Raw genomic sequence first — 134,265 nt, forward strand, 5'->3', positions numbered from 1 at the left:
GTCCAGGATGGCAGTATATGAAAGTATTTAAAACCTTATGGTCTGTTTTGGATTTTTAGGCATTTTATGATGAATGCACAAGTGTGGTGCACTTACATCAGTTAAAGTTTTTGTCAACTCCACTTCATCTTCTACATTTCATTTTGGGCAAGAGCTCTGAAATTACTGACATTTGAAGGATAAAGTCAGGCTTTTTGTTGACAATCTTTATTTTGCATTCAGTTCAATACAACTCTTGCAGAAGAGATTCAGGATAAGTCTTCAGAATGAGTTTACCAAAAGCCCAATCCTGTATTCAGATTCTAAAGGTTGAGCTTGCTGTAAAGCATGTGCCACTTAAGATACCTCTCTGACATTACTTAAATTTACCTGTCTTGCATAACATTTGTCTGAGACTGTGTATACCTTAAAAAAAAAAAAAAAAAAAAAAAAAAAAAAAAACGTCTTTTCCAGGAATAAGTGCTTAAAAGCTGGACTAAGATAAGACTATTTTTATGAGTTCACCAGTAAAAGCAGAAGAGCTGTAATCTACCCATGAAATTAGGTATGCATATGTTCAAATGTTTATAATATACAAGTTATTAGAATTCAGCTCTATATTCCATGGTGGTATGATCCATTCTTCACCATGCAGAATGTACAAACCAGTAGTTTTTAACTTGTGCTCCATTAGCTGCTCTTAAATGGCGTGTGAAAATGAACTCAAAAAGCAAACCTATTGTCATTAGGCTCAAATCTGTTATATGTTGTTTGCCCTTCTCTCAGAAAATGTTTGAACTAAAAACTAGAAAGGACCAAAAGCAGACAGAACAGTACTAATGCTGAACCAGAAAGGAGGCAATGGACACTGATCGTAGCAAGATTCTTGCTGTCTGCTGGCCAGTCCTACCATCCTTAATTTGCAGGATGCTCAGCTTCCAAATAAGTGAGGTACAGGTTTGCACTATCCCTCAGAGCTGATGCCCCAGGATGCAGCTGCAACTCTCTCCTCGAATCCAGCTCCAGGGAAAGCTGGCAGTGGGTACACAGGGGAGTCTGCTCCCCCTCCTGATCTGTGCTGTTGTTTTCTTGTAGTCCCCGCTCTACCTGCTCAGGCTTCTCATGTCTTTGCTGGATAATTGGATAGCACTCGCTTGTCCTTCCTGTGTATACATTTTGCATAATGGGATCCTGGTCCATAAAAGGAACTGCAGTAAAGCAAACAACATCACCACCAGAAAAGATACAATCCTTTAATGGTGAGTACGCTTGTTGAAGTCGATATATGAGGGAAACACGTGTTGGTGTCCACAGAGCTCTTGGCATAGTGTGGAGCTATATGAGGCCATGGGGGTACTCCAGCAGCTTTCTCGTCTCCACAAAGGAGATTTCTTCCTGTGTAGTTTTGATCCAGTGTATTTTGAAACAACGCAGCCCCAAAACTAAGCTGGATAAATACTTTACCCTCCCTGAGTGCTGTGGTTCACACATAGGAGCTTCCTGCAGCAAGCCCTGTTGTTGCTGCTGATGTGGTTGCTCCCCCCAGCCAGTCATGTCAGGACCACAGTAATGTTTCTTAGGCTTGCCCAGGGTACCTATTTAAATTATAGATCTGGACTACCACTGGCTCCCCTCCAAATCTCTGATCTAGTAGCTGTTTTTAATGATAAATTACATATGTTTAATAGCTCAGCTATTTTGTTTGGTTCCTTCAGAACTTTGAGATGAATAGGCTCCAGTCTCAGTGATTTATTGCAATTTAATTTGTCAAGTTGTTTCAGCACTTTTTCTTATGCTCCTCTGACAGCAGTTCACCTTCACAAACCAAAGATAGGTATTTCCCTTTTCTCCTCAGAGTGAAGACCCACACAGAAACTATTTGGCAGCCTCTGAGAGTTCTTTCTCCTCTTTGACCTCTTTTTCTCTGGCTCAGCTGATTAAATTTAGGGATTTTCCTGTGAGCATCCAATGTTCAAATCCTATATCACCGCAATTGTGTTGTCCCATCCTTTTCATAAGCTGATTGATCACCAGTTTAATAGTAGGTACAATTTTTGCCTGGATTTTTCTGGAGATTCTCTGTTCTACATTTTCTTTTGATCTCACATTTACTTGTGACTTTTCTCTTTCCTCAATCATTGCCCATATCTCTTTCATCTGAAATAACCTTTCCTGGGCATGGATGGTCAGATGCCCAGAATTCCAAGTGAGGCTGCCGAGTCCTGTCTAGGATTGGTTGCATTTCTCTCTTTCATGATTGTGTTATGCAAGGGCTTTGTATTTATGCAGAAAGAAGAGCTGTAACAAAGTCTGTAGGGTACTCAGCTGGTTTCCACTTGAAAGTTCCCAATTTATAAGAGATTTCTGCTACTTGTCCCTGAAGCATGTCACCTTGCAGTTAGTATAATTGAATTTAATCCAATTTATATTGCTCCATTTGTCATTTATTTCTTTCCATGTGATATCTTAATAGTCCTCTGTATTAACAGAACCTCAACATTAACATTGTGATCAGCAAATTTCATTTGTGCATTCCTACCTGTGTGCCAAGAACGTTAGAGAATGATTGGTAGGTTTCAAGACCTTTCCTTGCACCATTCTCCTGCATCCTCATACTTTCTATTTTGACACTCTTTAGAAAGGTCTTTAACTATATCTACAACATGGCTACTAGCATGGGCTTTCTTTAGTTTACTGTCTGGGGAAACATGTGGAACTCCTTGTTAAAATCTAGATACTTAAATTCTGCCGTATTCTCCCTTATAGATGTATATTTTTACTCTTTTGCCCCTTTACTACCTGACAAAACCCCCCTTAAAAATTGTTACGGTAACATTAATGCATCTATTTCTTCAGTAACATCAGCAGCTCCTTAGATTTATTTTTAAGAAGTCTTAAGTGATGGGTTGCTCCCTGTGCTTGATTTTTCTTCAGCGTGTGGGGTTTTTCAGAACTGTATGTGGTGTTAAGGTAGTGTCTCAGTCTTTGCTGAGTTGTGATCACTGTGAGTGAGAGCTTTGTGTTGGTGTGCAAAGAGAAAATACGTACCCTGTTGGTTCAGGCTGTAGCTGTTTTCTCCTCCATTTCCTAATTCTTCTGTTTTATTGGTCTGGCATAAGCTGACTTTGATGTGACCGTAACGGAGTTTTCTTAAGAATCCTCCAGGTTTAATTCCGTTGCATATTGATTCCTACATTTGCATGAAGAAAAAGCTAATGGTTTAATCCCCATCAAGTGTATCATAATTTTGGGGGAGACTTTCTCCAGAAGGACATCAGGGTTGCAGACCACTGTCACGGGGAAGTCTCTGAGGCCTGGCAGGAGAACTTGCACCTACATCATAAACAAGAAACACTCCCAACCCTCTGCAAGGCTGGCAGACTTTTAATTGCAACATAGAGGAGATGAATCAGTTGTGTGTCAATTGCCTTGGGAACCTTCTGGGTGACTAAACCTCTGTCAGATGAGGTGACAACAGGGAATAGGTGAGAAATGCCCTGACAGTTGGGAGACATTCCCTAAAGGAGAAGATGAACAGCTAAATGGGTCACTGAAGGAAAGGTGGTGGGCTGAAGGGGAAACAGAGAGTGAGGGATGGTCCGCAAACCTTTTCCTGAGAGTGAGAGATGACCCATGACAACTTCACTGGTGCCTTGAAGTGTGGTGCTGACTTCCTGAATAAGCTTCCTGTATAACTTGTTTGCTTTTAACTGGACACTGTGGAGATTTCTTAGTAAATGGTCTTCAAAGAATTCTCTCGGGAAGCCACCCCATCTCTTTCCTATTGAAGATTCTATTCTTTGCAACCTGTTTGGAAATATGTCTCTAAATCTCATTGTACGTTCAAAATTGTGGATTGGTTTGTGCTTTTATTTTTTATTTTATTGAATAGAACCACAAGTTGGGTAATAGGAATTGGGAAACTTGAGGAGAAAAACAAAGATTTGATCAGTTGTTAAAAAGCATTAATTGAAACAGTATAGAAAACTAGCAACTGGGTCAACTTTGAACACTAAGTTGTGCAAATAACTCTCTGAGGTCAAGGTATTTTGCAAAATCATTCCCCTCCCTTCATATAATGATCATGGTTACAGTGCAAATGCCTGTCTTAGGTCTAGAAAACCATCACTCTTTGAGACAAGAATCACTGCATGTCCTGCCTGTGTGATGTGGGACTGGAAGTATGTTTTAATATTCATACGCCTGAAGCCTTCAAGGGAAACTCCAGAAGGTTACAAAGGTACCTTCTGAGGAGAGGAGGTGCACACTGTGTTTTTCTCTTCCATCAGGAAGCAGGAGCCATTGCAGAATATCAAACCTGAGATCTGTGGCAAGGCAGGAGGTCCTTGTCCTTTCTTTTCCAGTTTTCTCCTGTTTCTGACACCTGAGACCTGTCAATGTCCAGACCTTTATTTCCTTCCGATGCTATGGCCCTGCCCTGGCCTGAGATGTGGATTTTTCCTACTGCCATCCTTGATGTTGAACTGAAACAGCACTGTGTGAGAAACTAGTGAGAAAACATTTTGTTTGTCTGCCCATAATGGGTAGATCTACCACAATATAGCAGAGATGCCATAGAATGTCACCTTTCTGGTCACTTCATAACCTCTGTCTACTCCCAGCTTGTAAACACATATGGTCAGAAACTCCAGAAATCTGAAGAACAGCCCCTGGCTCAGGAGGAGCTGAAGCAATAAAGGTGCTGTGGTGATGTGCCATGAGAATGCATCAAATACCCCTGACTCACAAGAGGCTGTAGGCAGCTAAATGAGTCCTGTTTAAAGCCCAGGATAGGGAGAAGGTGTTCTGCTCCAGGGCCTGCTGTGCAGGTAGCTTGTGATGGCTGCAGTGGCTGCTCTGGAATGGGCAGAGGGGATCACTGCTCCTCATTTTATGTCCTCAGGGCATGCAGCTGTCCAGGAAAGGCACAGGCAGAGTGTTGTGTGTGCTTTGCAGTGTGGGAGCCTTCCCTGACTCCTGCTAGGGAATGTGTCTTTATTTTGTGTATTGCAGCGTGTGTGCTCTCTCTGACCTCCCAACAGGGGATGTCTTACTTCAAACGGAGAGCTGCTGTTCCTTGCATCCAGGCAGAATTTGGGAAGGGAAAAGCTCTTTATCATGTAAGTTGTTATCCAAACACCACAGGTAAGCTTTTCTAACTGGGAAAAAGGAGACAGAATAAATGAGCCACCACCAGCACCACTGTATGGACACCCACGGCCACCTCTCACATAAACCTCTCCAAGACGAACCCTTCCTTATGACTTTGTCAGCCAGTGTTTATATTACAGCCTTGGCAAATAAATCTTGTGTCATTAAATAGGAAATAGTTTAACACTTTACCAATGCTATCATAATGAATTAATTTGATATTCATGGGAATACCACATGTGCTTTCCTAGGTGTCCTACTACCATTTCACTTTCACTAATGGGCACTTGAGTCATACTGATTTTTCCCCAAAGCCACATAATGATCTATAATATTCCTGAATAATTGCGCTTTAAGTGGAAGCTAACAGGGTTGACTACTCCCAGAAATATGTCAAAATATTTTTACTATTATAAGTAGGAATGTGAATATTAACCGGACCCACCAGTACATTTAAATATGTGGAAAAGTTTTACAAAAGAAAGTTCTGGAATGTTTTTTGAAGGTTAAAAAGTCCTCAAATTATTTCTTTTCCTGAATAATTTTTATGGCCATCTGCAGAATAGCAGAATTGCTAAATTGTGCTAAGGATTAAAAAAAGAAAAAGAAAAGCAAGCATAAACTCATGTGATACCAAAATATAATTATTTAATAGTAGCTAAAATAACTTCACAGCCTCATTTATGCCATTGCTTGAAAATAAATGTTAGTTGCAGGTATTCTAATACCAGGCTGGTGTATGCAATTTGTGGGGAAAAAAAAGCCTTAAAAAAGAGTCTCCTTTTTGAATGAATAAACTTTGCTGCTTTTCTCATGAATAGGTATTCTGGGGAGCTTTGTATCTACAGGGTAGCTCTGTTTCGAGTCTGAGTTTGCCCTGTGTTTGCCCTGCAGAGCCTGTGGGAAGGTTCTGGGCTCCCTGGGCAGTTGGGGCTGGACCCCAGAGCAGTGGGGGTCAGAGCCCCTCCCAGAGCAGTCAGCGGGGGCTTCAGCCTCACCTCAGGACCACCGTGAAGTGCCAGCTGTGCAAACATCTATTTCATCAACTCTGCTCAGGATGTCATTACAACCCCTGTTTGTTTGTGCCCTTGGCTTGGCCACACGAGAAAGTGAATACCTGGCGTACACAAGGTGTGCTCCACAGAGAATGTCTGCTGTGTTCCACCTGCTTCTGGGTGCAGCAAAAGCCAGGGATGGAGGGGAGAGGCGGATGGAAATTATTTGCTGTGAGGCAAATCACAGCAGGCACAAGGAACCCTCAGGGGCGGGAGCTCTGCCTCATCTGTGCGACTTTTGCATCCTGGCCACCATGGAGTCACCAGGGAGAGCACAGAGAAGCTGCTGCAGCTGTGTCCTTGAGTGACCCCCAATTGTCAGGTCAGACCTTGAATGTGAATGAGCCAAGAGCCACCCTGTCATGCTCACGTTAATGAAAAGGAGGAGGTCCAGGAATAGGACTGGGTAGGAGAAGTGGAGCAGGACATCTGTGTCCTCAGGAGGATCCTGTGGTTCCAGAAGCAGCCACTGAAATACGTAAGGCTTCTTTAATTAAAGGATTTACCTGTAGTCTCAGAATGGAAATGACGTGCTTTGTTGTGCCTAACTGGGAGGCTGCTCTCCAGAGTCACGGCACCAACTCCCGAGCGCGCAGAGAAATTTCTACGTGCAAAGCTCACCACAAACCAAACTGTCGTGGCAGCCCCTTACACAGCAGTAGCTAAGAAACATCTAATTTTTATCTGATTAGGAACTGTAAAAAATGAGGGCAGGAGCCTTACTCATGCATTATTGAAACGTCTGCAGTGACGCTGGCGGGATGGCAGAGCGTGCCTGCTGATGCTGGAGCAATGGAGGCTCCGTCTGGCGGGATGCAGGGAGCCCTGGAGAGTGGTGGGTGCCTCAGCTGTGGGGTCTGAGGAGGCTCTGAGTGCCCCTGAGCTCTCTGCGGGTGGAGGATATGGGGCAAACAGCATCAATGTGCTGCATCCCAGGAGGTTTGGCCTGATCCAAAGGGAAATGCTGCAGGAGACGGCTATTGGTGTGTTTTCCTCTGCTTTGGGTTAGTGTTGGATTTGGGCTGGCAGCAGCTCTCCTCTGCTACAAGACTTGTCACCATATAAAATATTGCCTCCCTTTTGAATCACAGCAATTAAAAATGTGGGCATCCAATCCACTCCATTTGACAAATTCACATCTCCTTCCTCTCCTCCAGCCCTCTCCACCTCAAAATACTTTTACTCTTCAGAAGGCTAATTAAGCCTTTCCTGCTTAGTTCTCTTTTTTGGAGCAATCCCCAGATTTGAGGCATCAGTAGGTATCAGTAAAAAACATCTTCAGCCAGAAGTTCCCTACCAGCTCTAATTTGAAGTGAAGGCTGGTGACAAACCTTCGCAGGTGCATTTAGACAGAATCCCATAAATGATATGTGTAATGGTACAGTGTAACATACATGGCTCTGAAAAATCAGAAATATAAGACTCTGAGTTGGAATCCATGTTGGACTTTGCCGGGGTCTTTGCCGTGTGTCCTCTTCTCCCAGACAAGGCCGTGGGGTGGGCTGGATGCACCAGGGTTCATGCTGTGCAAATTAAAGTCTGGCAAATTAAAATGACAGAAGAGGCAATTTAAGTTAATATGCTGGGTTATGAACTCTGCTGGCAGAGGTACAGACAGGATGCCTGTTCTCCTGTGCTGACTTGTGATGGTGACTTGGAGTGGCCTTTGGGACAGGGACAGGGCAGGCAACTGGCAGTGATAACCTCTTCAGCCATCCCTGCTCTGTCTGATGGGAACTGAGAGTCCCAATCTGTTTTGCATCACTTGGTGAGATAAAGCAAAATTGTTAATAAAACAACTGCCCTTTTGCAGTATGTCTACAAAACATCCTTGAGTGATGGAGGACCTTGAAGGGAAGTTTTGTTAAACCAAACAAGTGAAATTTAGCTTGGGGCAACTAAGTAATCTGTTCTTGCATTTATAAGGTTTCAGGAGGTTTGTCAATGGTTTAGACTGCACCTAGGCTGGTAAATTCTGTTCTTCCCCATACTCCTTACACCTCTGAACTAAAGTGTCACTGAAGGCTCCATCTCTGAAACAAAGGCACAAGATAAATTTTGTCTTTCCAGACTTACTCTATGAACTACTGCTGTATTTATGCAGCTTTTTGAAGCCCTGTTTTTTGCCTCATTTACCTTTGGCACTACAGGACTGCAGTTCTATGCCTGGGCAAACTAGTTTTTGACTGTATGTTGGGGCCTTTTCATTTTTTGGAGTAGTGTTCAGTCCTTGGTGAAGCTATTTTGGTGAGGAGTTACTCCTCTTTTCCCATCTTGTGTTCTGCTGTTGTAACATAATCATAGTGATTTGGAGTAGAGGACCAATCCTGAATGGTTAGCAGCTGAACTGAGGAGCCTGGCAGCAATTCCCAGTGTATCCAGTTGCACATTCAGCTTAGGTTTGGGAACCCACTCCTTGGTTTCCGTGGAAAGGAAATCCAGTTTCAGGGGCTGCACGGGAGCTGCTGTGCCACGCAGTCTGGGCAGCTGGGGGATGGGAGTCCTGTATGGAAATCAGAATGTCCCTGTGACCTGGTGTCTTCCATCTCAAATCTGGTTTTTCATTTTAAATTCCCCAAAATGGCCTGAACTCAGTAGACCCAAGCAAAATACTACAGATCTATGTTCCCCTATTCCTGCATGCATCAGTTTAAATACAGAGTTTAAGCTGGAGGCATTAATGCTGTATAATCAGGATTCTTAAAACCAAAAGAACTCAAGACACATTGCAAATTTCAATTTTCCACCTAATCAGAGCACTTCTTTCAATTTCACAAACAAGCATATTTCAACTCTACTACTTTAAATGACCCCCCTGATATTATTCGTTTATCAGTCAACTCTGATAGGCCAAAATGCATTAAATTATATATAGAGAATATTAAGCAAATTTAAATGCAAGTCCAGGTAGAATATATGTAATTTCTATTTTAAATTAATAATAATGTTAGACATTTTCCCATTAAGCTACATTTGCAAAGTTAGCCTGAAGAAATAGTTTTAAGTATCTCACCACAGCAATTCAGTGCTCAGTTGACAAAACAGACAAATGTAACACTTCCCATATAACAGCATCCATAAAAGAAATTACTAAATTCTTTGCTACTATGAATCAACAGCTTTATTGAATGGAAACATTCCAGTTGACACCAGTGACTTGATGATAATATTTAAGGTAAAGAGAATCAATCCCCTAAAGCATGTCAACAATCAGAATTCACTGTTGGGCTGGAAATGTGGGGTTGTATTTGCTTGTGGTTTTTTCAAGTCAGTAACTGAGAGATACTCGATGTGAGTTTGGAAAGAGGCGCAGATGTCAGTGTGAGCTCTGAAACACAGCTTTTCTGGTCTCTGATCCAGTTCCTGGCCCTGGTCAAAAAAATCCAAGGAGCTGCTTTACGTTATGTTCTCTTTAAATCAAGGAAACACACCTCGGTTGCAAGCCTTTTTTCTGAATCATTCCTCCCTCCTTGCCTGCAGATGTCTGAGCGGCAGCTGGGAATCCCCAAAGACAGGAGCGTTCATAGGAGTCTGCTTCTTTGACATTTAGGGTAGACAAACAGCTCCAAGGATCTGGGACAAAGAGATCCAAAAGCTGGGTCTGGGCGTAACACTGAAAAATTGCTGCACAATGGGTTATTCTGCCTATTTTTGTGTGTAGCATGGGAGTGAGAACTGGATTAGGAGGCCTGGGGAGTTGAATGGATTACAAACAAAAAGCATTAAGCTAATCACAGGAGTGATGTTCCTTAAGGGCAAGGGTGAACTAATGGCTGGATTTCCTTCGTCCCTGTATTACAACCATGGAAGAGTAAAACAGCCAAACCAGTGGCTGTTTCCAAGCCAGGTCTGATACATTATGCATTTCTATAAGTTTTATAAATATAGGTGTTGCTTAACATGAATTGCTTGCACGATCTTGGATGTACTCATAGAAAGGGAATTCAAGGTCAGCAGTCCCCGAAGGCTGTCAAACTATTTACAAGTTTGCTATTTATAAGGACTAGTCTGGGAGTCCTAGAAGCAATAAGTTCTTAGGCAAGCAGTTTAATTTCTTCATGACACAGAAGAGGTGCTCTTTCTGTATCAGTGCCTAGATGCCATTACAGTTCTCTTAAACTATCTTAAAAATCACTTCTACTTTGTTATCTAGATTCTAGTGGTGTCAGGCTCACCCCTAACCACTCCATATAACCTGAAAAACAAAGAGCAAGAAATATCAGTACAGCCACTGTTCTGTGCAAGTTCCATAAGGGTTCAGGGATGGCAAGAGTTAATCAGAAGTGTAATGATTAATACAGAATATTAATCGATTGACCTTGGGAGTACAGCATGTTATAAAGTAGCAGGCTGGAGGATTCATTGCGTTTCTACAGAACACTCTCTGAAGAAAAAAAATTTTCTTTTCTAAGGAAAGTGAAAAGTAGGGCATACTGGTTTCTGCAGACCAGAAAAAGCACACTGCTTGCTCTCGTATTAGGCTTTGGAACACTCAAGTGAGGTGGAAAATGTAGAGAAAAATTTGTGACTGAACTGCAAACATCGCAGACTCAGAAGAACTGGTGTACTGAATTCAGATAAGCCTCTCATGAAGAGAGAGACTAGTTGTTCCTTCCTCAGCAGTGTTACCCATGAATATGTACATACTGTGCCTTTTGTTCTTTTTGGGTAAGTGGATGGTACATCCTAGAAGGGCATCACTCATTCTAGGAAGTGAAAGTTTGGAAGTCATCTCTTCTGGCTGTAGTACCTGAATGAAAGCAGTGTTGAGTGCTCTTGATCTAACACCATACATTGTCTAGACTCAGAGCACTCTCCCCATATTTGCAAAACAAAAACAAAACCTTAAGCCCTGCAATCCCTCCCTCACCTTCAAAATGTGAAAACCCTTGAAGAGGCATCTGGACTTGCACATCACTTTATCTGCTCAAAGTTTCACAAAGGAATATTTTTTAAATGCTCTGTGCTTCTTTCAAGATGACAGTTTGCATCATGCTAAAGCAGCAGGGAGATGGTAAACAGAAAAGGGAATGCAATACAAATGCTGGCAAAAATCAAGGAAAGCAAGGTGGGAGCAATATCGCTCAAGCTGTCGGCTCTGTGAGCAAGCCTTGTGAACCAGCTGAGTTGTGGCAAACTCCTGCTATGAGGGAATTGCAGTAACTGAGCCTTGCACTCAAACATTTATAAGGGTGTCCTGGGATAAATAAAGGTGCAGCCTCTGTAAACTCTGCCATGAAAACAAACACCTTTGAAACAAACCAGTTACAAAGCTCTATAAAGAATGGGCATTGCTGATGTTAATTGTAAGATTTGTGTCTTGGTTTTCTATCTGGAGAACAACAGCTTGAGTTTTCTTGGCTGGCAAGGAGTTAAATGCATGGCCCTGGCTTGAGCTGCTGCAGAAGGCAGGGCTGGTGCTACTGCAGTATCCCTGTTGGCATAGGAGTGCGCTCAGTTCAGGGTCTCCACTGGAATATACAACAAAATAGTAAAACCTCTTTGATTCCTAGGCAAAGCCTCTGCCTTCCGGGGCCAGACCTTCCTAAAACGGTGGTTATATTTTGTCAGGTAGATGACACTCAGCTTATTTTAAGATCATACCTCATGCACTCAGACACTGCTGTGTGTCACATTGAGCTCTGTTTAGAAGCCTGGTCTGGATTATAGAGGCATTTCGGAAATCATGCGCCTATCAAAAGTTTGAATCAGACTTGCTGTCTATAACCAAACTCAATAATCAGACTCTTGAACCATGTAATGGGTTAGCAAAAGAGCAGGGGACATGCAGGGAGACAATGATTTAGCAGAATTTCACTCGGCATTCAAGCATGCTAGCATGTCTGAAAATAAGGGATACATTATTAATTAGTTAATGTTTGCAAAGTATTTTGACTCTGGAACGTGCCAAGTGTTCTTCTTCATTAATTTTCAGTAAATATATGACTAAGCAGTATATGTAATAAGGACACAAAATGTGGTAAGTAGACGAAAGACCTGAAAACACACAAAACATTTTAAAAAGAGGGATGCTATCAACTGGGGGGAAAAAAGTGTTCAGACCAGTAGAGTAAATATTGTGATGATGCAGCTACCAGTTATTTATTAACTCAGCACTAATGTAGGGGTATGCCTGACAGCAGTGACGAACAGTGGAGACAGCCAACGTCCTACAAGACCTGTGAAGCTGACCTCTATCACCTTTTCTCCTCAAGTGCTAAATTTGGCACAGCCAGTACTCAGCAGACCTTCTCTTACCTTCTGGGGCTGCCTAACGCCTGCTTTAGGAGCTGCGTGTGCTTCTGCAGCTTTAATAATGTCTGGAAAACCACTTCTCGGTGGCGGTCACAACCCCTGAGCGGCTGCGGGGAGGTGTGCTCACACCAGGGCCCGGCAGCACAAGCTGCTGCACGCTCTTCCCCTCCCTGGTCGTTCTCACATCCCCATCTGTTCCTTTCCAGTCTCTCAAATGGGAAATAAACTGAGTTAGAGTCAAACTGTCAAACTCATAATATTCAAGTGGGTTGAATGTCACACCAGCAGAATTCATGCAATCCATATTTCATTCAGCGCAATAAATATGCAGTCTTGCACAGATCTTAGAAATCAATTATCCTTTTTTCAGGAAGGTTTGAAGAAACAGTAGGGGCACTTCAGCAAAATGATTTCTTGCCTTCTTTTCCAGTGAAGTAACTTTTTAGTGTTATGATTGCAAGGTCTCGATTCCTGAAAACAAGCTCATAAGTGCGTGCCTCGGCCATCTGCTCCTGCCCTTAAGTCAAAGTCATGGTCCTCAGTTTACAACATCATACTTGGAAGTTTATGACGTTACAAATACAGGATTGACACTTTTGTTGACAGCTAGCCAATAGGATCAAATGAATTAAGCAACAAGCCATGTCCTTGAAAACTTTGGCTGTAAAGATGAAGACCAAGTGGAGCCCCTTCTCACTGGAAGGAGCTAGCACTGCCCTCACAGGTGGTTAATGTATCAGAAATTTGTCATGAGCACTCTAAAAATAGCTAGGAATGATCTTGTAGCTTTCTGAAATACTTTTAATTATTTTTTTTAAACATATTTTCTCTTTCCATGTCAGCTGTTCTGCACATTCAGTTAGATACATGCGTGATAGTTTTGACCTCGGCTAAGGGATCGAACGATAAATCAAATTCTAAGGCCAGACACACAGCTGGTGTAAGTGGACTTTACATTTATGCAGTCAAGGGAGCTAAGCCAAATTTCTCCCAGCTATGGCCACCACGATATGCTTCTCATGCAGCAGGATTCTCCGTGGCTCCAACTTTTATCATATGTGAAATATTCCAGTTAGTGGCAAAACACCGACCTATCCCACGATGCAGAGCATAACCTGTGTCTATCAATGTGACAAGTATTTAGTAAGAGTAGTTTGAGCCCCTCCAAAAATCTACAGAAAGTCCCTCAGCTGCAAGAAATCAGCAAAATATTGCTCTTTTTTTACTGTTTAAAAGTCTAGATATGGGCCAGGGTCCCAGTGGTTTTACTCTGTCCAAGAGAAATCATGCCCCTGCAGCTGCCCCCATTGACTTTTTGAAAGTACAGAATTTTTCACTGTGTTTTAATGAACCAGCAGATAATTTTGAAAAACATAACATGCAGCAGCTCAGGGGTGTTTTACTGGTGCCAGGAATCTCCCTGGACAGCATCACCTACAGAACAGGGGGCACAGTCCAGCAGTGAAGACCAGGGCAAACCCAACATCAGCTGGGCATGGAGACCAGCCTTGGGAGCAGACCTTGGAAGGTTACAGTCCTGGAAGTTAGAGATTTCTGTGAGGGATTTTAAGCAAGGATATTGGATCATTCATTGTTTGAAACTGTTTTGAAGCTACTGTCAACATGTTTCCCCTTACAGAGCTGTTTCTATTAACAAGAAACATTATCCTATTTTGACCTACAGGTCAAAACAAAAGAAGTGTAAGGCAGAGAACAATTTTATTTATCTTTCTAGAATGAATTACTCCACACTGTTACTATTATTTTGAGGGACACAATTATTAGTTTTCTAGGAGAAAAAAAAAAACCATTTCCAAATATATTTAATTGCCCAAATAACTTCATAGAAAAAAAGAAATAACAGCCTTTAGCTATGATCCCCACTCTAAAATATAGAAAGTCTGCTTTGTTTTTGGGAAGAGCTTGAGAGCTTGAATAGATTTTTTTTTTGGGGGGGGGGTGGGGTATAACTTAGAAATAACATTTTATTTTGATAAAAAAAAATCATTCAAACAAAAATTTAATGAGTCAAATGCCTGTAGCTATTTCTAGCAGAAGCAGGTTTGCTTTTATGGAAAAGTGCAAGCTGATGCTAAATAGTAAGTCAATGGTCCTATGCCATTTTGAAGTTTTATTTGATGGCTTCAATGTAAAGTCAAGCTACAGTGAAAGAGATAGGGACCAAAGGAGGGTAGGATTTTGGTTTTGAGTTTAATTTGGCTGCAGTAAAATGTACTTGTGATTCACTTACTGACAAAGGAAGAAAGGTCCTGTTGCAGGACCATAACAGGGATTTTTCTTGTCTGGCTGTTGTTAGTGGGCAGGTACTGTGCTGGTCTAATCCGCAGAGAGTTATTGCTGTTTTCTGTCTGTTCTGGAGTGTCAGGGATGGGTCTGTATGTGGGAGGGTATTTTTTAAACAGAAGGAGTAATATTTTGAAAAGTGAAATGGGAGCCTATCGCTCCTTGCAAAAATGTCCTAAGTTCTTTGTTTCTAGAAATTAAATTCCAATTTCACTTCTGAAATTGAGGCTCTGAGTTCCTACATGACTGGAGGACTTTTAAATATTTGACCTACCAAGTCCTGCTCCAGTCCCATGTTCCTCCAAAGCTGAATTTGCATGGCAAACTCCAGGTTTAAGCTTTTTTTAAAAAGTGGCTCAATTTGAATGATGTATTTAGCAACCAATAGGCATTGCTGCAAACCCCCCAGCATCTCAGGCAATGTCACTGTCTCCACGATCTGCATGTGTGGCAGATGTGTTGAATGCATCAGCATTTACAATGTGAGTCTCCTGTGGCCATGGGAGGTGCAGTGTGAGATGGGCTCTCCTCAGAGCCAGGGCTGACTTTGTTCTGTCTGCACGATATCTAACTCACAGGGGGTCCTGAGCTGTGACTGGGCTCCAAAATGCTGTGAAACAGTACAGTATTAAAATAACATCAGTTTCATGTACATGCTACAAAGAGGCATCTATTGCAAGCCTTAGAAAGAAAAAAAAGAAAGACCAGGAAGGAGGTAAGGGAAGCAGCAGAAGGCTCTTTTTTCTACATCACAAGCCACCCAGAGAATGTGTCTGTGTGTTTCACTTGGTTATTTATTTTGCATTATGATATCTGACATATCAGAAAACATGAAAGGCATTTGCAAGCCTAAGACAAAAAGTAAAATGGCGCTTGAAAATGATTCTTTGTGAAGGCTTATTTTTGTTTTGTTGCACATGAGACTAGTCAAACAGACAGGTTTATTTTAACTCTCTAACAAAATTTAGCAACTGGAGACAAACAATTGTCTGCTATTATCATTCCTGCCGCCAAAATGCATTAGGTTCAGGAACATCAACTAAATCGTGTGCTAGAAGGGAGCCCACAGCCACCTACACTATTGCTGGAGACACGACCCCTGGAGCCAGTGTGGTGTCCACATACATCCAGGAGACTCCCACCCTACGCTATTAAGAAGTAAAATATCTCAAACCATGGCCTTCCTGCAATTCATTGTGAGCAGGCTCTTTTTGCAGCTGCACTCTTCTGTCTGCAAAAGCCCTTGCTGTCTGTCATGAACTTTGTATCCAGCTTAGCTTTTTAAGGTTTGTACTTCATCAAAAAGTAAATGCATTCTCCAACATGCTGGTATTTGGTTGCCAGCCTGAGAGAGGCAGGAGGCTGATGGGGCTGGGTACATAGAGTTAAAAGGTGCCCTTTTAACATGAGTTACACTGATTTTTATTTCTTCTGAGATCTCAGCTGTGGAGAAAGGAAGCTAGCTGGAAAAGTCAGCCTGGCCTCAGCAAATTTAGAAATGTAGGCCCAGATCCTTGGGATGTATCTGACTCATGAAATGAATTTGAGTAAAAGAAAATTGTTTAAGAACTTTTCTGCTTTTTGTTCTCCAAAGTAGTCAGGGCCTAGTTTGGCTAATGACAACTGTAAAAATCAGATAGCTCTGAGTGGTATTGATTCATTATGTGGCTGGGGGTTTTTTTCAGTTATTCTGTTACAGCAGTTTTCCATCATCTTGGCATCAGAGAGATGTGAAGCAACAGCAGCATAATTTGGAACCCAGTATTTTAAAAACCATGGAGAGTAGGGGTATATTCATGTTTGTTGTATCTGCAACCTCTGGGAAGCTGGTGGAGTTGCTGAGCTGGAATCTATTGGAGTGAACTATTTGGAAATCCATGGAACTTTTTAAAATCCATGTAAAATGAATATATGAAAGTAATCACTTAAAAGGAGTTCTGTTTGGGGAGTGGCTGAAGAAGATAAAGGAGAAAGGTAATCTGGCATTAGAGTTTGGTGCTTCTGGAGAAGAGATTAAGAGCTGGGTGATGTCAGCTCCTGCAAGCCCAGAGAGGAATCAAGACGGTGTGTCCAAAGGGTGATTCAGACTCCTTACAAATGAAGCCAAGTTGGGGATGGCACCATCTGCCCACAGAGATGTTCTGGAAATGCCCAGCTTGCCAGTAAGAGTGACAATAATGCCTGCTGGAGCAAGCAATGAGCTGACATCACACGTCACGGTGGTGATGCTGGGGGACTGTGGGACAATATCCAACTGGAGACACTCCTCAAGCTGTCCCTGACACCCATCCCTGTGCAAGATAACCTCCTGCTTGTATCGAAGCAGCTGCGTGGACGTCAACTGTGTGGAAACACAGAAAGGGAGGCAGCAACTGGGGCAAAAAGAGAGGTGGAACATGCTAAAGCCATCCATATGGGTGCTGGGTTAGCCTCTGAAACTGGGAACCTAAAGTGTAATAAAAATGAAGAAATCAAAGGTCAACTTGTACATCAGGAGATGTTGGCCAAAAATTTGTTTCCCCTAACAAAGCTAAATATACTATCCCCAATAACAATATCATGGCAGGGGTGGATTGTTTCCTTCAAGAAGCCTTCAGTTTTAATTAATTTTATATATACATGCACACATGTAAATATTTGTGTTTGAGTTGCACATGGACCAAAGAGACATTAAAATAATCAATCAATCAACAAAAAATTAAAAAGGGCTTTCAGAGTCTCACCAATAGTCATAGAGAACCAGAAAATATACAGGACACCAGGCTTTATGAACAGCCCCTAGGAGTACATCTACACTGTGTGACTGATGCTTTATACTTAGGGCCAAGAATAGTTTAAAAAAAAGCCAAAACAGTGCAAAAATTACACAGGTATTTCCATCACTCTGTAGATTACAACAAATACTCTGTGTTTGCCGAGGCTGTGGAACAGCTATTAGCAGATGCTGACTGTATGATGATGACCACTGTAAGTGGATGCTTATTTAAGGGACATTTTCAGGAAACAGCCTGCTCTTAGGAGCAGTCTATAAGTGAAAATGCACTTTGCAAGATTTTTACATCTTGCTGGCTTGCCTTTTGCCATTTTACAGCAAAGGAAATGTTAATGTGTAATAGAATTAGCATTTAGGAGAGGCCTAGAATACTGTTCTTTATAAAATAGCCTGGTATTATTATTCAAGACGGGTCTTCTCGTCGGCAATTTAAGCCCCCCAAAATTACCCATCATTACACAGACAGTCCATTTAACATTCTGAAGCTAATCATACAACAACCTACCCTTTCAGAGGAGATACAAAACCTTGCTTGGGTTTTAAGTTCTGATTACAAGATGAGGTTCCAATTGAGAATTTCAGCTATAAACCAAATGACCTTCAATGACCGTAGACTGGAAAACCTGGTGACTAATCTAAATAGATTTCCAGGCAGGAGGAAAAAAACACCACCCAGCTCTTGTTTCTAGTCCTCTGCATTATTAGGAGAATGACAAAGACAAGCAGAATGTGAAAAAAGTCATGACTCCAGTGACCTTCATCTCTTTGTCCCAGAGAGGTCAGGAGTAATCTGCAAAACTTTAACTAGAGTTCAAATTCAGTTTTGCTGTCCTTAGAGGCTGGTAAAATTAAATATTCTGTTCTTGTGCTCTGAAAACAGCCGCAGTAATTGGTGATGTTTCCCAGCATTGGCTATGAAGATGTATTGGCATGAGCTGAAATTCAGAGAGAGACAGTATTTTACAGGGTATATATGGCAGATATAACCAAATCCTGGTTTCAGCTTGTAATGCTAGAAATCACAATCACATTCCTGAAAATGAGATCATACCAGGATACGAGAGCATGCCAGAACATGTAGGACATGACTTTACAGTTTGTCAAGCTTGTCATCCAAGGCAAAACACCTATTGTCAATATCTGGAAAAAATCCCATGAAACAGAAAGGCATCAGGCAAGTCAAAGTCTGGAGGAGAAAGCCATGCAAAAATAGAAAATACGGTGAGTAATCTAGAATAGAGCTCATAGGGACTTTCTGACCTTGACCTGGAATGCTTTGTCCCTTTCCTCCTTTTGCATGTCACAAGAAGACTCGTTTATTTATTGAATATCCATCCTGATTAGATCTATAGGAATCACCATGTTGGATCAGACCGCAGGAGTCCATGATTTCCAGCAACCTACCTTTAGTAAGCAGAAGTTTAGAGGAAGTATAAAGGAACTAAGGAAGGAATAAACATATATTCTTGGGGAAAAATCTCCTCCTTGCTCTTGATCAGGAATTGCCTTGTGCCTTACCATTTAGGAAGATATAACTTCTCCAGTAGGACTTTTAGAAACCCTGGGTTAATACCTTGGGAGTTTCCTGTTGCCTACATGAATATTTTGTCAGATTTTGAGTCCTGGTGAACATCTGACACAAATTATGGCCTCAGGAAACAATGCAATAGACTAATTTTGAGTGCAGTGAATACACCCATATTATTTTGTTTATCATTTGTGTAGTTACCCACCTGTTCTGATTCAAAGGTTTCTATGCAGCACCTTGTGTTTTGCATTCTTCTCTTCAGTCAGTCTTCACAGTAAGGATCCAAGTGCCTGGCAATTCTTCATTTCCCATTTGTGAACCTCCTTACTGTGGGCTTTTGGGGGATGGGAAGCCAGCACATGTAAGTATAAAAGTCTGTAATTGATTTTTTATATACCAGCATGCACTGGTGTCAACAGGTTTCTTGAATCCTGTAGGAAACATTAAAAATGAAAAGCAAGTTTCAAAATTAAGTAAAGGATCCATTAAATGCTCTCTCCTCATCCAGAAACTTAAAAAATAATGCACTTACCTTGAACTCTAAAAGGCTCCTTCCTTCTTATGCATTCAGATATTGAGTTGCATTTCCTGCATCTTGAAACGTAATGAGAGTGGACACCCTGTGCTGCACAGTAAAATTGCAGCTGTCAGTGTGAGACACCTGCAATATCCAGTTTTAGAGATGTTAAAATGGTGACCAGCATTTCTGAAAAATGTAGAATTTGGGAAGAGTGAGAGATTCTGTTCCAGGATTCTAAATCAATATCTGCATACTCTGCTTTGAGCCCTGCTGATTTCAGTGAGTGCACATGAAATAAAATGTCATTTATCATAAATAAAGGTGACAAAGCCAATCTTCTGGGCATGCTCTACTACTGTTAGTATCTGCACATTCTGAAGACACATTTGGTAACCAGGACTTCCCCAGCAAAAATGTTTTGTGTGTTGGACAATGGGAAAAGTATTTCAGCTTTTCCTTGCGTATATCTCTCTTGAGGGAAACAGGGTGAGAACATCTGAAATACAGCAGGGTGAAAGTGTGAAGAGACATCAAGGGACAGGGACAAAATATCTCCCTTTAGCCTTCCAGCTGTCACTCTACCTCTGCTCTCTGTAGGTGATGAAGGCAATATTGGATCAAAGTATATATACATTATATATACATATGTATATACACACACACTCTAGATATAAAAAATATATATATTATATTTATATTGACTCTATTGGTTCAGAGGTAGCCACTGTGATATAAATACCTGTTCGACACATTTCCCAAAAATTATTTTAGGAAAGTGATTGGGTATTAACTAATACATCCAGTAATATAAAGATAATAAGTTCTGCACAGTGTCATTACAGTTATAAATATCAATATAGTATAAACTGTAAAAAAAAAAAAAAAAGTTTCATTAACATTTCTTACAGTGCCACATGTAAATAAATCTCAAGATCTGTAATAAAGAAAATAACAATAACAGTAAGGAAATGAATAAAATCAGTTATTACTTAAAATGGCATTTCCTTTAAAATGCCAGAGTGAAATTGTTAAGATCTTACTAAGGACAGACAGACAGGAATGTTCCTAGGAATGACATCACAAACTTTATCTGTCCTCTTTAGCTTCCTCAATTTAGGAAGAAATTTAATATTGTTTTGCATCTACTACTGCATGCAGTCTTTGCCCAATGCATTATCCTATGCTGAAAGTAGGTTTTTGATGAAGTTCAGATATTCACAGAGAAATAAAAGATGCTCATATCCTAATGGTGGCTTTAATTCTCAGGAAGCTAACCATGCTCTTCTTATAGTTGAGAGCTATCAATGCTAAATAATTTTGTAATCATTGAAGATCGCACTCCAGTACTGTCTAGAAAAACAATGTAGTCTCACCAGATTTAAATATTTAGCAAAAAATCAGGATTTAATTACATTACATGATTAAATGATTATGAAACCACTTTAGGACAGGAACTTCAGTTCTGGATAATGGCTAGATCCTAGAGTTTTAGCCTTCTTTTATCTCCAGGCACCACAGAAACAAGAAACCATTACAACAGGACAAAAGATCACCATTACAGTGTTATTAGAAGGGGCAGGAACATCAGGAACATGCTGGTGTTCTGTTTTTAAAAACAAATGACCCATTAATTCACAAAAACAACCCCATTACTGCAGTAACAAACTTAGTTTACGCAAATGTCCCTATCAACATTATTCAAGCCCAAACTTGATTTAATTTGGAAAAGGAATGAATAAAGCTTAGGGTAATGGCAACCTCTTAGACCATGCAGACCTTAATAATACATTTAACAAAGTGTGCTGAGAGAGTGACACGAACATCAGAAGAGAAACCAAGAGAATGAACTGCAGAATAAAGGAGAATTTCTATCTGAAATCGTACCAGAGAAGGCAGAAGGAGCAACACAGGCAGAAGGAGCACGTGCCTAACTATGAGTGAGGGAGAATAATCGCATTGATGACTGTTTCCCTACATAGTTTCCGTTTGTTTCTTTATTCTATTTTTACTGAATCTGATTTCTATTCAGGTTCAATTAATAATAATGAGCCTAAAATTAATTTGCATTATCATTTACAATGGATGCTTTGATCATGTATGTAGTTGGAACTATAATGCATACATTACCATATTATGCAAATTGCATTTTCAGCATCAGCTACATCTGTAGATCATTCCTTCACGCCACAGTTCTGTGCCTTGTTTCTTTGTGTGCAGCCCTGTAGAGGGAGAATCTCAGGAGGTACGACCAGGGGAAATACTGCTACAGGTGTGCCCTTCTATTATGTTCTCTCTCTAAACACCCAGCATTGGCATCAAACAGGGGAGAACTTTAACATAGATGGCTTGTTTGTGTCCTTTATGAAATTCCTCTCCTGCATTGAGCCCACACAGGCAACCAAGCACGTACAAAAAGCCCAAGTACTACCTTTTTTTTGATCTTAACACAAGTGTCTCTCAAGCAGAACTTGTAAATGCTTGCAGCATAAATCTGATGAGAATCTGACTTGAAAAAGAAAGCTGAGCCAGTACCACAATGTACATAAAGATCTGATTTTTAGGTCAAACTTATGCATTTATGACACTAAACATGCTGGGAGAAATGTTGCACATCAATGGTTAATGGAGCCACTCAACTCTCTCTCGGCTGACTACTTTTTGCCACTGGCCAAATTTTGTATTGCAGTGAGCAGGCCCAAAAGTATTAGTAGTTTACATTTTCATATTGCCTTTCATCTTCTGAAATACTCCCTTGCTTTACAAGTTGATACAGAAACCATATAATGATTGTTTAATCTATTACAGTGCTGAAACTTTGTGGTGAAACACAGGAAGGATTTAGCAGCTTAGAATAAGAGAACTGTTTCAGAGAGGAAATGAAGACTATAGTGTCCACTTGAAACAAAGATGGGAGAACATAATTTTTAAGCTTGGCATCTGGCCAGGCTACCAGAGTTAACACACTTTACAGATATAATTACTGCAGTGGGATCTTTAATGAACAAGGTGGTCAGAGCTTTGCTTTAACATGTCACCCAAAAATGCACTTGGGTCACACCTTGCATCTTCTCATCATGCTGACTCATGGGCTGACAAGCAGATGAGATCCTCTTCATTCATTTCTCTCTATGAGTTAGAGCCCTAGGTAACTCTCAAAAATGAATCAAACAGCCAAACACTGTCAAAAGAAAATTTTATGCTGCTTTCAATTTCATGAAAATTTTGCATGAAAACCTGTCCCTCCAGCCAAGCTGAGGATCATATAAGTTTAGATTCTTCCTCCCACAGATAAATTACTTCGGAGTTGCCCTACAGGCTTGATCCTGCCTTCCAAAGAGATGATGGTGAAATTCCTCCTGTGAGGTCACTAGGCCCCCAGAAGATGATTCACTTGGCCATTTTACTGTGCTTAGTCTGTTTGACAGGAGATAAGAGCAGTGCCCGAGGAAAGGGAAGGGGATGAGTGGGACTGCCCTTTTTTCTTGCCAGCATGTTTTTTGCTTACATCATCCTGTCTTTTGAAACTTCTTAGCTAAGCACTGGGTCTATTTGCACTGCTACTTTCCTTCCCAGGATACACTGGGATGTGATGCATACAGTATCTTCCAGGTGAAGGAATTTAGCTTGGTGTTATCTGGCGAATGACAAACGTTTAGTATTGTCAGAATGACGTATTCCTGGGAGTCCTCAGCAAAGTGTTAATCTGATTAAACTCCTAAAAATTGATAGACGTTAAACAGAAGAGCATATTAATACTGTCAACAAAATTCAGGTCTTAGTCACTCAAACGCAAATGTCAGATAGTTGTTGCTCAGTATGCAATTAAAAATGATCTGATCACCCTCCAAGCAGAGAACTGACAAAAACATGGGGTGAGGAAACATTTTTGGTTTGTCCTCTGCATACAGGAAGATGCAGATAAGAGGGGAGAATCATTTTAATTCTGCATAGATAAAAAGATCACTCTTGGCAGAACAGATTAATGTACCTGTCTATACAAGCATAGAGGAAGAATGAAGAAGGGAAATAGATTAGTACTGTGCTGCACATGGGACAATCAAATATGATCTTTGGATTGGCAACTGGACTAATAATAATTACTGTAATAAACCAGGGCCTTTATACCTGTGATGTGCAGTATTAGCTAAAAGATATCTGCTTCTTAGCAATAATGAGCTGGAGTCTTCATCACTCATCACCTTGTGTAATTATTGCTATGAGTTCAAAATAAATCCATTGTGCTATCAATCAGATTTTTTTTTCCTTTCGTGTTGTGCTTTTCTTGCATGGGCATAATGACTACTCAGAGTGTAGACAATGAAGAACCAGCCTAAATATATTTCTTTTCTATATAAGAATAAGGAAAATGTAAGAGATCTAATGGACAAGTGCAATAGCTTGGGCAAGATCTGTTATTTAAAGTTTAGGTACTTCAGTGTTGCCAGAGCCAACCCTGTGGTTAAAGAACTCCAAAGAAGATAGAGAAATTGATAAAAAAAGCAGCCTGGCTTAATACCAAATAATACTTTTTCTTCTCCTCTCATAATGATTTATTAGCAGTTGTGTTAGTAAAAGCATGCACAGCAGTATTGAATAATATTAAGACAAGTAAACTGCAACCAACTTAGTAAATTAAAACTCAAAACATCGGATCAAGAAGCATCTTAAATCAGATGTTTTTTTTTATTGGTCGATTTGGTTTTAGTTGAATTTTTTTCTAAAGTACTTCATAGCTGAAGTGAGGATAATCAAGGTAAATTATGAAAATAACGTAGCTATATGGTAAAGGTCAACAGAAAGCCTTGTTAAGGTCTTTTTATGAAGACATCCTGTCTGTATTGTCAAAATGGATTAACATTATAACAAAACAGAGCCTGTCAATTGGAAGAAAAAGAAGTATTAGCACAAAGATACTTGTCACAATTAAAATTAGGTTTTGGTTTGGACTATGAAAGCAAGAAAATATCACCACCTCATTAGCTCATCTCTCCATTTATACTTTTCTAGCACAGGTCACAAGAAGGTGCAGAGATGTTCACTTTTTGTTGTTGTTAGCTTGTGGACAGGAACTTTAGCCTTGAGCACAGCAACTGCTAGATTTGCAACTATTTCTGCAAGGGGAATTTTCCTGTCTAATTCTTACCACATGAACTACACTAAGCTTTAGAGTTAATGTGGCTTTCAAACACTGGCACTGAACTGGGAGTGGAGGATGAAGGAGTTGCCCACATGTTTCTGTAACCATCTATTTTCTGGGGTTACTGACTATGTAAATAAAAGTTGCTCTGTGAACGTGAACAGTCTTGGACTCATTTGTTTGTCTTCCAGCCCAAAACTACAAAGGGACCTTCCTCTCAGGGAAGTAAAAACAAAGATTTAGTTATTTTCCCACAATATTGTGTATGCTGAGCACGCCAATATATGAAAAATGTATTAGTTAGAGCTGAATATTTTGAGGGAGCTTCACTGTTATTGTGTCAGTGGCAGTAAAGCCAAGGCAGAGACCTCAGTCTTAAGAATCCTTCTAAATGTTCTTGCATGGTCAAGTCCCACTGGCAATTATGCCAAGAGTTACCAATGATGTTCCAAAGAAACTTGATCCAGGAATAAAAAAACCCACTTGCATTTCAAAACACTCACAGGCCTTGAATTGAACAAAACAAAAGCTGGGAAAGAATGCTCATTTACCCTATGGCCATGCTGTGAAGGACTTTGGTGTCTTCATGTCTGTGAGGGCTTTTACCTTCAGTGATGATTTGAAACCCTGGAAAGACATACCTGTGACTGAAGTGATCTGAGACATAAATCTGACAGGACAAAATATGGCATGCAGTATAACCCTCAAGACCCTCTACATAAATTAGAATCTGTCTGAGCCCATGGAGTTTAAAGCACTTCCCACACATTTTCAGCTCTTGCTACTTATAAGCCACAGCAAATACCAAGTATGGAAGTTTTCTGTACTCACCAGCTGCTTTGCCCTGAGTGGCCACCTGAAATTGTAACAGCATCAAAAGCATCCTAAATGCATCACCACACTCTGCCAGAAGGCTAACCAAAAAGTCAGCTTTTCATCCTGCCTCAATCTGGGAAGAGGACAGTGCAAACTGTAAAGAGGGTCCCCAAATTAGTGAGAGGTCTGATCAGCATGTCAAGCAGGGTTTAAGGTTACTGAGAACAGTTTCTACAAAAACACAGCCTCACTTTTCTGGCCATTTAACCAAAAAAACTGCACAAACACGTAGGTGCCTGATCTGCAAGAGCTAGCACCTTCTGTAATTTTCCAGTGACATAAAACCAGTTAGTAGCAGCTGAAATACATTAGCAGCTTCAGTAATTAGTAGGCATAGCCATATCTTGTCAGTTCTACGGGCCATATCCTCAGCTGGCGTAAATCAATGACACTCCGGGCGCTGGAACTGTATTACTTTACTCACCTTGAAATAGTTATGCATACTAATTACTGCCTTACCCATTACTGCTCTTGTCAATTCAGACACCTGATTTACACCAGGTGAGTTTGTTCCATATATTTAAAAGTTTCTGCACATTCCTTCAAGAATCTGTAGTGTCAAATAAACTTTCCAAATAAGCCAGGCACATGCTTTCCATTATCTATCAAATCAATGTTCAATGAAGTGACACCCTTGCACATAAATCATGACTGCAATTATTAAATCAAGCTGAGTTTGTATTGTGTTTCTTCCACTGTTGGGTAGAATTAACCACAGGAGAACAGGAGAATGGGCATGTCAGGATTGCTGGGATGGAAGAAGGAGTTAAAAGCCCCACCCAAGCTCTCACAACCTAACCTTTGGAGCGTGCAGCTGATAATGTGAAACAGAACATAATGCCCCGGAGGAGATACATCTGGAGGTCAGCTCAGTCAGATACTGTGGAGCTGTTCCAACAAAGCAATCAAATATCTAGCAAAACCTATAAAAAACAAAATCACATCTTTGGTATATAGGCATCCAACCTGAGCTGGACGAGGGTAGAGAAGCCTGATTTCATTTTCATACCCCTGTCAGGCAACCTTAGAGCTGAGTTTTCTCTCCACAAACACAAAGTGAGGTTTTTAACTGCAGCTTATTAAGGCTCAGTTTGTCTAACCCAAGCATAATAAATTCATGTGTCAAGATCGAAGCTGATTGTTCATCAGAGAAAAATGAGACAAGATAATCCACTTTGCTGCAAACGTAATGCTTTAGGAATGTTACAAACTACTGCAAATGTTTAACTCCGTGCCTCATGGGTGGTTATATAACAAAACACCCATTCAGGGGCTGATTCTTATCTCTCGCTTGCATAAGGCCGTGTCTAGACAAGGATTTGAAGGTGTGTTGTTTGAAAGTGTTCACAGAGTGGTCTAGTTGGCAGATCAGGAAGCCTCCCCCTTCCTCCCCCCCACTTCCTGATCTTTCATGCATGTAGAATGGGTGAAGTGTGGGTCCCTCTCCCTCAATTTTTGGCTCAATTAATTTAGCAGCCGAGGGTGGCGATCTGTCCACCCTGGAGTCAGAATGTGATTTCAGAGGGTTGTGGGAGCCAAGGGTCATCTCTCTGCCCACATCTAAACTAGAGCTTTCAAAAGGTCTAAGGATTTGCATGTCTTCAGCAGTACTTCCATATATCCACCTGCATGTCACACAGATGACATACATAGGTATCCCACATCAGTTTGGATGGTACTTTGCCTTTGTGAAGCAGTACTAGAGAGAAAGGATGATTTTCCAGTGATGGTCAACCCTTTGACAGCCTCCCCTTCACAGGAAAATGCTTCCAGTGCTGATTTCATTTTCCATTGTACCTACCCAGGTATAATATTTTTGTTTCTTTATTACCCCATTTCCAATGAACTTGACTCAGCCCTCCACTCCTATTCGACATATACCTCATGTTGTTGGGAGAAGTATTCAGTGGAAAAGCAAGAAAATTTACACAAAGGTCTCTATAACGTGAACTAGGCTGCTAAGAATGCATCTCACTCAATTTCTTTTAAAACATTACATTTAATATACAGTCTGTGGTTCCTCCATCTCTGATTTGACCCCTTTTATATCAGCAGCAGCAGCAGCATTTGACAATGGTGAGAATCCTTACAGAGACATGCCCACCACGTGCCCATCTGTGGCTTGCTCCGTGCAATGTTATTATTCTCACAAGCAAGTTCTAAGAGCAGCAACATTTTTAACACTCACTTTTTGCAGATTTTCCCTTCTCTTTTTGTTCTTTTTTTTTTTCTTTCTACCTAAGTATTTCAAATTTACTTTTGTAGATTATTTTATTTTTACTTTAAGTTTCAAGTGTACCTAAGAGGATTCATGAAAAATAGCTATTTTATTTATGGCTAATACTCTACTCTAGTTTTAAAATTTATAAAGACACATTTCCAGTAGATGAAGGTAAAAAACTGTGGCTGTGTAAATGTAGAGTTTTTCTTTTTAGAATCACAGTTAATTAATTATGTTTTCACATTTATAAAACAAGAAGTAGGGGGGAAAAAAGAACTGGGTAAAGTTTAAACCACATTCAGAGGGAAATCAGGTAAGAGATCAAACTGCTGATGAGAAATATGAGAAAACCTGCCCTCCTGAAATACATGGGAAGGTAATTATTTTCCAAGTGCCAGGAATTTACCCCTTGTTTCTTATAAATGAAATGCATACAGATATGTAGATACACATGTGTGTATGTTTGGTTTTCTTCTGTAATAAAGTAAGAATGGCCAGGCCAATTGTGACAATTCTCTTTGTAATGGAGTTTTCTATATGCACACAATTTAAATCTGGTTTGATAACCAATGGTTTACAGTATAAATAGGAAGACTGAGACTGTGAGGAAACTTTTAAGAAATGTGGTCTGCAGCCATGTCTGGAACATATCAACTCTCGGTAGAAATATATTTTTAATAAAGAGAAGTGCTTTAGAGGTTTCTCTCCTGATCTAGGCCTAAGTTCAGCAAGCTAAGTTCAATCACGCAGCTGACTTCTAGCCTTCCAGTACACAATAGGGTTTTAATGTTTAAAGTTAGGTGCGTGTTTCAGAATGGTACTGAAAAGGAGTCTGAGTGAAAACATCTTTCATTTAAGATGAAAATTCCTGCTTTAAATTTTCTTCCTTGAACTCTGGCTCCAATTTGTGAATGCAGTGGTGATGTTCAGGTTTCTGTGTGGAGCCCAGCAGGAACGTCAGCAGTTCTGCTTCACTGCCGAGTATCAATAGTGCTCAGAGATCAGAGCTCAGAGCCAGCACTTAGGAGGGGCAACCTTGTCAGTCAGTACTTGACTGCTTTGCTCTGTTCTTGACCAGCCCATGCAATTCACATCGCCCTCAAGGTAAGATGAGTGGGTGGATCATGGAAGTGTACAAACAGCTTTCAGGATGATAATTCAACTCCTCTCCTTTTACCTTGAAGCAGTATATTTTCGCACACAATCAAGGTGCATAAGACAATATTCAATTTAAAGAGGTGCTCAGACTAGGACGGGTTGTATTTAAAAGGCAGAGAGCAGTATGCTTTTATAAATAATGCAATGGCTTGTGGTTGTAAGACAAGCCCTGGATTTACAGACAAATGATGTAGAATTCCTGGCCTGTCCGCAGGCTGCTGTGAGTGAAAGCTCATGAACTGACTGAGCAGATGAAGAGATAGGTACCTCTGCTGAGCCTGTACTCTCCCTGAGTACAAGAGCTGCTTCTGGTCTTGCCAGAGTGGTGGAAGATTGGGAATGGGCTGCAGCAGAGTCTCTTTTGCACTTGGGTTAATGGATGGAAAGAGTTGGGCTCTTGTGTGGCAGAAATGGGGCCGGAACCCTGCCTCCCCGGTGAGGAATCTGTCTTCAAGGCACGATACAGCCCTTCCTCTGAATTGGAATTTCAAACTTTCTGACCTTCAGCACAAGGAAAAGTCAGCAGATGACCAATATATACTAGGAGACCTCTACATTAAAGATTTCTCAACTCCCTCTCTCTAACTTATGGAAATACTTAAAGGAAAAATATCACCACTTGTCACAACTTTTGTGTTCCCGTTTCAGTTGCAGTAGCTGACAAACATTTAGAAGTTGCTCACTAAAAGTGAGTAACTGCTTCAATGTAGTGTAACACTCTACAAAAAGATCACCTCAAATCTGATTCTGCCTGTCACAGTCACCAGTTATGCTGCTCATCTCATACTGGCCATGTGTCTTCAACATCCATGTCCCTGAGCTGTCTATTAACACATCAACAGGTAGGACAGAAGGAAAATATGAAGAAAAAAAGTCCTGCAGCAAATAACAACTGCTAAAATATTTATGAGAGGTTTAATGTGTGCTTTTTAAAAATAATAATATTAAATAACTCATGTGTAATTAAATGTGATATGGAAATCATGCTGTTTGCTAGAGCTATTGACTTCACTGTTCTCATTCTCCCAAACTTAATATAAAATTAATCATTAATTTTCAAGCCAGTAACTTTTTCACCAATTCAAACGCTGGTTGTTTAGGTCTGAGTCAGTGAGATATTAACACCACAATGACAATAGATTTATATTGTCATAAAGTCATTAAACTCACAATGTGACTCCTTTTTAATAAAATTGCCTGTATTTTTGAGCTCCATCACAGCCAAAGCTCAATGCTCAAAAGCTTTTTACCAGTCTCACAGTCAATATAAATTGTCTGTTCTCATTACACTTACTTGTCTTGGCAAACTGTGGGCCCAAACCCTCAGCAGGCACAACCAGAGCCCTCAGAGCTGATCAGCTTGGATCTGTGGTAGATGTAGCCCCTTCCTATGGATTTCCTGCTTGAATAAACTGTTGTGTGTTGAGAATACTAGGCATAATCCAAGTTACTCTGGGGACTAGAACTCACACGAGGTTTATCTAGTATTAACAGTTATTTGACCTTTCTTGGCAGAGCAAGAAGAAAATGCTCTTTTACATACTCTTATGCAAACCTCTTAAATATTAAATGAGCTGTGCACAGAACTTTTCTTGTGTGCGGGACCAATAATGCTTTGGACCTCACTTGAAATCTGGGTCACTTTGACCTTGTGTAAATGAAATCTTGCATTTCACCAATTTTTCACATGCTTGTTCCGTCTTGAGCAAAAGCTCAGAATCAAATAAGCACCAGCTTCAATATAGAGGATGATTAACTTAAGGAGTTCTTGGCTTCTTCTTCAAGAAGGTTAACATGACCTTGGATGGCAGGAGAATGTTACGGATTTGTATTGTTGAATCTTATGAGGGCTGTTGTTATAAGAAGTTCACATACAAACTTTATTTTTAAGTCCTAACAAAGAGACATTTCTCTCCCACTGCTTTCTTGAGATTATTAGTCCATCTACAGACTGAAAAGAATCAGTCAGTTGGCTCTTTTCTACCCTGCTGATATTCAGCCAAATTCATGCACGTATTTCCCATTTGCTTCAGCAAGAGTTTTGTCAATGGCAGTGCTATAAATTCTACCTCCACCTTCTCTCTAATTGGCACCAACATCAAATGCTAAAGGATGTCCTTGGAAAATCAAGAAACCAGGAAGTGAAAATACACAGCTAAATCCAGTTATCCACTGTACATATAGCTGTCTATTAATTTCTTTGAGCCTATTCCACATCAGGCTCTGTTCTTTCCTTTAATTTAAAGTCATCAGTAGAAATCATGTTAACATGAATGGGGCAAAATTGGGCATACAAGTGAAAGTGAAGTCAAAGCTTATCTGACAAATTCCCATTTAGGACTTACAGCTTGACACAGTGGTCACTGAAGCATTTCTAAAGGTCATTGTCTGATATCTTTTCGTAATTGTTAGTGAAATGAAGGCATCTTTATTCTGCTCTGCTTACTAGCAATGCTTATATAAAACATGGATTATTCACAGCTCCTTTCCTTCTGAAAATGGGCATTTTTATTTTTTTCTTTTAGGGAGAAGTAAGGCACGCCCAGTGTGAATCAAACTGAAAACAATTGGTTGAGCTTTACATGCCAGCCAAACAGTGCCACTTGTACTTTCCAGTTGTAATTTGTATAGAAGGTCTATTTTGAGCAGCAGTGCCATCAGTTTAGGGAGAAAAAAAATCCCAGAAGTTAAATCCTATTGATAATGGAAGAATAGAAATGATTCCAAATCATGGTAATGCCCTTAATTCTGTGTCAATAGCCATTCTAGTCATAGGTGCATCCTCGTAGCTCTTCCTTGAGGAAAAACATTCTGCTGTTGTGGCACTGGGAAAAGATACTTCTTGATATAGCTGCATGTAAGTGCAATGTCCTTTCAGTTGAAAAGTGGAAAAACAGATTTTTTTCAATCCACACCTATTTAACTTCTGATAAGAGCCTTCTTCACATTTTTTTCTAACCTTATTTGTGCACTGCTGAATTCCTCATTAGAGGGAAAATGAAAATACACTTTATTAAGCTGACTTTAAGAAAACAACCTTCTTGACCTGGAAATTTCAGAATGTTTAACACACTTATAGTCTGCCAAAATTGTCATGGATGTTGTTGAATGTATTTATGTAATAATAGTATTGATGAGCACTGGCTATAGCTGAAACCCCCACTATGCACTAAAAATCTATCTAAAGTGGTCAAAGTCCTCTCTTAGAATCTGTTATGGAGTGTAAAAACTTCTCCTAAGAAGGCAAGTACTTATCCTAAGGAGCAAAACAAGAGGTGCAAAAGAGAAAAATTAAATAAAGTACTAGAAGGAAAAGAAGACAATGAATCCATCTGGTCTATGGGAAAGCTGAGAAGAGAAATAAAAACTCTGCAGTTTGTTTACTCGGACTAAGTCTCAAGCCAGTGAGTAGATTCAGTGAAGTCAACAACACACCTCACACCCTCACAGTAATGCATTTACATAAGTCCACTGCAGGACTGATTAATCTTGCATGTTTGAGGACGTATTCTAGAGCTCTCAAGACAAATCATCTGAAACTAAAACAGATGGGTTGATAAATCAGAGGTAGAGATCTAGGTGCAATTTTGTGTGTCTCATGATAATTTGCATGTAATCAAACTGACTTTTCAAGTTACAGTTATTCAAATATTCATACAAATATTCCATGTAAAAAATGCATTTACAGTTTCTGTGTGGGGGTTACCTGATAAGAAGGTATTTGATTAAAATGGGCCTGCTGACAGGGAGGATTCTACCAGAGTCACTGTCTGAAAGTTGATTGTTTATTTCCACTTACAGATGTGATTTATCAGGCCAGTTCTCAGGAGAAAAGTAACAGTTTTCAGAAGCAGATTCATTGTTTTCAACAATTAAAAAAAAAACTCTTAAGAGAATAAACGTGTTGGATCTGAAAGCATGTTAGCGTGACTGCAAGTTTGAACAGCTTTAGGAAATTTTGCCCATGTTAGCACTCTCATCTCAATACTGCAAGCCTAGTTCCTTCTTGGCCAAAAATGAAAGGACTTTGGACACTTTGATTTGAAACCTGCAATAGTGTGTGTTAGACAAAGTAGGTCATGATTTCTACATGCAACTGGAAGGGCTAACTTTTCTGTAACCAATATTCATTTCATTTGCCTGCAAACAGTATAAAGATTAAAAAAATTTATGAGCATTCCTTCATTGAAACAATTGCTAGCAGCTTTCAGATTTGAAAACACAGGAGTTTTGTTGATTTTTTTTTCTTTTTTAAGAAAGTGTGTGTTCTGGTAGGATTCTGGACCAATAAAGATCATCTGGATCTTTTAGGAGGGTAATTCACATAGTTAAGCCAGTTAGCAGCTGTTTGGCTTTTGTGATTTTTTTTCACAGCCAGTAGCTGAGGCAGCAAAACTGTCTCCATCTTTTTTTGTCTTCTACCAAATTGATGGAGTAAGGCACTGTACATGCATGTGCTCACAGGTGGCTGCCTGGAGATGCTTCTGTTGGCGTTCTTGGAGTGAAGTATGAGTGGATGTGGGATTGGGGCCTAAAGGACTCTGGGAGCTCTGATTTGAATGAAAAGTAGTATGTCTTATACAGCTCTTTTCTCAGAAGTACCTCATTTTTTTTTCTAGCTCTAACATGTTGCCTCCAGCTGCTTTAACAGCCTCACTTTTGGTTATTAGAAAGGCTGTAATCCAGAATTACACAGCTGAGCACAGAACTTTTTTCCAGAAGTAGGAAGGGGTTTGTTTAAGAGGAACAGAAGAAGAAGCAAAGAGATGGGGCATTAATGAATGGCACAATGGGCCACTGATATGGCCCTGCAGAAACAAAGGGCTCTCTGCAAGAATTCCCTCCTTTGGCATGTGATAGACCTTCTGACCTGGGATCACAATGGCTCACAGATAGAAACAAGAGAGGAAGCAAGAAATCTCATAATTTCTTTTCCCCGTGGAATAAACAACATTTTATTCTACCTTTAACCCTGGCGGGAGACACCGCCACTTAGCAAGCAAATCTATATTAAGTGCACTGGCTGGAATTATTTACAGCATCATTTGTTCCAGAAAATGACACTAATAATATATTGCTGAATTCAGAAAATGGAATTTGACATGAATATAGCCTTCTGAGTAGTAAAAAGCATCTTTCCTTAATCATCATCCCTTATTAAGGAATTCCCTGTTTTCCTGTCCCCAAAGAGAAGGAAAATACCATTGTTCTCCTACAATAGCCTTTTTTGACTCAAAGACAAGCTACTTTTGGCACTCTGGCTTTAACAATACATGACTCTACAAAAAGCAAGAACAATTCTCCTGCACCTTCATAATATATTTCTGAGAAAAGCAAAAGCTCCACTCCATGTTTCAGAGATCACTTTGTCTGCTGACAGAAGGGTTCATATGCACAGCTTTCACCAATGGAGAACACTGTGCAGGAGTTTACCTCTCATATCAAATAATATTACGTGTTAACCAGTGAAAATGGAGACTGTCACATCAAAAATTGAGCAAAAATGTGGGGGTCTTTTTCAGAGTATCCCCAGAATTAATGTCTTTTCATTGCTTCTTCTTCCAGTTTCCAGATCTGCCTGTATAACTTAACTTTCATGTAGTCTGTCAGGAGTTTATTCAGGAAATAGAGATGTCCTGCTGGCCAAATCTGTTTTTGTAATGGTAACCCTGCAGGTTGTAAGCTACTAGCACAGTCTTTATGCCAAGAAGTTCCTGCATTAAATGGGGGAGGTTAAAAGTCAGTCCTGCCTTGCAGCTGCTTTTAGTGAGCTTTGGCAAAGGTTCACCAGTCTGTCCATAAATGTACGGTGTCATTGCTATATGGGAACATTAATCAATGTTATCTGCCGCAGAACTGTCTTGCATTGTGATTTTGACAGGAACTGCAGACGGGATCACATGTTCCCATTATTTCTCATATTTTTAGTAAAGCAGCTGTAAACATTACTTTAGGCTTATTTCAAGAGTTAATTTCAACAGGGAGCATTCTTTCAGCAGAGCTTAAGAAAATGACCCTGGTTTTACTTCCTCTCCAGAAACTCCTTTTATGAATAGTACAAGGTGATACCAATTATCTCTCTCTGTTTTAGAAGGTTTAGATTTTTTTGTTATTTAAATAATGTCCGGCTGCAGTAAGGGTTTCTTAAAATATACAGTTACAAGGAGATAAAATATACAACAGAGTATGCTTTTTGTGTATGATAGTTTTATAGAAGACTGTGCTTTCCCACTGCAAAATGGAGGCAACACAAGATAAACATTAGATTTTTTTACAAAGAAAGAAAGCCACTGGTGATTTTCAGGTCTACACTTTTAGCACATGACAAATATTCTTTCTATCTACTGTCTCAGTTAATGTTGTGATCTACTTCAGGAAAACTCCATTTATCTTCATGGATATATAGGAACCCAGGGATCTTGATATAGATAGCTTGAGCAGCACCTCACTGATACCTAAAGCAGCCAAGTGAAGTCACTGACCCAGCTGTCACTTTTTTGAGAGTGAGAGGAAGAGGAAAGGTTTCATCTGAAGCTGTATTCACCTCATATTTCTAAGAAAGCTATAGTAGAATGCCATGTTCAGCAGGTGGCAGTGATATAGCATGAGTATAAGTGGACAGAGTTTTCAGAAGATGGGGAGCCGAAGTCCTGTGTCCATTGGAGGACATATGGTTGTTGAGCTGCAAGAATGATAAAGGACATAGTCATATGTAGATGGACAAATTACACGATCTGCTTATGTCTTTAAAGCAGAGACATAATTTTTGCCATGATCTGAACACCCAGGTTCCAGAAAAAGCCATTTTTCTCCTTTTGTGGTCTAAGTTGATCAAATATAATAGTGTTTTGCATCTTAGTGTGTATCATAGCACTTGTGTGCTTGACATACTTATGTAGAATTTATGTATTTCTTTCCAAGCATTAAAAAAACCCCAACACTTTCAATTCTTCTATTCTATTCTATTCTCCTTATTCTTGTTTTTGTTATTGTTATTGATTTAATCTTGTAATCTTATAAACCAGTACTTCAGTAATGTTGGTCATGTACAAACTGATAGTCCCTGACATGAGTGACTTACATTTTAATTGGATGGTTCCTGTCTTGTGAAAAAAATTATATTTATGCTCCAACATCACCATCTTTCTTTTAGTTCACCAGTAACATCCTACTAAGACATGCCAAAATGATTTTCAAATAGTGCTGAATCAGCCATTCCTCTTCCATAGCCATTCTTGCAGCTGAACCCAACCTGCACAATGCCAGCAGCCTGCCTTTCTTCCCCCAGGATTTGAAAGAAGGTCACACAGGTTAGGGCAAGCCCTGCTGCCCCTTTACACAAGGTGGAAACAACCAAATCCACATTCAACAGCAAAGTGGGAGCAGAGAAATCCAAACAAGGTGGAGTTAAGTGATGGGAGACCTGACTGCAGCTGGTGCTCACTGAAACTTCTGCTTGAAGAGGGAAAAATTCTGTGTTAGGTTCAGCTTGTACCTTTATCCAATGAAAGCAGTATTTAGCCTGTATGGATGCAGAAAGGAGAGGTTCTTGTGTTCTGGAAACCTTTCATAAAGAAACTTACGCCCTTGAAAATAAAAGGGAGCTTGAGTCTGTGTCCTTCAATATCAACCTCTTTCCATTGCAAATGACTGTGAGCCCTCCTTGTTTTGTGTTCTGTAACAGAACTCAATTACATGTAAGGAAAATAGATCTGTTTTCAAAATTAAATGTATTACCTGTAATAAGAAGCTTTCTGTTCTTTGACTAGAGAAAGATAATAGATTCTTCTAATGTCCTGTACTTTGTTGAGGCCACAGTCTAGCAGTGCTGTCTGGTTGAGGCAGAACGAAAGGTTAAGCCTTCTTCAGCATCTCTCTGTTCTTGTGTAGAGACCAGAAATTGGTGCTTCTTTCAGATGAAAATGTTGCAAATGAGGTTTTGCCAGAGAACAGATCTTGACTTAAACCTTATCTCTAGAACGGAGGACCTGCTGCTCTGTTTTGCCTCCTCATAACCTGTTTTACAATCTTCTTATAACAAGAATTTGATTTTGAAAGGTTTTCCTGGCTACATTGTCATATTCTTTGTTCCTAATTCATTGTACTATTTATTCCTAATTCGCTTCATCAGTCTTGCCATGAATCAGGAATTACCATTACATCAATCTGTGTGGTCCTAATGATACAGACAGGACTATGATTCAGTATTTGTCCCTGTGATATGTATAATGCTGTATTAAGCATCTCAGAGAAATATATTAATCTTAAATGCTTGAAACAATGGTTCAGCCAGCTTGCCTGTCAATGCCACTTTGCCGCATTTTTAAATTTAAAAAAAAATAGCTGGTCTTAGCAGTGTTTTTGTTAGCCATACAATCATGATGCTAATTTGAAACTTTTATTGCCTTAACAAACCTGAAATTTGCTGACCAAAAAAGGGTGTGGTTTTACCTGTAGGGCTGACCTGGTCAAGAAAAGAAATGAATGGAAAGATGGACCTGGTGCAAACATTTATCATGTCCTCAGATGATGCCTTGACTCTCCTATACCAAAAGTTTCCTAACCTTCATATATACCAGTATTTAGCAAATTAAATATTTAATCTTTCAATTGTGGCAGAACATGGGGCATAGCAAGTACAACTCATTCCACTCATACTTGCTGAAAGTTATCTGCTGCAAAGGATTAGCTGCTGTATTCAACAATAACGAAGCTCTTGTTTTCAAATAAAGAGGTTAATTGGCTTTGTACAAAATATGCTTATACAGCGCATATGACTAATATTGGTTTTGTGAAGGCTCATTGCAAAGGAATCTAAAATTGTCTTTTATTACCATTTTTTACAATAATCTGTCCTTGACCAAAAATTATACTTAGACAGCCCATGTTAGCTTGTCATTACAACTGCTTAACTAGTCACTGGCAACCTCAGTGGTTCTGTTGTTACACTCCAATTGTGTTTCCAGGTGTAGGCCTTTGAGTTGCTTCTTCCTTTTCTGTTTGGTTTTTTTTTGTCATTAGTGTCATGGCAGCATTGATGATCTTCCACTTGCTTAGACTGTGAGCACAACAGGCTATGAACAGGGTTCTAAAAAATTCTCATTGATATAAAAATCTTTTGCATCAATTTAAGAAAGATGTGTGTGTCTCATTGTATACTCATGTAAAATCTAAATAAAGACACACACTATACATCTGCTTGCCAACTGAGAAACACGCACTTGCAACTTCTATTTAATATTTCATGGGTACACATACATGCCTTTTGGCAAAGATTTTAGCAGTTTTGGCACTGAGATGGTGGTGTCTGCCGATATGTGTTGTTGTTTTACCATAGCTCTCTGCAGGCACATAAAAGCTTGGCTTGGCACAGAATTGGCTGGAACTATTCTATATTTGTCTGAAAATCTTCCTAGAATTTGTCCATGGCAATAAAATTAACTATGTTTACAAAAATACATGTCGCTTATGCAAATTTTATCAGTGATCATGGATCTTTGTGATTCTAAGTACTCAATTCCCACTGTTGGTAACTCAAGAGTTTTGAGAAATTCTACTCTAGAGAAATTTTTCTAGATTCTCTAGCTCCTCTATTTTTGTCCCTAATTTTCATCTTAATTGTGATGGGTTTTAGGTTTCCCTAATTAATGTAGTATTATGTCTCATCCAACTACTTTGCTAGATTATGTCTTGGATTAATTCGTATCAAGTAGCTTAGTGATACTTTTTTATTTTATTGTTTTTAGCTCATTTCAAATAATGTTAGGTTGCTGATCGTAAATAATGTATATTTTCTCAAGTTTGTCTCCAGTGCAGTATGATGAATAGTAATGAAGTGTTAATTTTATTTTCTCTATACATAACTGTATTACTGGAAAAATCTCAAAAAAAAAAAAAAAAAAAACCTCATTTAGAGAGTTGAAGAATGAGCAACATCAGAGTTCTCCAAGCATTAGATTTGTCACTGGTGAAAACTATCCCTTTCTTTCACAGTCTATGAAACTTTCAGGGCAACCTCTACCCATGTCATATAAAAGCCACAGGCGTCGTGAAATTTTATTATCAGCAAAAAATGGGCCAAATCCTCAGGATATTGAGATTTGTCGCAGCTCCATCTATGCTAATGAAGCTTTACAGCTCACAGCAGCCACAGGTCTGGCCCATTGCTTTCAGGATGATGATATTTCACAGTTATTAGATTTTATAGAATTAGCTATTCTAATTTTAGCTTCTTGTGTACCTAGATTCATCCCTGCAACAAATAAAAAGAGGAAGGAAAGAAGAGATTAAAAATGTTTAAGTAGTGAGTGCTGCAGGGTAGGCAATAATGTTGAATAGTCACTATTCCTGCTGGTTCCACCCCAGGTTAGTAGGGAAGTGTGGATAAGTGCTGGAAACATCTGTATGACCAGCTTGCTCTCTGACTTTCTGTGTGGTTGTGGCTAAAGGGCAACTCAGACTGTACAAACTGAGAGGGCAGCCAAAACCATTTTCTTCAGCCAGTCACAGTGTGGATATGGTTTAAGGATATGTGCGTGGATATGGTTTAAGCACTCTAGTTCTTCCTTCTGACAAAACTCCAGTCAGGTAGGTGTCTCTTCTCTGTTTACCTAAGTCAGGATCTGTGTTGGCTGATTGAAGTCCAAGATTTCTCTTTCACGTAAGGCCAGAATTATTTTTATAGCATGAATTTCCTTTTAAAACCATCTTAGAAAAAAGTGAGAACTAGATCCAAGTTTTTCCTCTAAGTGTATCCTGTTGACAAGACCCTGGAGTTCAATGGTATAAGGATTGAGAGAGGTCAGTAAAAAATAGCAAGCAACTTAACCAGCTTAGTTGATCCTTTAAAAAAATTCTTTGCACTTAGAAAGAAGCACATTATTTCTAAATAAATTAGAACCAGAACACAAAGGGATATTTACTGCCACATGAAAGGAGAAAATGAACTGAAAGGGCAATACGCTGTACTAAGACTATTTGAATATATGCATTTTTAATGACAGTTCTAAACCGGCAACTGTTCAATTAAATACAATCTGTCATGGTGGAGAGAGAAGGAGGCAATGATGCTAAAGAAAGACATTTTATGACGAATGGTAACTTATCACTGACTTAAAACGTGTGTGTGTGGTGTTTAAATAACATTAGACAATTACAGAAATTTAAAAATTATGAGCTTGTAAGTGGATTTTCTTTCTATTATTCATTCCTTTTTAGGCTGTTTCTGCAGTGCAGAACACACATTTTCCTTTATTTGCCCTTTCAATTCTTGGAGAATATTTGTCTTTGTGGAAGTTAAGCAATAAAGTTATATTTGCTTACAGTTCACCAATAATTACAGCTGAGAGAAACTCCTATGCTATTCAGATATTCAGGGCTTAACAGTTTTTTACCTGTTCTGCTCTGCATGTTTGTGCAGCATTATACAGTATAGTGCTCTACATTTTCTTCATACCTTGGGGTCAGTTAGTATTCACTGTATAAAGAGTGTTTTTCACATGAAGAAGTCATAGGCGTTCCATAAAGGCATTGCAATCTAAAAAGCACCAAGTACAGTTTAAAGAAGAAAAGATAGCAAGGAGTGTAGGGGTAGAAATAAAAGACCATGATGTTCCTAAGAGCTAAGGGAATCACGTATCTCAAGGAGGATTATATTATAGGTGCCAGAAGTTAAAAATAATTGGCATTCAATAGAAAATGGAAGCAGGGAATAGAAACCTTTTTTGGGGGCTTATTCTTATAAGTACACAGCAGTAAAACCCCATTATATCTACTTACCATTTTTGTGCAATTTGGAATGTGTCTACCATTAGCAAAACCAGCCAGCTTAATCACATTAGACCAAAGCTTTTGGGGGACATTTAAGTCTTCATATCTCTCAAGTGTCCTGATTTAATTGGGACATCCTGAACTTTCATAGTAAATCAGAATTCCAGCTGTCCTTGAACCAGCAGGCAAATTCTCACTTTACCTTATTCTCCCCCTATGCTGGCACTTTCCAGAGCGTAAACAGAGGTCTGGTAAGACATGGACATAGAAATGTCAGATGTCACTCTATTTAAATACAAAGACGTTTTAAGGTTGGTTACTTTGGGCAGAACTGCTTGTGCATATAAATTGACAGTTCCAGTGGATTAAAAGCAAGAAAAATACTGTTTGGATTAATATATATGCAATTCAATTACACTTTCACATTAAAACCACTCTAGGAGCTTCTGTTTTCCATGCTTTGTGCTTGGAAACAATGCTGATTCAACATGCCAAGTCCATTTACTTCTTGTCTAATTTCAATGATTATTTGTATGAAACTTACTGAGAATTTTTGATTGACTTTTTTTCATTAGAAAGTGCCTAGTCATAGAAAGTTGTGCCAAGAAGTATCTGTTTCAATGACAGCTTATTCAGGAAACATTTCTCAGTTTATGGCGGGGAAGAACATTTGGTCAAGAGTAGAAATAGAGCTTAGAGTAACCAAAAGCACACCAGAATTTGAAACCTTACCACTCCAAGCATTCTATTCTAAGGTTTCTTATATTTGAAAGAGGACCTTCATTTTACTGGCAGTTTTGAGGCGTTCCTGTAATTTTTCTATGGAATATCATTGGAATATGGTCTTAAAATACACACACACATATAAAAAAATATTTTTAGGAAGAGGAATCCATTTTACATGCAGCTTCTGAAGATTTTTAGCTGTGGGATTGACTTTTGTGTTCAGTGGAAGCCCCTGTGGTTGAGTACTATCACTTTTTAACCATGTGCCTCTTGGCAAAAAGCACTTACAAACCTGGACCATGGAAATTCGACTTCAGTACAACACAAGCAGTAGAGGATGTGAAGTACAAAGTGGAGGAGCAACAAATAGTAATAAATAAATATAGATATTTAGTGTGGAAACCTATCCAAGGGGGTTCATCCACTGTTAATACAATGAAGATTCTTCCTCCGTGAATGTTTCTTGTGACTGATCATATTTCTCTTAAGTTACACTACATATGGTTGTTTTTCAACTGCACCAAGGATCACAGCAGCTTTACTTCTTGCTCTGTATAAGTAGGAAGAGCTAGAGAAGCTCTGAGATAGGTGAATCATGTCCCAGAGGATTGGGAAGTGTTGCAGTGGGGATCCTGCAACACGCATATATCAAACCAGGAGTCCCGTGGAAAGGAAATATATATGGACAGACAGATTCTTGCTAGCTGTTTCAGAGATGTTTATTTCTCCAGCCGCATGGCCGGAGCTCTGCCCAGGAACTGTTCCAGTCACGGGACCAAGGGTCCTTCTGCCCGCGCAGGGAACACAAACCAACCAATGGGAACGAGGCTGAGCAGGGACAGGGAAGCCCCGTGTCTGTGCCCTCAGGGCCCCTCTCCCAGGGCTACATGGCAGGGGAGGGACCCCAACACCTCACCCGTTTTATTTTAATAAAAGGAGAATGAAAACAACTGGATAAACATAACAAGAACTGTTTCAGAACAAAACAAGCCACCATCCTGAGTCTTTAAATGTCCAAACAGATTCTCTGGAACATCTTAGGGCTGACAGAAGGGAGACAGAATTCTCTGAGCATGCTTTGTGGGGAAACTGAGGCAGGAGAGGGTTTAACTTCTTCCCTCCCCCTTTTCATCCCCCACTCGGCATTGGAAAGGGATTTTTGGGGAAACAATTGGCAAAAGCATGGTTTTGTGAGGGAAACCATGGATGAAAAAACGGATTGGGAATACACTGGGGGTAATAGGACATAGGGTAAAAGGGAAAGGTGGGATTAGGAAAGGGAGACTGTAGGGGGGACTTACAATGGAGATACTGTCTAACATGACTATGATTTTTTGCATATATACTGCCTTTTACAGGAACACCATCAGGCCCAGTGACCTGCGATGCTTGTAACCCTTTTCTACCTCGTATAATTTTGAATTGCACCACCTCTCCATCTCCCAAGCTTGGGATGTATTTTTCAGGGTTATTCTTTTTAATAGCAGTTCTATGCACGAATATGTCTTGCTGGTTGTCACACCTTGTTATAAAACCATAATTTTGCTTAACATTATACCATTTTACTATCCCTAAGGTCTTAGTTACTATGATCTTTTTCCGAGTGGCTGCTGTTTTCTGTCTCGCTGCGTCTTTGCTCTCTCCTTCGGTCGCTCCCGTGTTGGAATTGTCAGAGCTGCTGGTGCCTGCGCGCTCTTCTCGGGGTCGCGTTCGGGGCTGCGCGGGCCGGGCCGGGCCGCGCCGCTCAGTTCTCTGCGCGTCGCCTCCTCTGGTCGCAGCTTCGCTGCCGATGCCGGGCGCTGCACCCACGTCTCGGCCGGGCCCCCGAGCGATGACCCCCCCGCGCCCTGCTCCAGCGCGCGTCTCGGCTGGGCGCGGCTCCGCTCCACCGCCATTGCCGCCAGCCGCCGCCCGCGCGCCGCCCCTCTCGGTCGGGCGTTCCCAGGGCTCGCTCCACCACGCGCTGCACAGGGCTGGGTAGACACTGCCGGGTCCCGCCGCTCCTCGCTCCGCCGCCGACGCTGCGGCTCGCGTGGCTCCGCCCGCGCGCGGGAACTGCCTCGCTGCTGCTCGGAGAGCGCTCGGTGCACGTGGCCTGGGCCGCACGGTCCCTGCGCCAGGCTTCCCTTCGCCAAGACACAGCTGACATTGCTCAACAGTCTCGGTAACTAAATAATATTCACGAAAATATTCTTCCATCGGCATATATTTTGACTCCAGTATTAACTGTGTCCAAACGGTTTTCCAAAAGCCCTTGGTAAGAATTAAATCCCAAGAAACATAGAAAAAGTTATTAAACAACCATGCCAGGAAGTGTTTCAGTTCTTTCTGAGCTTGAATCAAGCTAAAATTTACAAATCGTTGTTCAAGAATCGTTTTAAGTTTAAGATAAATGTCCATATGCGGCTCTGAGAGCCAAGAGTCTTCCCACGGTTCCTCCATAGTTTAGATACGGAATAGCAAAGCAAAACCAAGAAGAGGAATCCAAAGTTTCCAGGGTTTACTCACACAAATCAGTCGCTTAGGGATCGGGGATCGTTCTGCTCTCAATTCTCCACCATTTGTTGCAGTGGGGATCCTGCAACACGCATATATCAAACCAGGAGTCCCGTGGAAAGGAAATATATATGGACAGACAGATTCTTGCTAGCTGTTTCAGAGATGTTTATTTCTCCAGCCGCATGGCCGGAGCTCTGCCGAGGAACTGTTCCAGTCACGGGACCACGGGTCCTTCTGCCCGCGCAGGGAACACAAACCAACCAATGGGAACGAGGCTGAGCAGGGGCAGGGAAGCCCCGTGTCTGTGCCCTCAGGGCCCCTCTCCCAGGGCTACACGGCGGGGGAGGGACCCCAACAGGGAAGTGCCCACCCAGCTGGGTTTCACTGCAGTATTCATGCAGTCGCTTAGAGCCTGGCGTTGTTTCCAGGCTGCAGAGCTGTCACCCAGGAGCAGTTGCTTCTTTCCCTCCAACTGCTGCACTATAAACATGCACATGTCCAGGAGAGCTGGAGTTGCTGCCTACAGGGGGTTGTGCCTCTTGGCAGCCACCTGCAGAGCAGGATGAGGTGCCAGCATGGTCACTAACCCTGCAGGAGGGAGCCTGCCCTGCCCTGTCACAACTTCCAGCCATAAGGTCCAGTGCACTCCAAAGATGGGACAGATGAAATGGGGCAGGGAGGAAAGGGGCCACGTTTTTGTGGTCAAACCCATTAGTGCAGTAGTTTTAGATGTACTATAGAATCCTTGAAAGCAGATCTTGGACAGCCCCAGCTGAGTATTTACTGCATTTTTAGGGGTGATTCTGCTGCTGAGAATGCTGATCCGATACTGAAAGCAGTGGTCGGGACTATAAATTCCCACCCTTTACATGCTGGTCTTGTTTGTAAGGTTCTAGAACTCAGTTTAAAATAGACAGTTTCTGCCTCTCAGGAAATAAATGTTCAGTGGATAAATTATTAAAGCGTCTCAGTTTAAGTAAGGATTTAAGAGGCCTTCTCTAGGCAATGAAGATTCTCCTCTTGATCTGTCTGTAGCTCCATCTGTGGAATTGCATTCTCCTGTTTTCTCAAGTGTACTCTTCTTCTGCCACTTTTACTCTATGGTTAAATGCTTGGCTATTTAACTTTCCTCATAAAACACTTTAAATTTTTTAGTTCAAGATGTAAGGTTATAAAATTGTTTGTGATTTTCTTTTATCTTCAGTGTTCAGCCAGGCAAGTGTAATATTTGTTGTAGATTATATTGCATTTTCTTTTGCTTATCATTCTTTTTATATTAAATATTCAATGTAATGATGCATTTTAGTAATTAGCTTAAAGGTACCACAGGCTCTAACTATATTACATCCATTATTGATGTCTCATTGCATGATCTAAAAGCAGAAATGTGCATCTTTCCTGATGCCCTTCACTGCTTTTTGTATTGCTCCAAAGTTTGAGCCGAAATCAGTCATCCTTTTGTTAACTGAAATAATAGTATTTATTTGTCTTGTCTATTAGGATCTAGATAAGTTGATTCTTTCTGCCTTTTGCCCTTTTAGCTTTCCCACTTTATTTTTCAGAGTTTTTAAGATAAGAAATACAAGTAATCCTAGTAGAAAAAGTGGTAATTTATATATTTGATCATGTTCTCCTTAGCTTTAGGAAAGCATTGAATATAAGGTTGCATTTTCACTGGGAAGTAAAAAAAACCCACAGAACCACCACAAGATAAAAAGCTTAGTTTTTCATTGGAATCACATTCTCTTAGATTTTGGTAGCTGGCCATGGTATTTCTGAACTGTTCAAGATAACATGGCACATCCTTGACCATATCGGTAATACTGTATTGGTCCACCTGGGCACATAAGATTCTGCCACCTGTCTCTCAACTGTACAAACTATGGTCTATATTCACTGAAAGTGAAAAGAACAGAAGTTGAGGATGTCTAATTTGTGTATAAACATTGAACTTACTGTTGAATTAAGATTTTTGATTCAATGAGGATCATTATAGGAAGCGACATCATCACCCATTGAATCTTACCAGGAAAGCAGAACTAGGTCCTGATGATCCTACAGATCAGTGACTCTCCTTTCAACCCAGCGGATATTAAGAGGCACTTGTCTGTCTTTAAAGAATATGCCTTTGGTAAATTTGCTGGCTAGATTCCTGGGGAAGTATTAAAGAAAAAGTTTGTGTGATTGTGGCAGTTCTTCATTCTCTGAGCATGATGGTACCAGCTCCATGTGTGCAGTGAATCCTGCCTTTCCTCAGAGAGGAATACTCACTTTCAGCAGCTTAAAGAGCTTCACTTGATCTTAGTAAATGAAATGTCTTGCAGGATGCAATAGCATGAGTCCTCTTAAGGGCAGGACAGGGTAGGGAGTATGAAGGGTGTCAGCAAGAAATCTGTGATGTTGATAGAGGGGTTCTTCTTCTTTGTTGGGCTTGAACTGTACCTCCAAACCATAGCTGGAATGGATTAATCCTGACCTTTCTTAAAAGCTTGATTGATTTTCTTTATATCAGGAATATGTGTATAGCAAGGAATGGTTATTACTACAATCTAGTTCCAAAATTGTGGTTTGGGATCAATTAGTAGGTCATGAAGAGTTTCTGGAAGGATATGGCTCAGCACAGCTTCCTAGTAAAGCATACTGTCTGTATTCCAAAGGTGCGAGTGCCCTCCTGCTCCCTGGCAATAAAATACCCACTTCACATGGCCTATGTCAAATAGCTGTTTATTACAGTGGCACTTTCCTCTACTAAACCTGATACAATCAATCTTTTGGGTTTTAAAAGCCTTCATTTTTTAATTAACATTAGTGCCAATCTACCTGGAAGAAATGTGGAATTTTTCTTGCCATTTAATCTTATGCAATGTTCGCAGTGTAAAAACCAAACAGCGAGTATTCTGCAAGTTGTTAGAGCACAGGACTTGTCCCTGACCAATACAGTAAGATCAGACTTTGAAAATGAATGGGAAGGGATATTACATTCTAAATTTTCTTTTTCCTTTGAAAGAAAAAATAAACCCAAACCAAAAGTCTGTGTGGTTGTTTTTTCCCCTCCAAACCAAGATTATTTGCACAACTGTGCTGAAAGATATAATTCAGGCAAGTCACATTATTCACAAGCCAGAAATGACACTTTTCCTGAGCACTGTAGGAAGAGCAGGCTTTCATCTGCAGCCTGCTATTTATTTCTATAATCCACACAAGAAACAGCTATCACCCAGCTCTGTGAAAAGTGCCTTAGCATTGCATACAAGACACACTGAAAAAGAAGCAATTGCTGCTGCCTTCCGAGGGAATATGACACCCTTTACAGGACACAATCATATGATATGATAATGATGCAGATTATCTGAGACAGTCAGTTTAATGTATTCTATTCATCTCTTTGAGGTGTCAGTCTTGAAATCTAATGGTGACAGTCAAGTTTAGGCATGTTCTACAGCAAGACCTTATTCAGAGTCATCCTACCTGAAAAATACAAGATGGAAAGATGCATTATGGACTTGGCACAGCTTCTCACCATCTCTGTCCTTTCCCCAGCTTGGTTTCACCCTTTTGCTGCAAAGTCCTGAGCAAGAAGGAATGACCTTTGGCCAGACAGTAAAATAGCAATGAGGAAGCACAGCCCTTGTGAAAGGATTTTAAGAATTTGAAATTTGCTGTCAAATCTTGTTTTGAATCTATCTGCTTTAATACGTCATGCTTTGAGAAGCAGAATGGTGATCCAAATGTGACCATGCACATGGGTGCAGGTTGCTATTACTGCCATTAGTGGTATGAGTAAGGATACTCTATTGGTTTGCTTTTCTCTCCTTGATATCCTTTGAGCCATACCTGCTGGCAGTGTAATTTCATACAACATCATCAGTGCAAATATATCTAAATTGAGTGGCACTGAGAATCATGTTTTATTTCAGTAGCTTCTAGAGACAAAGAAAGGGATTATCTCAATCTTTTGAGCAAGAATTTGTTAGAAACTTGTGACGAAAATCCTTTTAGTAAATGTTGTTTGTCTCTAGGATACAATGATTGCACATCTCACAGTGCTTCTTTGTCTCACAATGTTTCTGTGTTAAATTAACCTGGATTAGCTGAAGTTTTAATTGCTTCTGATACGTTACCATTGCTATCATTCAACCTTATTTTGCCTGCCTTGCTTGTGTGGTTCGTTAGCCCAAGATAAAAAAGTGCAGTGATTTGAAGGGCCATGCTGAGCATTCCGTATCACATCTGGAAAGCCATGCCACTGAACATCCCTGACCTTTAAAAAAAAAAAAAATCTGAAAACAAACCAACAAACAAACAAGCCCATCACATCTATACCAGACTTGGGTCTTGCTTACTTTCTGCATTCTTCAAAGAGAAGTGTAGTGATTGGGTAAACTGGATGCAAAACGAACAAACTATATTTTTGCTTTGGTCTCACCTTAATTGCCTCTGCCTGTGTGAAACATGACACAGGTTTGAGTCATTCAGAACTGTCACTTCTATAATTAAAAAGAACTGTTACCAAAAGAGTAGATTCACTGCTGGGATTGAATTGCAGAACATGTTTAATTATCATCCCTTCTTTCTAGTTATTATAATATTAATTCAGTTTCTCAAAATATCGTTTTCATTTACAGCCATTGATGGAATAAAATGTGACACAATTTGTTTTCTTTTCTGCTAAGTAGATGATGTACTCTAACAAGAGCAGGTCGACATGACCTTAGCTGTAGTTATACCACATGATAACTACAATAGGGCCTTATCAGAATCTCCTACTCTTTTACGTGCTTGAAAATTCCAAAAAAGAAATGAATGTGTTTGAGTAGACCCTCTCCCCTGAGAACAAAACAATAAAAATACAAATGTAGTTATGAATTGTTGGATAATATCTGTCTGAGATTCTTCCTAGGTGAAGTTACAAGTAGAAGAAAAAGAAATTTAGTAAAAGGAACATGAGAAATAAATGCAAGAAGCTGTTTGAGTAATCATATAACTTTCAAACTACGTAGACAATAGTATTTGTTTATGTTTTTGCCATTCAACATTTTTATTTTCTGTGTGTTTTGTTTGTTTTGTTTTGTTTTCCTTCTTTCTTTCTTTATCTTTTTTTTTTTTTAATGGTAATGTGCTTTATACAGCCTTTTGAACTGTGACCAATTTTCTGTTCTTTTGAACTTTATAATATAGAACAGTCATAGGCAATCCTAGCTTATAACTAACTTAACTAAACTCTCATCTGGTATAAATCAGTAGGATTGTGCTACCATTAAACCAAATTTTTGTACCATCCAAAGAGTCTGAGAAGAGAGGTGGATAGACCTAATTTGGCAATGGTTTCCTGGCACCAGGCACCCAGGTAAAATTACTATCTTTACATCCAGACTACTTTTTATTCCCTTTGATGCAATGGAAAGCTGCACCTTATGGAGATGTCAACTCCCAGGAACAACACCAGCTCTGAGTGCAGCATTTGAGGAATTATTCACTGTTAGTTAAGCACTGACAATCTTTTCTGTGCAGTTGATAAAGGTATAGTAAAATAGTCTGTGTCCCAAAGATTTTCCACTCAGATGGGTGGATAATTCAAATGTCCTTGCACACCTGGGGACTGATCTCAGCCAGGGATCTCAGCTGACTCCCGGTCCCACTCCAGTGACTGATGTTGATGACTGATGTTGATATTAGCCATCCCACTGAAAAAGAGAAATAAACACTCGGTGCACCTCCATTCCTTCCTTCCTTCCTTCCTTCCTTCCTTCCTTCCTTCCTTCCTTCCTTCCTTCCTTCCTTCCTTCCTTCCTTCCTTCCTTCCGCCCCCTCTCCCTCCCTCCCTCCCCCCCCTTTTTTTCTGGGCTGATAGCTGGAAGCTGAGAAGGATAACACCAAGCAACCGTAGAAAATGCTGGAGAGCAATGGATTCTAATTTTCTTTTGAGTTCACAATTTCTTATTGATCTTGTCTTTGACTCTACACATTTCCTAATACAGAGTTTAAGAATATTTGTTTTATGATCTCAAGTTTGGTCTTGAAGAACTTTAAGTATGGTGCTCATGACATAGAAAAGGAGGAGCAAAAAAAATAGTGTTATTCTGGGAATTAGTGAGGATTTCCCTCTTTCTTTTACTACCTGAAGAATATACTCACAAAAGTGCCCTTTTCCAACTGATTACCTGAAACATAGGCTTTCAGATTTATGGAGGTACAATGGAACATGAGAAAGAATGAGAGAGAATTATTTAAATAGAAAGTATCAGTGAGGACCAAAGCCTACAGGGATTGTCCAGTGAAGCCTCACAGTTCTGGGAACCCCATGTCCAGAAAGATCAGTTCTACCCTGTTTTTTTGGCACTGACACCACTGAGCACAGAATCTGCCTGTCTATATTATAATTCTCTCATGGTCTTCAGAACAGGATGGCTGCATTTTGTTCAGTGAGATACGGCAGTCAGTAATACACTGAGGATCCACCCTCAGGATCTGCTTGGGAATTCTCTGGGACAGTGCAAGGTGGCCCAAAACAAAATCAAGCCACATACAAACTAACTTTATAAGCAAAAAAGTTAGACAATACTTAAATTACTAATCTAGATACAGTCAAAGAGAATCAGTGAATCAAATTACACGTAGGGGAGGGTTTTGCCTGTGTTTTTAAAAAAAAATCGAGCACTTTAAATCCACAACACAGTACTGGTATAACTTCTCAATAGAATAAAAAGCAAGCTGGTCATGCTTTGTGATTTTCATGCACAGAAATCTTTTCTTGCTGTAGCAATATAAAGGAAGAAAAAAGAATCCCAGTAAAAATGGCTGTATTTCAGCAAGTGCATATGCTTTACACATAAATCTATCAAGAAAAGCTGTCATTTCCTAATGTAAAATCTCGTTATTTTTTCATTATGCACCACTGAGTCCTCATTCATTGTGGAGCAAGTAAAGATCAGCCTTAAGCCCAGGACAGGAAACTATTTGATATCTGAGACATCTTACAGATGGTGTTGAAGACTCAGATGCTTCCTTCTTATCTGTTAGAATTGAGATATGCTGTGCATTGCTGGTTATTGTTGAGTTGAGCTGATGTTAGTGATTTACACTGTTCCTGACACCATGCAAGTTATTAAACCACTGAAATAACAACAAAAATAAAGGAAAAGAAGCAATGCCTTAATGTTTAAATAATTTTTTGCATTGAATCAACATTTCAGTTAGGAAGGGCTAAAAAAGAATAAGAGGCAAAAAATAACTCTTGTAAAGTCCAGGAAAGTTTGAATTAGAGATTCTCTTTGGGAATAAAATCTGGTGTGAATGTTTAAAAGCAAAGAGCTGTGTCCTTTTAAACATTCAGTTTTGCTTTTGGTCTTAATGAACTGATGTAATCAGACATACCACTGTAGCCACTGAGTTCATCCAGGAAACAATTCTTGCTTCCTTCCTGTGTGTCTGACTGTGCCTGTTCTCATGCTGCCATTGGGCTGTCTTTTCTTCATCCACCCTACTTAATTGAAGATTGTTGATATTTTAAATAAACATTTTATATAATTGTTAGTTTATATTAAGCCCAGACAAGGTCCAGAGACAACACCCCCTGCCACACCCCAGGCCATGCACCCATAAGGCTTGGGGAAAAGTACAGGAGGACTGTTTGGAGATGCTGATGAATGTTATGGACTGGAAATTCAGTCATAAGAACTAATGACTGTCTCACTGACAGTAAAATTCTGAAATTTAAGAGCATTATTTCAAGTTTATTACAGAAGATCCAAACAATAAATTATTACCCCCAGTTTTTAGAATGAGCATCTCTCTTCCTGATAAATGAATAGCCCTTTGAGGTTTATGCACCTTTTCATACTCATCATTATAGTAGGGGTCATAAAAAGGGATTGTGATGGCAGTGTGCTTTAGATGTTAAATATTTATAAAAAAATGCATTGTATAATTTTGTGTGCACTCACCTTTTAGGGGAAAAAAAAGGCATCCTTATATACAGCTTCACTGCCTGTGTAAACTATGGATCACCTACTTTTCCAGTTCATGTGAGCCTGGTTTTCCTCACGTGAAATAAAAAAATGCTATCCTACAACTACTGAGGATCAGGCCTGGTCCATTTGATCCATGAAGTAATGAATTTCTTATTGTTCAGGGGCTGTATTTGTTTCTGGGTTTGCATCACACTCTTTGGAACCCTTCATGTTTACCTCTGGCCTCTCTTTTGTCTTCCCTTTAGTTCCAGCCCTTTCAATTCTGCTTCCTGTACTAATACAAGCCTTTGTGTCATTGAAAATTAACAATACCAAAGTGGTGCCCTGCCAGAGCAGAGCAGATCAATGACCCAGGAGCAGCATGTTCCAGCTCAATGGTGCACAAGTCATTTTAACTTCCACTCTCCAGTGCTCAGCTTCCAAAGGAGCAACCCTGTTGCCCGGTATATTAACTTCTGGAAACTCCTTGTTAGTCACTCTATATGCAGTTCCTACTCTGAATTTTCTGCTAAGACCTGAGTGCAGCTTTTCATCAGGCTAGACCACTTTTCTTCTGCCTTTCTTTCCATCTCGTCGTGTGCTGTGAGACAGATCAGCAGTACTGCTGTGGTGTTCTGCACAGCCGTGCTGGGATACAGCACTGACAGTCATGTTTGCCTTATGGAAACCAAGATAACTCTTGGAAAATAAGAATTCTAACAGTGTGTCACAGCGTAAAGTGATAGCCCTTAACTAACAAGACCAATCTTACATTTAAAGAGAAAAAAAAATAAGAGCCATATATTCAATGTTCTCCAAAATATGAAGAAAAATAGTGTAATCAGTGATAATAGTATTGCCAAACTTCTTCTTTGTTGGCCTTTTTAGAAAGAATACGGTATTCTAATCTAATATTAGAAGGATGAAATATCTAAAGGCAGTAATTAAAATTTTGCATGTAGTCTTTCACTAAGGTTTACTGATGGGATTAAAGTCAGAATGATCCCTAGACTTAAAGGGTGCAGGGTCTTCCCATGGCTTTGGAATTATCACATAATAGTCTGGCACATGGGTTCAGGAGACTCTTGGTTTGGAATTATGCCTTTCTTTGCTGTTATTCCTGAAGTCTGCCTCCTTTCATCAGGTAATTCACTGAGATGGGGGGGAGGGGAGGGTTGATGTGAATGCAGAAGCAGTTTAACCACTGAGGCAGGAACTTTTCGTCTCTAGTATTTCAAACTATAATTTCTTTCCTACAAAAAAGGAAGTTATGGATTTAGTCTGGGGAAATGTCCCAACCTTTTTCTCAAGAAAAAAATTCCTTTTTATGGTACAAGTGGGATTTATCATTGCAAGAAGGAACAACTGGGACTCTAGAGAAAGATGTAATGCTGTTTCATGGAGGATTTGGATATTTTGAAATTTGATCTTGCTCCAAGTCAGAAGGAAAACAAAAGTGTTTAAGTTTTCATGAAAGAAAAGCAAAAGCTGCTGCCAGGAAAGTCTGTTAAAGCTCTGACATTCTCCTTCTGAAGCTGACCGACAAGAAATGGGACGGATTTCCGCCACGCCTTTGCTGAGCTGGACTATTCGTCTCAAGCATTAACAAAATAACAAGATAGGAGAATTCCAAGGAGGAAGAATTGTCTATGGAAATTTATTGACCACAGTGCGAACACAGCTTTTCACTGAAATCACAAGATACTCTTTTCCTCGGGGGAAATTAGAGCTTTTCACACATTCTTTAGTGGGGTGCTGAAAGAGGCAGGAGAAACAGAGGTCTGTCACATTTATAAATAGCTGAACTGAAAAAAACAAACCCATCACACAACAACACATAGTTTAGAGACATGTCATCTTCCTTCCACTACAGTGGCCTCATTTCCAGCCAGGGATGGTTGGTGGGAATGTCCAGGCAGCACAGGCGAGTCACAGTATGTGGCACCAGGCTGTAGTCATCATCCCAATCCCTGGCAGCCTCCCTGCCCTGGGAAAACCTTTTTTGGTCATATTTATTGCCACAGTTTAAAGCAGCCACATTGTTTTGCCAGGATGTGGATTTTTTCCAACAGATTTCTGTCAGTATTTCTCTCTGGCTAGAGCAGAGGCCCAGAGTGGAGGGAGCTGTGGGGTCACAGGTGGTGTGGTGCCCTTCCTCCACTAACGGTCCCATCCCACAGCTCCCAGATGGGCTTGACAAGAGCCCCTGACCAGGGATGGCACCAGCCTGGCCATCTCCCTGCCTGAGGGAAGCCTTCCAATGCCCCTGGAAACACCATGGCCGTTGGTGGATCCTGTGGAGAAACCACAAACCCAACGGAGGACAAAGAAATCCATCATTAGCTTCGGATCAAGAACAAATAATATTAATAATACATAAAGAGCATCAACTGGATGTGGAGAGGAACTGCCACTTCACTATGAAGGATGGTCTTGGATATGCAAAAGCATAATTCACAACAATATCCTTAGAAAGATAGAAAGAATTTAAATGCATGTGTATGCTTGGCTATTTAATGCACTATGCAGGCATCGTATTTCTTTCATATTTTAAACACAAATCATAGCATCTTCTTTAATGGGCAGAGATCCGTGGCAATGATGGATTTTTATGGCAAATAGCACTACTGTGCCATGCTTCTTCATTAAAGCCCTGATTCAGCAAAGCAATTAAACATATGCTTAAATTTAAACATCTGAGTAATCCCCAAACTTTCTGGTGCTGTGCATGTGCTTAATATTCTGTAGATCCATAAGGAATTTGCTTGAAGTGGGTCATTCACACCAAATATAATAGCTCAGTATATACAGGATATCTTGCCTAAAAGAACTGGTTAAAACATTAGATGCTTTATTAGGTCTGCATTAGTAATTCAAATTTTCAGTGCCTCTTTGATTGTGAAGAATGAATGTGTGTGCACATATGAAGTCAAGACCTGAGAAAATGATGAAGGTAAAAAAAAAAAAAAAAATAAAGGGACATTGTGGGTTCAGGACATCTATAATAAACTCAAGCTTCATCAGCATTTCTAAGTTTTTAAACCAAGAAATATTGATTCATGTTTATTATATTTTGTGGCACTTTACAACAATTTATAACACTTACATTAAAGAATAGATGGGCCGGGATAAAAGCCAATGTGAGTATGAAAAAGATGAAGTGCTGTCAGGAATAACAACTTTCAAGTATCAGGTACAGCCCTTGTTTTTACATTTTATCTCACCTATTTAATACAGGATGGAATCCTTTAATGATAAATTTTAAAATACAAATTCTAGAAAAAGACTTGCTGTAGAATGGCCACCTAAAGGGCACCTTAACAACAGTACTGCTTCAATAGAAAGCCATGTGTAAAATATGCTCAAGGTATCTGTAACTAATGAATGTAGCTGTAATAAATATTGTGCTGAACCCAGTTGAAAATGTTCAAGAAATGGCGAGCTTGGGTTACAAAGACAGACTAACCACTTAAATTTGTTTTTCCACCAGAGCTGATCATCTTAGAAATCAAGATAAATTAGTTAGAAAGCCAGTTTTGTGGACAAAATCCCTTGTTGCTATGTTACCATAGGTACTTATACAAAAGAAAGTCTCCCACTGTGAGTCAGAATCTGTTCATTGAAATATTCATAAGCCAGGTAAAACAAAGAAGCAAATAAGAATATATAGAGTCTCCACCAGGTGTTTCCTTTACTCTGTGCAGTTGCCTAGTGCAGCTGCTCTAGGACCAGCAGCCAGACCCATTCATTTCTGAGCTAAATGTTGAGGATTTCTTCTTCTGCCATCCCAGCTCATGGGCATGGTCCAGGCTCCCAGCAGTTCTGGAAGTGCTGAAGGATCATGTGAAGCTGAAATACAGACTGAGGCTTCTTTGTGAGCCTATCCATGGAACAATGAAGAACTCCCAAGTTATGGGCAACACTTTAAAAACAGATGCAGTACATCACTGTCTAATTTTGTGTGCTACTGCTGTTCCCCATTATTCAGTTGAGAATTCCCTCTCTGTGAGAGAGGCACTGTGATAATCCCAAGGTGATTAAGCAGGAAAGAAACATATCTGCTGTTATGGTTTGAAGGAGTGGATTGGTAACTGCAGGTATTAGAAAAAGCTTGTAAAAGTTGAAAGCCCCAATCTGTAGCATATGTTGTCCCTCATTTTCCAAGATTGCTGATTTAATTCTTTAACATTCCTTGATATGCTTTCTGTAGGGACACTGGATTTTTCCTTTGAGTTTTGCCAATCTATTTGTCCCTTTTCTGTGGACATCTTTTGTTAATTCTTCACCCTTGCACATCTTTCTGGAGGCTTATAGGGAAAAAGATATGAATGTTGGGCATTTTCCAATGTGGAAAATGCTAAACAAACCGGACCCTTATAGGCTTGTTGCCCTCTGGAGAGACTATGCTTTATGCATGCAAACATATAACAAAATGATGAAGAAATGGTCATGTGATCACATGGCTCATGATTCATCAGTTTGAAGGCATATATTCTGGGATAATGATAAGTTTTGATAAGGCATGAAACAACAGTGAACTGATGTTTTAGATTGTTACAGTGATAAAAAATCAGCTGAAGACAACAAATGTAAAAAAAGGGAAGACATGAGATCCACTCATAGCCATCTGACACAGGCAGCCATGTGGGTTGTCCTTTGACAGTGTCCTTTGTGTTGCTACGATGTCCACCTCTCCATTTCCTCACCTTCCTGTCACTCCTCTACTCATCACTGCAATAATTTTATCTAGGGAGGGTATTTCATATCTTCTTAGTTGTGATGATGGCTGGTGCCGACTCTTCAGCAGGGTGTGTGAGCAAGCATCTATCACACAATCTATAACAGCACCAAGTGCATCTTAATCAGAGACACCTCACCCATTTGACACAATCAATCAGCAGCATACAAATTATAAATTATTTGCCTGAATGTATTGCCAAAAGCTGTCTTTAAAATTATTACAGCAGTGCAAGTTTGGGTCCTAGTCCTGCAGCCTGATCAGCGCACTCAGGAGTCTTGCATCTGTTCACGGTTGTATTATTTTTTCTCAGTCACAGCAGTTCAGTGGTCCACCTACACGGAGCAGAATGTAAGACCGGGGCCCAAATTTATGCACCATCTGCCCTTGGTCATGCATGCCAACTTTTATAAAAATCAATCACTTTGTCTCTCTGAAGAGCTCCCACATGGAAAATTCCCCCATGTAAGTTTGGAACTTAGAATTATACTTTTTTTTTTAATTATATGTTTTTACTGGGGTTTTGTGTGTTTGTGTGTGTGTGTGCTAATACTCAATATGACATTATTTTAGTAGAAGACGGCAACTCAGCCTGAGGCATGACAAAATAGTCAGAAACACACCACCTGCTGTGCCCCATTGCTTTAGTATTGTACTGTTTAATAAGAAAATGACCCCAAGTGTTTGGATGACAAGTCTAAAATGGACCATAAATATTCTGTACATAAGGAAAAGCTGAAAGCTAAAGTACACTGCCTAATATCGCTATGGTGCAAAAGGGAATAGGAATACATTCAATTTGCCTAAGTATCTAGTAGTGACAGCCACTAACATTTGTTTAGGACTAACACCAAGTGGATGTCTGTTTGTTAATAAATGAAGGAAAAGAAATATGGGTTACTGTGCAAATGGACATCAGAGGAGCACAGATTTTGGTTTGATGTATAAGACACATAAAGAACCCAATTCTGGGCACTGCTAAGTGGTTCTTGCAAAATGCTGAGCCCCTGCTAATTTCAGTAGGAGTTGAGCAAGCTCAGCACCTGGCAAGGATGGGTCTATCTATATTTAAATACGGAATGAACACTCATCCAAGTGGATTCACTTATGATAAGCTGATGCAGCCTGGAAATTACATGTTTGGTTAAATTGGGGTAATCACAAAGAGGGAGAAGCTCAAATAGGCAGTGATAATTGGTACAACAATGTCTGTTTCCTCCTTCTGATCTTGTGTCCTCCCTGAGGGTTTTCTCCTAGCCTGCATTAATTAAGAGAAGGCATGTGACTTTTCTTACAGCTTTTGACACCAAGATGACCTTTCCCTAGGTTGCTCATGAACCCCTGCTGACATCAAACATGCTTTTTACTGTACAGGACCCTTTATCCACCAGACATTCATAAAAAGTATTGAATAATATCCCTGAACAATTAAGATGCACAGAAAAAAGTTATGCTGTTATAACAAATGACTGAATAGTTTATAGGGAATAATTTGTTTGACTAACAGGAGCTTTTATTTCAGTGATCCAAGGACTTTTTAAAAAATTTATTCCCCACTTGAAATCATGAATTTTCTTGCTGCAAATAAGTATTGGCATTAGAGTTTTCTCCAGACATCTGTCATGAGTGTGTGGCATTTAAACCTTCTGGACAGAAGGCCCATGGACCTGGGTTTTGCTTCCTGAGTGGCTACTGCAACTCTTTTGAATCTAGCTCAGCATGAGAAAGTTGGTTCACTTTGCTGTTCTTTCATGCTTTATCAGATTCTTTTGCAAAAAAATTTGAAAATATCAATGTCAGGTCTTGCAAAGCCTTTTCTTAGAACATTCAGGGAAATTAAAACCAGAAAGAGCACAGATGTAGTCAAGACAGATGGAACTCTTATCTTTTTTCCCAAACACCTACAGAGAAGTTTCTGACGTATCTACCTCTGTTTAATCAGTCACGTTCTCAACACTTTATTACTCTGAGAGTTTGAAATGGCATGGTGTTGCACATTGGGAGAAACGCCCCAAACTTTCAACTCCCACTGAAATTACAAGTCCAAGTTCCATTATTTCACACACATACACACACAAAATCAAAAAACAAAAAGGAAAAAAGTCCCACAAAAAACCCAACAGCTGAGGAAAAGCAAATATGTATGTAGCTGCATACCTAAGTACTCCCTCAGAGTATCTGTGTAGCCAGCAAACACAAGGCACTGGCATCTGCTGTGGGAACACGAGGCCTGAGCGTAGGCAAACTGGAAGGGGCCATGTGAGGCCAGAGCTCATGTTGCTGGTGCTGGTGAATCTTTGCAGGATGCCTAGACTCCGGGTTACCTCAGAACAGTACACACACTGCTTGGTACATGTTCCCAGTATGCCAGAGAGTACAAAAAACATAGTGTGGTGAGAGGCATGAGAGAGGCAGTATTAAGCTACCCTGAAGTATATTCTCTTTGCAGATATAAGTCTTTTGGCTCTGTGTGCCTAGTGATGGGTGGCATCACAGAGGGAAGCAATATAAAGTACCTGTTGATAAAACAAGAATAAAAGCAGACAGTTAAGACATTGCTGCTTCTGCTTGAATTTACTTTTAATTCTGTAGATGCTGGCCCCTGCAACATACAGCTTTCCATAGACTGTAGCTGGTTATCCTCATTAAACTCCTCCCTGCAGTGATTTGCGGGGCATTTACACTGCAATTTTTCCTCCTTGTCATTCTTGTTTGTGTTATCTGAGGGTCAAGCCAGCTTTATGTAAAGCCAGAGAGGAACATTGGTAAGGCTGGGGTCAGTTCCAGTTCCCAGGGGTCTTTCCTGGTCCCTGAACTTCTGAGCTCTGCCTTGGAGCCGTGCTCAGCATAGTCCCTGCAGCGCTGTGGTGCAGAGCCCCAGTGTAAGAGGGCTTCATGCCATGCCATTGGAGGGAGGAGTGGGTGCATTCCACCTCTGCACAGGCATACAAGGACAGGGACATCCCAGTGCCAAAGGACAGAGGTCTCCACTGAAACCTGAGATAGCCTTGGGTCACAGGCTGGACTCTTGCCCTCACAAATGTTGGTGCTGAGGGAGGAACATGAGTCCATGCAGCTGAAAGACCCCAGTTAGACCAACAGCATCCAAAACATGCCCAGAAAGTATCCCCTGTGACCATTTCTATGCGTTTTTCCATTCCAGTCTTCTCTTAAATCATTTCCCTGTTAGATTCTCTGATATTCAGTTGGACATTACTGTACTGTAAACACTTTCTGGCACATAAGTCAGGTTAGGGAGAGTCAGTGTAACAAAATGGCTCAATGACAGGGGACTGATATCCCTCTTGCATTGTGCTGCTATTCCAGTGAATACACCAGCAAAGAAATTTGTGTGGGTGGGATTTGCATTGCCCTTTTACCTCTGTTTTCTCCTCTGTGGGCTCCACTCCTGATCCACAGCATTCCTGCTGTGGGCATCATCCCTCCTTATTGCAGGCCTGCTTGCTTGAATGTAGCTGCTTTATTTCAGCATCTTTTCTAGAGATTCTCACTTGCTCCCCATTCTGCTTGCCTTTGACAACTCCAGTATATGCCAACTCTTCTGTGCCAGTGCCTTTTATCCCAAACCACTCCACCTTTTCACTTGTTGGTTTGTTTCCTTCTTTTTGGCTTGTTTCTTTTATTCCCTCCAGTACCCCATGGCATTAGAGAAGAACACCTCTACTTCCATCACTACATGGCACAAAGCCAGTTCAACAAGGCCTTTCTAGATTTGAGCATAGATAGCTGGTATCTCCATCTTTGCTGGAAATAACTGGCACAAACAAATTCTCAAAGGAAGTTCTTAATGAGATTTGAGCCGAAAGGCTCCTCTTTGTGCCTATGCACATTTTGTCAGTACATATTGTCACAAAAGCTGTATGGTCACAAAGAGCCATTGATGCGCCTCACACGGCCACTTGATCACTTATTTTACTATTATCTTCATTCTCAAGAAGAAAAAAAAATAAAAATGACATGGCTATTTTAAAATTGCACAAGTACAGAAAGGTACATTCTGAGTGGTTTAAAGCCATTCTTTTAAAATCATATATAAATTAAAAGCTGCTTAATTTAAGAATGCATCCTTGGCTGAGGTACTTCATGTTGAAAAGTGGTTACTCAGCATATAAAGTACCATAAGTACTTTTCATGAAAATTTTTATGACATAACAAATTTTTAAAAATGGTTATTTACACAATATTTCTGATGGCCATTATAGTTTATCAGATCAATAGCCAATGTTCCTAAAAGTCACATAATTCAGATTTATGTAATCCACATTATAGAAAAGATCAGTCAATGTATATTTACATCAGATAGCTTAATAACTCCCTTAAAACTGTTAAGGTGCTCTTCTCGCAGTGCTGTGCATTTCTATGAAGGCTTTTGCTTTATCTAAATCCCTTAAAACTCAAAGAAATTCACGCCAAACTTCACTGAGCTGCTGACAAGTCATCTGTGATGATAAGCACTTTTGACAAGTTCTTGAATAGTGAGGGGGACAGGGTGAGACACAGATTTACCTTTAAGAATTTGTCAGACTGAAAGATGTGGCTTTATAGCTTTTTTGTTTTCCCCTGATTCCACTGTGCTGTAGTGCTAGGTCACAACTGCTGGGTTTTCAGTTGTATGGTTTCACGGACTGTGCTTTGTTCATCAACTGAATTTTAATTAATGGCAAGAATGCCTACTGCCCAACTAGGTACTCTTTGAAGTTTTAAATTAAAATACCTTAGATATTTGGCTTAATAACAATTTAGTGCCTTAAAATTACAGACTTCATGTTTATACTACAAGCTCTGTCATGCTACAGTTGAATATACCTATTAGCATGAGTGGAGCAGTGTGTTACTTCAAGAAAGATCTTTTTCACAGTAAGAATTTGATCCTAAACTCTGCAGTCATGAGAGAGCAGTTCCATTTGGTTTTAGTGGGTTTGAGTAGGTGACTAGTGATACTTGTGGGGACACTGCAGGGTCAGGTCTTGTTTTGGTTGCTGTTTAAACGTCAGCTTTTGTCAACAGTTACAGCAGCAGTATTAGGGACCTGTACTTTTTCCTTAAAATAAGGACACTTTTACTCTATCTTAGCCTTTGAAATGTTTATTGAGGTCTGAGACTGCAGGCACCTGAGTGTTTCTTTTAGATGTGCAGCAGTCATGTTTGCTAACATCATGCTGTTGAAATTTTGAATGTACAAAAATGGAGAGGAAAAAACAGAAGAAAAAAAGCTTTGGTTTGGGGTGCTGGTTTTTTTCCGTTGTTTTTTTGTTTGTCTGACTGTGTGTTTTTTCCCAATAGCAACTGTAATTGCCACTGTGGATGAGTCTATAGCAAAGATGTGCAGGCACATAGTGGGAAGCAGAATCTCACACAGCCTTGGCGGGGGTTTCGGTTCAATTCAGGCTGAAGTGAGCCATGCAGAAAGAGGAAACGCTGGCTTGTCTCAGCCCAGGCCCTCACAGTTCACGTGGCTCTAGGAATGCTTTGGCCTCAAAATGAGTTTGGTCAGCTGACTTGACTGCAAACTGATTAGGGAAAGGGATGTGTGCAAATGGGGAGAGAGGTAAAATTGGGTAATGGTTCTGTGACTGTGACGCCCTTCTGGGGACTGCTGAGAAAATGGAAGCAAGCTGTAAATGCACAGACTCTAGAAGAGAAAGCCAAGGGAACAGGGGTTGTTTGACCTGCAGGGGAAGGCATGTGTAAGAGAAAGACCTTAACTTGCTGTTGGTTCAAATTCAGGGATTACTTCAGAAGGGTTAGGAAATGTAATCGATAAAGTGCACAAGTGCTGTATTTTTATGTTTGGATGTTTCTTGAGGCAAGCTGATGTAAGATACAATTGGAGTTTAGAACCCTTCAAAGGTCATATTTCTGTTTGTTTCTGTTGCCACATGTCCCAAAAGAATGGACTGTAATCCTGGTTTATCCTGGGGAAACACAGTTGTGGAGCCTAAAACTATCTAAACCCTGTAGTCCAGTCCTTCTGCAGGTGTTACAGACCCATACTCAGAATGCCACCAATGAAGTGATGATGCAAAGAGTGAGGTGAAACAGTGATGCCGCCAAAGCAGGTTCAGACTAGACAGCATCTGAGATCCCTTCCTCTGAGTACAGGCAGGGCGTGCCCCACAGTGGAAATCTCCCCGGGGAAGTGACTGGAGCTTTAAGAGACAAAAAAAGTTGAAAAAAAAGAACAAATCTGTGGCTTCAGGAAACCTGTCTCCAAGTAGTGTTTGACACTGCTTGGATCCCACACTATACAGAGCAACTGTTTCCCCCATAGTCATTTATATAATTATAACCTTGCTTCATCCTTTCACCTTCAGAGTGGGAGGTTTTGTAATTCTTGCTAATTTCAGACAGGTCTCCCACCGTTTCATGAGGAACACTTTATATAACACAAGTATTGCTGTGTGGCTAATGTTTTTAAAGCTGTGTTTGAATATTTCATGGATGGTAGGTTATTTTCTTTCCTTCAGCAGTTGAAAGTAAACCAAAGATTTTGTACTGCTCACAGTTAAAATTTGGCCATTACAGGAAGCAGATGTGACAGGGGCTGGGCCTAATGGGCACTTTACTGGTGGCTGGGTGGTCAGTGCTTGAGTCAGTGAATTATTAAACAGACATCAATTGCAACAAAGATAGTGGGACCTGATGGTCACATAAACTCATCCTCAGGTTCGAACATGACTTGCTCAGCAAAGTCAGGCTACATGTATGTATATATGTTTTCACTTCAAAAACAAGGTTTAAGTGCTGATAGTTTTCCAGATTTATTTCTTCTTTAAAACCAGGCTGTGGTTTCTTGTCTAGTTTTTGACTTCTCCAGCAATTCATTAAATATTTTGTTTGTCTTCCCTGCTTTGGCAGCACTTTATCAGTGCTTGAATGAAGATGACATCCAGGAAAACCTTATTTTTGCTACTAGTTTGCCAGGAGCTGAAACCAGCTTTCTGGTATGATATCAATAAAACCTGTAATTGGAGAAAAGGTACCCAAAAGGACATTTTTTCACTTTGTGAACAAATAAGAGATGTGAAGAGGTAGGCAGAAAACAGTCAAGTGCACTATGAATCACTGCAGGGGTGCAAACAAAATTCCTTAATGACAGAGTTCTCACTGACAAATTCTGTTTGTTTTTGCCTCTAGAGCTGTCTGTGCTAATGACAAGCAACTCTGCTTGGAACTTATTTGCATGAAGTATTGTACAGTGCACACTGTGCATGAGTGGATGAAAGAAAGGAGTCAAGGCTACCCAGGGATTGTATCCCCATGACAACCCCACTTAATGAATTACTAAGAACCAGGAGAATATTGAGCAAAATGTCCCTTCCAGTACAGCTAGAGGAGTACCAGTGTGGACATTGTCACACAGCACGGCTGGGAAGAAAGATTTGAGGAAAGACCTATGGATGGGGTTAGTCTGATTAAATGTAGGTTTCAACCTCTGAGTTAGTCAACTTTGGCTCCATTTAGTAGTGCGAAACACATGAGTTCATTTTGCCAGATAAATTTCCTATTGAAGAAAATCATAAAGGGAGTTTTTTCAGATTGGTTCAGATTCAAACATTTCAACTGAAGATACCTAAAGTAAGGTGTCATAAATACTTAATCCCCATTGTATATTCTCTGCTATGCTGGAATATAACTACACAAAAATTCAGAGACAATAAAGCTCTTTTGAACAAAGGAAAAGTCATATCATGTCAGTGGGATTGTTATACTCAATTAGAGCCTCCTTTCCCTCAGACTGCTGATAACCTAAGTGAGAAAAGTTCCCTCACTGTAAAACAATGCACATGAACACCCAGAAAATGAAATGTCCATTTCATTTTGAATAATTGGTGTGTCAGTGATTCACAGCCCACTATGAATTGAGATGTATTTATTTAATGGCTTAATCATTTTAATGATTCATTTTACTTTAGGTTAGAAATTCAATTCAATGTCTGTGTGACACTTCAGACTCAGAAGTAACTGGTTGCAGTGTTTTGTTCTCACACTTGACAGGTCAGAGCCCCAAGATGTTTCGACAAGTAGCTCTGTTGCGACAGGTGGGACTGCTGAAAATAGGAGAAGCAAAGCTGGGCTTTGTACAGTTATTTAAATGACATTCAGGTGCTTAATGGATTGATAGGCTATGTCTAAACTGTGGGATGTGGAGCTGGTGTCTAACTCTGCCTGGACTCCACATCAGAATGAAATCCAGGTGTGCAAGTTTCTGCCTCAGTCTGAACAGCACCCTGGTGCCTGTTGGAAGAGGGGAAGTTGGAAACTGGGGTGCTTTCTCACTGGTCCCCGCCATAAAGCACTCAGGATGTGGGCAGAAAAATGCATCATCTTGCAGGTTTTGTTGTGTTGTAGACTGAACTTTTGTGTTCATAATCATGTGGTAATAAGTAGCTTTCATTTGAAATCTGGATGTGTAAAAGCAATTAGATTTAAAATTAATTTTCTCTCAGATGGGCTGGTGTCTGTAGCACATTCATACACAAACAAATCACTGCAGCAGCAGTGACTAAGAAGACAAGCAAGCATTTAATGAATCACAAGTATTAATTTTTCCCATAGACATGCTGTGTTTGGTCTGGAGAAGGCTTGGAGCAGGAGGGGAGAAACTAAAGAAAAGTTTGGGTTGTATGGTAAAAGGAAACATCTTTGTATTCAGAACTCTTGGGCTGCCAGCCTCCTTAAACACTAAGTGAAAAAAAAAATTTTAACTCAGCTTTTTTTTTAAAGAAAAATGAAAGCCAGTAAATTGCAGGGCAAGAGCTGATCCATAATCAGCAGGATTTTTCAGTTGTACTAAATCTCACTGGCATAAGTCAAAACAAGTAATCATAGTTGTAATGTGAAGATTCCCCAACCTGGAGTTCATCCAGCACCTGCAAGTAGAGTTCTGCATTTCCAGATTCCCTCTTCCTTTAGTATCCATCCAGTATCCCATCTTACAAAAGAGCTTCTTCTCTAGGCACCCGTGTTGAGGCAGAGGAAAATGAAACTGATATTAAACCCTCATATTCAGGGGATTGGGCAGTTCATTCCTGTGCAACTAGCCTGGAAGCTATCATGCTGAACTACTGTTTATGAACTCTAAAGGAACTTATTTCAGTTAGATAATGGTTAATTTACAGCCAGAGCTTAAAAGGGCAGAAAAAGATAGCAGCGCAATTGGGTTCAGTGCATGATGGGGAAAAATAAATATCTCACAGAAAGAGATTTCTGAAATTCAGATCACATTGAGATGCAAAGAAAGCTGTGAAAAGCAGTAGGAGGGTGATTGTATTCCAATTAGATTTCTTCTGCTCATATAAAACAGGCTTGGACTGAAAGTTAATCATCTGATTTATGGATCTTGGGAGGAGTGAAACCCTACGAACTCCTGAACAATGAGAGGCAAATGAGACAGAGGGGAAGAAAAATTGCATATTTCTGAGACTGTGCTTCTGGGGAAAAACAAAGACAAAAGGCCAAACATGCTCTTGGTTTACAAATTTACCTTGGTACTGTCCTCTTACACTCATGTTCATGTTATACAAAAACGCTGCCTTTTTGAGCAAAGCAGTCAAAAGCAACTCATGATTTCGCATGTCACAATCTTTTGGGCACATGATAAATATATTTCTACAAGGTTCCTGCAAGACCTTCCAGAGTTATGTTGCTGTGGCAGATTGGTTCATTTATATGATTGGTCATGAGCAATCCGACATCTGATCTGAGCTTGTGTCACATGTAAAAGTGTGTCCATTCCTTAGCGGAATCCTTTAAAAGCATTCCATGTGTGAGTTGTATGAAAATTACTGCCAGCCAAAGGGGAACAGCAGGATTCATGTTACAGCCATGCTCGGTGACAGGGTTTGGAGCACTATCAGGTCAGTGACAGGAGTACTGCCTGCCACCAGCTAGTATCCACTTATGTGCTCTTGTTTTTCCTTCAATTAATCCATCAGTAACTGGCTCTCAGAAATATAATACCAGGGCATTTGTGAAAGGACTGAAAGAAGAGATGTGATGATGCATCACAGATGCCATTTCTTTCTGCCATTCTTGAGTTTCGGGCTTCTGCCCAGACCTGCTGCTGGGACTGATGCAGCAAAGCTCAGCCCAAGCAGGACAAAGATGGTAATGGTAAACAGGACATTACTCTCAAAACGTTTCAGCTTTTTTTCCTTCATCTGAAGACATATGGTAAGTCACATCCATGGTTAGGTCACTTGTGTAGCATTTTCCACCAAGACAGATAAAATACTTTTCTTCATCAGCCTGTGCTAATGCTTCTAGTTCAACACAAAGCCAGGCTATCTCTAATCTAGAGTCCCCTTTACACTACACTTCAGTCCTCCAAGCGTCAGCCTGAACTCTCAATGGGTTTTTTTAGCTGAATTATAGTGCAGGATGAATGTCTGGCCCAGAAACCCAGTTAGAACCTCAAATTTTGCAAGCTGACATCTGGGCATCAGTTATTAGTACCTTTTATACCTTTAGTGGACGTGTTCCAACATGAAGTTCTTTACAGCCTCCAGGTGGTGGGGAATGCTGTCTGTTTACCAATAAAGGTCCTTTCCCCTGGTTTCTGTGTTAGTTTGCACAGAGTGCTGAGACAAGGTCATAATCTGGATCCTGGTTTTCATTTCCTGGTCTGCATACCAAATACATAAACCTTTTCCAAAGAGCTGTTGATAATCTTCTATCTTAACCTACAGACCCAGTGCAGCTTCCCACCTTTCAGTGGGAAAGGACTGGTATCTCTTTCCCAGCCAGCAACAAACACTGACATATATGTTAACATTTTTCTGCTGCTGCTCTGCTCCTGTGAAACAGGAAGCAGAGTCTATTCCCTAATTGATTATTTCTATATTCTTAATAGGGACTATTTATGGTCTGAAATTGTCTTTAGCTGCCATCTGTTCCTTATGCTGCTCCATACATGCCCTCATCCCTGACCTGAAGTAACCATCCTTTCTTCAAGCAAAGGAGATTTAAATATTCATGCTGGCTAGGTCTTGAAGAAACACTTAATTGGTATCACAATCTCCCACACAGAAGTGGTTTATTCCTCCTTTAGACTCTCAGCATTTGAAATATTTACTATAGTCAATGAGGACACGTCTCACAGGAGATAAAATCTACTTCTTGAAAAAATTTCATGTGTTCAGGCTTGCATTTCTGAAGAACACTGAAACTTCCACTACTTGAAATGCAAAATGAGACATACCCAAGACAGCACTGTTGGCATGTTAGGCTCATTTGGTATTTCTTGCAAACGTGACCGTGTTGCCATTGGGGTCACAACAGGGAAAGTGTAGAAATCCTGGTGATGGGAAAGCTACATTCACTCCTGTTTTGAACTCCTGAGTTTACTCATCCATTCTTTCTGGTGGCTGAGAACTGAGGACTTGACCCAGGACCTTGTGCACTGGTATCCTGCACTATTTGAGATGCCCTAAGGTTGGTATCCAGCCTGGGATTCAAGTGCCACTCCATAAGACCCCCAGTCCTCAGCCAGATCTTCCAGCTTTGCAGGATGTTCCCAACAACCCACACTGAACTGAACAGTAAACCCTGAACCCTCTTCCCCCAGCTGCACTACCTCGTCTCCTGCTCTTCAAATGGAACAACAGACACAAAGAGCTAAAATGTTGGTGCAATTCATGAGCTTCCTTCTTCAAAAGAAATAGTACACCCCACCACCTAGTCATAGCAATCTGCTGAACAAGCACCTAGTGTAGACCAATAAACGAAAGGAAACTCAGGGGTCAGTACAGGTCATTATTTTCACATACCTTTGAATAATGAGGGCATCACATGTCAGCCAGAGGAGAACAAAATGTCACATTCTCTAGCTAAAGGTCATCATCGGTCATAGGTCATGGAAGGGAGGCCAGGAAATAACCTATGAGGTTAGGATGAGTGCACAAAGAAAGGGCAACAAATGTCAATGAAAGCATGCAGCTGTTGTGAGATGAAACAACTGAGGCACCCTTTTGTGCTGACACAGGCTTAAAAAATGTCTTTGCTGACATTTTTTTTTTAGCTGGCACTTTTATAGGACATTGACATTAATGTACCCAGCCCTGAATTAGCCTTTTCTGAAAGCAACAGTTTGGAAGTTAAGTGCAGCATTTTCCAAAGAATCATAAGCATGACATTTTTATTTCAAGTGATTGATGTTACAGTGGACTTCTAGCACCAAATTCTAGTTTGATTCTCAATCATTGCATCTGTGTAGTGTGATAGCAATCAGAAACAAATGGAGATGGCAGTCTGAATTGCAGGAAAGGTCTTCTGGAAATTCTTTCTGCCTTTACCGACAGCCAGATGTGTCATTTCATGTTTAATATATTGCATTGCATTTATCTGATTGTTTTAATTTATGGATTTTAAAAAAGGTTGATTTCAGGTTTGCCCCTGCAGTGGTGACAAGCACTTGCAGGGCAATCATACAGGAAAATAATAATGAACAGTTCAGGAATGTGTGGAAATACATTCAAACTCAGAGACAATTTCTGATGAGTGAGCTGCACACTTGACTCATCTGTCTTTTGCTTTCTCTTTTGCTGAACAGGAGCACAATACCATTTTCTCTTGTCATTGTGGGTATAAACCTGACAGTCTGCATGGAATAACATGATGATGCCAGGAATGCATGTCAGATGAAGGATTTCTGCATCTCCCATGCCTATCTTCCCAGAAAACTCATGCAAAGAGACTGTCAAAAAAACCTCACCAAATCAGGAACACTTTGCATTGATATCTTCACTGTGGCTGGGCAACTTTGCAGGGTGAAAGCCTTCAGAAATGGCTTAACTCATGAGGAGATGCCCATTATGAAATATTGTATATTCACATTAAATTACAGAAAAGTAAGTGAGTGTGATCCAGAGAAAGGAGAATGGTAAACTGGAATATAAAATTACTGCCTTTTAAAAAAAAATTCTTCCAGTTGGTTATTTTATGACATAAGAGTGAGATAAAGACCCTCTCTCTGCTTCAGTACTGCTTCCTGATCAAAGAACACTGACATCTGGTATAGTCTCTTTGGAAATTCTCAGGTGATACTAACTTTCAAATTATTCCTGTTGCTGACTTGGCAGTCAAGTTTTTGTTCAGAGATTCAATAGGTGAGGTGAATAGTTGGTTTCTTGGTTCACTTTATATTTATGAAATTGTTTAAAAATAAAACAAGAAAGCATCCCAACTCAAGGGTTCCAATTTTGTTCTTTACACTCATCATTGACTGCAGTTTCTAATCTGAATCACACCACTCACACCCCTTTTTTTTTTTTTGATAAATTTCCAAACCCTGTTTGTTTGTTTGTAGGTTTGTAGGGATTTTTAATGAGGTCAGACTTAGCTCTGCAAAGATGCAAACGCCTGCTCAGGTTTGTACACCACTAATAGCCCTAGGGAAGCCACAGATATAACTAAATGCAAGCCCTCCAAAATCTGGACGTCGACGCTTTGGTCTCTGTAAAAGGAAATTTAAGGTATTTTTCCCTGGAAATTTCAGCAGAAGCAGAGTGCATAAGAATGAGGCATCTATGCAAATTGTAACAGGCTGAATAATCATTTCATCAGACTATATTCTGACTGGGCTTATTTACAAGGGGCATTTATTTTAATTATGTTTTCTACCTATTCACTCTTCCTTATTTTGGGTGTGTAATTGGCCACCTAAGAAACATGCCATTTTTTCAGCTGCCAGGTTGACTGAGCTAGAGAAACCACTTCTCAGGCAGGTTTGAATGAAGTGTGTTTGCAAGAGTATTTGAGTTTGGAATACACTTTCTCCAACATTCCTTTAAACAAAAGCCACTCTGATTAATGTTAACAGAGAAGATGCTGAAACATGTTCAAATGTGGCTGAATTGGAGTTTCAGAGTTTACAAACACTCCCACAAAGCATTTACCCATTACTCCTTGCATCTATGTGTAATTCTACTCTCAGTAAGCTTAAAGGTTCTAGGGCTTTTTTATTCTGAGTATGTGCAAAGCAGTATCCAAGAAATCTCCTTTCCTATCACAGTTCTGTGTTTTCCCTACTCTGTTTAAACAGATCAGTTAAATCACAAGCAAAATGAATTGGCTTTAGGGTGTCTGAAGTTAATAGCCCATGCATCAGAGATTTACTTTTCTTTTTATTACTTAAGACAAAAATAAGTTAATTTTGGTTAGAAATATTTTAGAAAAATACTCTCCAAATCCCAGAGGGTTAGTAATTTACCTTTTTTATTTTTTTGAGAATAAGCTTTGCCAAGCTTGAATTCTGATTCAGCAGAATCAATAAATAAAGAAGATTGTCTTTAGGTTGCAGAAAACTGCAATCAGTGTTCTGCTGTGACCCATCGAACAAGCAAAGGGCACCGGCCAATGCAGTCCATTTCATTGTCATTACTGGTATTATGGTGACTCTGGGCAACACCCAAGGAAGGTGAGTCAGAACTCTACAATAAATATTGTAGATCGAATGCTGAAAGAGGCTTTGCCCTTACAAGTACATTATATAATACTAAATATATATACGCAAGTGCTGAGTTAAAAAGAAGTCAGGGACTTTAACATGTCATATCTATATAGAGGTCATTGAACCTTCTTTGAAAAGTCTTTTTTTTCTAATGTCATCTGCTTTTCTCATGATTTTTGCCCCCCTCAACCCACATAAAATGGATGTGTATTCAATCTTGAACTAAGCATGCTTGCAATGATTGAGAAATATCTAAGGTCAGAGCTTACAAAAAATTCATAAGGAAAGCAGCAGGCAAAAAAGAGATGGGTTTTTTTAAAGAGTTCAGGAGCCTCTCTATGAATTGGGCATGACATATTCATGTTACTGACTTCATTTATTTAATGTGGCTCCAAATAATTGATACCAGTACAGTGATAAAAGTACAGAGACTTCACTGCCAGAATTGTGATAATGAAGAGCCTCTCTGCTAGTTTCATTCATGGGGCTGTTAGTCTGCTGGGAAGGACCTCTGATGAAAACTGGGCTACAGCAAATTCCATAAAATAACCAAAGACGCAGAGCCCTTTACCTGAGGGCAGCTCGGTCAGGGAGTGATTCAGGACAGCAGAGGGAAAAGAGGGAAAATTGCATTCGCTGACAAACCAGGCACAAGTTTTAAAAATCTGATCCAAAATGTGAGCACTGCATTATGTACAGAAATCTACAACATCTTTGGAACAGATCCAATTACGTGGCTCCAACAGTTAGTTAACTGGTATATCAACAGTGCTTCTTACCTTACTGAATGTAGTCCAAACTTTATCCTCATCTACCACCCATTTGTTCCCTCTGCCTCAGACTGTGAGCTCTCAGAAGCATCAGCTGTCTTTTGTTATGTGCTTAGCACAATGGGCTCCCTGTTTGGGCTATAGAAAACAAGCCTGTAGGCTCAAGACAGCCGTACAGTGCTGAAACACAGTTAATGTCAAGAATCCTAGAAAGGAACTGAATATTAATATGAATCTAAAATCCTTTCTAAGCAAAGACCTCATTTGTTAACTCTGCTCAATTGTTTCACTTCATGTAAGTGTGTCAATGGTTGATTAAAATTCATAAATGTGCAGCAGAGTTACTGGATAAATGTTGAGTTATTGTTTACTTATCAGAGTGCAGTGAAGACAGAAGCCTGGATGTGGAAAACTGTGTCAGGAGGAAAGGGCCATGGTATGAGTCACTGCCAGGACAGACTCACCAAACAATCCACAATGTCCCTGTGTAAATTCTGCTAGAGATTAATTTACAACACCAAAAAAAAAAAAAAAAAAAAAAAAAAAGTCTCTTACTTATAGCCCATGTTTACTTGAGCTTCAGCTTCCAGTGACTGCATGTCTTGATGATTTTTTCCTACTAGATTAAAGCTTCTGCCATCAGAAATCTCTTGCTTGTGTGGGTTATCGAGAATTATCAAGTTGCCTAAATTCCCCTTGCTCTGCTTTCTCTTTATTACATCTATGTTACCCAGCTGTCTTTATGTCTTCAGATGCAAAATCTGGGTCACAGCACTCTGTGTCTTCCAATCTTGACGTTATTTTGCAGTGTTTAAGGATAGCTCCATCCCTTGTCTTCAGCTACTCATCCAAAACTGCTACATCAGCAGCTCTAGTAAAAACTTGTCATGAATAATCCCTTACTAATCTTAAAACAACAGGCACTTCAGGTGAGCTCACAGGCACCTACAACTCCTTCTGCGAAAGGGATGTGCCCGTAGAAGCCAAAGTCACAGCTGTTGAGTGCAGTCATGGGTCACACATACTGAAGTGGATGCAGAATTAGAAAAGGCTTCCTGCTCCTGGAGTTTAACTTGATTTTTTAATCATGTACCTTGGTTTTCAGCGTTCTTTTGATTGGACAGATGGACAACTGCGGAATAGTGCCATATCTATGCTTGCAACAGAGTCTGAAAATGGTGTGAACAGAAGTAGCCTCTGGGATGAAAAGGACGGAGCTATTGCAAATGCGGATCAGAAATGCCATTTGCACCTGTTCTTTGGGAAAGGGATTCAGAGAGAGCTGTTTACAGAGCTGAATCTCAGTATGGGACAGAACTGCAGCTAACATCGAGACACCTTCCCACAGCTGAGTGAAAACAAAAACATCAACACAAATAGGCAACAGTGAACACTGTGTGCCACCCAAGTATTGCCACTAACACTGTGCTGGCTGTACTTCTGTTGTCAGAGCTTTCTAATACAAGAGGGTGTTGGGGTCCCTCTCCTGCCATGGATCCCTGGGAGATGGGCCCTGGGGGGGAGACACGGGGTTTCCCTGCCCCTGGTCAGCCTCGTTCCCATTGGTTGGTTTGTGTTCCCTGGTGTGGCCAAGGACCCTCGGGTCCCGTGACTGCGGAGTTCCTGAGCAGAGCCCCGGCCATGCGGCTGGAGAAATAAACATCTCTGAAACATCTACCACGAATCTGTCCATATATACTTCGTTTCCACGGGACTCCTGGTTGAAATATACTTGTTGCAGTAATCCCCGCCGCGACAGGAGGGAGCAAATTTGGACAACAAAGGCCCAGTGAGATGTGCATGTAATGATACTGCTCTTCTCGTCTCTGTTCTTTAAAAGGAAGAAACTTAGACACTTTTTCCCGCTAGTTAAGTTGTTGCACTTCCTACGACCTGGGCCTTGCACAGAGTGAAGATTTATATTGCCGAGTAAAAGAGGGCCAGAGAGCAGCTAAGCACAGGCTCCAGACTGGGGATGCTGCTGAACTGCTCGTTCACATCTGTCTCTGTCTGGGACCTCTCCAACGAGCTCTGCCCAGGGACAGTTTGGATTCTCTTTGGGAGGTTGCTCACCCCAGTGCTCTTGGCTAACAATGACCTCACTGCACTGAGTCTGACTTCCTCCAGCCTACGCAGTCCTCTGCTGTACCTTTACACACTCCAGTACCACAACTCTGTACCAAATCAGCCCTTGGGTGGTCTGTGGCACTCCTGCACATGCTTTGAACCAGTGTCTCTGTCCCAAACAGCACAAGAGGCACCCCACAGGGCTGGGGACAGAGCACCAAGCACTATGTAGTGATGGAACAGCCAGTCTGCTGTGGTGGGCCTATAGCCCTAATGAGTTTAGGAGCGAGCCAGTCAGTGCCACTCAACCTTTGGTAGTCCCCTGGCTCTCTTTTGCTTGGGTGTGCAGAATGATCCAAACTGTCCGAAGGCCAAACTCAAAACTCCATGGCTATCCAGCAAGAAGGTCTGTGTTCAATGAGTACATCTGGGGTTAGGCATTCACCTGACAGCAAGAACATTCTCAAAGAGAACTTAATTATTATGTTATAATAGCTATGCCTATTCCTAATCCAGCCAGGAGAATTGTAATGGTTAATTTACAGTGATGTGGGCTGAAAGTTTTCATTAAAACCATTTCTCCCTGGCAAATCTAATTATGACAAATTATTTGAATAGATAATGAGAAATAAATTATGTTATTAGAATAAATAACAATAATGTAATGGTAACAACTGCAATTGAAAAGCAAAAGAACACCATAGGAAAACAATGCCTTGCTTTTGATATATTATGCACAAAATGTTTTGCTTTATTTAAAAAACCAGCCGGTATTAGAAAATAAAAGGATCCAAGGAAGAACCAAATGTCAATATATTTGGATTTAAACATTTCGGGCAAAGTAATTATCTTCAGTACTTAATTTTTCCCAGCGTTTGGATTATATTTTGGGTTTGTCCCCACTTAATTTAATGTGGATACTTAATATGATCTTTTATATGTCGAAATTTTTCAATCCTGACATTTTTAATGGAATGGAAAATCCATTTGACAATCGGCTTTAATTTGTACACTTTTGAATTGTTGTATCAGCTTTTGGCTTCTCACTCATAATGTCACTTAGCGGTGGCACTCTTCGTTCTTGAAAGAGCAACTATTACAAATACACAATACTTTTAAAACACCAAAGGGTAGGTGAGCACCGTCTGTGTTCCCTAGCATAAACTGTCTGCAGAAACAGGGCACAGGGAAAAACAAAAACACCAGCTAGAAGGCTTCTCCAGGGCAAGCTCCTGTCCATTTGCACTTGCTGTGCTCACTCCTTGAGCAGGAGTAGTCAACAGAAGTCAGCTCCAAGGAAATCACTGCCACTATCAGGCTGGCTAACATCTAACTGGTACCCTACAGATTAAGAGCCTGATGCAATTTCATCTTGAAAATGACTAAGTCAGGACTTGGAGTGATTGCTCTGGAAAGCAGAGGTTCAGCTAAAACTAGCTCCAGTTGCCAGTAATGTATTGATTTAGTATGCCAGCTATAGCATCGATTATCTTCTGCCTGATTCAGCCCTCAGATTTCTATCTACTGGAAGAGCAGAAAACCCTCTCTAGTGTAAATTATTTCTGCATCCTCCCACCAAATAAGCCCCCTCCAAATTTAAGGAATGCTTCACTCTGACTATAGTCAGAATCACTTCAAATGACCAGAGCTTCATGTTTCTCAAGTAAGGTTTCCAGCAAGGGTTGCACATATTAATAGGGTCAACTGAGGGCACACCTGCAAATGCAAGGGTATTGACTACAGGCAAGTTAACCTCTCTGGGCATGGTCTAACCCATCTAATCCACTGCCCTTTTCCCCCTTAGTAATAAGGCAGCTGGACTCCTAAAGGCATTTGTTTTAATTTCTTTTACATTATGGACATTTACCTCCTGATGTTACTATATGTTAGGTTTGCTAAACATGAGTGCAGTAGTTAGATCATTTTTAAAAGCTAATTGTATTTCTCATGCTAATGAATTATTCATAGATAATCATATAAATCCACTCTCCACATTGATGTTTTATTTTGCATACTAATCTGAACATTTTGCACTTTCCAGGTTTTGATCTACAGATGATCTTTCATATTGACCTATTCATGAATATAGGGGTTCAGTTGCCCTTAGTGTTCTGGTTTTTTAATGCAGCCAAATAGTGAATAAATTTCATTATTATATGACAGAGGCTTTGTCTCAGGACTTCTTGTCTGACAAACTCTCTGGCTGTTACTTACCAAGGGCCTTCGAGAGATTTGCTAAGGACTGGTGTAGATATCTCTGCAGGTGACACACAATACCTGTGTACCAGATTTCACACCCATACTTTTAGTCTGCAGTTTTTTCTACTAATTTAATGGATTCAGAAGCCCTGGAAAGTAATAGAAAGGAAAAGATGCTACCTTGATCTAGGGAACAAAGCACTGGCAGTTGTGTAATGCTAGGGGCAGACTGAACATCACCATACAATTGAGGCAATGCATGTAGTCATTATGTCCAATACCTGGTCTCTCCTGTGCTAGAAATAGTTTATGTTTTCAAGGTTCTCAGCAGCTTCAATCAATACAATGGCTTAAAATTCAAATAGTGAACAAGGTCTGTTGTCTAATTATAATTTTCTAGGATTCTTCATTGGATGACAGTGAGTTAAAGTTGTGTCAAGGGAAGCAATTTTGTAGGAATTTGACCAGTAAGCCTGCTTTTGCAGCAGTTTTGTTATTTGCAAACCTCAGTCACAGCAAGCTTTGTCCATGAGGATTCCTACTGGAACTACTTAATATTACCAAGCTGGTGGTTAAAAGATATGCTGAAAATTACACCATAATTTTGAAAATTTGCACCATGACTTCAAGCCGTGTTGAAAGCAGACTATTTCTTACAAATACAGGGATAAGTTTATTTTAATAAGAATAATTAATCTTGAAGAATAGTGAGACCATTGTCCAACAAGGCCTCACTGAAGTAAGGAGATTTCCTAGAGGAAATCTGCTGTCAGCCTGAGGAGCTGAGGTGTATACAGTCCATGAGGTGAAGAAATAGAAAGTGAGCTTTCCTTGAAGCAAGCTGTGAAATCCTGACCTGGTGTCGTTGCTAGAAGGCTGCTCCTGACTTCTGAAAATGAAAACCTGACTCTGTATAGGACAATTGCTTTGCTTACTAAAAAAGTATAATTATCTCAGAGGGACAAATTTTTAGGGGAATCGAAAGATTTGATGGTCTTTCAGACCAGTCACTTGTAATTTTCAGCACTGAAGTCTTGCACCCCTCAGAAATATCAGGAGAGATTTTGCAGAGTTGGAAAATCACTGCTACACAGCTGGCTAGGTGAACAATATCTGATGCAACTTCTGCTAACATGCACAGATTTTATGATCATGCCTATAACCAGGGGGCTGAGGGGAAAATGTTAATTAATCTGAAGGAAAAAGTATTGCCAGAGGCCAGCTGCTGTCTGAATTGATAGAGTAGCTACAGCACTGTAATTTGCAAACTGGAGATCCGGCAAGACTCGTCTCCGCAGTTTTATCTCCCAGGCGCCCCAGGAGTGCTTTAATTGATATCAGGGAAAAGCTCAATTCCAACAATAACTTTTTTGGTTTAGAGACTGGCCAGAGTAAGTCTCTGTCTGCAATGTGGCTGTAAACTGGCTGGGGGTGTAGGCTTTGTCTCACTATGAACTGTGTGCTATTGTTAGCAAATACCCTGTGAACTTGTATCAGGGTTTGGAATTCAGTCCCAAGACCTTCCCCTCATTCACCAGGCCCAGAAAAACAGGAGGTATGGGAAAAAAGAGGGGATGCAGTAATGATGATGAGGCTGCACCTCTGTCATGCAGAGATCTGTTTTGCTTAAAGAACTTCCTCTGCAGAATGTGGTGTCTGAGAGCAAAGTGCCTCAGACACCAAGGTCCCTCAGGAGCACTGCTAAAGAGATATATCTTGTCAGTGAAGTTTGGCATCGTTCAGACTAAATATAGATGTTTGATTGCAGGTTTAAGCGTTTTCTTTTCAGACTTCAGTTCTAATTCTTAGACTTTTTATCCTTAATTCTGCCCTTTGTGCAGTTGTGTCAAGCACAGCACTAAACAATTCACTAGCTATTTTAATAATATGGTTTCTCTAATTACTGAAACAAATGAGCTGAAGTAACTTTCAATTTAACTTTGATCCTTATCTTTCAGCTTGCTTAAACTTCCTAATCCTGAGCCTTTCCAACATCAAGAACTCTATGCCTAAAGGAGCTACAATTCAAAGACACATCTGGATCAGAGAAGCTTATCTCCTTAACACAATACCTGCCATATTGGTAAGCCAAAAGTTACATATATTTTGATAAGTATACATCCTATAAACAAATTTTAAAACATTTGAAATTTAACCGTTCCAAGCATTTGAATTTTTTTCTGATAATTTATCACCTAATCTTATATGATGAACTGTTGGAAGGATCTAAATATGTAGTAATTAGTCTAATATCTAATCTAATATTGCATCATTATTTTAATATATGACAAGGGTTGTGTGTTTAAGTTTTTTCTGTCTTCTCAGAGGGGCTTGTTTATAGGATTTACAGGAGAAGGAAGGGCCATGCAATCAATGGCTTTGAAGCTGAGAAAGAGTCACCATGAGGTCACTCTTCGACAGATAAATGATGAATTTTTAAGGGTGATGCTTTATTCTGCAACCTTTTGACTTTCAGAACTGCCCTGGTAGCAGAGAGCCACGAGCTTCAGCAAATAAGTGAAATGTGAAAAACAGAAAACAAGGCTTATTATTTTGTTAGGAAAAGCTTTTTGTGTGCAGACTATGTAAATCCTTGGGTTGGGGCTGTTGCTTTCTTACAAGCATCAGAAAATAAAGCTCGCATTGTGTCAAACTCATCCTAATGACTAGGACTCCTCATGTCCGTGTAAAAGCCGCACAGTTTGACCAGGACCATGAGGTAATGTACAGTAAATAGAGGATGATGTTAGAGAAGAGATCTTGCTGACAGGAATAATGTGATTCAGCTGCTAATGACTCAGGGCTTTAAGAAGTGTTTTGGAGTCGACTTCAATTTACAATTCTCCTTTGAATTGCACTTGCTTATCATTAAACCCTCCCAGCTGAAAGCCTCTCTCGTACACCTCAGGACAGGATAGCATCTTGCCAGGAGGAGATGTGGATAATGTTTCACTCAGAGTGATAAATATTCCCACACGTATCATAAAGCCCCAGTTGCCATGGATGGACTCTCCCCTGGGCCACCCAAGGTGATGGCCAGCCCCTCCTCCCACAGTCCTGCCAGGGACTGTGTGCCTGGAACCAGGGTACATCTGGCTGCTCCCCTTGGCATTTCTAAACTTTGGTCATCTTCAAAAACAGTCCCTGGTGTGTGTCCATTTTTTCCTGTCCAAACCTGAGGATTATTACTCCATCTTGAGTCTCTCTTCTGGAAACTGGGAAGGCTACTGGCTGCTAGGGAGGCTAATGGGGCTTTCGTGCTTTTCCCTTCAGTTCTCCCAGTCTCAGCACTTTTATTTCCAGCGCAGCCCTGGATACTCTCTGGTCTCTCAGCCATGCCTCTCACACTGGTGTCATGCACATGTCTGAGAGGTGAAATAGGCACTCCTAGTGATTTTGGTTGGTGTTTTTTGTATCCAGCATTTTCAGTGTCCTGTATTTTCCAAAGTTGGTTATTGCATACCAAAAAAAAAGGGAATCAAAGCCTCCCTAAAGGCTGAGCAGGAACAGAAGAAGACTGAAATGAAATATTTCTGTCCTGCAGAGCAATTCCAGTATTTCAGATTTTTTTGTCCATTCCTGATACAAGAACTGCACATACTGAAGTTCCCTGCAGAATATGTGTTTCCAGCCCCGACAAACAATTGAGAGAAACTAAAATATGTACTTCCTGATTACCTAACTAAATAATTTCTAACACTTCTTTTTATTGCATCTTACCGAGCTGCTCCTACAAGACCAAAAGCCTTTCAAGTTTAAGCTGAGACCTTTCATTCTTCTTAATTTTAGTGAGACTTCTCTCAGGTCCTACAAAAATGGAGACTAGAGATATTGAAAAACTTCTGCTACAGCCTGGGTTTCCGGGCTCTCAACCATTCTGCAAAACCCTCAAAATTTTGTGGTCTCCTAAGTCTGTGGCAGTCCATATGGAAGGACCATCCTGGAAATCTTGACCATAGAAATCTGGATTCCTTAGTAGCCTGTAGGCAGGAAGAAAAGCAGTTTCCAGTGGCCACCTTTTCTAGCAGAGCTTCAGCTAAACTCATATATTTCTGAAAAATATCCTGCTATGGGCAATTTTACATATTTAATAGAAAAGGAAACCAGACCTGATTATATGGAAATTCCCAGACATCTCTATGCATTTCCTGGCTCAGGATGGAAAAGAACTATGAAAGTCTGCAAAATCAGAGACCAACTTTTGAAATCTTCCTCACAATAACAATGCTTCAGTTTGCCTATCTATAAATTGTGAACAATTTAGATGAACATTGCACCTCTCAACCTCATTAATATCTGAAGAGCAGTTGAGAGTCACTGGATGTGCAAAGAATGTCTCTTCTCATGCCTGCAGTGGGAGATGCCTTGTTTGTGATGTTCTATGAACCTCCAGACTTCATTCGTCTGACTTAAAACTGTAGTTGGGTGGTTTTGATGTCTTAGGGAGATAACTCAAACTCCCCAAAGTAGAAAATCAAGTTGAAACTTATTTCTTTCATGTGGTGTCTTATGAATACGTGCTGTGGGTGTTACGTTTAAGTACAGGAGACTGGTACTTTTGGAAAATACTTTTAGCACACAATGTGTGGGTGAGAATGATTTCCCTGCAATCTTTGATTCTCTTATTTTTCTCAACCAATTATGGTCTTCTAAGATGAGACCGTGCCAATGGGCATTCTTGAAAGTTGGGAAAGTTCCTGTTCTGTGCTCAAGAGAGATGTGTTTCCTTCCTTTCTTTCTTTAAGGGCTAAGCAGTTACTTGGATAACACAGAAGTCCTCAATTATAATCAATTTTCTCTCCATCAGGAAGTAAAATTTGTGAATCTCATCTGCATTGAGTCAAAGATCATATGTGATTCACTCCTGAACAGGAGACAAAGGGGAAAAGCAGCATTCCTGTAGTAGTTACAGTTACCAAATTCCCTGCAAATTCTCCAACTCTGATTTCTTTAAATTTGTTAGGAACAAGCTCTACCTTTCTGCCTGTATGTATCTTCAGGTTGTAAAGGCAAAAGAAGGATTGCACTTCCTTCTTTTCTGCAAACTCAGCTTCCTCTCAGTCCCTTCTGATGGAGGTCTTTGGGCAACACAATATATAAATATTTATTGCTCTGCCATAGAAAAGAGTTTATTTGTCTTCCCAGGGGCACTGGCCCCATGAAACATTATGAGTTTCGAATATTTTACTGCACAGTTACTCAAATACACATTCCAGCTCTCTTCATTATACAGCAGCTGAACATTACACTCCTCCTCAGGGATGCTGAAGTGTTCTCATGCTTTTCTAGAGCATGTTTTTCAGGAGTCACACAAAGTTATTTTTTTACTAACTAGAGGTTATAAACATCAGTGTGCCAACAGACTTCAAGGCCAGGTGTCTAAATTTGACCAAAGCGAGCAAACCATCTTCAGAACCTATTGCAATGAAGTTTGTAGTTATGCAGAGCTCTTGTTTCACTGTACAGTCAGCCAAGTCTTACACAGAGGGACTTTTGCTTCAAAAAACCAAGGGCTGCCTACTCACTCAAGAAGAACTTCCATATTGCTGTTGGAGTCTTTGAGACTGTTCTTCTGGGCAGGAGTCAGTGGTGCTACAGTCACCTTCGCCAGTCTGCAACAGTTTTACTGCAAGAAGGACAAGGACTGCTCCAGTCCTTGCTGCAGACTTGCTCAGAATGTATGGCTTTAAATAAACTCGGCAGGCCACTGTTTTCTGGCACGCCTCATAAATCTGCCTATATAAGCCTCAGTACATTCTGCCATCTATTACTCATGTCCATATTAGAGATAAAGTAATTCTCTTTGAAATTCCACCGCTGCCAAAAAAAGAGTACATCATAATGCAGAATAAATACTTGTTCATGTTACACATCCTTTATTTTTGTGTTTGACCCTTGCGTGGGAAAAGGTAGGAAAAGGTGGGAAAAAGTTGACAACTTCTCGTGCTTTTTGGGATGGCTCCTGCAAACTTTGTGAGCCCAGGTGGAAAGGGAGGAAACTGATTTTGCAACACCTTGTGAAGTGAGTTATATCTTTAGCACAATATTTTGGAATAATTCTTGCTCCTTTGCTACACACCCTGGCACAAACCTGTGCCAAATTAAAATAAATTAGCAACATTTGTGGGTGAATTATAAAAATATCAGTTGCTTACACAAGCTTTAAGTAAGGCTTTGCATCTTTGATACAAAAACTGCACTTGTCTAGAGACTTTGGGATAACCTTTGATGGAAGTTCTCATCTGGAAATTTTCTTACTTAATTTCAGGTTTCTTTCATCCCTCACAGTTTGAGGACACCTCGCCTTTTCTCTGAGTCCAGTAGCCTGCAGACAGAGGCTGCAGATGGACATCAGGAAAGCAGGCAGTGCTGTTCAGGTACTGAAAAATTAATCTAATCACTTTTGGGATCCATTTTAGACGACTAGACAAAGCTTCAGCCATTTCCCTTGCTTGGGCCAGTGTGCTTTCTCTAATTAGAGAGGTAGGTTAAGTTATCTTCTCATTGCAGCAATTAACACTTGCAGTAACTGCCAGACAATTTTGTAATGATTCAGGAAAAGCATCCAACTTCAGAGAGTGTTCCTGTAGTTCTTTGTCAGAGATGAAAGTTCACATTTCAGTGAGGAACAAGCCACTCCAGAGTGCCATTAGACCATCCTTGCTCATAGTGCACATCATGCTGTATATTAATGTTCTTGCTATAAATATAGCATTCAGTTTATCCCATACATCTGATTTTCACATCTAAGCAAACAGCCTTGGGTTAGAGTTGGGCATGTAGACAAAAAGCGTCACAGCAAAGGTAGACAATAGAGTACTCCACTTAATTCAGTGCATATTAATCTTTCCTGTAGCTGTTTGCTGCAGTGAAATTCACCCATTTGGCTGCCCTATAAACACTGAGACTGCATGTAGCAATGCTAATGAATAGTTTCAGGCACTTATTTACAGAACCTAAATAAAAGAAAAACCAAATAAAATGTCTGCACACTTGCCATTTTTGTTGTATTTGAATGCTAGACAGCTTCCTGTCTCCTGCAGCCTCAGCAGTGATTCTGAATGTCAAGCAATAGAAGCAGGGGTGCATTGCTTCCTCACCATGGCATACATGTTTGATAAGCCACTTGTGTTCCATGTTACTCTTCTTTTCAAGAGATTTTAAGGGGAATCATTTCAGATACATGCAGCTGCTGTCCTGCTTCTTCATGGATTACCTTTTCTAGCTTTTGTCTTTATTCACTGTGTGTCAGAGCATACTTCTCCTCACATGCTTCTCTTTCTAGGAGAGGTATGAACCACAATTAGGTGTATGTGGCAATAGCCCGCTGTTAAGATATGTTTACACATTAACTTTTCAAAAATACAAACATATAGCATGATTTTATACCAGGAAAATAGGCTGCATCACTTTTTATTTTCATTTGTTTCAGTGTGACTTAACATTACCTGCAATCAGCCCAGTTAAATAAAGCTGAACAAATTTTAAACTTAACTAAGTGTTTACATACGTACTTGTATGGGTTTATCTGGATTGTTTAAAACTCTGCATCCCGGTCAAGGCTTCTGTTAATCCTGTACAATCCCAATGAACTCTGTAGACACAAGTGAGAGAAGAATGTGGCCTGTGACATTGTATTGGCAAAAAGAAAAGGATTGTTGGAAATAAATTCTGAATAAAAATGCAAATAAAAACTGAAACCAGTCATCTTTTAGTAGACACTGGTCTGGAAATCCTTAACCCCCAAAGTAACAAGCAAGTAAAGGCAGGATTGTAATGGAATCATAACCAAAGCTTCTGCAATTTGCCAAATAGATAACACTTAATAACATGAAGTGACAGCAATCTTGAAATTCTAATCATTTAAAGCCATCCACATTCAGAAGCAGGTTAAAAAATAGCAGCACAAATTGATATGATTCATGTAAAATTCTCCTGGTCTGTCTGTAAAGAGTATCCTGTTAAATGAAATATCATTAAAAGCCCCTGCTAAGAAGCAGCCATGTGATACACAGGGTCTAGCCATATTTTAAAAATACATCCTCTACTTAGAATGGAATTCAATGAGCATGGTTAATTCACTGTATATTCCTAAATAGCTTGACTGTGTCCCTAATGCAAACAGTGGAGGGCACATGGAAAAGCTGCAGTAGTCAAGTCAGACAAAAAAAATATGGATTAAAGTTTTAGCAAGTGGGCTAGAAAGAGCATAGGTCTCAGCCCAGCTAGATTCCAAAGACAGTAGTAAGACACTTTAATTACATGATTGATGTGGGCTTCAAAAGCAGGTACCAAATCCACAATGACCCCAAGGTCACAAGCATTATCTGAAGGATAAAAGAAATACCACAAATGGAAACTACCACAGATGACACCTGAGACCTCTGCGCCAGTGAACTAATCAATAGCAACTCAGTTTTGTCTGTGTTAAGTTTAACAAAATTTGAAGTTACCCATGATTAAATATCACAGAGGCAATTACACAAAACATCAAACTTCTTTGTAGGCTCTGAAGGGACTTAGAGGATATCCGAATATCGTCTGCATACAAATGACACAGAAAACAGGGCAGCTGAATACTGTTAAGTAAGAGAAGTATATAAATAGAAATCAAAATTGAAACCATAGGAGAATCACAGCCTTCCTAAAGAATGGATTCCCTCCAGCAGAAGTGAATTTTGTCAATACGTATAAAACAGCGAAGACAAACTAGTCCAAGCTCCCAAATGGAATTAAAGAAAGGCCTAATAAACAGTCACTGGAAAGTCAACATCTAGTAAAATATATGAGCTGCTAAGTAATTTAAATATTTTATTCACCTTCATTAATACTTCTGGAAGCAAGAGCTCCCAGTGAAAGAAGTGGTTGTATTCCATTTAAAAGGAAAAGCTTAATCCATGTAGATGAATCAGTGATGTGCTTGGCCTCTCTCCGTAGGCATCCGAAAAATTGTTGAATTTCAAGAACCCACTAATATGGGACGACAATCTCCGATCAATGATTTTGTCTCTGAAAGGCAGGGCAGCAATGGCTTCCAGCATCTCATCTACCTCTGGAATTAGAAAAAGGCCAGACACTGACAGAAAGTGGAGTTAGGTCACGGTTGAAGGAGTGAGAGAAACTTTGTGCACACATTCAGGCCAGATGGAAGCTCCACTTGACAGGGAAAACATCAGGACAAGAGTAAGACGAACAAGCAAAGGTCTGGAAGTGGGAAAAGTTCCAGACAAACGGTGGCAATGGCCAAAAAAATCTAGGCCATTTCCAAAATTTAACGTGGGAATTAATAATGATTTATGGCTGTAAAACTGACGTTAATTAAAGCAATTTTAGCAGTATCCTTATCGCTTCAATTTGATGCTATTACAGCTAGCTGGGAAGAGCATACAAATTACCCAGAGAAGGACTTTTAGCTCACCTATGGGGTTTTTTTTTCCATCTTGTTTGCATTTCTTGACCATGTTAGTGCAGGATCTGAGCCAAAAGCAGTCACAATGGAATATGAATAGAGGATGAAAACTTACTAAAACACAGAGGGATTGCAAGCAAGGACTGTAACAGAGTTCAACAGAAGGCAATATCAGGGACGAGAGCTTAAAATGATCTCTGAAGCAAAAAAATTCAGAATATCAGGTACCTAAATTGAAACCTGTGTATAAAGGTATACTGGGGATTTTATGTGTGCTTTTGTTTGGGCTTAGTTTTGGGCGGGTTTGTTTGTTTGTTTGTTTGTTTGTTTTTAGACAGATCTAACTGATCCCAAATACCAAATACAGAGAAAATAGATGCAAAGACAGTTGTTCATAAAAATCAATTCTTGGTTTCTAATAAATCAGGACAGGGAGGAGGAATCAAACATGGACCATATGTTTCTTCTGCCACCTTGATTTAGTGGCAAAAAAAATGACCTTTGCCCTTGGGTTCAAAAGTCCAGGCCTTCTGTGAGCTTCCATAATGAGATGTCAGCTGTAAGGCAATAACATAATGAAACTCAGGTGTGGATTTAGCAGGACAGCCAAGGGGGATGTGACCTTCTCCTCTTCCTGCCATTACCCCTCTCCCCTGCTCCTACTTCATGCATTCTGCCTGCCCACCCCCATGCCAACACTGGGAACGGGGTTGCCTGCCTCTGGGTCCTTCTGTGAGTCCAGCAAGGAGGCAGGAGTGGCCTAGACCCTGCAGGAGAAGATCCAGGGCTCAGTTCTCCTGTGTAGTTCAGGTAGTGCCTGCCCTTGGAATGGTGCTATCAGCCTCTGTTGTCTACAGGATTAGGTGCAGGAATGGGCTGTGGGAGCCTGCTGGAAATACTTCCCGTGCTACAAATATTGACTGCAGAATGTGAAGTTTTGCTTCCCATCCCTGCCTCCATGGCCTGACGCCCATAGGAAGGAAACTCCAGAAGGTGCATGGAGGGTTCGACTTGCTCAGGTCAGGTCCCAGGTCTGGACAATCGGTGCTTGTGGAGATGCAGCCATGGTGGGTGAAAACGTCTGTGTGAGATCCCTTATGAGTAACAAAAAAACAAGTGAAAGAATTAGTAACTTGATAAAAATTGTCTACATTTTGCATGTGAAATAGAAGGTTTTGGACAGTAAAGACTGAGACAAACCCACTCTATGTCCTCAGGAACTCCTGTACAGAACAAGATCCTAGTTATACTACCTGATTGCAAAAAAATCCAAACCTGCATCATCGCTAGACCAGGGAACAACCTTAACTGCACGCGTACATGGTTTGAAATATATCCTTATTTTAACTGTTGTGAGTAGTTACAATGATCACCACTTCTTCCTCTATTTTTTTATGGAATTTTCCCTTTGTTTTCAGTTTTATGTTTGGATTTTTTCTTATTTGGTTTGTTTTGAAAGGTTTGGGCGTTTTTTTTCTGCGACATCATCAGAAATACAACTCTAGTATTTGCATTTGAATCCCTTCTTGAAGTTCCCTCCTGGCTATGTGGCATATAAAAACAGCTCTTAACTCTTTCTAAAAGCTTTGCAAGGTCACTAATTCTTTCATAACATTCTGGTCTTTCTATAAGACATAAAATATAATGCAGACGTGAGTGTTTCACATTGTCTCCTCACCACCAGTATTACATGGACAAAATACATGGCCCCAGAATGACCTTCTGGTTAGTCCTTATTGGTGTTGCCATACTTTCTGGTTAAATATTATTTAGATCAGAAATAAGACATGCAAACACTGGTATTCATGAAACGCTTCTAAATTTTTTACACACCACTTTCACATCTCTGATTTTGGAATTTTGAGACACTTAGGCCTCAGAAAGTTGAGAATTAGGCTGTCCTGTTTTGTAAATCTGGGAGAAATAGTTTCTGCTAGTTTTCAGCAATATCTATATGCTTATGCTGCTACGATTTTTTTACATGTGTATCTTTGATCCTATGGTTGGGACTGATGAGCTGATTACTCTTCAGTGGGAGAAGTGGATTTGGAGCAGTTCTTATTTCTCTTCTTTACCATGTTTTCGTATTTTTGGGAAGAAATACACTAAGAGATTCCTTTAAAAGCTGTATTGTTTGAGTAGGAGTCATACAGGTGACCTCTGCCAGGTGTAGTTACCATGGCCTGAGACAGCAGCCCAGCTGCAAACAGCTTATTACTTGCAGCAGAGGTTGCAAGAGCAAATATTTGCAGGTTCTCCACTGGCAGCAGTTCACAGTCCAACATGCAGGAGGCAAGAGGCATTGAGCATTGACAGCTCAGGGGCAGCTAGGTAGGGTTTAGAAAGCCAGAAAGTCAGTTTTCTGTTTTCTGTATCAAAAATGCCATAAAAGAAAGGACTTTTCTAGTTCAGATCCATCCTGACAGGACTGGTGTGCTGGAAAGAGATACTCTACCTTTCTCTATCAGCATGGCCACAAGGTTGCAAGCTTTTTCACCCCTCTATTTTGTCCATTTTCACCAAAAATTCTTGCCTACCCTTCAGTGCAAGCTTCAGAGCTTCTGTAGCATCTCTTTCTCTTTGGACACTGACACCAGACCCTGGCCATTATGTCTACAGGCAGCAGTTACAGCAGATGCCATTGCAGTCGAGACAGAACCAAGCCCCAGGCCAAACCCCGCTGTATGGGGCACCCATACACATCAGCTCTGCTGGGGAAAGCTTAACATTTCCCTTCCTTGCCTTGGAGCTCTTGCAGAACACACCTGTGTGTGCTGGTCCCTTCTTGCCTTCTCCGTGTGGCCCCCAGTGGGCAGGGAGCCAATGCCAAGCCTCAGTGCAGCCGTATCCTTTCCCGGCCCTGCCAGGCACGGACACATGCTGCTGCTGCTATTTCTGTTGCTCAAGAGAGAGGCAAAAATAGCACATGGTACTTGTAATGCCAAGATGCCCGGGGCATTTTGGCCTGCCCGTGGCATGGCACTTTTTATGAAGCTATTTCCTGGGTCACCAGTTGACCTTGGAAAAGGAAAGCTGGCCCTGTCTAAGCGAACTGCCCCAAAATATTTCTGCCATGAGGCAGGACTGGTGGCCTGGTATGCACAGGGCAGACAAGCAGGGAGCTGTCTAGAATACCAGTGACACGTGCTGGCAGAAAATCACCACTGCATGCTTTTGCTAATTTGGCTATGCCTCCTTGTGCTCATTTCTGAACTGGCTTAGACCTGCCTTGCCTGGTGATCCAGCCAGTCATGACTCTGATACCTGGATCATGGAGCCATGGCTGGTAAGGGCTGCTGCAAGAGCTTCCAGTGGCTTCTCTTCCCAGCAGAACTTGCACCATGACTTTTCAAAGCTGTCACTAATTTTTCGTTGCTGTAATGCATGCACGAGGCTGCTATTCTTTCTTCTAGTGACACAGGTAACTTTCACAGGTAATATAGAGAAATTTTATCCTTCCTGGTAGTCAGGTTAGTTAATGTACTCCATGGTAAAAGACTTGTGATTTTTTTTCATTTTTTTGAATCTTTCACAGCTCCACTGTTTGCTGTAAGGCTTTGATATCTAGCAAAAAGAAATACCTTCGAGTATCAGAAGTCTTTTTTTCTCTAAAACTCTCTTCTGTTACAGCTGAGCTACAGGTATTAAAGAAGTTAACACATTTCCTTCTCTTGAACATGTACATCATAAATACAAATTATAATTTTAACCTCACTTGAAATATTCCTGATTATGTAATTTCACTATTGTGCTGGTTTTGTCTGGGTTAGAGTTAATTTTCTTCACCGTGGCTGGTGTGGGGCTGTGTTTTGGATCTGTGCTGAACACAGGGTTGATAATATAGACATGTTCCTGTTATTGCTGAGCACAGCTTGCACAGAGCCAAAGCCTTTTCTGCTTTTTGTACTGCCACACTGGAGAAGAAACTGTGGCTAAATGGGAAGTTGGGAGGAGACACGGCTGGGACAGGTGACCCAAACTGACTAAAGGGATGTTCCAGACCACATGGCATCACTCAGCATATAAGTGGGGGGACAAAAGGGAGAAGCAGGGATGTTTGGATTGATGGCATTTTGTCTTCCCGAGTAACTGTTGCTTTGCTTACATGCATGCCTTTAGTTTTCCCTATTAAATTGTTTTTGTTTCAACCTACAAGTTTCCTGGCTTTTACTCTTCTGATTCTCTCCCTGATCTCATGGTGGGGGAATGAGTGAGTGGCTGCTGGGGCCTGGATGGGTTAAACCACAACAGCTATAATTAAAATTGAAGCTGTAAAATAAAGTACTAAAAAGTTGGAGAATGATGCAATCAAGGTTGGCTGTGCAATCATAGGCGGTCTCTAGTCAATAGGAATTCTGGTACTATTTGAAATAATCTGTTTGAAATTGCTGATCTTTCTTCTGACAGCAGGATCCCCTGCACCACAGAGCTCACAGATCAAAACAGAATTTGCTTGAGAAATAGTGACTCCCTCATCTCATGGTCTTCAAGTCTGGTTCTTTAGGACTGAAGAGGGGTCAGATTAAGAGAAGTAGACTGAATTTTTGCTTGCTTGTTTTATACATGATATTAATTTCTCTGCTGGGGGATAGAATAATATTGCTTTCAAACATGTCAGTGCTGTGGACCAACAGGCTCCAATCTCAGTCATACTGACTTGTCTGCCCACAGATCATAAGCCCTGTCTTGACAGCTGCATATCCACCCTTAAGGCAACATTGTAAACCAAAAAAGCCCCTCAAATTCTAACCCCTGTGAGCGTTGGCCAAAGCATATCACCTTTATTCCCTGCTTTTCCACTATGGACCACAAGTATTGGTTATTTTCATTTAAAAGATTTGTATGCACCTACCATCATAGTATTTGGATGCATGACAGTACCATTCTCAGCTAGAAAAGAATCCAAATAGGACCAAAGAGAATATGATGGAGCAGCCAAGAAAAATTTCAACCTCTTAAATTTGTTACTTTTGTAGATTTTTTTGTTAGGGTGAAGATCTTTTAAGCCAGGCTTGCTGGCAAAACGCATGATAGCCATACAAATTGTAAAGCCTGGCAAAAGTGCTTCCAAATTAAAGAGTTTGAAATCAAGACATGATGAATATAGATCACACTCAGATCCTTCAAACATTTGCAGTTTCAGAAGCTAACCTGGGCATACCCTAAAGCATAAGTCTTTAATTTCTCATTAGACACTAAGGACTATAGGTGATTATTAGAGAATAATGCTGTACTGAATGCATTCTGAATGGCTTGGATGCATTGCATCCACCAAACCAATGTGAGAAGGAAATGAAGGCCTTGTCCTATTTTCAGAATACCAAAGCCAGGTACCTTTGTGTTGATAGTTTCAGGAGTATGAAAATTACCACACAAATGACAGTTCTTTAAAAAAAAACCATATAATAATAATAATTATAATAATAATAACAGAAATAATAATGAATGTCTGTGGCAGCTAACCTGGGACCCAACAGCAACATGTGCTTTTTTCTCACTGTGAAACATTTGTACTTTCTGCACTCAGCTGGATATGCTTGTGCCACAAATTTGAGGCACCCGAGGCTCTGATTCCCATGACCTATTAAGAATCATGCAAAGCAAAGTACTTGTATAGCACAACAAATTCCTGTCTTTGTATTTCCCTCCTGACAGGCAGGGCCAGAGAGTTAGAGCTCTTGTGCTGCTTACAGGGCTTTTCATGCAGGAGTTATTCTCAAGAGGCTCTTTGCGTAATGTTTAAGATCCTTTTAGATAGAAGAGTGGCTAAAAAAAAAAATTCTTAACATAATTGAAGGTAAGGTTTGTCGTATAGCTTGGAAAACACTAAGACACCAAAGTATTTAAGAATTAAGGGCAGCAACAAATTTGTACATTACATTTTGAGCATGGCCATATTCCAGCACTGAAAAATAAATATTGTCAGTGACAATACAATTATGACCATTGAATAAAAAAGATCAGGATGTCTCAGGTATTACTGACCAAATGCAATGTAATAAGGATATCTTCATTTTGAAACATGATATGCAAGAATGGTAAGAAAATCCACTCATTACTCCAAATAAGAAAATCTTTGGTTTTTATAATTGATAACAATGTTACTTAGAACTTGAACTTCTTCCCTTGAGATTCCAACAGGCACCAAGTCAGTTTCACATTACCCACATCAATTGGTTTCAGCCACAGCTTTATAACCAAACCCCAGAACTGGCGCTGATGTAATCAAAGCTGCTATTTCTATGAGTATGAAAAAGGATTCTCCCAGGTTTATATGCCAAAAAAGCAGGCAAGACTTTAATCAGTGATGCAAACAGTTTATGGCAAGCATCTGACAACAGACAATTTATATAGGTAAGAGAGAAATTACACCAAAGAAAATCATAATAATTAATGGTCATAGCATGTTAATAATCTAATTATCAACATCGATGGCAAGAGAGAGAGCTTTGATATAAACATGGAGTACACCAGTGGATATTAGATAGACAAGTATTACAGAAAGAGTGTGGCTGGATTTAGGCATGTATTGGCTGCAATACTTACAAATTCTTAACAAAGTATCTCGTGTCGGCATGAAGCATGACCATACGCTGAGACAAATCTGTCAGAAGAAACTTTAAGTGGTACATAACTATAATCCTAAGGATTCTGAGAGGAGGAGCTGCCAGTTTTGATCAGCTAGAACCGCCTGGTTTACTGGTAATGAAGTAAAAGTCAGAAGCACAACCCTCAGCTCATGCAAGATCACTCTTAAGAAAGAGTTTGGCTTTCCATCCTATACACACACACACCACTGAGGGGGTCTGACACCAGTTGTAAAGTCAGAAATGCCCGTCTACAAAATATCAGCAGGAAAACAGGCTTTTGTGGTTGGAGATTCTTAGAAAGCAACTCTCTGAGAGAGATCTGGGAAGAACAGTGTGGGACAAATTCATTAACATGTCTCTCAACAGGCTTAAAGGTTTTAATGGTTGCTACTTAGAAGCTCATTCAAGATGCTAGATGAGCCCATTTGTACACTACTGACTGACCTGTAGGTCCTGGGCTGGTTTTTGTTGCCTATTTTCTGCCTGTATTGGGGCCAGCAGAGTGCATCTGAATGGATCTCAGGTTCTCTGAACTTCCACTGAGCTTCACTCTGGGCTCCAATGAGCAGGAGTGGAGCAAAGCAGTTCAATTATAGGATCATCCACGTGCAGTCTCCATGAGAGACACACATGAGATCCACCCAAGGAAAAGGTGAGTAAGCAACTAATTTCTTAAGCTGCACAAGGCCAGTTATGGAAGGGCAGAAAGAAAAAAGGAGAGGCTGTGTAGCCAGGTGTCAGTTGTTTAGTTATACATGTTAAACTGATGCACTCCAAAGCTGTCTTTGATTTGGGTGAAGTCTAGCCCACTCTTTCCTTGCCTTCCCCACTGTGCAGCTTCTTGGAACAGGTACCCTACGGGAGTAGAGCCTTGTGAAGTAGTTCCAAACCTAGGACTTCCTCTTTCCAAACCTCAGCCACATGAGCAATTTGAGTCTGCTTTAGGCTGTCCATGGCTAGGTAGCACTTACAGCTTATAACACAAAGGCCTTTCAAAAGAGATTCTGGACTGATTGTTCTTTCTTTTGCTACCATAACAGACAATAAATCCTGAGAAAATAGTGCAGGTCCTCTATGCATCCCCATGCTTTCACTTCCTCAATTTCTGGAGGAAATGAAAAGGCTGAGGCAGAAATTTTCCAGGTTCTTTCTTTTCTTCTCTCCCTCTTACATGTGCCTCTCTGCTGGTCTCTGGAATCTGCTCTCTTTTGGGAAACCAGCCTATTATTTCTGCTTCAGCTCTCTAAAACAGCTTCCTAGGCTTTGGTGGCTGCCAGTCTCTTTCTTGTATCGGTAGGTTCTCATCAGCTTTTGCTCCCTGGAAACTGATCCACCAACAAGGAGCAAACTCCCCTGAGTTAGTTTTAAGGGCCAATGATTTTTTAATGGTAGTATTTCACACAAAATGGGCATCTTTGAGCAAGATAGTGAGAAATCATAAGAGGAAAGAGACAAAAACCTACAGAAAATAAATGCTGCTTTCCACTTATTGCATTGTATTTATTTACAGTTTATATTCTTACATTTGCATTATGGAGAAGAACAGAGCTATGTGTTGTGATTAAGAGCACATTGAGCTGAAGATTCAGCAGCATCTTTGTGAGGGCATAAACATGCTGATGTCACCCTGCCGCAGCCTGGGGCTCCTTGAGAGCTCCTGGGGCCAGGACAAGCTCTGTCAGAGCACGAGGGGCTGCCAGCAGCAGGCTGTGACACCCTTGGTGCAAGGGGTTGATGTCATGAGTAACTTTTGGTGGCAGAATGGACATGGCTCTGAGCAGCCAGTGAAGATGTGGATTCAGAGAAATGCTTGTGGAAAGAGCGCAGAGGAGACTTAGGAAAGAGACTGCATTAATCAGTATTTCTGTTTGCACTGAGGGAGATCCAGACTGGAAAGCCTCTGCACTGCCTTCTTTGAGGCTGCTTATTCCTTTTAATTACTAATTACTCACACTAATGAAGAGAAGGAAGATACGCTTCCAAGTATGATTAGAAAGTGCTTGGGAGCTAACTCAATGGACCTGCAATGACTTTCCTGATTTCTTAGTAAGAAATTGGATACCTCTGGTCACCTTTTTATGGTGTGCTTCTGAAGAATTTATGGGAGCTAAAATGAAATAAAATATTAACCTTACTGAGAAAAAAATATTAGGCTGAAACAATCATATGAAAGATATCCACAAACTGTCTGGTTCTCTGTGGAAGCTTACTTCAAGAACATATATTTATCTAGAGGTTTTAAATGCAATGCTTATATTTGATATATGAATCCTAAATAGCATTTACTTGTTTTTCCTCTAAATGCAAGGAAGTAACAGCAAAGACAAGAAAATTTAGCAGAAAATGAATAATTCCAGGAAGGGTAGCTGCAACTTATACCATGTTTACTGGTTTTACCATATCCAACTATTACAGTCATCTGGCAGTCAGTTGCTGCCAGAGAAGAGGGGAATGAGGATATGTGAGAGGTTCTACTCTGCAGACACACAGGAGACCCATGAGCCTCTCACTATATTTTGCTCTCCCCTGTCCAGTTGACGAGGTGAGTGACAGAGTGACTTTGGCCACTGGCACCTGGTGTCCACCCAGGGACAACCCACCACACCGTCCTAGTTGCATTTCCAAAGCAACAGAAGAAAATACACATTGAGTTTAGCTTCTAAATTTCTTTTGGAATGTTTGGAATATTAAATGAAAGATTTTGATGTCTGGTCTTTGAAAGTGACTGCAGCAGAAGTCATTGACAGGAAAAAAAACCAACCCTACAATGAAATTTGCTGTTTGGCAGGTACCAAGCACTCTCAGCTTTCAGTCACCTGTGCAGCCAAGTGGAGAGAAGGGCATAGCCTTCCTCAGGCAGGTAGTGCCTGGTGCAGTTCTGGCCAGAGACAGGGAGCAGAGTGACACCTTGCTCATCATGTTGCTTGATCTGGTGCCCATGTGGAGAGGACAACATCAGAAGTGGTGAGATACTTGCTTTTAACGCTTGGCTATGAACCACACTTTAGTTGTTGGGATATTTTTGTCACCCTTTTCTCCCTTGTGCTGCTTTTTTTTCTGTTAAGGCTCTTAGATCATAGCTCTGAGACACAAACAATCAGTTATGGTATATCTTTACAATGTCTAATACAATGATATTCTGAATATAGCCTAATATTTCATTTACTACAGTATAAATTATACTACTCTAACAAATTTTGGGACTATGAAGGAAGATCCATTATTTCTGTGTTATCTCAGCTAAAATTCTTGTGCTGCATTAAACTCCATTTCTCATCCCTGTTATTTAAAGTAATTTACAACAAATGTGATGTGAAACGTCAGAGAAATCCCAAGCAATGCATTTTATGTTCTCTGACAGCAAAGAAAACTGCATTAATTTGAAAATCCAAATAACATAATCTGCTCCTAGTGCATATAAAGTTCAAATAAATGCTCCTCTTTGTACAGTGAAAAACCCCGAAGTGGCTAGATCTTCTTATTTACCATGAAGAAGGGCCTACTGACCTAAAAGCCTTCTATCTCAGCATGTCCATACTGACCATTTGCCCATCCTCTGGAAGTAGTTGAGCTGCAAAGGGACGAGCAAAGGGACAAGCTGTCAGTATCTCGGTACCCTCTGCACCTGCACAGCTCCCAGCACGGACTAGGAGGTGAGACAAGTGTGATTAGTGAATAGGAACATTCTCCCACCTCAGTAAAGGTCTTAGAGGCCTGCACTGCCTCTCTGTCCCTCTACTAGATGTGTACATTGTTTGAAGAATTCAAGCTCACTCTCTGCCCATTCAATTATTAAAGGAAATGGGAAAATCCTCTGTGTGGACCATCTTTTTCATTTTTATAGTACTTACAAATAGACACAGTGGAGTAATCCTGACAAAGCTAGGTATCACCAATGCAGGAAGAACAAATAAGGAAAGCTATGGAAGAGTTAAGAGTGTTTGTTCCTGTGCTTTGATGGAGTAGAGGAAGTGTGGGTCTCTTGTAAAGTATGCTCGTGTACTTGGATTCTTGCTCACTCCTCTGCAATCTGCTTACCATTACAAAAGTCACCAGAGACGCAAAGTGCTGTGATAATGAGAGAGCTGTAGGTAACTTCCAATCAGTCCCCTGTGGCATATTTGGAGTTTACTAGCCATAGGATATAGTGATTGCTCCATGCAATTGCCGCTGACTCCACACTTCTCCTTCAGTAAATACATGCAACCATTGAAAAACGAAATTCAGGTCTACCTTAAAAGAGTGCTGAGCACATCCCTCTTTGTGTTTCTCATGTTTATCCATCTTGCAATCTTGGGAAATCAGAGTATTGGCTTTTGTTATAATAATCTCACTGCTGGAAGCAAGCATCATTTGGCTATTGGAAATTTTATGTAATTAGTAATTTATTGCTCCTAATTTTCTAAGATACCTTTTGCAAGTGAAGCTGCAAATAGCATCATACTAAATATCAAAACTCTGGATGCAGCATATGCAACCTTTCTCAGACCAAAATTATACCTCTTTAGGAGTTTTACTCCCCTAACAATTGTTTCTTAAGAATGATTTCTCTGTATGCAAAGTGCTGGCATAAATTGTAATATAGTAAATTTTATAATTAATGATACATTTTAATTACATGGTTTTATCACAATTACATTTTTATCAATTAGTGAATGTATTACTGCATTAATAGTTTTATTCCTCCTAAGACACACACTTGAAATTACTTCATGGGATGAAGTTTTAGAAGCTATGTTACATGTTTCTTTTTTTCAGCTGTTCTTTACAAGCTGCCCAGGTTACCTCTGGTAACACTCTATGCAAGATAGAGAGATGTGAAACCCTTTCAGCCATCTCGTGACATTACCCTTAAATTATCGTTCCCGTTTTCAAGAGAAAGAGGAATGTGTTTAACATTTCCTTTCATTTTGTTCTGCTTTTAAGTATCCCTAACACTGTGCCAGAATTAAAGTCAAAAGTTAACACCATACTAATGGGGTTAATGTGTGGTCAAAGTCTGCATTTTTTTCTGCCAGAAAAGCATTTGACATTATTCTTGTTGAATAAAGACAGTCAGCAGTGATATGTTACAAGCCTGCAGCTCTGAAAAGGAAAACCAGGCTGTTTGCACACACTGATTGCTGTATTTCTTTGTTCCAGGCAGGGCAGGCTGTGCCAAGAGGTGGATTTTCCGTACTTCCAAGTGGCATGCTGCTGCTTTGCAGTGCAAGGAGCACTTCGGAGGCACAAGGGCCTCAGGTATAAATATAATGATGTGACTGTTTATTCTCTGTGTTGATCCACTGTAGCTCTATTCCAACTTTATCCCAGCTGATTTCCATGGTGTTATATTGCCATCGGCCTGGCAGCAGCATGGTGATGGATCAGGAATTCTTTTCACCGGTTTGTAGTGCACAACAGTGAATTTTCTAGGTAGCCTGTTCGGAGACCTCTGCATTCCCTTATGCTGTAAGACAGATGAGGATGAACAGGAGCCAAAATGAAAGGCAAAACCTAGAGAGAAGCCATCTGCCCTCTTTTCACCTCCTCACGGAAGTATCCTGGTAGGGATACTGTGAGCTCTGGACCTGGCTAGAAAGGGTCAGCTGAGCTTAAGAAGGAAACATTTTGCAATGCATGGTTCCCCATTAGGAACTCAGTAGAAAAGGGAGACAACAGTGATGATGTTCCTCTAGTTTGCTTTCTCTCCTGGCTCCTGCCCAGAGGGAGAATTGGGAGAGATGAAGGTGCAGCCATGGCACTGGGAATCAAGGGGAGGGCCGATGTCTGTGGCCTCAAGGACATGAGGGTGGGGAGTCAGGGTATCTGTACAGCTGTTAGGAAATTCCCATGGCTCCAGGAGGTCCTACAGCCAAATGCTTTAAATTATTTTTGCCTTTCAAGGACTGGCAAGTGTCACCTACAGTACTGACACCTGCTCTCTCTTTTCAGCATGAGATTCACAGGTCCTGGAGTCAGACTCTTTCAGCTCTGTGCCCAATTATTTTAGAGAAAACATCAGCCACAGGCCACATTAGCTGTACATAGAAGGGGTTTTGAGAAGCTAATGTGTGTGCTTCTCAGATCTTCATCTTGCCCTTAAAGCAGAATTGATTATTTAATCAAATCAGACATACGCAGGTTCTCTCCATGGAGGGCTTTGCTGTGGGAGTGTGGATTTGGACCAGAAGGGAGCACCAGGCCACCTCTTTGACCAACCCTGTCCTGCAGACCCCAGCAAGATGGGCCAGGCTGGGCTTGGGATGGTGACCAAGGTCAGCCAGAGCCCAGCCATCCATAGGCACCCTGGGGCTCAGCCAGGAAAGGATCCCCTGGTACGGAATGGGATGGGGACAGCATTAGGGCAGTGCTGGCTCAGGGGGGCCCAGGGCCAGGCGGGGTCAGGGCTGCAGCTCCCAGTCTGCATATCAAAGAAGTTCTCATTACTAAATGAAACAGAATGTTTTGGTTAATCCAGTAGAGAAGGGGTACTTAATTAATTTCTACTGAGGTCTGCTGGGAAATTCTTCTAAGGTCTGTTAATTCTTACTGAGATTTGATCAGCAGGAAGCAATGCACTGGTTCTGCTCTGCCTTCATGATTTGCAGCCACTATCTGAGGGAGCAGGGTAATGGAAGGAACTCCCTGGCTGCCTGCAGGTAAGGTGAGGTTTGGGTAAAATGTGCTCACAAGCTGGATGAGAAGCTGCTATTTGAGTACCAGAACAGCACTATGTCTTCAGAGATGTAAATGAAAGTTACAGGTGAGAGCACAAATAAAAATGAATGGTTGGTTCCACATTATAACTTTTTCCAGCAGAAAATCCTGCTTAGCAGGTTCCTGATCTCTCCCTTGTCTCATGTCCATCAAGGCAATGACCACCACAATTTCCCAGCCCTTCAGTCAAGCTGCTGCATCTCTTTGTGGAGACACTCCTTGAACCCAGTCAGTCAAATCATTCATTTTTTGAAACAAATTAGGAAAAGAAAAAGGAACTATTTCAAGTGTAGCCACATATGGAGCACGCTGAGCACTTACAGAACCGTGGTTCAGGGGAAGTGGAACAGGGCAAACAGTTGTAAAAGGCTTCTATGAGCCTCAGAGCAACCTGGCACAGAAACACCCAAATGACCACAGCTCCCAACAGAAATTTCTCCAGATCATTGTATCACCATGGATGCGACATGCTTTCCATTATAAAACCCAATATTCTGTTGTTTTTCAAAATCACTGGACTTCCTCCAAGCAAACCAGAACTGCAGATGCTGGAAGGATGAATCTGCTGAAAATTATTCATCTACAATAACTCAGGTGTTTCCAAACACAACGGATGCTTGGGTTTAACCCTATGAAACTGTTCTAGCAGCCTTTTATTTGGGGAAGGTTTCAAATTCAAAATTCCCCTGTCTTACAGAATCCTGATTCACACCCCACACAGGTACCAGGGGCCAAGGAATTGAGGCACATATAGAGACAGCCCTATTAAGGTTACATGGGCAGCATTAATTCTGTTATTTCCTAGCTTTTGCATTTTTACCTGAACGAGCATGATCTATTGCCCTGTGGGCTGCTGGAGGGAACCAGAACTCAGTCACCCAGTCTTTCTGTCTTCACATAACTTCATTAGCTCTGCATGCCTGTTATAGAAATGTCTAAATCCAGGTTGTTCATGTGAAGAGAAAGCAACTGCTTTAACTGAAAGCAAACTTTCTCTGATCACATACAAGGTTATCTACATGTAAGTTAAACACCACTGCAGTTATCAATATATCTAGCGACAACTCATTACACTGTCCAATTGGTTTGGTTGCTTTGTTACAAGAGCCAGCCAGGAGCTAAATTAATCCAGGTAACATTGCTTGTACTTTTAATCTGATGCAAAAGCTGAATTTCAGACTTTTAAAAGTGAAAGGCAAGCATCTATCCATCAGTAGTACTACCTAACTGCCCATACTGGGTAACTGTGGAAATAATAGCAGACAATACATTTAATTTCTAAGGCTGAACAATCAGGAACCATTACAGGAATACGGAAGACACGAGTAAAGCAATTAAGATAAGTGGAATGTCTTTCATTACTTGTATCAAACAAGTGAAGTATTCAGAAGGATGGGCCAAGTTGGCGAACTTGCTCAAAATAAATGACCGATGCAACTTTCCATGTGTGCTTACTGAAACTCAGACATTGCTAGCCGGGATGGCTCCTTGTCAGCCTGCTCCCGTGGCACTCAGCTCCTGTTTAAATAAGAACATTGCTTGTTTTGAGTGAAATGAAAGTTAAACTGACAGTCACAAATGTAAAGTAAATGACTAAATTTTGTTTGTAGAGAAAGCTGAGCACTTATTCGCAAACACATAAGGAAGAAGTGGCTTCTGTTCAGTGGGACTGTTCCAATGTGGGTAGTTACTCATTTGCTGAAGTGTTCACAAGATCAGATCACAACATCCAGAAACTCAGCTGCTACACCCAAACATTTTTCCCACAGCACCCAGTTCTTAGTCATCGCTCTCCAGGGAGAGCAGACGGTGTAGAGCAGAAGTCATTGTGGTCAGTTTGTGGCTTATTTAGTAAAAGAACTTATCTTGCTCATTTTCCATGATTCATATTTCAAGACTGCATTATTAATTTCTGTCAGACTAGATTTATACTAAACCAAGAGCTGCAGAAAGGCTTTTCATTTGTTCTAAAGCCTAGTGTGAGAACACTGACCTCACATATATACAGGGTAACACTTAATTTGGGATCAATCGTTTTAAGTTTATCAATGATCAGTATTTTCAAAAGGTACAAATGATTTGGGATAGCTGCATCACAGAGATTCCTTCAGTGTAATACTCAAAAAGAAGGTCCTTCACCCTTCTGAAATGCCAGTGCCTCCCTGAGACGTGTCAGAAGGTTCAGACCCTGTGCCGTTTTGGAATATCTTTGCCAGTTATTTTAGTTTTCCTGGAGAGAAAGTGCCCTGTCTAATTTGCTGCTGTTTGCTACCACCACCATGGAGCCTGCAGTGCTTTTGGAGGTGGGAAAATAATGACATTATTCCCTGCCATAATGTTTATTTAGCAGTAGTTAACCGACTGGTAGTGCGCAGTCTTAAGACCAATGTTCATTCAATTCAAGAGCCTTTCTGCCTTCTCATTGCTGCCCGGAGAACCTCCCTGACCCCCAGGGCTCTTGGTAAGAACTGAGGGGAGAAGCAGTTCCAGCAGCTTACAGGAGCCACTGGCTCTGCAGAAAGCAGTGAGATGCCTACATTAAACAGTGCAAAATTTACACTACAAAACAACTAGGAGAGCTGTGGAAAAAAATGCAGTAACATTTTTTAAATACCTCGGTCAATTCATTCAAAAAATATACATTGGCAGGAGGAGGGGAAGTAGTTTAATAATTTTAATGGCCAATACTTAAGAAAAGATTAAAGGTCTAATACATTAAAAAGGAAACTCTGCTGATGGTAATCAGTTTTGCTGCTTTTATGCAACATTTTGTTCCGTGTTTGTGTATGAAATGAGGTGGGGAGGCGGGGTGGGAGAAATTTGAAGATTTAGGGAGATTACTGCTTTCATGGGAGTGTTTTATTGCACTTTGGCAGTTCTGGGTTTAACCAGAAAATCCAATTGTGGAAAAAGGATGAAACAATCTGTTTTTCCTCTAATCAATCACAAGGTTGCAGGACACATTAAAATAAATTTGCGACCACCATTCTTCTTCCTTCCCACTGCTGTCATAGCAAATGATGATTCAAAAGCTAACTGACAATTCCCATATCAGCCCTGATGCCTGCTGCCCTCCTCCTTTTACCAATTCTTATGATTACAAACAAATAACTTCAGAGCTGTTGCAAGAACATGGAGAAAAGTCTTCTGGCAGATAAAGCATTTTAATACTAATAAAAATTTAACCCAAAAATATCAGCAAAATTACAATCAGTCACATGAAGCAGTATGAACAGAGTAACAAATACTGCGCAGTATTCCTCCTAGCTTTTGCCAGCAGCTGCCTGTTATTCCTAAGCTGGTTGTTACCTCAGATAAAGCAACCAGCAATGAAAATCAAAAGCAGTATGCTCAGATCAATTCTGATTGCAGAATCATTCCCTACCATTGCAACAAACAGGAGCAGTGCAAGCCACCGTGCTCCTGTGCAAAGTCTCAAATCCAAGGTAAGTAAAATTTAACGTCCCAATTCAGGACACCAGAAATGTGCATCACATGTAGACCACTGGCAGACTGCTTGTGGTACCAAATCAAGCTGGTTTCTGTGACTGCCATGGAAATACCAGTGCTGAGGTACAACTCGTCATCTAGAGGAATCATCTACAGGAATCTAGACTGGAATCATCTAGGCTATAAAGGGAGTGTTACAGGCACTACAGCCAATCCTTGCTGAAGAAGCTTTCTTTTCTGCTGAGCCCAGGTATAGAATAGACAATTGGATTTTAGGAAGTTAAATTTAGATTAATTCCATCCAACATTGACTTTTAGGAGAAGCAGTTATTTAGTAACTACTGTGTCAGTGATCCAAATTGAGACCTTTGCAAGTACGGAAGATTACAGACTCAATTTTAGTTGATTGAGGTAATTAACACCATCTTTGGACAGCAATTTAGAGTACCTTGCTAATTACTATGAACAATTTCCCCCTGTCCACCAGAGACAGATCCCTGAACCCGTTCACAAGAGAAAGGTCCTCCCACACTTTTTTTTTTTCTGTGAACTGATTCTGTCAAAGTTTGTGGACTTGAACTCACTGCAGCATCCAGAGCCCAATTGCAACATCTGCACCTGGGCTGGACACCTGTGACATGAATGAAACAAAATCCCTTGGAGCACTCCAGGAATAAAGAAACCCATCTAGGCATACATACAGCACCCGTAGTCAAAGGCTCCATTCTATGTCCTGACAAGAATTCATTAGGATTTGTGAGGCCTCATATCCATGCCTGTGAGCATTGATATTAGATGGTACCGAGCAATTTTGGTTTTGTAACATAATTAGATAACAATTAATTGGGAGAGTGAAACCATTGGTTGGCATGGAAAAAAGTGCTGCGTTAGATTCTGTGTGGTGTTTGCTTTGTGCCATGTTTTCTAGAGCCTTCTCATTTATCTTTTCTCCAGTGCCTTTTATGAGCCCACTATAAAAGTGGTGTACAAAGGTTAAAAATATACAGTCTCTCATGCTTCAATGAAAATGTTCAGGTGTAATACTGAAAAAAGTGGTTGAAAAAAATCTTTGCTTTCCAGCATGGAAATGAATGCTGTATAAGAAGACAGTTAAGCAAAATACTATGGCCTGTTGCTCATCAAAAGTAAAGAAGCAGCGGTCAGGAAGGTTTTGCTGAGTAACATTTTAGTGAAGGAGAGGAAGGCAAACTGAAAAAGAAGCAGCAGACCATACAGAGACAGCTTAAAGAGGCACTGGAAATGTGGCCTAGAGAGAAGTCTTCAGACAAGATTCTGGGCTGAGAGCTGAGTAGCAGAAGGCTGAGAACACAAAAAAAAAATCACCTGATTGAATTCTCTCATCTGCAAATGAATGGCTGTGGTACGTGTTTTGTGTAAAATTCACACACAGAAAAAATTATCAGCAAAGATAACAACTCTGAGGATCATGTCTAGTTCTAATTCAGTCACATCCTTGAAAATTAAGTAAACTTTCAGGCAAAAGGGGTAAGACCAAACTGTTATCATAAATATGGCTTTATATGGGACAAAATTTTTCTACTGTTCATTCACTACAATCTTATGCTTGTTTGTATCTTTAATAAAAACAATAAAGATGCCCCAAGTTTTCATCATATGGATATATGGTGAATATATGTTGCTTCTAAAGTGCTGACCACATAAATATTTATCATACACATTTTTTTTTCTGTGCAAGAATTGCATTTAACTTCATCAATTCAATTTCATTTAAAAAAGACTAAGCCAGCATATTGAGCTGATTTCTGGCACAATGGTAAGATTTTTTTTCTTTACTGTCATTTTAATTCATTATATTACTGTGCTATTTTTAAAAGGTCCCATTTATATTGTACATTGCAGTTCCATAGATTAACAGTTGGAAACTAAAGATTAATTTAGAGGAAATGCAAGGAAGATAGCAAAGTGTAGTGATACAAGTTATCTTTACAGTTATTTTGGATAACATACCACAAGATCTTTACCATGGCACATTCTGTGCAGTTTTGATTTTAAACTTCTAAAGGCAGGCGCTAACTATTCTTCATACTTCTGTGAAATAACATAAGTGTACTGTGCCTTATGCTAAATTACAGCTTCATTCTATTTTATCAAATACATCGCATGGTAAATTCTGGTTACAATTTAAAAAGGGGAAATGAATTGCTCTAAAGTACCAATAATAAAGCTCAGAGTAGAACATTACAATATTTCAGTTACAATTACAAAAGCGAACCCAGTGCAGATGAACAGCAGCTGAAATTTATCACCACCTGATGGCTGTTCAGTGGACCATGTGAAGGGAATTAACTTGTCTGTCCAGTTTGGAGCTGAAAACTCTCTGTATTCTAGAACCTGCCACCAAACCTGGCATACTCATTGGCAGAGATCAAGGGTTAGGTGGGTGTTGGCGACACAAGTATTGCTGTGCTTTTACCTGCTGACAGACTAAGTGCAGAACTTGATTTGCCAGAAACGATGGCAAAAACATTCAGAAGTTTTTAAAGAGCCCAGGAAACAAACAAACAAATTCACAAACAACTAGCAGACAGTTACAGAATTTGCACAAATTTTCCCAATTCTTTTTTACTTGGAGTCTTGGGCCTGGGCACTGAAAAAATATCTGTCTCTAAAAGAATTATATTCACACAAGCACAGGTTATGGTCTTGGGGCAGAAATTAATGGGTGAGATTCTCTGGCCTCTGTGATACAAGAGGTTAGACAAAGCGATCACGATGGTCCCTCTGGCCTTTTAAATCTAGGAATCTGTGATCAGTAGATGGAAATCAAACTGTTTGCAAAACCAGGCAATATCGCTTTTTGTTTGGTCTACACAGTGCCATCTGCGTTTGACATTTTATGCTGTAAAATAATACAGAGGTGAATATGCTATTCTGCATGTGTGTGGCCATTATCCATTCCCACAGAAAGCTTTTTGCATCACAGACTGTATCACACGACCTGGTTTAGGTCCCCTTCTGCTGTCAGTATGGCAGACAGCACTTTATCACTTGAGTAATGAAACTGCAAGAGGAAGTAAAATAGATCCGTCAGTGCTCTGTGGATTTTAGGCGTGCACTTGAGGAGTACATGAGCAAAGGCAAGGTTATTCTCTCTCCCTCCCTCTTCTTAGTCTCTCTTCTCTCACTCTGATGTATGATCAGGCTCCTTGCATCACCAAAATAAACAAGAAGCAATATCCCCACCAGGATTAGGAAAGGCTGGATGGGGCTCTGATCACCCTGGTCTGGTGGAAGTTGTTCCAGCCCACGGCACAGGGGTGGGGACTAGACGATCTTTAAGGCCCCTTCCAACCCAGGCCATTCTATGGTTCTATGATTCTGTGACTATACATGTGTACAGAACAACCAATTTTCCAACCATCGTCAAAAAAAATTTAAGTTTACCAGTCCTCCTGACTGTTCTGTTGGTCATGATGGAGTGACATCAAAAAGTGACAGATGTAGTTTGGAGAAGCTGGATTTTCTTTTACTAAGGCTTTGATTTTCTTCAAATGAGAAAAATTCCATAAAAAAAAAAAAAGCCATAATACTGTCAGTTGGATAGAAGATAGCACTGCAAACACAAATTGATAGACTACCTATCCAAGTGAAGCATACAATTAGTTCTGAATACCTTTCTTTCAAAATTATACTGATAATTGGCAATCTTATTCACCTGAGTTTGCATTTGGCTAAATGACAGAGAATTCTATTAACTGATGCGTTTTTTTAAAGTTCATTTGCAAATAGCAGGATTTACTATTTGTGAGAGGCCAGATTTCTTTCTATTAAAAAAAGAGAAAATTATTAAAACAGTTCTTAAGGCATGATTCCCACTCCTAGCACAGTGTTTATCACAAGATTTAGGATTGTGGAATAGGCTTAGGAGTTGCTACTCAAGCTATGTGAACAGCAATACCTCCCTGTATTTTCTTAACCACCTTTTTTTTTCTCTTAGTTCCTGCTTATTTCTTTTCCTCCTCCCTGTGTGCTGGCAACTCTCTGCATCTGGTCACGTTGGGAAACAGCCTCAGAGAACGGACAGGGCTTAAAAACCCAACCTAAATGAACAATAAAACCCCAACAGTAAAAGGGGAAAAAAAGAAAGCTCTTTTCAAAACTTATTTTCCAGGATCAGAGCCCTTGTGGGGCAATGGATAGAGACATTCTGGCAGAGCAGAGGAAGGTGACACACAGGGCAGGACTCCTGTGATCTGCTCCAGTCATCACCTCTGCCTGGAAAGAAGGTGTCTGGACTGTCTTCAGGCTCAGTGAGTGACTTATGTAAGGAGATAATTTCAGCCTCTCTAGTTTTGCATGACAGGTATTCACTCTCTCTGCACTTGGGTAACTGGGCCATTTTCTGCTTACCCTCACTATCCCATGACAGTTTGCCACAAGTAGGTTCAGAATTTGATGGTAAAGTTATTCTTTGTAATGTACTTTATTGCCACCAATGAAAACCCCAAAAAGTAGGAAAGATCTGCACTGCGTACTAGATGTGGTGAAGTAGAGAATAAACCCCCCAGGATAGGATAGAACTAGCTATTACCTCTCCAAACTCTTCTCAATGTCTTCTGTTAGTCTGGAAGAGAACAGGATAATGCAAAGTTTTGGGTTTAGCAAAATAACATCTCTGAGGAACAGTTTTTCATATCAGAAGCTTGGCTTCTGTTTCCCCTCTTAGAACACATGGCCATATGATGACCTATGCCAGGTACTTCCTGGGAAGGTGTGAGGGGGAAAGTTTTAAAGCCTATTTTAGTCTTTCCCCTTGGTGACACTTCATTGTTTTAGACTTGTAGTGATAAATGTGATAATGAGTAATGACATCTATTCATGGAACATCTGAAAGCAGGTCTGAAATGTCAGGATTTAGCGTGAGGAAAATGTGTCTCCAGCAAGGTCAGCTGCATTGACTTACTTCAGCCCATCCCTCATTAAAACACAGCCTGGATTTCTCGTAAGTCTGGGCAGAGCACATTCTCAGTCTCTCTGTCTCCTTCCCCCTGTGCCTGCAGTTTTTTTAGATGGTACTCAAAGGCCAAATTATGGGAATTTTCAAACTCATTGTTCCCCATTAAAATGCTAATTCTGCCTGTGATTCCTATTGTTTAATCCCTTGAGTGCTCTAGGACACGCAAGACAGAGTGCACATTCAGTGAAAGAGTGCTCACCCCGTGTGTTTCCCCGTCCCACTGCCAACAGCTAGCCAGGACAAATGGTGTGGCTTGGCGAGGGGACAAGAGGCTTCAGCAAGGTGCAGCAAACGAGCTGAACCCACTTGTCACACTGACTATGCTTCTTGTATTACATGGATGCACCTCTTCTGCTCCAAGCTGACTTGCAGTGCCCATCACGAGAGTGCCCGAGTGCTTTCTGATAGTGCAGCAACCAGAGCAGCCAACATCTGTCACATCCTTCTCCTCTCACCCTGCCCCCAGGAAGAGAGCCTGTGTAGCGAAAAACCTTTGGTAAAGAGAATTCTTTTTTATGAGAGCAAGATAGGGAAGCAGGATTGCTTTTAAAGTCTTTATTAGTGCATATGTCGTTGTAAATTTATATGGGGCAGGGGCGGTGGTCCAAAAATGTACTTGGAGAAGAAGGTTATGAAGGGATATGATGGTTCACAGCCTCTGCAGCATTTGACTCTACAAGGTTGGTGGACTCTTGTGGAAAGCCTTGATCTGAACATCGCTGTGCCACAGACTTAAAAGTGCCAACCACAGTCCTGGTGTACTGGAGTAAGACCAAGATTTTAAATCTGACACCCAAAATATTACCAGACATCAGCACCAACAGCAGCAAGCTGACCCTGTGTGGGTAACTACTGCCAGATGACATTATTGTGCTTCTCCATTGGTTTTGGTTTAGCTTTTGTAGACCTTAAGGCAGGTGAAACTAGACACTGACCTTTGCTTCCAAAGGAAAAGGAAGATTTGACATTTCCAGCTAGAAAACAGGATCTTTCCACTTACCATGACCAGGAAAGGACTTCATTTGCCACCTATGCATGTGTCTGGCAGAAAGAAAGATGCCTTCATTGCAAGAAGAGGAAGGGAACCACAGATAATGAATTAAAAGCTCCATGACTGAACTACTTTCTGCAAGACTGTGTATTCTCATTTTCATTCTGATACCTTTCACTGTAGAAGACATCTTTGTTCTACTGTACAATATTTTGCCAAAATAGGACTAGTGTTGTTTACAACCATGATCTAATGATACAAGTGAGTAAAGGGAGAGAATGTAACATTTATTAAGTCAAATAATGTTCTGGGAATTATGCTTTTGGATTTTGGCCTTGAGATATGACAAGTCCAAAAGCATGTCCATTTTATCCAATTCTATCAGTTTGTCTAGGAAAATATGTACTTTCTTCCAAAATACTGCCATTAAGCTCTACTTATATTTTTTGTGACTGTATCTAGTTTTTTAGGTCCCTGTTAAACACTGACAGTTCTTCCTGCTCCTCTGACTTCAGTAATTTCTTTATACTTCCTGAATCATTTGGTTTTTATTCCACGATAAAATTACCATCCATGCTTGGCAGACATTGCCTGAGAAGACTGCAATACTGCATACATGCTCACTAGCTAGTTTAAAACTGTATTTTGACCACACTGAATGGTTTATTGTGTATTTTTTATTTGCTTTATATTAATTCATTCTGATTATTGCTGCCTTAAATTAACATTCAGGAACTTTGGCTATATACAGCTAAAATTATATTTGTTCATATGCAAGTAGGCAGATAACAGAATTTAGTTCTTAAGTTTGAACCTCACTCAAGGAGCCTTGCAATTGGATTATGTTGCTCTCTGGAAGTGTGCACTCTTTTATTCTGTGACTTCCTTGAATTTATCCATAGGACCATCCCTTTCTAAGCTGTGCCCATTGTACAGACCATCCAGTCATCCAGCATCAGTAATTAACACTAAGGTGATCAGCCTGACTTTTAACAATGAAAGATATCCTCTTCTTAAGTTCATCAAGAAGAAAGACAAATTACTTAATTAGTATTGTAAGGTAGGGGTAATTATTTGCTTTCTCTAAGCTTAGGTCTGCCTTTTGAAGATCTTTTTGGTTTTTATCAGTATTTTTCAAAAGCAATTACAAGAAAAAAGGCAGAAAATCACATTTAGCAGTAAATATTTTACATATTTTATTATGCTGCTGAAGGCATAAACATCTGTAAAATTGTTGTATACAAATATATCACCCTTGAAAGACAAAAAATATACAGAATGTTAAACCATTGTTTTTGTTGTTGTATTTCACATGTTTTATTGCATTAATTATCATTCCTTTCTTGTTAACTGCAGTTAGGACATGGTAACAAATCTGTTGGACACTGGAAAAACATCCAACCATCACTGTGTTTGTGACTTGGCTATATCCATAGCCCATATTAGTGAAACAGGGTCTGGCTTTAACATAAATGTACCAGAGGTGTACGTAAGAAGTTATAACTTGAATATATACAGCAGACATTGCTCAATCAAGTGTCTGTGCTATTCAGTTTGTACAAACTGATGGATTCACAATATATTGGCTTCCTAATATTCAATGACTGCACTCCTTGAGTACTATAGTTTGTAGTGTCATAGGGAACAGCCACCTGACTCTAATGTTCATGGGGAGGAATAAAAAAAAAAAGGCAAACCCAAGTTTGCCAACACATCTTTTATTGGTCTAATTCTCTCAGGCCACCTGTTCTGTAGCTGCATAAAACCAAACAGCTGTGAACCCAGCGAACTCCAGGAAAGTGCATGAATCCAACATTGCAGATCAGGAGCCTTGATGTGACCTAACTCCACTTTCAGAAACAAAACAAATAAAAACCAAAGTGGTGTTTGCATGACATTTTTAGTGGCCTGAAAATCTGCCATATCATTTTGCACCTAATCTGCAGCTGACAGCATGTCCTGATCCTGCCCTGCCCTCCCAGCCAGCCCCACGGTACCCCCAGCTCCCTGGCAGAGAACCCAGTGCTCTAGCACCAGTTTCAGCGGGTTTTGTTCGGGTTGAGCCAGGTGATTAATTCAGCTCACCTTGCAGCCACACAATCATTATATCTGCTGGAGGAAAGGCAGAGGGAACACACAGCCAGGTACAAGCAGATTGATGGGGGACATTAGCCCTTTCATTAGCATTTCCCCATTAAATGGGGCAGGTTAACATGAAAATGGATGCTGAGAAAAAGCAACACTTCATTTCCCTGGTGGTTCAATAATCTGTATAAAGCACTAACAAATTCCCACACTCACTAAAGTCAAAATGAAACAATGTGGTCACAGGTGAGAATCATGTTTGGTAAACTTTTGAGTGTGAATGTGTCAAAACCACGGCAGAATGATAGAAAAAGGTGAAGATATGTTCTAGAGTGCAACAGTATGTATAAAATATTACGCATGTGTCAAAACAGAGTGAGATTTTCCATGCACTTCAGTTCAATCTCACAGCTTGCTTAATTGATTTGGATGCTGCTTTAAAAATCTGCTTCCCATTTAAAGTTAAAGACGGAAATTTGAGACTTCACACGAGTCCCTCAGCATTGACCTCATTCACACGTTTTATAAAGTAACCACTCCGCCAGCAAGGCCCGAAGGACAGGGTCCCAAAGTCTTTATGTGAGAGCTGAGCGTGTCATTTGAAAGAAAAGAGAGTCCTCTAGCGGAGAATTCCGAGTTTTACTCTCCACGTAGCATTTGAGGGATTTCACTTTTAACTGGGTTTGTGATACAAAAAATACCCCATCTTACAAGCCCGTACTGAAAGTACAGCCAACATTTTAAATCCTACAAGTTCATGCTCATTGTCAGCTTCTTCGACAAAGTTTCTGGCTCTTTTTACTCGGGCTTTTTTTTTCTTTGCTTGTTTATTTGTTTTGATTTGGTTTTAAGGAGATTACAGTTGTATTAGGAATCAAAAAATGCATACATGCTTTAGTAATCTTACTTTTTTTTGCGATTAAAAAAGAAGTGTCATCTGATAAAAAAGGGGAAGGAATCACTTGTTTTATGTGACTCTCTCAACAACATGAACGATCAAATGGAGTGTCGGGAAATTGCTCAAACACTCTTGCAAACAGCAAATGTGCTTCCAGGAACAAGAATCAGTTCACAAGTAATGTACCAGTAGCAGAAAGTTAAATTAGCAATGAATATCAATCACAACGAAGCACTCAACCAGCTCTCGATGTGACACAACCTGAAGGGACACAATGTACTTTGAAAGGGCACTGATGTAATAGGATGAGACACGGTGACCTTTGTATGGTTGCCTTATTTGCTACACGGGCAGCAATCAAGCAACTATAAACAGCCTTGAGATTTTGTTCCTGACCTCTCCTGAACATTTTTCATTTAATAACGTGTCAGTGGCTTTTACATTGTCCCTTCCTGTTTGGACTGCACAGAGGTGGGGAAAAAAGAGACCAAGACAGATGGCAAAAGCCTGATCTCATGGAGACAGGCTTTCGCCTGTGAAAGACCTCTGTGAGTTACCAGGGTTTAGGAGACAGAACCTGTGCTCGTGTCAAGAAGAGGAGCCAAAGCAGTTCAGTTCATATTCTCTTAGTTTCCTCTGACATATTTTATCTTAGTCTGATATTCCTGTTACCAGTCTTCTATTTTACACCAGACATGGAATTTCCTGTGCAGGGTGCAGCCTTTATTGTACCTAACGTACTGACAACGCTTGCAAATATATCCCAAGACTTGCAATTTCTGGAAGTATTTCCAGAGACCAGCTTCCAGACCATAAAATTTCAAAAGAATGTCAGCTTTTATTTAAGGAAAAAAGGGGAAAGTAAAAAAAAAAAAAAACAAAAAACAAACCCCCCTCCCCAAAAAAAAAAACCAAGTTGAAGTCTCCAAATCTAGAGCATAAATGCAAAAATACAGAATATATTACTCTAAGTATGTTTCATACTTTTTAAAGCCCTGTGGCACTGCTCTGGGGCTCGAGCTGTGATTTCTGAATGTCTGGAGCTGCCAGTTCTGTGCCTGTGATAATTTCTCATGTAGAGACTTTATTCTCTGCCACACAGCTCTGGCCACTTCTGAGTTGCAGGGCACAAAGTGAATTTGGCAGACAGCAAGATCTGTCTGTGTTTGTCAATCACACTTACTAAAATGTCTCTCCTTATTCATTACATCCAAATGCTTTGTGAGTAAACTAAGAGTGAATCGCAGAGCAGAGGATGTTCTAGTGTTCTAGTGGTTGGAGGGCACAGTTTGGAGTAGGAACAGCTAATTCTCACAGTATTTTTTTTCCTCCTGGCCTCAAATGCTGAAGCACTGGGAAACATAATCTTCAGCAGTATTCCTGCACATTTCCTTTCTAGTATTGTACCTGTGCTATCTCTCCTTTCATTTTCTGCCAGGGTAGCAATATGCAATTGCTCATCTGGGCAGAAGTATTAGAAAATCTGAAAATGCAAAGACAAAATAAGTGTAAAACAGAATTTTTCTTCTAAGTTCAATGATGATTAAATAAGATAAAAAAAACCCCATTATAAATACTGTTTTTATATGATGTTTCTTCAACTGTATTCTGAATATTTTGCATCCTTTTCTTCTTTCTTATATTCTAGCAGATGGCATCTCTGGGTGGATGTGCAGAGACACAGGACTCTGGCAGTAACCTGTGTTCAGTCTCATTTATTGTCCTGAAAATTCTCATTAGGGTTAATTTCATCCAATAAGAAAATTGAAACTACCTTAAATTACATGAGATTTCTCAAGTAAATTTTAGTTGGCAACAAAGTACACTGCCATTCCCATGGCTTCTCACTGGGTTTTCAGCTCATGAGTTTTCTGGGTCTCAAGCATTTCCAAAAGTACTAACTTCACCCTAGCAGGCCTCATCTCCCCATTCAAAGCAGGAATAACAGCAATTCTTCATTAACCCATCATTACCTTAATATGCTAAGCTTATGCCCTGCTTAATACTTCATTAGGAATGGAAGGCACACCTAACCTATGGGGGCAGAGAAGAAGAAAAAGGATCTAAAATGCTTTGAATAAATTGCAGAAAATGTACTTTGAGTTTTTTGAAGCCTAGTGAAGAATAATTGTGCTGTGCTTCTAAGAGACTTGGAGGGCTTTTCCCACGGATCCTCTGAAGACTTGATCACTAAAAAGAAGGTAAATTAGACTATAGCATAAAGTGAACTCTGCATTTAGTGCTTTGGGACTGCTTGTTACATGGTGCCAGAGGTTTCCACAAGAGTGAGCAAGCCGTGAATGCAGCATTATCACAGAAAGCAATATAAGCACAGCAGACAGAGTTGTTAAGAGACAGCAAAGCTGATTTCAGGTCTTTTTCTCAATTTCTTAATATGGTTTTCTTCAGAGAAAGATAACCACTTTTCTCCAGTGAAAGATAAACCCCAGCTTTTACTGCTAGTGCCCTAAAAGCACCAGAAACTACTCCCTTGCACTCTGTTTTAATCCACTGGAATGCTCTCACCATCACCTCCTGGTGATGACAGCTTTTCTACAAGCACTCCTAGACTGAGGCATAGAAAGGGGAAAAATCAGTTTTCAGTATGAAAGAGGGTTGTAAGCCTAAGTTTCAGTGGTGGACTGGTGTTGGGGGTTAGTGGTTTTTTTTCTTTTTCTCAGAGAATTTTCTTCCTATTTGTTGTCAGGGAGATGGTGAATGGACAACAACCAAGAGACGAGACATGGCCAAGCTGGAATGGTTCTGGGGAGGAAGTGGGGTGGTTTTAGCAGTTTCTTGGCTGGGTGGTGGGTAGTTTTTGCCTGGTTGGGAGCAGGGATGGTTGTGTGGTGCTTCTTCACGTTGGACCTCTCCTGTGCAGCAGTTTTCAACACTGCCACGGAGCTCTGCCTGCCACTGGCTTGAGAGCCTGCTGCTCGCAAGAGAGGAGGAGAGTTCTGGCTGCTCCATTGTCTGAGACTTCGCTGGCTGCCAGCGCTGAGAAACCAGCCCAGTCCATGTGGGTGCCTGGGGAAGTTGTCCCCCTCCCCAAGAGCTGCAGCATGAAAGGCTGCCTGGAGCCAGAGCAGCACCTCTGCCAGACCTCTTCTCTGAGATGAGGGAGAGGCTCTATCAAGGACTATCCCAGGGGAGGAGAAGGAAGATGATGATGATGACGACACTGAGAACAGTTATGTGTGAGGAACCAATTTAATTTTTACTTCTACCTCAACATTTTCCAGGCTTAATATTATAAATCCATTTTCTGACATGGGGTGGAAAGTTACTATTCCTGTACACATGCAGGGAGCCTTAACAGGTGCCACGTACAGGAGGCAGCTCGGACATGTGAGGGGGGAGGAGACCACTGACATCAGGGCCTCTAAGCAGACAACCCTTTTAGAGAATGGAGGGAAGCTCTGTCTCTGGGGGGACTTCGCCTGACAGCCGATCAGGGGAGAGAAAACTTCCACCACTGGGCTGCAAGCGACTCCCCGTAGAGGCGAGGAAACTCTGTTGCCTGGGAAGTTTCCTATAGAAGCAGTTCACTGTGCCACACCGGGGTTCCCGCCGTTTTGGCTTCTTGAAGGGAGCGGGGGCTCACCTGGAGGTTCAGCTCATTCAGCCCCGCCACAGCTCGCCTTTTCTCCCTGCGGTCCTGCTTCTTCCCTGCCTGTCTTTCCCGTCCACACCTGTCCGTGTGCCCTGCTTTGCTGCTTCCCCGAGACAGCCCATCGCTGCTACACCCTGCTCCGCCGTTTCCCCGCCACCGCCGGGCCGCGGCCGCAGCCCCCGGCTTCGGCACCGACTGCCGCCCCGCCGCTCACGGCCGCTTCTCCTGCGCTGCCCAGCACCAGCCCACAGCTGCCAGCCCGCAGCCGTCGCCCGCCGACAGGGCAGACACGCAGCCGGCTGCTGCTGCTGCTGCTGCTGCTCGGAAGTCGCGCCCAGCCGGTCACAGGAGCCGCGCAGGCTCGCAGCACACGCTCCACCTGCCGAGCAGCCGCCGACGGGGCGAACCGGGGTTGCGGCGGTGGCGTCCTGTCCCTGTCTCGTTTCTCTCTCCGTCTCTTTTTTCCCCTCTCTGCTCTCTTTTCTGTCCCACTTCGGTAGGAACACTCACTTTTCTTTATCAATAAGCAGCTCTCAGGTATAATATTTGCTGCATTTGCGCTTTATTTCGTCTGAGAAATCTGTTAAAGAGAATCCCTTGCGATTCCCTTACAGTGGAACGTGACAACATGACACCCTCCATACGGCCTTAAAAACGATTATAACACCCCCTAGGTGTGGGTGCAGAGCGGTGCAGTGGAAGAGCAAATAGGTTGTAAAAACCCCTGCTGCCTGCCTCACTCACGGGCCTCCCACAAGTTTGAACACGGCGCCAGAAAAAAGAGGTCCAGATCCAGAAGGGCAAAGGAAATGTTTAGAAGCGTTAGCTGACTTACCTTGCAAAGCAGGTGTTAGAAATGCACTGCAGCACCGTCCTGTTGGTGTTCCTGTTGGAAGTGTAAGGTTTCTGATAAGGAACTTTCAGGCAGGTAAAAAGCTGCTGCTGATAATTGTGAATTTCAGTGAGGTCTATGAACAGAAGGTGACAATTTGCATCTGTGCAATATGCAGTGCTACAATATCTACAGAATGAACTTGGTTACTACTATTACTTAATATGCTTTTTCAACTGGAACACCTTTTTTCAATAAAGAGAAAGCACAAATGTGGGGAAAATCACATTAGATACTTTCACCTGTTAATTCAACTGACTTCTAATCCACTAAAAAGTACCTGAAGTGACTGATGTGAGTACCTGATTCTACAAGCAGTGTGCATAGGCTCAACTGGTACCAAAGAGACTAATTATACATATGTATTTTAAGTCTTTGCATAGATGTTTTCAGAATGGTGGCTTATATGTATTGCTTCAGTTTCAAATTCAATAAAAAAGAAAGTAAGATACAGTTAGTTAAGACATATCATATTTTACCAGTACCATTGTAGCTATCAAAATTAGCCTGGCTAGAAATGTCAAAGCTTCATTTCCTAATGTGTGAATGCACAACATGAAATATTGCTCAGCTCTGAGCCACAGTTTCTTTTTGGAAGTTATTGTAGTTAGACTGAAGAGTTCAATAAATTTTTATACAGTATTTCAGAACCTGTTTTTTTTCTTTTTGGCCATATAGCATGTGTGGGACTAGTTGCTGATGGAGTCTTTTTCTGCTTCTGAGCCTTACTAGTTTAGAATATGGAATACTTGCTTCACAGAGTTGTACGTTTTGATACGTAACTGAAATAAATTTTAAAAACATTGGTTTATATCCTTTATGGACCTCAGTTTGGCATCAAAATGCTGCTGCTGAATTAGTTCTTGTGTGTTTTCAGTCATCAAATTTAATCCAGTAATTCAACTCTTAAACAAAGATGCTTTTTAGGGACTTGACAGCACAGGGTCATAAGCAGAACATGTAAACTTTGGCAATAACAAAATTTAAACCTCTTCTCTGTACAGTAGTGTGACATTGCGATAAAGCCCTGTCCTTTTTTGTTGTTGTTGTTTGTCTGTCTTGTTATTTATATAGAGATACATATTCTAGTAAAGAACTGTTACTCCTTTTCCTGTATCTTTGCCTGGAAGCCCCATCATTTCAAAGTTATAATAATTTGGAGGGAGGGGGTCATCTTTCCATTCCAGGAAGGTTCCCACCTTCCTTGGCAGACATCTGTCTTTTAAACCAGGACAACTGGCTAATGGGGATGCCTGTGTGCCTCTTATCATTCCTACTGCAGTCCACTTTATCCCCAAAAGCAGGACAGGCTGTTGCTATGACCTTCTTCATTTCAACTTTTGCAGATCCTTTAGGTATCTGATCTAGTATGCAAGAGGGAAAAAAAGCTTTTTTTATCCCAGTAGACCTATGCACTCAGAAAAATACATAAAGCACACAAAATTTCACATGTACTAACGTATCTCTTAAAACTATGTAGCGCTTTACATCACCACATTTGCAAAAATTGTACAGTGATACAGGTTAGTTTATTAGTAAAGCAGACCCCCTAAGTAACATGTATCACCTTTTTATTTGGATTGCCCCTTTGACCACACTAAATATTGTCTTCCCTTGATACTGGCAGCCTATAATTAGATCTGTACACAAGTCATTTTTTTGGTCATTTTAGGTTTAGGGTGTATTGGTCTTTTTTTGTAAGACAGTTCTAGGTCAGTTGCTCAAGTGAAGTGCAGAAAACATTGAATGGTTTGAACACATGTTTTTACACTTTGTGCTGGGAGTACTTGCTTTTCTGGGGTGACCTATCCGTATTTCATGTGCTTCTAAAACAGAGCTGGATTATTCCCAACCCTTATAGGCAAAACCAGGAGCAATATGGAAGATTCTCCCATGCTGGGTCTTACATTTTTGATTTGAAGCCCCTGCTGAGAGGACCTATAAAGGTTATGGTTACTGGAAATTTTCCTCTGGTTTCTCAGAGGTAGAAAGCATGAGCTTTGTGCATCTGTAGACAGTCAAATCTGTTTGGGCTGAATCATCAGATCATTGGTAATCATGCTGACCAGCTTCATGCTCACTCTTTCCTCTTGCTAGTCTGACCATTCCTAAACATTTATCCTTTTTGTTTAATACTGAGACAGGGGAAGGAAGCGCTTTTTTACTTTTGGGTCTTTTTCCATTGAATTGCATTCCAGTCTTCACATACAATAGGGTCCTAACACAGTACAATAGTATTATTAACAAATAGTGCAGTTTGGCCAAGATGAAGTACATGCAACGAGAAAAAAATCACGTATCAGGCAATTCTGACAGATTATTAGCTCCTAATGTACATCAACTGCTTGAAATATGTAAAGAAAATGAGTGCCTTATGAATGGTTTTCTAAAGACATACCATCAATCGTTCATTTCCTCAAATATATTATAAAGAAACCAGAATTACAATGTTTTAAGATAACTTGCTGACAAAGGAAGCAACCCCAAAGTTCAGTCTCTGGCAACAAACAAGGAAATGTGTCCTGTCCCATCCATCCATCCATCCATCCATCCATCCATCCACCCATTCTTCCCCCTCCTTGTCTCCACCAGCTGATGAAAATCAAACTTCTGTAGCAGGAAAGCTAAATTTAATTGCCTTATTTTCTGTCCTCTTTTTTTTTCTCCTTAGTTACAGGGATGCGGAAAACTTCCATGGTATGAATGCTTTGGGCAAAATACAAATGCTTTGTGATAAAAAAGAAATGCATAGGTAAGGAATCTGGGCTGAAAAAGTGTCCCTGCAAAAAGTTATCAGTCTTAAAGCTTATGAGATACAAACTAGAGGAAGTGATGGGTTTACAAGAGATTATCTCAGACAACCCCTTATGCAGGCAGTGTACAGGGGGACTTTTAATCAGTTCAAAGGTGGCTCAGTATTTTTATATAAACAACTTGTTTCCATTTCCAGCTAGCTGAGTGCTCCTGCTGCTGGGCACTAAAGGAAGATCAGCAAGGGCACAGATGTTGAGCACTGTGGTAAGGTAGCCTCAAATGATTTAATATCTGTACTGTAAGAGAAGTTAATTTATCATGTGAGAATGAATTCAGAAAAGAACTTATTTCTGCTAATAAAATATCTTCTTACTAGAAACCTAGTTTAGGTTTTTCATGCAGGCAGCAATTTTTATTAATCTCTACCATTTGACTGACACATATTTCAATTTTCAGATGATTTTTCTGCAGTGCTGGAACAGTATATTAGCTGAAAAATACACTCTGGAATGTGAGTGTAAAGTATGCATCCATTATGCAGCAGCATCAAGGCAGAATTAGACTGCACTTTGAGACAAGATATAGTATCTGTCGCTCCTGTGAATGAGCCTTGATTAAATTAAATTCCCTACAGGGACAAAGGTTCAAAAGTTCCTGGTTTAATAAAACATACGGCAGAAAATGTGGGAAATAGTCAAGTATGTGAAGTGTTAGCACTGTAAATGGATCTGTTTCCCAAGTATGTGCATTTTCTCTGTACACAGCTACAAATACTTTGCTCTTAAATAACTCAGTGTTTGCACTACTGACAGAACGTGTGTGAAATACCCCACAGTGGGCATAGGTACAGCTTTGTGTACACTTTGAATGAGGAATGGAAATTTCAAGATACCACTGCAATCTGGAAATTCTGGGATCTTTTATTTAACTGAAATATATTTGAAAATATAAAAGCCATATATTACTCATTTTGCTATTCAGTTCAACATAACTGTACCCAGATTTTCAGCCTTTAGAGAGCTGTGTTATCTTCTCTGAAATCTTTAATAGAAAACGCCTGAAAGTAGAGCTGAACTATTTGTAGCTTGGGAAGGTGATGGGAGGTAATTATCAGAGTTCAGGGTATGGTTTTCACATGAGCATTTGATAGTGTTGAGCAAATATAAAACCATTATATAAACCAAATTATATAATTGTATAAACCAAAATACAAACCCATTCCAGGTCCTGGAATGGAGGATGACCTGCTCAGAGACAGTACTGAGAATCCCCATGCTACAATAGTTGGATGCATAAATGGAAGGAGATGACAGAGGTTTATGGTTTTAACCATTTGAACTGAAAGTGTGGCCAATTGTAGTGCATGTTGCTGCACTTTTCCTGATTTTTCCATCCTAAGGACTCAAATTGTTTGGTAGTGTCTTCTGGGAAAAAACCGAATTGTTTTGATAAAGGAAATAGCACTTCAAACTACTCATAATTTTCATGGACTGCTTTTCAAACTTGTTCATATATCTGAATTTTGAGTCAAGTGGTTCAAGGAAAAAAAAAGTTTATTTCTCATTTTTGCTAAGAGACAAAAATCCCACCCAGAACAACAACCATCACATAGAAACAAAATCCTTCCACAGGCTTGTATTGAGACACAACACCACCAACCACAAGAACTGAGTGAATAATTTTATACACCTTTTAAATGTACATTTCCACAATTCTTTTTCCTTTCAATGAGCATAGGAGCATGATTTCAGAAGGAAGGATAAAACCAGCAGATTCATCTTCCACAGAAGAGCATAACTGATCACCACATCCCCTGTGAATTCTGTCAGGACACTGTCAGCACTAACAGGTCTTAATTGTCCTGACCAGCTTAGCTTCCCTGGGACACCCCCACAGACCGCCCCTGCCCCTGTTCCCTAACAGGGCTTCCCTGGTGGATCTCAGGTTCATGTCGTCACCTTGTCTCCAATCCTGCCTTCAGCCTCGGCTCCTGTCTCATTCCTGCTGCCCCTGGATGGCCCTGGCCCTGGTTCATGCCCTCTCCTGTGTCTGGGCTCCTGACAGATGCTGTCACAAGCCTCTGGCTCTGCTGACCCCATCCAGTGAGGGCATTGCCTGTGCTAGAGCTACCCTTGGCCCCTGGCTCATCCTCCCTTGGGAGTAGCCCCACTGTCACTGTTCCCTGACAAACAGGACAAAAGTTTACTGAACTTACAGCAAGGGAAGTTCTGGATAACCATTAAGAAAATTTCCCAACTGTGACCTGTTTTTAAGGCTCCTTCTAGTCCTCATTTCCCTGAACCTGTGAGGTGCTTGCAACAGCCACAATTGAATCTAAATTCACTGGTTATAAAGCTAAGGGGTTTTGTTTTAGTTTGGGTTGGTTTTTTTTCCCTCCTGAGTAGCTCCAGGAGAAAAACAATACTCCAGGGTGTATTTGCATGACACCTCCTCTTCAAAACTCTGCGGAATTGCTGCTCTGTAGCAGACCTGTAACTGATCTTATAATAAAATTTCAGTCAGCTGTCAGCTTTGGCACCAGTGGTGGTCCCACTAACCCAGCAACTCCTCTTTAGATTTTCTCACACAGAAATACAAGTGCATCTACAGACACTCTGCTCTTGATGCCAGTAAGTGCATCTTGAGACTTTTCTATCAGCCACTAAGGTATATTCTGGCCGTTTTCAGAAAAAAATGTAGACTAGAAAAGCCCATATGGAATTCTTAAAATATCTGTAACATTCCAGAGTAACAGATTTTGCTATTTTGCAAAATACCACTGCAAGCTTTCCTGTACAATGCATTTTGTATGAGGCATGAAAAAATTCCTGATACTGAGATGCCCAGCTGGGGTGTCTCAGGCCACAGCTTGTGTGACACAGCACCATGGCATTAACATGACGGCTGCCTCCGGACAAACATGTTAAATTAAAATAATCATGAGCACAAACTGGAAAATAAATGAGTTAGCTCTGTATTTGCAATGGAAATCAACCAGGGCACACGAGAGCTTTCACTTTGATGTTCTCCCAGATTTGTATAATAGCTGTTTTGATGTTTGCCTGAGACGTGCCTCCATATTTTTCCAGCCCTGTATCAGGAAGGTGAATACAAATGTAACAGCTGACTCTCTCTTCTCCTTCACTTAAGACTTCCATTGTGTATCAACACAAGGAAAGTGACCCAAAAGCTCTATTACTTCAATTAAAGAAGTCATGTACAGGCAATATAATGGAGTAGGAGATAAGAACTATGTGTATGGTCAGAGGAACTATTCCGGTTACAGCTGAGCTCAATTGATATTTTATTGACACCACCCACACACAAACACCCCCTCACCTCCACAGAGCTGCTTGTTCTCACCTTTAACTTCTGCCTTGGCCAGAGATCCCTGTCATTGGGTTTGGGTTTCATTTGTTCTGCTTTGAATAGGTTGAGGTTTGCAGGCTCTAAATCAGTTCTGAGAAATGACCCAACTGAAAACCCTCTTCATAAGAAAAGGGTTGTTTCAAGCCAACTCAATCTATAGGCTAGAGATCAACTAGGCAAATGCTTAAATGAATAGTACTGAGAGGTGAAATCTCTGTTGGCCTTGAGGTGTGGAAGGAGCAAGGGGTCGGGGAGATAAAACACTTCCCTGAATCTGCTGCCTGCAGCACAGCTCTGGTCCCCATTCCATAAGGTAAAAAGCATTAGCTAAAATAGAGAAATCAGAAGGAGATTCCCTCCTTTACAGCACCCTCACTAGCTGTCTTATTCTCAAATGACTGAAAGGACTGATTAAATCCTGATTAAATCAGTTTTAAGACACCATTAAAAAAGTCAGCTCTACTAGTGGGTCAGCTCTATCAGCGTGGGGTTTTTCTGTAACTAAGAAGTTGAATCCAAGTGTTGCTAAATGAAGATTTTTATGATGTTGCTTTAGATTATGTTTATTATCAGGAATTTGGTATCTCCTGGTTTAGCCTCTCCTTTTTGAAGTGACATGCTTTTAAACTTGTCAAGAAAAATCCTTATAATTTAAAAAAATCTCTAAGAACTAACCCACCTGTAATTACTAGAGTTCTGTGTTCTGCATCTTACTGCCTGCCTTCCATGTCTTGTTTGATGGAGTTTTCTCTAACATTCATAAAAAATTGAAACTCTTGATGATTTTTCTTAAAGTATGACATCTATCAAAGACCTTAAGATAATGGCAAAGATAAAATAGCATAGTATAGTTTCTTAGCCAGAGGAGAAACAAAAAATTCCAATTCCTGAAGATGCATACTGGCTAGGGTAGATTTTTCATTAGTATTATTAACTTCCTCTTTTGTCTGTCTTCCTTTCTGTTTTTTCTTTGGTTGGTTGGTTTTGGGTTGTTGATTTTTTTTTTAACAGTATGCAGGTTTGATCACTCCTGTTTATAAGCAAGGCAACACTTGAACCCTCCAGCACATTTGGGGTTCTGGCTTTTGTAGAAATATGAAATAAATTCTTCCTGGAAAGAATTCTTCTCAGGAAGAATTTCTTCATGGAAGGGGTTGTCAAGCATCGGAACAGATTGCCCACAAGTGGAGTCACCATCCCTGGAGGTGTTCAAGAAATGACTGGACATGGCACTCAGTGCCACGGTCCAGTTTTCAGGCTGGAGATCTATCAAAGGCCGGACTCAATGATCTTGGAAGTCTTTTCCAGCATAAATGATTCTGTGATCCTGCATGGAAAGGTTAAATTTTTTGCCACTAAACTGAAAGGAAGAAGGGCCTGATCTAGCCTATTTTCCTGTCAAAGTAGAAAACTCACTCTTGTAAGCTATGACTTTGGGCTTCATAAAAATGGGCCTGACTGTTTTCCTAAGGTGAACAGTTCCTTATCACTGGCCTGGGACCAACACACAGGCTCACTTTCCACTGCATCATGTGAATACCCTGGTACTGCCCACTTGCTTGGGTATGAGTGGGTCTCTTCTTTTTCAGAGCAGTGTATTAATATTTCTAGCTTGGCCTTTGAAGACAATCTAGGTATTAAGAAGTGTCACTTGTTTCCTCTGCTGTTTATCCTGAACTAGATCCTTTTCATGACTGACCCTGTGCCTGAAAGTGAAGGGCGAACCTGTATCGGTTCCAGCAAGAGATACACTGGCTGCCAAGTTTCATCACACAGTTGCAGGCGCTGCACACTAAGGAAGGAGGACAAAAGTTACAAGATTCATACACTCCACAAACTCACTGAAGTCTTAGATTAGCTATGAAAATTTAATCTGGCCATCAAAAAAATGTGCAGCTTCTTGAGGAGATCACTGACTTAATTGGTTCATCTACAACCTACACTGTGGTTTAATTTACCAAAAAAAAAAAGCACTGTCGAATTGAGGGTAGCCTCTGGTAGTTGCTACCACCTCAGGGGAGAAAAGGATTACGAAGCAATTCAAGAAGATTGGGTGCACCTGCAAAGTGTCTGTGATACTGTAAGTCAGGGATAAGAACCTGAAATCAGGTGCAGGGCAGTATTTGCAGGCCTATGTCCAAAAAAGGACACAGACTTTGTATGCTAAAATTGTGAGTAAGGTTTTAGAAGAGCCCTCTTCTGGAACCAAACAGGTCTAGCATTATGAAAGGCAATTTTTTTTTTTTTTTTTTTTTTTTTTTTTTTTTTTTTTTTTTCTGATTAGAAAGTGCTATATTGACAGACAGTATAATTGTCCTAAGATAAGACAGCCCCAGTGCTCCACTGTATGAGGAAGGAGATATTACTCAGGAGGTGGTGTGGGGTTTTCATTTGGCTGATTTGTTTTGTTTTCTCTGCCCCAGTCGTGAGATCACTGTCAAATGCTGTGTCCAATTCTGATATTAGTGCCTCAGAAAAGATGCTGAAAAATTCAGAATGGCCTCAGAGAAGGGCTCTGAGAGTGACTGGATCTGGAAAGGTCCAAGAAAGAAAAAAAAAAGAAAACGAAAAACTGTAGTATCAGTAAGTATATGCTGAGCTTGCACTTCAGTAGAGAAGACTACTGAAGTTGCATACAGATAAATGAAACCAAAGGTTTGTTTTGTTTGTCTTTACAGGAAAAAAAGCCAACTTACCCAGGATTTCCCATACCAAGCAAAAATTCAGTTGTTTTCAGTCCCTGATGTTACCTCAAATGGGAACTGTGGCTTTGTGAAGAAACAGCTGGGGTGGGACGCAGAGGATCAAAGGCCAGGGCTGCACCGCAGTGCAGGCGAGAGGCTCGGGGCAGCTCCTGCAGGTCACTGGCCGGGCATGGCAGGACACCGGGGCCTGCCTGTAGCGATCCTGAACGCAGGACAACTGCTCCCAACACCTGGTGTGGGGCCACACCTGGGCACGAGGGTAGCGGATGGCTGCTCCAGACGTAAGGAAAGGGTTCAGCTGTGTCTTTGTTGCCTTTTCCTCAGCCTTCCTTGCCCAGCTACTGCCATGGCTTGTCTCCACGTGCTGGGCTGGGAAGAAACAGCGGCACGGGAGGGCTTTGTCAGGGCAGCCCCGTGACAGGGCAGAAGGGCTGAACCACGGCTCTCTTCCTCCCTCTGTGTTCAGTCACCCCAAACAAACTGATCAGGGATCCTGTTCACCCTTACAACCCGCAAGGCTGGCTGTAAATCAGTGAGCCTGAGCTGACTTACGAAAGCTTTAAATGTGTAGTAGGCAAGTATTTCCTTGGTGGATTGACTTAGCGGAATTAACCACAAACACAGCTGCCCCTGAAGCGCCTTAGCAAACACTGCGGAGGGTGACAGGCAGCTGTACGCTCCGCGGAAATTACCAGCCACGCGTTCGGCGGAATCAGCAGCGAATCCCAAATCGTGCTGGCCCGACCGGGATCGTGAGGGTACCACCACACCCCGCCACTGCCGCAGCTGTCTCGGAGCTCGCCCAAAACTGGTGCCAGGCGGCTGCCCCGGCTTTCCTCTGGGTGTGCTTTCCCAAAAGCGGCCGCTTCCCGCGGCCGGCGGCTGCTCCACCACGAGGCGGCGGCCCAGGCCGGGGCTGTGGGGCGGGGACCGCCCTCCCTGACCGCCCTTTTCCCGCCGGGACCGCCCTTCGCCCTCCGGGACTGGTTGGGCCCTGCCCCTGTTCCCGTCCCTGTCCCTGCTCCTACTCCTGTCCCTGTCCCTGCCCCTGTCCCTGCCCGTGCCCTCAGCACGGAACCGCCCGTGGGAGGAGGAGCCGGGCCCGCCTCGCTGCGAGCCCCGTGCGGAGCGCGGAGCGCAGGGCGGGAGCGCCCTGTGGGCTCGGTAACTGCGCGGGGCGTGCGTTTCAAATCGCAGAGTCACGGCACGGTTCGGGTTGGAAAGCACCTCTGAGATCTCCCGCTCCAAACGCCCTGCCCAGGCAGGGTCACCATGAGCAGGTGACACAGGAAGGTGTCCAAGTGGGTTTGGAGTGTCTCCAGAGAGGGAGACTCTGCGCCCTCCCTGAGTAGCTGTTCCAGTGCCCTGCCACCCTCAGTGCAAAGTTCTTCTTCATGATGAGGTGGAGTTTCTTGTGTTTTAGTTACAGCCATTGCTCCTTGTCCTGTCACTGGGCACCACTGAAAAGAGTCTGGCACCATCCTCTTGGCACCCACCTTGGAGAAACTTACATGCATTAAATGAGGTCCTCTCTCAACCTTCTCTAGACTGAATGTTGTCCTCATAAGAGAGATGCTTCAGACCCATCATCAGATTTAGTCAGATAGTTACTGACCTATAATTATTTTTTTGTAAACTATTTAGAGGATTGAAGATGTCAGATTTTTGAGGCAATAATACTCTTTTACTATGGTGCCATTAGAATACTGCCTCGGGGAGATGCAAATGTAGAGAGCTAGCTTGTGTAAATTCCTCATGGTAGTGTATTTAGCTGGATTAGTTCCTTTAAACAAATCTTCTTAGGCTTCAGTTTTAAATTAAGGTAGCAAGCAGCCCTGCTGAAGTTGGGGAAATAGACAATTTGGTATGGAAATTTATTGAATCAGGACTAGCCTATATATTCAGCCTCTTTGGAACATCTTTGAAATGTGGGTGGAAAACGCCTATACCTGTTTTACCTTTGGATTTTCCCAGTGTGCCTGTACCCACAGCACAACTCGTCAGCCTGCCAAAATGTGTGAAGAAAAGTAAAGATGCTGCCATGAGATGTGGTTCTGCCTCAGTGTGACCTTAGACATTTGTCGGCTTTAGCAAAGTTCTGCTCAATACAAATGAAGATCTGAAAGGGATAGAAGTATTAATAATTTATTATAAATCTGTTATCAATGGCAAGAAAAGCAAGCTGTCTAAAAATCAAGGCAAGCCATGGTGTTTGTCTAAAAGATTTTATGACTCAAGCTAAGATAGCAACAAAGCACTTTGAAGGTTAATTATGGACCATATGATGGCAGCAACAGGTGAGATGTGGTAATCATGTCATCACCACAGATGCTTTAGAGACTTACGTTTCCAAAGGTCTATATTTAAAAGATGAAGGGAGATGCTGCAAAAGCTAGGAAGTGGTGAGAGAGAAAGCATGAAGAAAAACTCACCAAGTGAGCAGTTAGAAGTGACTCTTGAGTCAGTGAAATACCATTCTGCTTGTGTAGCATTGGACATTCCATTTTAGCATTGGACATTCCATTTTAGCATATAAAGGAATTCAGGTGTCAGAATGAGTCTACAAAAAAGAGATTAAACAACTAAACTTCATTCACACTTTCTGTTGCTAAGGAGAATATATGCTGATTTATAGTGACTATTAAAAATTGCCATATTATTTTGATGGCTTGTATATGGTTCTAGCCCTTTATTGCTGACCACAAATCTCAATTCCTAAGATAATTTTAAAGTCAGTTTCCCATGAGGAAGGAAGTCTTGTCAGATGTTAGATGGAGCCTGACTAATTAAGAAACTGCTTTCAGGCTCTGCTAGAAGATCAGAGATTGTTCTTGATTTGCATCTTAATAAGAAATCATTGATGGTGTAAAGAGTTCCTTTGGTTATTAAAATATGACCTGAATATTGCAACCTGTTACAGATAAGCACATGTTGATATGCAAGTGGCACAGAGAGGAAAAAATCATTACACTTTTCTATTTTTTTAGTTGTTTCCAGTTCATACCATCTCTGCAAATCAAATTAAAAGACTTTAGCATTCTTATTAAATTTACTGGTCAGGAGCTGAGGAACATTATTAAGTGCTTGCATTTGCTGCTTGAAATATGGCAAGAAGCAAAGATGTGTAAAACACCAGTAAAGAGCAATTTTATGCCTGGTGCTTTCAAGCTCACCTCTTTAAATACTATTTACATGTCATCACTAGTCCCTCTTCATGTTCTTGTTGTCACCTGCAGAAGAGAAGACACATACAGCACAGGCAGAGGGGAATAAATCATAAAAGGGATGAAATTCAAGTGGAGGAGGAGGCAGAGTAATAATGAGATTTTATATAATGCTCTTTATCTTGAGTACTTCTTAAAGCTGAAGTGAACACTAACTGTAAACGAGGTGTTGCTTCCTTCCCTAGCTTAGAAATCCCTAAACTGTAGCACTATTAGGTGTCAGTCAGACTGTGGCATGAACCCCTAATCTGTCTCTGAAGCCCTGTGCATGTGTTACGCACTGAGGGTAATGTTACTAAGAGGTTACTCATATTCTTCTTTCACATGATGTAATTAATACAGAGAAGTGACTTCAAAACCTAACAGCAGCCAGAGTGGAGTAATTGTGGATCATCCCAAATCTCAAAGAATGTGTGAGTGGATGGTGTTAATAGCCTGATTATGTAGCAGCAAGGGTTTAAACATTGATTAGGAGGCACATAATTTTATTCATTAAGGGGCAGCTAGTTTGACAGTGAGAACCTTGTGGGGGAAGATGGCCTTCTAGAAGAGCTGTGGGACTGAGCAGCTTTTATTTCAGGGAGCACATGAGTCCTGTTGGATGCTACAAGTATTCATGCCTGTTCTGTAGTGCTCTGAGAGCATTTCCAGGCACCCTGACTCACCAGGGTGTCTCCTGCTCTTACTCTTTTTTAGGGCTTAGTGTTTTAGGAAAAAAAAGTTCTGCATTGTTTATACCACTACTGTATCTGTAGCAATATTTGTATCAGATGTCACAGGCTCACTCCTTAGAAATCTCGCATAGCAGACATTTATGTTTCAGAGGAATGGCACTTGGAAAAATCAGCTCCAAAAACTTAGTTGACCTTCTGTGAATTATGTTAAATGACCTGTATTAGAACAGAAAACCAACAGTAATTGTGTGCTCAGTTTTAGCTGTACAAGAAAAGGTGTGATCATACAGGTACACAGAAGGAGTCTGAGAAGACTATTCCTATAAAGTTTTAAGTTTCTTAAAATTTTCCTTTCCAGTTATTGATGATATCTGCTTTGGAAGGTTGTAATTGTTTATAACATGATTTCTGTTCAATAACATTGCCTCAATTCCCTCACTGTCAGAGATTCCTAAAGCACAGTTGTGTTTAATACTATAGAAACACAACCATGTGACAATTACTCTTTCAGAGAAAGTTCAGCTTTATTTGGGCTGAATAGCTGGAAAAAATTTAGATACTGTATGATTTGCAAAACATTTCTGGGTTTTCCTCTTTTTTTTTTTTTTTTTTTTTAATTCATCTGATAGCTGCACAATAAACTAAATTATTATAACACCAGGAATCAATCAGAAATCATTTCAAGATACAAGGAGACTGTATATATGCAAATATCTCACAAGATATTTTGTAACAACCCTTTCAAAATTGTAATTTGCAACTTGAAAGACTAAATAATCTGATTTTCTTAGAAGTGTATTTCAAATGCTTCTTGATTTGGAGAAACTGATACCTCCTAATTTGAGGGACCTTTTCAAGTCTGGACTAATCCCCATTTCCTTTTTAAAACCAGAGAGAATGCATAGGAGTTGTTGCTGTGAAGATGCATTACCATCTTAAAAGCTACTGTTAAGACATTATTTAGAAATAATAAACTGGAGTTATCAATACTTGAACTAGCTTTAATTTAGCCATTGAAGTATTGGAAGTGGCAATACAAGAATTTGATAGGAGTAATTGGCTCTCAGCAGGTAAGCTGGCTAAAACTCTGTTCCTTCTTGCCATGGATGGCCTTTAATATAAACTTCTCACACTTGACCAGTTTCAAATTAACTTGGCTATCTCTACAGTGCTGCCCTAGCTAAGTTCTCTTTGTGTGATAACTGCTGTAAGTTTCTGGCCTAAAAGGGTTTCTGAATCCTCTTTTCTTTCTTTCTCCTTCATTCCAAAATAATAGTAATACATGCTCATTAACACAGCAAGACATATTTTTCTTTTAGGAGCATGGTATTTAGTTTCTGTAGTCCAAGCCTATCTTGTATAAAAGTTCAATTCCCATAGATTAAAACCTTGCCTTTCTTTCAGCTGACTGGAGGGATTCAAATCTTCCATCCTTGAGATCACCACCTCGAGACTCAACACTGGAGATATCTAGAAACAGCAGATGGATTTCTTACTGTGCCAGAAGAAGCAGAATGAGTTATGTATGGTGCCAAGGTAGATAACCTGTTTTAAGACATGTATTTTATGTCAAACGACCCCTAGCATTATACTCAAGTAATAGTCAATTACTGCTATCAAGAGTGTTTACCACACTGCAGTATGTAGTGGTTTCTATTCCATATGCTTAGAAAATAGGTCCAAAGACAGACATTCTCATGAAAAATGTCCAGATTTTTATTGCTGTGCCATCTGTGCTGGATAATTCTCTAGTTTCTGGTTTACATTAATGGTATTGTGAAAACTGATGACAAAGAGCAGGGAAATAAGCACAGGTTATTCAAAATAATTCCTGCAATAGCTGAAGTCTGTGGATTTGTCAGATGGTATTTGAACATTTGTCTCAGGGACGGTTAACATTTTGAGCAATGGTTTGTATGGAAGAGCAGGCCACAGATGTGGCTGAGAAGTGAATGGACCAATCTGAGCTGTGCTGTTCAGGTATTGTGGTACCCATCATATTCCCTCAGAGCCTGTCCCTGCTGATTTTAAATTCTTCAAATGTCATTTTCCTTTTCTCCCCTGTGAGACTGAGGAAAAAACTGTATGTAGGTATATGGTGTGTGTGTCTATAACAGCTTAGTGGAAATCTTAATTAAAGAAATGAGATTTTAGTGAGAAATTTCACTGGTATGAGATGAGATTTAGTCATCCACTTTTGCAGAAAAGGCTTCCAAAGTATGAATCCAGGCATTGGAAAAGTTCTTTTCCTTGCCATGATCCTTTCTGTAAGAAGGATGCCATGATATATTTGTAGCTTTCTTTAAATTCAGAAAAAAATTTGCAGATACAGAATTGCAGTTATTTAGAAAGATCCAAAATATTGTTGTATGGGCTTGGGAAGGCATGGCTAGGTCTCAAAGTTATGATGATATCATCATTGCTTTTAGTTTCAGCAAAGTAGAAAAAAGGGGTTGTGTAACCCTTAATTATACCTATTAATTTCATTTATCTTTCGCTTTCATTTCTACTTAAATAAGTAACAAAAGTTAAGTAGAGTTTTAGAAATTCTTGTGGAAGTTTGAAATGTTTGCCATAGTCTCTGCAATGCTTTTTCTACAGGTGGGGTAGTGGAGAAATTTCTTTTTAAAAAGGAATGCTTTACGAAGATCAGTGCTTTGTAACCAGGGGTAGGACAGAGCCCAGCACAGTGAGAGAAGATTCTCCCACAGGAACTACCTGATGTTGTTTAACAACCTGGAGAATAATCTTGCTTGGTTGTGGGTCTTTTGCACTCAGAGTTTGGAATTTGGATTTCTAGCTTGTTAATGATAATGCTAATTACACAAAGAGGATATGTAACAAGTAGAATCATAGGTTTCAAGGGGTTTCGATATTATTTTTTCCATAAATTCATAATGGCTATGGTGTTATGTTGCTGAAAAAGCTCAGAGTATTTGGGCCATAAATTACTCTCTGTACACTGCCTTAAAGAGTGTAGAGAGTGTACAGTGAGCTACAAGCTGCTGGCAGAGTGGCTGGAAAGCTGCCCAGCAGAAAAGGACCTGGGGGTGCTGGTCAGCAGCAGCTGAACATGAGCCAGCAGTGCCCAGGTGGCCAGGAGGGCCAATGGCACCTGGCCTGTATCAGCAATAGTGTGGCAGCAGGACCAGGGCAGCGACTGTCCCCTGTGCTGGGCACTGCTGAGGCCACACCACCAATCCTGTGCTCATTCAGTTTTGGGCCCCTCACTACAAGAAGGACATTGAAGGGCTGGAGAGTGTCCAGAGAAGGGCAGTGGAGCTGGGGAAGGGTCTGGAGCACAAGTCCTGTGAGGAGCAGCTGAGGGAGCTGGCGGGGCTCAGCCTGGGGAAAAGGAGATTCAGGGGGAACCTTATCACTCTCTACAACTCCCTGACAGGACGGTGGAGCCAGGTGGGAGTTGGCCTATTCTCCCAATGATTAAGCAATAGGAAAAGAAGAAATGGCCTCAAGTTGCACCAGGGAAGGTTTTGATCAGGTATGAGGAAACATTTCTTCACAGAAAGGGTTGTCAAGCATTGGAATAGGCTGCCCAGGGAAGGGGTGGAGTCACCATCCCTGGAGGTATTTAAAAGATGTGCAGATGTGGCACTGAGGGATGTGGTTTAATGGCAGCCTCAGCAGTGCTGGGTTAATGGTTGGACTCAAAAATCTTAAAGGTCTTTTCTAACCTTAACAATACCATGGTTCTATCTGGGGAAGAATTGACCAGACAGAAGTATGTGAAGCCAGAACCTGTAATATCAGTTTTTATCCTGAAGTCAGGTACTTACTCCAGACAGCTCTAGACACCTCATTTCAGTGCTGAAAACTAAGCAGGTAATCTCTCACACTGGCTAATGAAGAGCTCAGTGTTCGGGACTAAAAAGATTAGAGCTCCTGCAGGAGTCTCTCTCTTGTTACTCTGTAGCAGGATCTAGCTGACTAGATACCATTTATTGATCACAAATGAGATACAACTATCTTGTAAACCTTGAAATAACTCCACAATCAAAAAAAAACCCAAGGAGAATGCATTTATAAATAATGTCAAAAGTACTGCATTTGATATATTTTATTCTACCCTAAGCTGTATCTTTAAACAAAAAGGTTACAGAGGTAAACACTATCTCAATTTTAACATTGTAGTTACAGAGAAACCTGTCAACTGATGTTTTACAAATGCCGTCATTTTAGGAGAGGGAGGGGACAGAGGCAATAATGAGAAAAGAGAGATGTATCTGCAGTGTCTGACTGCTGGGAAATAAATATATCCCATTGATTCCTCCTTATACCATATTTCAGCAAGGTGACTGCCTTTTTCCCTGCGTGTTAATTAAAGAGTTGTCGTAGAGGCAGTGAAGGCCCAGCCTTGCCACCCCATTGTCTCATGGGGTTTATGCAGAGGGCAGGATTAGACGTGGCTGATCTCACATCTTGTCCTGCTCTGAGTTGTAACATTGTCACAGCTTCAGAGCACACAATATGTGGGACTAGTGAGTGTCATTGCCAGACTTTGCCCATGAGAAACCTGGAGATATCAGCATGTCCAGTTCTGTTCTTCCTTGTTCGGGCTTTCTCCGCAGTTTTCTATCCCAACCTTGAATGTTGCTGTAGTGTTTCAGAAAGCTGCTTCACGTGAATATGGCCTGGCCTCTCCTAATTACAATAGCTCCTTGTTCTGCTGCCAAGAAAATAGCATCATCAACTACTTGGATTATCCAGAATATTACAGAGTAAAGACAACAACAGAAATACACTGTTATTTTTCCTTTCTTATATCCTGCCTTGTGACAGGAATCCCTCCCCCTGCTAAGTTCATTGGTTAACAATAAACAAAGATGCTTTTAACAGCCGTCTTGCTATAGCCTCTGTCCTCTGTGGAGAGTAATACACTAGAGCCATGATAGTATTTAAAAACTGGCTTACCATCATAGTTTGGATTTTTTAGTAAATTTCATTTGATTTATAACCTCTCCTAAACAGAGATGATACACAATGGAACATCTACAGATCAAATATTAAAGAATAGCTTAAATAAATTTTAAACCATTTTATTAGCATCGGCAGAGATAATTGTTCACTGAAGAGATACAGTGTCACCACAAAACTCCAGAAGTGATCAGAACTTGTAGTTTAACTTGGAGATTCGGGCTTGCTTCTGCCTTTCATTCCTATTAATAGAAGGTATTGTTTCCTCAATGTTTTTGGAAATTATGTAAATGTATTTGGCTGAATATCAAATACTGATTTATTAGAAACACTTTTTAAAAAAAAAAACTTAAAAAATTGTCTACTTTGCCCAAGGGAAATGCTTTGAGGAAAGGACAAGGACTTCACTTTCCCTAGCTGTAGGTCACTTTTAGTGAGGGGAGGGGGGTGGGTCCTGAGTGCTGAAGAGCTGGCCAGATAAACGACACAGACACCGATACGGTTTGAGCATCGTTCTCCCCTTTATCGTTTACCTATACAAGCTTATATCTACTTTGCAAAGATTCACGCCCTAGTCCCTCTAGACAGCCCCGAATCCGTGGGGGAGCGGACCAGTGTATAACTCTGCCAAGGACTTTCAAGGCTGTCTGCCTTGTGTTATCTGGTGTTATCCAGGCTTGCCTGCAGCCATGGGCCAGTTCAGCGGTTTTTCCTCAGCAACCCTCATATGCCCCTGTTCCACATAGAATCCCTCTACAGTCACTAATTTTGGTCAACAAAATTCAGATTTTAATTTCCAAGGACACCCTCTACAGTCCACAGAGAGGAAGTGGA

The 134,265-nt window shown here is 40.6% G+C and overlaps 1 long non-coding RNA gene across 1 annotated transcript; it reads right to left on the bottom strand.

Annotated features, from left to right (window-relative positions):
• Positions 1–14,412: 14,412 nt before the first annotated feature.
• Positions 14,413–71,978, bottom strand: LOC116438374. The gene is made up of 5 exons (XR_004237702.1): positions 71,891–71,978; positions 68,431–68,540; positions 19,578–19,706; positions 19,251–19,476; positions 14,413–18,452 (listed from the first exon to the last, which is right to left on the bottom strand). It is a non-coding gene; the product is annotated as an uncharacterized LOC116438374 (long non-coding RNA).
• Positions 71,979–134,265: the final 62,287 nt, after the last annotated feature.

The sequence above is a fragment of the Corvus moneduloides genome, chromosome 2, assembly GCF_009650955.1.
Source record: "Corvus moneduloides isolate bCorMon1 chromosome 2, bCorMon1.pri, whole genome shotgun sequence".
Lineage (NCBI taxonomy): Eukaryota > Metazoa > Chordata > Aves > Passeriformes > Corvidae > Corvus > Corvus moneduloides.